This window comes from Lactuca sativa, chromosome 2 (assembly GCF_002870075.4).
Source record: "Lactuca sativa cultivar Salinas chromosome 2, Lsat_Salinas_v11, whole genome shotgun sequence".
In the NCBI taxonomy this organism is placed as follows: domain Eukaryota; kingdom Viridiplantae; phylum Streptophyta; class Magnoliopsida; order Asterales; family Asteraceae; genus Lactuca; species Lactuca sativa.
In genome coordinates this window covers 78,569,871-78,714,049 of record NC_056624.2, presented here as the reverse complement: position 1 = coordinate 78,714,049, position 144,179 = coordinate 78,569,871, and the positions used below count along the sequence as shown (strand labels likewise).

The following is a 144,179-nucleotide window of genomic DNA, read 5'->3' as shown; positions in this document are numbered from 1 at the left end:
TCTACCAAGACCCGACTGTTTTGAATGTTTGTTTCTCTATAAAAGTGGATGTTTTTCCCTAGTTTATAACTATCTTAACTCGAAAATAGCTTGCATTGACTTTGAAGTAAAATTGTCACTATATGAAAGTAATGGGAAAAGTAAGTGTTCATGGGTCTTCAAAATTTACAACCTGCAGTACTAATTACCTGAAAACGTATTTGTTTTATTAATGTCATAATGTGATAAGTGGTTCCCATACTAAACGCTCTCCCTACAAGAGATTATGGGAAACAAGAGTGACTTCCGCAACGAATTGCTAGGCCATAGTATCCACATTAAAGTTATATGATCATGTATACCTAATTTATTATCACCTTTTGTTTAGAACAATGCGTTAGTGATCATTGGTATAGTTAGATCCTGTAGTTGTTCCATGCTATAGCATCTTAGTATGTTCTTTCTGTTATAGTATCTTAGTATGTTCTTTCCATTATAGTATCTTAGTATGTACTTGTATATGATAGTATTATCTGTGTGTACTTGTATATGATCGTATTCGCTGTTGTAGTATTCTCTGTTATAGTATTCTCTGTCTAATATTTGTTTATGATAGTATTTTCCTAAACTATACCTATAATAGCTTAATAGTAATTTCTGTTAGTATTCTTCTTTGTAGTATTTGAATGATTGAATCGTACTTTTATATCTACATATGTATGGATAATATATAACTAATGTTTAGACGACCTTCGGCAACTAACCGATTACCCTAAGTACACATTCAAACAAGAAAAAGGACATAAAGTGGGTTAGCAGTTCCAAGTCCTTTAAACAATACTTACAAAACTATACATATATAGGCATGCATTTGACGATATATAAGTTAAAAAGGAAGTTTTGTAAAACCTTTTGAAGAGTTTAATAATAAATATTGATGACTTGATGTCAATTTATAAAACGATTTAAAAGTAGTTTGTTTGATAACACAGTTTGAGGTATATGAAATCCTATTGTTTGAAACACAGTTATAAATCACATATGATTGATTAAATAACAAAGAGGATAGCAAAAGATTTATGTTTTTCACATGAGGATAATCATATGTTTACTTGTATCCCCCCCTAAAAGTTTATAAAAGCATTTACAAAGTATTTGAAAATATAGATGTAGGGGTATGAACTCACTTGATAGATTGAAGAAGGTGAGACGAAAACAGAGCAGAACTTCGACTTGAAAATGTTGATTTCTCGGGATTTTCGGCAATCTCGGGAATCTCATAAGTGTAAAACCTTCCTTAGGAACTTGGATGTGAAGATCGGGGCTTCGGGATGGCTTCGGGGGTTTAAACGCAGAGCTTCGGCACGAGAAAGAAGAGAATTGAGCAATGAAACTTGTAACCCATTGAGCTCTATTTATAGCCCAATTTTTGGGTCCCACGTCGTGGCAAAAGGCTTGCCCAAGTCATGGAGTCGATATTATCCTCTTCCATGGACGAGACGTCTGCTGGTAAGCCTAAAAACCCATCAGTCAGGGTCCCCCCGTCGTGGCCAACTGTGCCATGTCGTGGCTAGCCTGACAGCCTCGGATTTTGTGTCTTGAACTTGTAAAATCCGTAACATCCACGTACGATCTCCGTATTCGACGTTCTATATATGCACACATAGGTGAGAATATGCTCTACAACTCTCGTTTAGATTTCGTCGGATAATTTTGATTTTATTTTTAATTAATTATTTTTAATAGGCCAAGACACTAAAACTCCATTATAAAGCCATAACTTCTACATCGGACGTCCGTTTTCATCAGACTTTTTACCGTTGCGCTACCATTGTTGAGATCTTCGATTCTCATTTAGGTTGTTTCGGCCAAAAATCCCTCGATCTTTATTTCGAGTTTTTAGCTATCTACTACTATCCTGAAACTTAGAAAAATCATAACTTCCTCATATAAAGTCGGATTTTGACGTTCTTTTTATGCACGTTCACAGTTTAGTATAATCTTCGATTTTCGTTTAGATACCTAAGGCTAAAAAGTATTTTGAAATTTCACTTTTTACGTTTTTCAGTGTTTTACCGGTTTTGACACGAATTTTTGATTGGTCATAACTTCTTCGTTATAACTCAGATTTTAGGGTTCTTTATATTTCTGAAAATCTTGACACGATACTATCATTTTAGCCAACCCAATAGAAACTTTTGAACAATATAATTTTGATGCTAATTTTGTTATATCAAAAGAGATTACAATTCCTGACTTTTTAGATCATTACATTGATTCGAAATATCGCGTTGTCACAACGAGTCTGTGAAGGGACTCGACGAGTTGACTCGCTTTATCACAACCATGAATAGCCAGGGAACTCGACGAGTCGGGGGGTGACTCGACGAGTTGGATCGTGATTCAGGGATTCTGATTCATGGAACTCGACAAGTTGATAGACCAACTCGGCGAGTTGAGTCAACCAGGATGTTGAATTTGACCAAGATATTAACTTTGACCAGGATGTTGACTTTGACCAGAATGTTGACTTTGACGTTGACTATGACCAAGGTTGACCCTTGGAGGGTTATGAAGTACGAAATGGATTCTAGAGGGTAGTCCCATGTAAGGGTTTGGGCCTAATTTGGAAAATTGGGCCATTAATGGGCTTTCATGGATTATATAGTATGGACCTCGATGGGTTGGGGGTGAAGCGGTCATTTCAGCCCAAGTTAGGGTTTTGGATCATGTTTTCAGACCTAATTGCTAATTGGGAGATATTTTGATATTGATACCTTGAGGTGAGTTACCTTCCAGTAGGAATGTCGGACCACTATGAGGTGAGTTACCTTCTAGTAGGAGTCAGTCGAAGGTACCACCGTCGGCCCACTAGTAGTTGATTATAGTATAGATGATTGTTGTAACGCCCGTAGATCTGGGCTAGTCAATTTAGAGACGATAAGCATCAAAAATTACTTTTTTATGGAATATTATTTACAAAGATTAATCTTAACCAAGTTGTAGTATATGTCACAAGGTTTCCGTGCATACAAAGAACGCCAAAATCCGAGTTATAACGAAGAAGTTATGACCTGTCGAAGTTTCTCGACAGAACCGGCGTGACCCAGCACGACATAAATAGTGAATTTAAGGTAGATAGATATCTATCCTTAGTGATCTAAATGAGAGTCGAAGATTTCTTCGATAGTAGTCAAACGATAAAAAGACAGACGAAAACGGAGTTCAGATGAAGGATTTATGAATTTCGAACGGAGTTTTCCTGTCCCGGCCTACTAAAGATAATATATAAGTAATATAATTATAATATATTAAAAATAAAGTCAAAATTAGCCAATCGAGTCTAAATGAGAGTTGTAGAGCATAATCTCACCTACGCTTCGATATAAAGAACGTCGAAAACGGAGTTCGTATGCGAAAGTTATGAATTTCTGAAGTTCGGGGCGCGAAACCCCGAAACTGTCAGAGACCACGACATGACAAGCAGTACCACGACGTGGCAGGTCTTCTGACACCTCCGGGAGTCCCCCAGATGCAACTTGCGATGACGCATGCGGTGACGACCAGGCCCACGACGTGGAAAAAGGTGCCACGACGTGGAAAGGGCAAATTTTGACCCATAAATATATTTGAAGGGTCAGCCGAGTTTGGTTGCTCATTCTCTCATCTCTCTCCCATATTACATCGTTTTACGTGCAATTTTAATCCCACGAAGCCCCGGTATCACCCCAAGACCCGAAGCAAGTCCCGAAGTCCGAAGATCCCGAAAAGAAAAGAGTTTTCGAGCCGAAGCTCTGCCCGCGAGAAACCCGGTGTGTGAAGTGATCGCGGTTTCACCGAAGAATATCTACTTGAAGAGTCATAGTGCTGTCCGATCATCTTCTAATCAAGTGAGTGTGTGGTCACTTTCTTCTAACACATAAATATTAAGTATTTGCTATGAAATACGTGCTATGTGTATAATATAAAGATGTTTATATGTGTGAGTGTGTGGCCACTTTTTTCTAACGCATAAATATTAAGTATTTGCTATGAAATACGTGCTATGTGTATAATATAAAGATGTTTATATGTGTGAGTGTGTGATCACTTTCTTCTAACACATAAATATTAAGTATTTGTTATGAAATATGTGCTATGTGTTTATATATTGTTTGTTTATTTGAGATGAGTATGGAATGGATGAACTGTATAGGCTTTAATGAGTTAAACTGTATATATATTTTGTATCTACGAATATGTTAGGTAGGACATGGGTAGATGAGATCCGTGAGTATGGATCAGATCAAGAGGTTAGTTTTAGATCCGTGAGTATGGATTAGATCAAGAGATTGGATTTAGATCCGAGAATATGGAATAGGAAAAGAGATAAACTTGTTATTAATCTAGGAGTATGGATTAAGACATAGTAAATTGTCCCTAGTCCGGGAGTATGGATTGGGCACAGTTTAAATCCAGGAGTATGGATCAGAACAGGATTTAGGTATAGTAAATTGTCCCTAGTCTGGGAGTATGAATTGGGTACAGTTTTAGATCCGGTAGTATGGATCAGACCAATAGGTAAACTTGTTATTAATCTGGGAGTATGGATAAAGACATAGTTAATTGTCCCTAGTCTGGGAGTAAGGAATGGGCATAGTTTTAGATTCGGGAGTATGGACCAGACCAAGAGATTAGTTTAGATCCGGGAGTATGGATTAGACCAAGAGGTTAGTTTTAGGTCCGAGAGTATGGATCAGGTGGAGATATTAGTTTAGATTCGTGAGTAGGGATCAGATAAAGAGGAAAAGTTTAGATACGAGAGTTTAGATCGTGGCGTTGTGAGGATCGATAGGGTGGGATAAGAGTTGCTTTTATATGGTGAAATTATATAATTTTGGATGTTCTATATATATTTATATTATATAACATTGTGGGATGAAAACCCTATATGCTCACCAGGCTCCCAAGCCTGACCCACTCAGTTTCCTTTGCATCACAGGTATCGATACGAAGATATATTTCACGGAGAGACTAAAGGAAATGTAAAATCTTTAGTGTAAATAATGTAAGTTCTATTTATGTTTATGTGTCTGTATCGGAACATGACATCCCAAGATTTTGTTATATAATGAAAATACATTGAAATGCTTTGATAAATCTTTATCATATTTTGGGAACAAATTCTGCAACTATTTTCTTTAAAAGATTACTCTGATTTTAAAACAAGCATAAACAAATCGGTCTTTTCTGGCCGTGAAAAATAGAGATGTCACAATTGTCTTTGTGATAATTGTCTGGTATGTTACTATCTATTATGCTATTTGTGCTAGTATGCTATGATATTATGTGATAGTGGTAGGAAGGGGACTAGTCCCCGAACCCGGTTGAGATAGGGTAGGTCGGGCACCTAGATATGCCTGACAGTATGTTATGCTATGTTATTATGTGGTAGTGGTAGGGGTGAAATAGTCCCCGTAACTGGTTGAAATAAACCGGAGGGTCGGTCGGGAACCTAGATATGCCTGGCAAGGTAGGTCGAGCACCCATATATGCTTGACAGGGGTAGGTCGGGCACCCCGATATGCCTGATAAGGGTAGGTTGAGCACCCAGATATGCTCAGTAGGGTAGGTCGGGCACCCAGATATGCCTGGCAGTATGTTTATTCTATGGTATGTGGTATGATGGGGGAACTCACTAATCTTTGTGCTTACGATTTACAGTTTTGGTTTCAGGTACTTTGTTTTCAAAGGAAAGGAGCCAGCTCGATCGTAGCGCTTCACACTATGTTTTATGCACATGAGATCTTTAGGATTATACTCTGATATTGTTTCATTCTAACATGTTTTGATTATTGACATACTAGTTTTGATATGGGATGACACTACATATGTTTATTTTATATGATTGGCTTTATAATAACTTAATTAAAAATGAAATTTTTGGTCTTGAATTTTTGGATGTTACAAGTTGGTATCAAAGCCTTGGTTTGAGGGATCCGGACACACCTTCGGGGGTGTCTGGACTCAAATCGAGGGTTTGAAAGATTTTTACAAGAAAATATTTTTTCTAAAATTTAAAATAAAGAGTTTTTGATAAAGAACAAGTAATGTGATGTATGAAATCAGCCGAGCTCAAGTAAGTTTTCCCCAAGATACCTATACATGTTATGTTATGTTATGTTATGTTATGTTATGTTATGTTATGTTATGTTATGTTATGAATTGAGAATACGTGAAATGCATGCTTGATTAGGGATAAGGATCTAGAAAGGATGCCTTATGTGCCTACTGTATGTGCTTGTAGACCTGCATGCTAGTACTAATCAGTCAGTGATAGGATGGCATGTTTAGGAAATTCTTGATTCCATGAGTCTTAGAATCTCATGCCACTATAGATTCCTGATAAGAGAATAGACTGGTTAGATTGTAGTATGTTGGTTAGATTTTTCCGTTGTCTGAATGTTACTTGCTTTGTGCTTTGTGGGACTCTTAGCAATGTGAGCTAGCTACTAAGTGAATATGCTAAGTCACATGTGGCACAAGATGGATAATGCGACAACCTTCAAATTCAAGTCAAACCGGTCAAACTTAACTAGTACTTCTATGATAAGAGTTATTCTATGTATAAAAATGTGCAATTATATGTCAAGAATACAACTGTCTTGGTGAATCTATGTGTTTATCAATGTGAAACCCTAAGAAGGGAGTTAAACGCATCAAAACAAGACTATGGACCCTTTTGGGGACTTCAAATAATCATAAACGATGCATAACGGGGTTCACGAATCTTGCATTGCGGGGATTTTTCACCAAATTCATATTTTTATCATTTTAAACTCCCTAAACTCATATTTTATTCATATCTCAAGGATTTATTAATTATAAATCATTATTTTACAAAAAAGAAAATAGCTTAGAATATCAAGTGGGTCATGTGTGCCCACTTGCCTTCCATGTGTCACCTCCTCATTAGCCAACCATATCCACATCACACAAACCAAGGCAAACATCCTATCAATCTTGCATTTGCTCCAGCAACCTCCTACACAAAGAAATCCTTGAAGGATTTCTTGGTTTGCCTTGATCATTTCCTTCACCATCAAACACTTACACTTCTCTTACCCCTCAAGAAAGCTTCTTTTTCTCTCTACTTCCAGCCACTTTTTGAAGGAGTTCTTAAGCTATTACTTCACTTTTTGGTATGTATTTCATCTAAACTCAAGTGTTATTCCATGTTTTCATAACATCCTTGAATCATCTACACACATTTTAACACCAAAAATCGTTCTTAGGATCATCCAAAATTTCGCGTGTTCATCAAGTGTTCTTGACTTGATACTCCTCGTCTTCAACCTTCCAATCTTCAAGAAATCACTGAAGGTGAGTTCATACCCCTAAATTTTCCAGTTTTCTTTCGTTTTCAGAGGGGGGGCATAAAAGTTAAAACACCAAAACATATTCAAAACTTAACTTGACAGCTTACAACAGAAAAGTTGTGACCTGTTCACGAACTGTTTTACCCAAATTAAACTTAATATATTCAAAACTGTACAATATGAAAGTGGTTCAGGTTTATACCTTTAAAATGACTACTTGCACATCTCCATACGATTTTTCTACAATATATGGTGATTTTTAAAAACCTGCCTATCAAAGCAGCAACAAAATCGGACCAGGTTGTGAAGATGAACATTTTCACACTGGTTTGAGACCACCAAAAATTATAGGAAACATTATGAACACAGTAGACTCTTTTTCCAAACTCTCAGAGGTTACGGATTCAGTTTTTGAATTACGATGATTTTTCTATAAATATTCTAAAATAGTGACAGTTAAGGGTAAAACTGTCAAAACAAGTTTAAGAGTTATTCACACCTTGTAACGTGCTGAGCAAGGTGTGTAAGATTTACACTTAGTATTTTCAATGTCATTTTTATTGAAATAAAAAGTCATACATAACAAGTTTTCATTAAAACATAAAACACTCATGATAAACTATAATAGGTAAAGTTTTGAACACCTCGTTTAACAAAGAAACATTAATACAATCGATTTACAAAACAGGTATTTCATTACAAACTATGTTAACTTGTTAATGAATAATTTGTGAGACATTCACCTTCAGGGTACTCTTAAGTACAACAGAAAAGTCTTGTAGTTATAACCAAAATCTCTTGTAGGGAGAGCGTGATAGTTGTGTATAGATCTATTTTGGGTCTGACAAACCCACACCTAAGTTGCATGCAACAGCTAGACCGACAGGTCTAGGGTGACAAGTGTCATAACATTCCGACGCCTGAAGAACGTCGAGTACGAGGTTTTCGAGTCTTAGCATGGTTATAACAACTCACATGGGGAATTAACAAAACACACAGTTCATGGGAATTTAAGGATTTCACAAAAAGGAGTTTTATTTAAATATAAGACCACACATAAATATGACGATTTACTTACATATACTAAGTCTTGGTTCAGTTAAGACTACAACAAACCTTTTACAAAATATTGGATTTTCTGGAAACGAACTTGTAACAAACTTTAAGGAACAACATCCATTTTTCATTCATAAATTGCTTATGAACTCACCAGCTTTAATGTTGATACTTTTTCAAAAACAACTTGTATTCTCAAGTATTCAGTAATACAGGTAATCACAAGATTTTTGAAGGCAAGACGCTAAGGCACAGATTTCTTTTGAACTATTTTGACATCATATGTAATTTATTTGGAAACATTTTTTTTGCAACGATGTAATTTTTTAAATTTATATTTATGATGGTTGTGTTTACTTTCTTCACTATTGTTATGATTCTGAGCATGAAGTCCTCCGCCCCCGAACGTTTCTGCCGTTCAGGTTTGAAGGTGTGATAGATAATCTCAGAGTGATTGACTTGGCCCTATTACTCAGCTCTAATCTGAGTCTAACCATTCTAGGGATGAGTGCTTTACTTGAAGGATTATCTGATCTCTGCTACATGTGGATATATTCATGAGGTAGCTAGTTGACATTAGCGGGAATCTTTCAGCCGCTGAGGACTGGGTGAGTTTGGGAACCTAGGAACATTTGGGATATGCTTCAGTGTGTTAGTAGTGAGGTTTAGTAAGACTTGGGTGCATCATTTTGGGGAAGTGACTTGGAGGATTCGAGAGGATTTCTAAGGAAAGAATGGATAGGTGTGGAAGGTAGTATTGGGCTCGTACTACTAAAAGCACAGGATCCATACTCAAATCAGTGAAAGTCTTGGAGAATTTGAGAAGCTTCGGGGAGGAGAAGCCTTGAGTATGTTTTGACCAGTGGTTTTGTGGTCTTTTAGTATGGAGATGAGCACTCCGGGAGGTGACTCAGGTTCGGGTTCTGGTTTAGGTTTCTACTCGGGTGCGAGTGCTGAGTCGATTAGCAAGTAGATGAGGGAGTTCATCTCGTTGGAGATTACCCACGGTATTTTGGAGTAGACCCCTGTAATTTTTGGTTGAGTCAAGGAGGGGATCTTCACTGGCAACGCTGGCAAGTGGTTCAAATCTCTGAGGCCAAGAAGCATCTCTAGCTTTGAGCACCTGAAATACCTTTTCCTCAACAATTTCATGTAATTGAGGAAAGGTAGGGGCGCTAACTCTATAATGCCATGCAAGCAAAAAGAAGGGGAATCAATCGCTGAATATTACGAACGGTTCACGCTGGTGACATTAAATGTTCTAGGACATGAAGAGTTCCTGGTAACAGGTGCTTTCACCCAAGGTTTACTTCTAGGGCCCCTATCGAAGAAGATGCAGGGAACCGTTCCTCGATTCCCAGATGAACTCAAGTTCCATGATGAAAAATACCTTAGGAAAGTCAAAGGGGAAGAGAGAAAAGAGGCCAATATCAAAGCTATAGTCAATGCATATGCAAAGTAGGAGGAGGCGGTGTCACGGCCAACCTCGGCTCAACATGGAAGACAAGATAGCGACCAGCAATAGCACAATCTTCACCCCCGGCACATGTCTAGACAGTACAGACCGTTCTACATGGATGATAGCAAAAGCGGTCATACCGACATTCACGTGATCAATAAAGCCCCAACCAAGGAAAACAAAGACAAGCCCAAGTTTTGTGAGTACCATAAAAGAAAAACTCATGATACAAACGAGTGTACAGTGCTAAAAAGAGAGATTGATGAAAAACAACCAGTAGGAAACATTGTTGATAAAGAAAGATACCTCAGGGAAAAATTCGGCGAGGATAAACATCAGCTCAAAAATCAAAATGATGGAGGAAGAGACCGAGAAAAAAGGGTGGAGATACTCAGCATCACCGGGCCTTGCCCATGCACCAACCGCCAAAGCCGATATCCCGATGCAAGGCCATACCACCAAAACATCCTCAACATAGCATTCTCGATGAATGACCCAAGACCAAAGCATTGGGATCCCAACGATCCATTGCACATCACCAGTTTCGTTAGTCGACACCGTATTGAACAACTTTACATTGACTATGGAAGTCGAGTCAACGTGATCTACAAGCATTGCCTTAGCCAACTGCCCATTGAATGGATAGAGTATCTCCAACCTCTGTGCCAGGGCCTGCTAGTCGGTTTCACTAGTCACCACATTTGGCAAACGGGAACAGTCAGACTCCTGTTCGCTTTGGTTAGACATGACAGGGAAAAGGAGATAACAAGGGTGCTCGATTTCTCGGTTGTCAACTGCCCGGCTGAACACAACATTCTCTTAGGACTCCCCGCGCTTTTCCAGTTGCGAGCAATTCCATCTACCATCCACGGCATCATCAAATTCAGCACAAGTGATGGATCAGCCACGATAATGGCGAATAAGCCAGCCAACAAGTGTGATGCTCAATGAGAAGGAAGTCAGGAAACCCAATTGCGTCAAAAAGGTACTCACCAAAAGACAGAAACCTCCCGCTGGAAATCTGCTGAAGAACAAGTGTCGACCCAAGAATCAAGGAAGAGATGGCGAGACATGTTTAGTCGACTCATTGACAACCCGAAATTTCTATCTTGTACAGCCATTCAATTCAATCAAACTTAGACTCGTTTGTACTATCTTTTAGCATTGTTTAGAGTCTGTTTGAGTGTTCTAAGCCTAGTACATTTAAGGTTTGGTTTTAGGGATGAGTTATCTTAAGTTCATAGTGTTGTATTCAAGCCAAAAACTCCTTAAAAAGGAATATATGGCTGTACACATGGGTATACAACCGTACACTCAAGGTGGTCGTGAACTCCTCCTATATATATGATATCCTTCATTTTTCCCTCACTTCTTCCATCTTCAAGTCAAGAATCCAGTTTCTCTCTCAACTATCATCAAGAACACTCCTTCTAATCTTCAAAAGTGGTAAGTGGTTGTTCCATCCTTCTTGAAATCCTTCCTAGTCTTGTAAACATCTCATGATTCATCCATGAAAACATCTCTTTTATGATAGATCTTCAAATCTTCGTCCATTTCACCAAGAACACACACTAGTTCTCGGTGGCCGTGAAACCCCTTCAAGCTTCCAAATTGTAAGTATCCTTTCCAAATACTTAGTATACAATTAGAAACTCGTGATTAACACCCTAGAAACAACCATTTTGCATGAACAACAAGAGTGTACGGTCGTACGCCCTTGCATGATTGTACATACCTCAAGACCCTCCAAAATGAGAACTTTTTTCATCTTCTTGTTGTATATTAGACACACTAGTTTTCCTATGGATCAAACACCTCATGTACATGTTTTTCCATGAGTGTACAGCTGTACACTCAGTGATCGTACACACCTTGGCCGTACACTCTCTTATGTGGCCGTAAACACCCTTAAACCAATCACATCTTATTGGTACAATTCATTTCAAGTGTTTCCTATTCCAAGGGTTGTCTATCCTAGCATGTTAGTTGTTATATACACTAATATCATGCTATTATGTATCATTATATGATGTTTAGAAACTGTTTATGCTTCAGGACTACATTCATGTGTATAACACTCTTATTCAGGTCTTCAAACAAACCATCCACCAAAGGTGAGTTCATACCCATATAATATACCTTTTGAATAATTTTAAATGCTTTTAAGTGGGGAATCCAAGTTGAACACAATCAAATTGTGTTAAATAATCTATTTGTGATACAAATCACACCGAAAAGACTTTATTTATGTTTTAAAGATTGTGATAATAATAATGGATTTCCAATGTCTCCAAATGACCTTAAGTCATGTAAACTCTTTTAGAGTCACGTTAAAACCTTTTAAAATGTTAGAAACAACTTTGAGTTGTCTTTTAAATTTCTCAAAACTTTAGATTGTTAAATCATGTTCATATAGTTAACTATGTATACATAAGCTTTAACAGACTTAGGATCATTGTTATCGCCTTAACTCCTGTTCCTTGTTTGGTTGTGGGCTTAGGGTAGGATCAATCATCAGACTGTCAGTTAAACCTTAGTTATACATGTTAGATACATATATGAACATTAACCTCAAAACGGTCAGCAATCATGGTTATATATGTATAAGTATATAATTAAGACTTAGAGGACTTAGGACTGTTGAATTTCCTTACTTCCTTTTCCTTGTTTGGATGTGTATTTAAGGTAAAGTTATCTGTCCGAAGGTCGTTTCCTTCTTATATATATATATATATATATATATATATATATATATATATATATACACACACATATAGGAACGTAAAAGTTACCTAAATCTATTATAGTCACCGTTGCTACAAGAAAAGCAAAGGGGTACTTTCATGAATTATCATTCTAATCAGATAAATCATATAAATTATAGTAGTTATAGTTTATGACACAAACGAAATACCTATTTTACTAGATAAGTTCACCAGGTTTAAACCACTTTATTAAAAAGGGGATAACATTCAATCTTTACTTAAAACAAATAAACCAAAAATGTGAAATCCTACTTCATGATATAGTCATTCAACTGTTGTATCACGTTTTGTAACCAGAGTCTCCTGGAGGGAGAGCGGGCGTTGTGTGTATAGATCTGTACGTTACAGACAATCCCCCACCCCGACTACTAGCTATAGTCTCAGCCGGCAAGGCCAAGGGGTGACAAATGTCACATATACAGTTTCGACGTTAGAAGGTCGTCGTGTTTTCATCTGTCAACCATCATGGTTACAACCTTATCACATTTTAACTCTAATTAATATTCATAATTATAGGGTTGTCATTACACCAGTAGTGAAGATTTATGGTTTATAAACTTATCACGCGGTAACCTAAATTATTAATCTTAATGCGAGGGGCGTGTTTGCATCGGTAGTGCATGCTTAATAAATACTACTGCATTAATCAATTTCCACAAACAAAAGGAATGGTTTTATGGGGAGTTTGTGACATCCCCATTTTTCACGGCTTGAAAAGACCGATTTTGTTTATGCTTGTTTGAAAATTAGAGTAATATTTTTCATAAAAATTTTGCGGAATTTGTTCCCAAAATAAAATATGATAAAGATTTATCGAAGCATTTCCGTAGAAATGTATTTCATTAAAAAGACTCGGGATGTCATGTTCGATACAGATCAAAAGCATAAACAGTACAATATAAGCCTTCTACATTATTTCATATCTACAGGCCTATATCTGTAATCCCTCATCCAAAACATCACATCTATGCTCGAGCGCCACTACCTGTAATACATGAAACTGAGTGGGTCAGGCTTGGGAACCTGGTGAGCACATAGGGTTTTCAACCCATAATAAGTAAGTTTATTAATTTCATCAACCAATAATAACCCGATTACCCATTCCCGTTATCCTCACATTATGTCCCTAAAACACCTATCATAAGGGACCTAGACTAAGGATCAACATCAGGATGGACACTAATGCTAAGGGGATTCCTCAGCAATAAATGTACTTTAGGCAACCATGTGGGGGATGGAGTACACCGGTGAACACGTCGTTCACAAACACCTACAGGTTGCGAGCCTGCTAGCGTTCCACTGGACTCTCTAGAAGAATCCATGGTCGTCATCCATACTCCGCTAGATGACAGAATCAACAACAACAACAACATCAAGGCCTCTCATCATTTTCTCACACACCTTCTAATACATCTACCCATGTTTTACCCCAACATTTTTGTAGATATAAAATACATATACAGTTTAAATCATATAAAACTTGTATAAAATCGTTCATCCAGCACAGATAGCAAGTATACAGATAATATGCACACATAGCATGTAGTTTATATAAAATACTTCATATCTATGTGTAAGATGAAAGGGACTATGCACTCACCTGAAAAGGTGGTGATTCCAAACTCAGACAGCGCTTCGCTTCTTAAAAATAATTTCCTTCGACGAAACCTAGTATTATTACCACTAGAGTTTAGTGTATTATTCACCGAGACTTAATAATAGTCTAGCTATTATTACTATTATATAATCATTAAACAATACTTATATAACCCATAATAATAGCCCAAATACTTATTATAAGTTCCTAATAACGTTACTATAATTAAATAAGAGCTATATTAAAAATAGCGTAGGCGTAGCTCACTTACAGCGGGGTTTATAAAAAACCGGGCTTTTTTTGGATCAGTGTTCCCGAGCCGAAAAGCTCTTCTTCTTGGATCCGTCGAGCATTCCCGGGCTTCCGCCTCGTGCTAGGGAGGTTCCCTAGGCTTTTCAGGGAGTTTTGGGGCTAGAGAGAGGTTCTAGAGAGAGAGAGAGTAAAGAGAAGAAAGAATGGGAAAGGTGTGAAGAAAATGAGGGTGGGATAGGTTCTATTTATAGGGTGAAAATGGCTGAACTTGCTACCACATGTCACCATCTGGTGGCAAGACTTGGGGAGAAAGCAATGGTCAAGATTGTGCCACGTCACCCATTTTTGCACAACACACTTCCGACTTCCAAAATCCATAACTTTCACATACGAGCTCCGTTTTTGACGTTCTTTACATCCACGAGTAGGTAAAAATAAGATCTACAACTTTCATTTTGACTCCGTCGGATAATTCTCGACCGATCTTAAATTTAACAGTACGAAGAGATTATATTGTTAAATGTCCGCATAAAATTCATAACTTCTACATACGGACTTTGTTTTAGTCTGTATTTTTACTGTTCAGTTCCTATTAATGAGATCTTCAATTTTCACTTAGGTCGCGTAGGCCAAAAACCGCTCGATCTAAAATTCAAGTTTCGAACTGTTCACTGCTAAGTCAAATCTTAGAAAATTCATAACTTTCTCATACAAAGTCAGATTTGGGCATTCTTTTTATGCACGCTTTCGGTTTAACGTATACTAAAACTTTAGTTTAGATTACTAAGGCCAAAAAGTCATCTATAATAAATCCACTATTTACATCATACAGCGTCGTGTCGGTTTTGTCGTGAAACTCCGACAGGTCATAACTTCTTCGTTATAACTCGGATTTCGGCATTCTTTATATGTTTGCAATCCTTGTCACGACCAATAAAACTTTCTTCATCGATATTGGGTTTATCTAACACTTTATTTTTTATGCTTATTTTTATCATTTATTTATTATATCATTATAAACAAGTAATAAGCACATAAATTCACATAATTCACGTATTACTCAAATAATTCATCTTTATTACTTCAAAATGGGTTACAACGGTTGACCTGACTATTACATCACTATATTGATGCTTAGCCCAGAAACACGGGCGTTACAGATTTAAAAGCACAAACAAAAGGAATGATTTTATGGGGATTTAAAACCACAAACAAAAGGAACGGTTTTATGGAGAGTTAAAACTACTTTTAAAACTAAACGGGGATCTTTCACCCTATATTTTTATGAAAGGTTAAAATTATGTTTAAATAGGTTATAAGTACAGTAATACTTAAATCAGAACGGTTTTATGGAGTAAAACTACTTTCCAGCTGTGAAGCAGTAAGTATAGGACTTTCTGGAGTAAAATCAATCATTTTGTTAAAACTAAACAACCATAACTAAATACTTATGAACTCACCAGCATTAAATTTCTGACCCTCTCTTTCATAATAACTTGTATTCTCAGGACCCAATAGACAGGTACACTCCAGGAGCTTTTGCGAAGTTAGTCTAGTATCGAGTTGCATCCTTTGTCTCTTTCTTTATCTAATTTGATGTTGAACACTTAATGTTTGAACTTATGTAAAAACATATACATTATTAATGTAATGGTTGTTTTACTTTGCTTACTCTACTGCATGTGTTGTGATACTTGACATGACGTCCTACGCCCCCGAATGTTTCCGCCAATTCGGTTTGGGGGTGTGACAGATTGGTATCAAAGCATTGTTTATAGTGAGCTCAGTATATCAAATCATAAAAGATATACAACTATAAATACATTGGGATAAAAACACTCTGACCAAGAGTTATAGCTTAAAATATAACAACATTTTATAAAAGTATAAGCACACCCAAAAAATATATATACCAGAACAAGTATCACAAGAAGAACAAGATAAAAGTTCTTGGATGTTGGACATTACCGTCAAGCATGGGCAGTTATGTAATCATATCTGGAATAAATATAGCCTGATCAACTATATTTATTTGAGATACGACCAACATGTGTTCGGGAGTGATGATGGTGTAGCAACAAGTCGGAAACTTACCAACCATATACATAAATAAATGCTAGAACCAAACATAAAGTTTAAAATACTATAGGAGTATTTTATGATACTATATAATGACATCAAACCTAAAAACATGTCATGGAATTCTAAAATCAAACATATAATTAAAATACCATAGGAGTATTTTAGGTAACATAAATAATCTTGCGTAAAAACTAAAAAGACCCTTACTGGTAAGTCTATAATTACAGGGTGTATGCTCCCAAGATTTTATATAATAAAGATCTTATAGACTCAGAATATGTGGTTTTTCTTTACTTCCTTTTCCTTGTTTGGATGTGGATAAGAGTAGTATCACATATTTGAAGCGCTATTAGATCCGAGCTATATATAATTTGTATACACCATGTAATTCTAGAAGGACCCGGTAAGGATCACACAGTATAAATGTTTTATTAACCTCTTAAGATTCTTTAGACATTCCCATTCTCGTATAAAACCCTTTAGAAATTTTTATCCACTTCAGCAATCAGAAGAGGAGTCAAAAAGGACCCAGAAGAGATTCATTAGGAAGATTTCCAAGAAGGAAATCAGTGAACAGTAATGAAACTATGGGAATCACCATATGCCTATTCCTTTCAGGAACATCGGTGAGAAGTTCACCTGAACTTCCAAGAATCCAAATTCTCCATTATGAAGTAATGAAAACCAGAGCCAAAATAAGAAGTGAGACGGCATAGAAAAATCCAATATTCCTGCAAAGGAGAATAACCCCATATAGATACCCAGAGGGAGCCAAAAATCATTACAGTCTAGATCAGAAACATAAAAACAGAACGAAGTCGGTAACGAAACATGATAAATGTTTTCGCTCCTAATGTGTCACCTTAATTAACTAATAAATTATTACAACTTAGTAAGTTAGTGGTTACACTGCTCGCATTATGTGTTAGGCTTATCGCCTTTTTCCGTCACGACTAATATCAGTAAATCAGATCACGAAATCTCAATTGAGATTGATTATTCCTAATAATTCATAAGTCTTTCTTATGTAGTGTCCATTCTGAATTTCTTTCAAATCTTTTCGAATTTGGAGAGTGATATTCCCCAACCTAAGGGTAACTTAGTTCGAGCGACATCCTATTTATGACCTTTTCTATAAACTTACTTCCACCCTTTTTACCTGGACTACATCATAGGGATGTGGGTCGAAACTTAAAGAACCATAAATTAAAACGCGGAAAATGTATTTGCGCATTTAATTTATTTAAATACATCTAGAATCAACCATCGTCGCTCACAAGCTTGTTTTCCTCGTCGTATAATCATGCCTTCGAAGAAACGTAACCAACCTACCATCAAGACACTAATTCTTCAGATAGATGCAGCTACGTTTCAAGCTGCAGTTACAGTAGTCGTAGCAGCTGTCATGACTCATCAGAATGCTAACAATACAAATGTTAGTGGAGTCATTATCAAAAATCCCGATCGTCGTGATAGTCAAGTGCAGCAACGAGTACTAGTGTGTAAAGATACTCTAGAGCTCAAACCTATCATCCTAAAAAGAAAATTTGAGAACGAGAAAGGGAGTACCTCAACTTAAGGACCTTCCAAAGGGTAGCAGGTTGGGGCAGCCAATACCTCTGCCAGCTCTCCTATCCCGACACCAACGACACCATACTTAGGAAACCTCCCCCACTGTAGCAAGTGTAACTATCATCATTATGGGGTCTGCTGAGAACTATATTGCGTTAGATGCAACATGAAGGGGCATACCGCCCGCATCTGCAGGATTCTGGGTGAGTTCATTACTTCAACCACCAATGTTGGGGTCAATCCAATATGCCATCTTTGTGGTGAAATCGAACATTTCAATAGGGATTGTCCAATAGAGAGAAATTACGGGGGCACAGGAAGAGTTTAACCCTAAAACATAAAGAAGCATCTAGGAGCCTTGTAGAATTTTGTTACGCTTCTCAACCGTGGTAACCAACTAAAAATTTTAACAACCAATTATAATTATAATTACGCTCTCGTTAAAACAAAATCACAGCATTGATATAAAACTTAAAACCCTTTTTGGTAAATCTATGATGGGTTAGCGTATACGTTAGTGCCATTTATAATTAAGATTTGTAGACCTCGAGTGAGTGATGCGACCTCATTTCCTGTTCCTTGTTTGGTTGTGGATTTAGGGCAGAGTTACTCAGTCAACAATCTTTCCAATCTTAATTATACATGACTAGTATATACTAGGCGGTTATAGAAATGCCTTGTGGAAATCATTCCATGAAAAGTACATTATTTCAAATCATCAGGACCCTCAAACTGTTAGCTAACGTTATCTTCGGTTCAAGAGTTCGCGGTAGGAATACTAGGGACAAAACCGGAAGCGCTAAAATGATATGTGCTGGAACTAGCACATCGTCCTAAAAATCATTTCTTCCATATCGATTCGATGCCTAGTATGTCATGGAAATTCTGACATCGTCGTTAGTCATGGTTTGGCATAGTCCTTACCATGCAAAAATTCTTATGTTGTGTAAAAGAACTTCCATCCTAGTCAACCGTCTAATAAAATTCTTTCATATCTAAATAGAAAAACAAATACGATCCATCATGTCGTCTCCTGCATCCAAACTTCAGAACCCATGATCGGGGTACCACGCCTTGTTAACCTACTTAGTAGCCAAATAGACTTTAAAGTGAAAACGCAGAAGATATCCCTGAAAGCATTAGCTACCCGGGGCATGCCCAATAGATCCCCTACAAAGACCGCCCATACAGTAGGGTCAAGATCATGAATAGAGAATAAGTACTCATAGGATTAACCTATTACTGCCAAGCGTATACGCAAGAGTGGTGTATAATTTAGATCAATAAGGTTTAAGATGTGTGATTCCGCCCTATTTCTTGTTCCTTGTCTGGTTGTGGACTTGGGGCAGAGCCACCCATCCGAGCCTCTTGTCGGTCTCAATTATATACGATTTGTATACACGAAGTAGTGATGGACGAGCCAAGTATGAGTTTTATCATGAGCCTAGAAGTAAAAACCTTTCGTCATATGTCCGATGGGAAAGAGCTCAAAAACGAGAAAACGATTGGGGTCGAAACTACTAAAGGACTACGAATTCAAAATTTGTTATCTTATTCGTTAAGCCAATGTAGTACCTGACGCCGTTGGTCGGAAAAAGTAACTCATATCATAGAGTCAAATCATCAACGATGACCATCCATTCACATCTGTCCACGTGGATAAAAGGACTCAACCGGAAGCCCATAAACCTGGAAACATGGCAGGTGAAATCCAGAGAGGGATGGATAAGGACTTTACTCGGTGTCTAAATGTCTGTTATCTCTATTCGAGATGGTAGAACCACCTCCTCGATTTGGCATTCACTTCAGGAAACCTCTGAGAAGTGACAGGGCTAGACATAATCATAGCCTACCATCCATGTAACGATAAACCAAATAAGAGAACGATTCAACCAATAGGGATTATGCTGAGAAGTGAAATCAATCGACCTTGGCAAAGATTGGGATACCAAATTGCCAACTAGTCGAGTCCCTTACCATGCTAGCATTTGAAATTTCTCCATTCGAAAACCATCATTGGTCGCAAGCGCAAAACCTCTCTGCACTGGACTAAGGTAGGTGTCACGCAACTAGTTAGATGCCAAATGTCATACAACATATTCGCCGATCTAGAAACCCTTCGAGAAAACTACCAGGTAATAGTGTGAATCCGAAAACGACCTAGAACTTCTAGAGCCAATCAGAAAGGCTACGCCTTCAGTAAGAGAAGACCTTTGGAACTCTAGGATGATGATCACATCAAGTGGAGGTCTCACCCTGGAAGGACATAATATTTTAGATATAGGGAATGCTAAATCCAAGCTACGTAGGACCATTTGAGATTCTCAATAGAATTGTTCTGGCAGCTTACAGGTCCCGAATATTTAGGGAATTAAATACATTTCACCCTATCCTTCCACGTCTATAAGAATTTGAAAAAGCGTTTGTCCGTTGAAACTCTAATTATTCCACTCGATTAGTTCGATGTAAGCAAAAGCCTCGTCTTGGTAAAGAAATCTACAGAAATCCATTTCAATGAAGGAAAGCCTTGGCAACCCTAGCCAGTAGAGTCCAGCGAACAAAAACGAAATTGTACCTCCTAACGAAAGTCTAATAACGCGTATAGTGAGGACATGATTCCCCTAGGGATCGGTGAATCAAATGGAACATGAGTATCTGTACCTTCCACCTCATCCATATATATTGCTTAAACTCTAATTTCAGGACGAAATTTCCTTTAACAGGGGGATGATGTGACAACCCGAAATTTCTATCTTGTACAGCCATTAAATTCAATCAAAGTCGGACTTGTTTCTGCAATCTTTTAGCATTGTTTAGAGTCTGTTTGAGTGTTCTAAGCCTAGTACATTAAAGGTTTGGGTTTAGGGAGGAGTTATATTAAGTTCATAGTGTTGCATTCGAGCCAAACACTCCTTCAAAAGGAGTGTATGGCCGTACACATGGCTGTACAACCGTACACTCAAGGTGGTCGTGAACTCCTCCTCTCTCTCTCTCTCTCTCTCTCTATATATATATATATATATATATATATATATATATATATCCTTCATTATTCCTCACTTCTTCCATCTTCAAGTCAAGAATCCAATTTCTCTCTCAACTATCATCAAGAACACTCCTTCTAATCTTCAAAAGTGGTAAGTTATTCTTACATCCTTCTTGATATCCTTCCTAGTCTTGTAAACATCTTATGATTCAGCCGTGAAAACATCTCTTTTATGATAGATCTTCAAATCTTCATCCATTTCACCAAGAACACACACTAGTTCTTGGTGGTCGTGAACCCCCTTCAAGCTTCCAAATCATAAGTATCCTTTCCATTTACTTAGTATACATAGAAACTGTTGATTAACACCCTAGAAAAAACCATTTTGCATGAACAACAAGAGTGTATGGACGTACACCCTTGCACGGTTGTACACACCTCAAGACCCTCCAAAATGAACTTTGTTCATCTTCTTGTTGTACATTAGACACACTAGTTTTCCCATAGATTAAACACATCATTTACATGTTTTTCCATGAGTGTACGGCCGTGCACTTAGTGACTGTAAGCACCCTTAAACCAATCACATGTGATTGGTACACTTCATTTCAATTGTTTCCTATTACAAGGGTTGTCTATCCTAGCATGTTAGTTGTTATTTACACGAATATTATGCTATTATGTATCATTATATGATGTTTAGGAACCGTTTGTGCTTCGTGTTACAACTAGAAATTTTGTGTCTTGTAATCACTACACTCAAGTAAAATGTAGAATCAAAAACTTAAGAGCATGTATAATGCCTACTCTATGACAACAAAACTTCAATCCAATACACCATACAAGTACTACAAATAGTCAACAAGCAATTGGAAACCCTAGAAGTTCTTGTTAGGTCCATTTTGGGCTAGGACTTCCTTATTGGACTCAATGGACCAATAAGCTTCCAATTTGACTATCATGGGATTAGAACCTTTAAATGGGCTCTAATTGGATCCACATTCATTTATTTCAACATTTTGGACCATATTGGGCCTAGCATGAAATAAATTAAATATTATGAACCATAACTAACCTAAACTAGCCCAATAAAGTATAAAAATCTCACTTATATTTTATAAGACCAACAATCATTCAACTTAACTCCTATATGGGCTTAGGGGCAATAAAGCCCAAAAATCTCTTCTCCCCTCTCCAATCTCGGCCCAAGCCCAAAGAAAAGGAAGAGTTGACCTTTGTTGCCACCTCACAATTATTCAAGGGTCTTCCATGCATCTTGTCCCATATATCCATGCATACATCACTTCTAGATCTCTCTTCTTCTCCCTCTCTCTCTCATTCTCGGCCGAACACACACACATACACTCACAAAAATTCATTTCATCCTCTCTAAGTTTTGAAGAACATCTCCTCCCTCCTTCTTCTAAATTTTCGAGATTTAAGGTCATTCCAAGGAGATTTTTCACAAGGACTACCATCCAAGGTAAGTTTATACTTAAATCTATGATCTAGGCTCATTGATTTATCAAACCTCTCATCTTAACTCATAAAAATTTATGTTCTAACTCCCTAGAACCATCTAAGTCCGAAAATCTCCTCAAGAAGTTGCTAGGGCCGAAAACAACATCAAACTTCTTCCATTCTCCTCCAAAACTGAAACCACACCCAAAGGTGAGCTTCATACCCCCTATTTTTCGGTTTTTATATGTTTTGTGGGGGGGGGGGGGGGGGGTTAATACAAGCAAATGTGTAGATCTATGAGTATATGTATGCTTTGTTTGCTTTCTATGTTTGTTTACATGTTCTTATGTGATTATGGTGTTGAAACTAGTCAAAAACTCCTTAAAATCGAGATTTGCATTAGGATGTATGAATCAAGTGTTAAACATATTATTACACACAAATCATTTCGAGAAAAATAACCAAGTTGGTTAATATGAACTCATTGGGCTAAAAATCTCATTTTTAGACTCAAAATGTTAAAAACATAAGGTTAAAGCGCCCAAAATGACAAAATACAAATTCTGATGGATGAAATGAGTCAAAACAGTTTCAATAAGGTATTTTTCTGGAAATATTCTCTTTGAAGGATTAAATGTGAAATTTTTAAGCATAATGGGCCAAAATGGAATTTTTCGGCCCAATAAAGCCCAATACACGAGATTTTCAAATTAGAGGGGCTGAAACTATGATTTTCTGTCAAACAGGGGACTACTAATGCTCCAAGTCCATTTCAAGGGTTAAAAATGCTTTTCATATTTAAAAGGGACCAAAAATGCAAAAATTTTCTATTTTGGGCCAAAAGTGTAAAAACTGTGAACATAAGGGTTTCAGCCGACAAAATTTTCATTTGGTGGACTAAAACTGTTTTTCAAATAACTTTGAGCTCAAAAAAAACTTTTCTACAAGTTTTGATACTAAAGTGTCAAGAAAAATGGTTTGAGGACTAAAATAGAAATTTATTTTATACAAAGGGTTAAATGTGTAAATTATCCAAAAGAAAGGGGCTGCAATAATGAAACATCCTAATGATTTAAACAATAAATCCGTCATGGTGAAATACTAGCACCTCGACTATCGGCAAATTATAATACACCTTCAACACCAAAAATCGTATCCAAACGAATTGATTCGGTCTCGAATCAATAATGAATCTGAAATTACTAACACGGCGAAACTTCAATACACACACGGAAATTTCGGGAAGTCAATACACACGTGAGAATACACCAGACGTCGATACACCGTCTTTGGGCCCAAAAGTTTCAAATCGTGTTTGTCGGGCCTAGCTAGCCCAATGACCTGATCTTTAAGCCCGAAGGAAACTCGCTTACATGTAGTTGGGCCTTATATGACCTAATTTCGTGTAAAAGGACTTTTACAGGCTTTGTGCTGTTGGACCCCAAGGGCCCTCTGGTGCTGCTAGTAAAGTCGAGAATTCACCAAATGCGATTCGGGCTAAGGGCCCTTCGCATTCATGATAGCCTTAAACGACTTACGGAAAATATCGGGGCTTCGCACCCTCTTTTCCTCCTTGGTTGTGGGGCTACACGAAGTCCGGGTGTTTGGATTAAGTGAATAGTGCGAGCAACGCCTAAGGGATCGTTTGTATGGTTGTAAACTAGTCATTTTCATTAATGTGTGTTTATAACAATTCACAATCCATAATTAATCCAACGTCACCGAGACTCAACGAATACACCTGTCGTAACGAAATAACAAGACATAAATCATTTGATGCAAAGTATTAGGAAAACATCGGGTTTTCCTAGGGTTTTCAATTAATACACCTACGAGTTACATACCGAGTTTTACAAACCGTACTTTTACATTTATAGAAACAAACAAGCATACTTACGGATCTTCACACTTTTTATACTAAGTTCTTTTCAGAAAATATCGGATTTTCTGGTGATTTTCAAAGCAATACAAACCACTATATTTCAAACACTACTTATGAACTCACCAACATTTCATATGTTGACGTTTTTCAAAATACTTGTATTCTCAGGTAACAGGTAAATCTAAAAGGAAAAATGTACTCAGTAACGTCTTGCCGTTGTCTTAATTAGTACCGAACAATTACTTTTGAGCATGTAATATTATGGATCAATGTACTGAATGTAAACGCTACCAGTTGTAATATTCCAATGCTTGGTATTGTATGATGTTATGTTTCATGTATATTCATTGTGATGGTATTCAATTGAGTCACAATAGCCCTCGAACGTTTCCGCCGTCTGGTTCGGGGGTGTGACAGGTTGGTATCAGAGCTCTGTTTATAGTGAACTAGCATATCTAACCATACATTGATATGCAACTATAAACCAAAAGAGGGACTAACATAACTCTGAACAAAACAAGTAAAATACAACAATAAAACACCTTTGCTTGCATTAGGGATAAGGAACATAACGCCGAACCAAACAAAATAATGCTAGTATCTCGGTTAATTCAGGACTGTTCTTAGTGTTACCAAGGAGTGGACGTAGCCTGATCAACTACATTCTCTCCAAAGTATAACTAACACACGTTCTGATGAGATCGGGATAGCTAGGGAACCTAAAACTATACCCCTTTATCACCAAAAAGAGAACGTCTGTTTAGTATATATATCATAGTCGTGGGAGTGACGACAGTTTATACTTTCCCCCAGTCGTCATGGAGGGAGATCAGCCGGGTATCCAGTTCCATCAAGTCCTAGTGGCTCACGGGATGCTTGAAGATGAACTAGAAGGGAATTCAGAGGAAGCACACGACGTCCGATCTGATGAATACATAGACACCGACTACGAATTTGGAGAGACCGATGATGATGCCAAGGAAGGGCAAGATCGGGACAAGGATCACATCCCGTCGTGTGAGAACGAGGCGCAACCAGACCACTCCGCCCCACCAATGAACCCCCCAAGGGAGAACCATTCCCCCGAAGCTGAGATCGCCGCACTGCGACAACAGTTGTATGCTATCGAGGCTCAGGCAGTGCGAACTGAGCATGAGAGGGATGAGGTTATTGGAGACATGACGGAGATGGCTCAGTTACTGGCGCAACATTTCGGCATATGACCCCGCCACTACGTAGGATGCAGATCATCGCGGTTAAGGATAGACTTATCTTAGTAGGTCATTAGGAACTATGCTATGTACCCCGACTCTATGTTTAAGTGACTACACTACTCATAGAGTCGTTATGCTATCGAACTAGTGTCACTCATGTATGCTCTTACGAGCAAATTTTTCATATATCAAATGTGGATAATATTAGTAAACTTTTACGTGCTTTGTCACTCAACATCTTTCCGTTTCATGACAGAAAGATGCCTTGCCGACCTACTCGCGGAAACCCTGGACCAACCCCACCCGAAGTTGACTCCACTGCATTCCAGGCGGCCATGTCTGCTGCGGTCACCGCAACTATGGCACAACTTCACCAAAGGAATAACGGAGGAGGCAACGGGCAAGGGGCCGGGAGTTCGAACAACGGGATGAATCAAGGACCCACCAAAACATGTACCTACAAGGACTTTACAAATGCCAAACCACGAACTTTTAACGGCACTAGAGGAGTGATCACTCTGAAGCGATGGATCGAGAAGGTGGAATCGGTATTCGAGATATGCGATTGTCCTGAGCAGATGAAAGTGAAGTTTGCGGCCTGCACTTTTGTCGATCAAGCGCTCACCTGGTGGAACGGACATGTGGAAGCCATGACACTCCCTGTAGCCAACTCCATGCCGTGGGTGGAGATGAAAGAAATGTTGATGGTTGAATACTGCCCACGAGGTGAGATTCAGAAAATGGAGCAGGAGCTGTGGAACCTCAATGTGTAGAATGCGAATATCGATGCCTACGTATCGAGATTTAGTGAACTATCTCTGTTGTGCTCGGGTATGATCACCTCGGAAGGAAAGAAGATTGAACGATTCATCTGGGGACTAACATCACCAATCCAAGGAAATGTGATAGCTGCAAACCCCGAAACATTTGACAGTGCAAAAAGATTGGCGAAGAAGCTATATGACCATAACAACAAGAAGGGTGAGAAGCCAACGGAGCCTGAAGGAAAAAAGGAAGGTGATGGCAAGAAAGGGAAGAACAACAAGAGGAAGGGGCGTCAGGGCCCCGAGACCTCTAAAAAGCAGCAGACAGTGGCAGTTAATGCTGTCACCGCACCGGTTCCAGCTACACCACATGCTCCAGCCTTAGCTGCTTCAAATGCTCCCAGACCTTATTCCGGTAATCTTCCCAAGTGCAACAAGTGCGGTTTCCATCACAATGGAGAATGCAAGGAGTTACACTGCACCAGTTGTAACCGAAGGGGACACACAGCGAAGTACTGCAGGACCTACCCTCCCCAGAACCAACAACAGGGAAACAGCAACAACAACAACATCACTAACGGTGGCCACAATGCAGGGCCTAGCCACACCTATTATGGGTGTGGGAGGACCGGGCATTTCCTTCAAGACTGCCCTAACAACAACAATCCAGGAAACGGAGGAACAAGAAGGATGCTGACCATGGGTCAGGGAGAGGCGATTCAGGACCCCGCTGTTGTTACCGGTACGTTTCCCCTAAACCACACTTATGCATGCATCCTATTTGACACCAGAGCAGAGTGAAGTTTCGTAAGCAATAAGTTTAAACATTTATTAAAACAACAGCCCCAGAAGCTAAATGAAACCTTTACAGTGGAAATGGCCAATGGGAAAACCGAATCCACCGGGGAAATCTACATCGGATGTACCCTAACCCTCAATCAACACGTCTTTCGAATAGACTTAATGTCTGTAACAATTAGGAGTTTCGATGTGATTATTGGCATGGACTGGTTAAGCCCCCACCATGCTGAAATTATGTGTCACGAGAAGGCCGTTCGCCTTCGCCTTCCTAATCACGAAACCCTAGTAATTTACGGAGACAAACCTAGCATGAACCTTCGCCTTGTCTCGTGCATCAAGGCACAAAAACATCTACGAAAGAACAATTTGGCGTTCCTGGCTCACATAGTGGATAAAATTAAGGAAGAGGTTAACGTTCAAGACATTCCCATAGCATGTGAGTTCCCAGACGTGTTTCCTGAAGATCTTCCAGGAGTACCCCCAGAGAGACAAGTGGAGTTCCGAATTGACCTCGTTCCAGGAGCAACTCCTCTCGCTAAATCACCCTATCGGCTAGCTCCTGCTGAAATGCAGGAATTGTCCAGCCAACTCAGTGAACTCTTGGACAAGGGATTCATCCGCCCTAGTTACTCGCCATGGGGAGCTCCAGTCCTCTTTGTCAAAAAGAAGGACGGATCTTTTAGAATGTGCATCGATTACAGAGAGTTAAATAAACTCACTGTTAAAAATCGCTACCCACTCCCACGAATCGATGATCTATTTGACCAACTCCAAGGAGCTATTTATTTTTCTAAAATAGATCTATTGTCCGGATACCACCAACTCAAAGTCCGGGAAGAGGATATTCCAAAAACCGCTTTCCGAACTCGCTACGGACATTATGAATTTGTCGTAATTCCCTTCGGTCTAACAAATGCCCCTGCCGCATTTATGGACCTGATGAACCGGATCTGTCGACCATTCCTCGACAACTTTGTCATCGTTTTCATTGATGACAGTCTCGTCTATTCCCGAAGCGAAGAAGAGCATAGCCAACATCTCCGACAAATCTTAGAAACTCTGCGATCGGAAAAGCTATACGTAAAACTTTCCAAGTGTGAGTTTTGGCTCCGGAGTGTGAACTTCCTAGGTCATGTAGTTAGCCAACATGGAATTCACGTGGATCCCTCTAAGGTCAAAGCTGTTGAAGGATGGGCAATCCCGACAACACCCACGGAAATCCGTCAATTCTTGGGTCTAGCAGGCTACTATAGGAGATTCATTCAAAACTTCTCTAAGATCGCCAAGCCACTTACCTCGCTTACACAATAAGGAGTACCATTCAAATGGACGGACAAACAAGAAGTCGCATTCCGAACCCTGAAACAAGCTCTCTGTAGTGCCACAGTACTATCGCTACCGGAGGGAACGGAAGATTTCGTGGTCTTCTATGACGCGTCAAATCAGGGCTTAGGTTGCGTTCTCATGCAGCGTGGAAGGGTGATAGATTACGCATCCCGCCAACTAAAGACGCACGAAGTGAATTATACGACCCATGACCTAGAATTGGGAGTCGTGGTCTTTGCCCTAAAAATTTGGAGGCATTACCTTTACGGTACGAAGTGCACCATCTTCACGGACCACAAGAGTCTCCAGCACATCTTGAACCAGAAGGAGTTGAACATGAGGCAACGGAGATGGGTTGAATTACTAAACGATTATGAGTGTGAGATCAAGTACCACCCAGGCAAGGCCAACGTGGTAGCTGACGCATTAAGTCGGAAGGAGTACTCTAATCGTCGTACGAAAACTCTCTCAATAACCATTCAATCTCACCCAGCCACTCAAATTGCAGTAGCCCAGTCAGAGGCCATGAAGACGGAAAATAGAGCAAGCGAAGCATTGCGCGGAATGGAGAAGAACCTAGAAGCAAAGGAGAATGGAGTATGCTATTTCATGAACCGTCTTTGGGTCCCTAAACTCGGAGGATTTAGGGAGGTAGTTATGAAGGAAGCCCATAAGACGCGATACTCCGTTCATCCCGGCTCAGACAAGATGTATTTGGATATTAAACAACACTATTGGTGGCCCAACATGAAGGCGGAAATTGCCACCTATGTTAGTAAGTGCCTTACGTGTGCCAAGGTAAAGGTGGAGTACCAGAAGCCCTCAGGGTTATTACAGCAACCGGTAATCCCAGAGTGGAAATGGGAGGGGATTTCTATGGATTTCGTGACCAAACTACCCAAGACGTCGGGTGGACTAGACACCATATGGGTAATAGTCGACTGACTGATGAAATCTGCCCATTTCCTGCCCATAAAGGAATCCTACAAGATGGAAAGATTGACACGTTTATACATTCCAGAAATCGTGAGACTCCATGGAGTACCAGTGTCTATTATCTTTGATAGGGACAGTAGGTTCACTTCACGTTTTTGGCAATCTCTCTAGAAGGCACTGGGAACTCATCTCGACATCAGCACCAATTATCATCCACAAACGGATGGTCAAAGTGAACGAACCATTCAAACGCTCGAAGACATGCTCCGTGCATGTGTGATAGACTTTGGGAAGTCTTGGGATACCCACTTACCCTTAGTCGAATTCTCATATAACAACAGTTACCATTCGAGCATCAAGGTCGCTCCTTTCGAAGCATTATATGGGCGTAAGTGTAGATCACCGTTATGTTGGGTAGAGGTGGGTGATACCCAACTGGCAAAAACACAAACATCGGACAAGGCACTAACGGGACCGAAGATCATTCGTGAAACCACAAAAAAGATTGTTCAAATCAGAGCTCGATTACAAGCATCGCGCGACCGACAAAAGAGCTACGCCGATAAACGGCGAAAGCCCTTAGAATTTCAGGTCGGGGATCGAGTACTGTTGAAAGTCTCACCCTGGAAAGGAGTTATTCGTTTCGGAAAACGGGGAAAACTGAACCCACGAAACATTGGACCTTTCGAGATCGTCACCCGAATAGGTCCAGTGGCGTATAAACTGCAACTACCCGCAGAACTAAACAGTGTACACCCCGTGTTCCATGTCTCTAATTTAAAGAAGTGTCTATCGGATGAAACACTCATCATTCCCCTTGACGAGATCGAAATTAACGAGAATCTCTTGTTCGTTGAAGAACCGGTTGAAATCATGGACAGGGAGGTGAAGCGTACTAAGCAAAGTCGCATCCCGATCGTGAAAGTACGGTGGAACGCGAAGCGTGGGCCAGAATTCACATGGGAACGCGAAGACCAAATGAAGCAAAACTACCCTCACCTATTCTAAGATTCTCAAATCTAGCTTTCAAACAGAATTTCAGGACGAAATTCCCTCTAACGGGGGGATGATGTCACAACTAGAAATTTTGTGTCTTGTAATCACTACACTCAAGTCAAATGTAGAATCAAAAACTTAAGAGCATGTATAATGCTTACTCTATGACAATAAAACTTCAATCCAATACACCATACAAGTACTACAAATAGTCAACAAGCAATTGGAAACCCTAGAAGTTCTTATTAGGTCCACTTTGGGCTAGGACTTCCTTATTGGACTCAATGGACCAATAAGCTTCCAATTTGACTATCATGGGATTAGAACCTTTAAATGGGCTCTAATTGGATCCACATTCATTTATTTCAACATTTTGGGCCATATTGGGCCTAGAATGAAATAAATTAAATATTATGAACCATAACTAACCTAAACTAGCCCAACAAAGTATAAAAATCTCACTTATATTTTATAGGACCAAGAATCATTCAACTAAACTCCTATATGGGCTTAGGGGCAATAAAGCCCAAAAATCTCTTCTCCCTTCTCCAATCTCAGCCCAAGCCCAAAGAAAAGGAAGAGTTGACCTTTGTTGCCACCTCACAATTATTCAAGGGTCTTTGATGCATCTTGTCCCATATATCCATGCATACATCACTTCAAGATCTCTCTTCTTCTCCCTCTCTCTCTCATTCTCGGCCGAACACACACACATACACTCACAAAAATTCATTTCATCCTCTCTAAGTTTTGAAGAACATCTCCTCCCTCCTTCTTCTAAATTTTCGAGATTTAAGGTCATTCCAAGGAGATTTTTCACAAGGACTACCATCCAAGGTAAGTTTATGCTTAAATCTATGATCTAGGTTCCTTGATTTATCAAACCTATCATCTTAACTCATAAAAATTTATGGTCTAACTCCCTAGAACCATCTAAGTTCGAAAATCTCCTCAAGAAGTTCCTAGGGCCGAAAATAACATCACACTTCTTCCATTCTCCTCCAAAACCGAAACCACACCCAAAGGTGAGCTTCATACCCCCTATTTTCCGGTTTTTATAAGTTTTGTGGGGGGGAATACAAGCAAATGTGTAGATCTATGAGTGTATGTATGCTTTGTATGATTTCTATGTTTGTTTACATGTTCTTATGTGATTATGGTGTTGAAACTAGTCAAAAAGTCCTTAAAATCGAGATTTGCATTAGGATGTATGAAACAAGTGTTAAACATATTATTACACACAAATCATTTCTAGAAAAATAACCAAGTTGGTTAATATGAACTCATTGGGCTAAAAATCCCATTTTTAGACTCAAAATGTTAAAAACATAAGGTTAAAGGGCCCAAAATGACAAAATACAAATTCTGATGGATGAAATGAGTCAAAACAGTTTCAATAAGGTATTTTTCTGGAAATATTCTCTTTGAAGGATTAAATGTGAAATTTTTAAGCATAATGGGCCAAAAATGAATTTTTCGGCCCAAAAAAGCCCAATACGCGAGATTTTCAAATTAGAGGGGCTGAAACTGTGATTTTCTGTAAAACAGGGGACTACAAATGCTCCAAGTCCATTTCAAGGGTTAAAAATGCTTTTCATATTTAAAAGGGACCAAAAATGCAAAAAATTTCTAGTTTGGGCCAAAAGCGTAAAAACTACGAACATAAGGGTTTCAGCCAAGAAAATTTTCATTTGGTGGACTAAAACTGTTTTTCAAATAACTTTGAGCTGAAAAATAACTTTTCTACAAGTTTTGATACTAAAGTGTCAAGAAAAATGGTTTGAGGACTAAAATAGAAATTTATTTTATACAAAGGGTTAAATGTGTAAATTATCCAAAAGAAAGGGACTGCAATAATGAAACATCCTAATGTTTTAAACAATAAATCCGTCATGATGAAATACTAGCACCTCGACTATCGGCAAATTATAATACACCTTCAACACCAAAAATCGTATCCAAACGAATTGATTTGGTCTCGAATCAATAATGAATCTGAAATTACTAACACGGCGAAACTTCAATACACACACAGAAATTTTGGGAAGTCAATACACACGTGAGAATACACCAAACATCGATACACCGTCTTTGGGCCCAAAAGTTTCAAATCGTGTTTGTCGAGCCTAGCTAGCCCAATGACATGATCTTTAGGCCCGAAGGAAACTCGCTTACATGTAGTTGGGTCTTATATGACCTAATTTCGTGTAAAAGGACTTTTATAGGCTTTGTGTTGTTGGACCCCAAGGGCCCTCTGGTGCTGCTAGTAAAGTCGAGAATTCACCAAATGTGAGTCGGGCTAAGGGTCCTTCGCATTCACGATAGCCTTGAACGACTTACGGAAAATATCGGGGCTTCGCACCCTCTTTTCCTCCTTGGTTGTGGGGCTACACGAAGTCCGGGTGTTTGGATAAGTGAATAGTGCGAGCGACGCCTAAGGGATCGTTTGTATGGTTGTAAACTAGTCATTTTCATTAATGTGTGTTTATAACGATTCACAATCCATAATTAATCCAACGTCATCGGGACTCAACGAATACACCTGTCGTAACGAAATAACAAGACATAAATCATTCGATGCAAAGTATTAGGAAAACATCGGGTTTTCCTAAGGTTTTCAAGTAATACACCTACGAGTTACATACCGAGTTTTACAAACCGTACTTTTACATTTATAGAAACAAACAAGCATACTTACGGATCTTCACACTTTTTATACTAAGTTCTTTTCAGAAAATATCGGATTTTCTGGTGATTTTCAAAGCAATACAAACCACTATATTTCAAACATTACTTATGAACTCACCAACATTTCATATGTTGACGTTTTTCAAAATACTTGTATTCTCAGGTAACAGGTAAATCTAAAAGGAAAAATGTACTCAGTAACGTCTTGCCGTTGTCTTAATTAGTACCGAACAATTTACTTTTGACAATGTAATATTATGGATCAATGTACTGAATGTAAACGCTACCAGTTGTAATATTCCAATGCTTGGTTTGGTATGATGTTATGTTTCATGTATATTCATTGTGATGGTATTCAATTGAGTCACAATAGCCCTCGGACGTTTCCGCCGTCTGGTTCGGGGGTGTGACACTTCGGGACTTCATTCGTGTATATAACACTCTTATTCAGGTCTTCAAACAAACCATCCATCAAAGGTGAGTTCATACCCCTATAATATACCTTTTGAATAAATTTAAATGCTTTTTTTTTAGGGGAATACAAGTTGAACACAATCAAATTGTGTTAAATAATCTATTTGTGATACAAATCACACCGAAAAGACTTTATTTATGTTTTAAATATTGTGATAATAATAGTGGATTTCTAACGTCTCCAAATGACCTTAAGTCATGTAAACTCTTTTAGAGTCACGTTAAAACCTTTTAAAATGTTAAATCAAACTTTGAGTTGTCTTTTAAATTTCTCACAACTTTATATTGTTAAATCATGTTCATATCGTTATTTATGTATAAATAAGCTTTAACAAACTTAGGATCATTGTTATCGCCTTAACTCCTGTTCCTTGTTTGGTTATGGGCTTAGGGTAGGATCAATCATCCGACTCTCGGTTAAACCTTTTTTATACATGTTAGATACATATATGAACATTAACCTCAAAATGGTTAGAAATCATGGTTATATATGTATAAGTATATAATTAAGACTTAGAGGACTTAGGACTGTTGAATTTCCTTACTTCCTTTTCCTTGTTTGGATGTGTATTTAAGGTAAAGTTATTTGTCCGAAGGTCGTTTCCTTCTTAATTATATATTTGATATATATAGGAACGTAAAAGTGACCTAAATCTATTATAGTCACCTTTGCTACAAGAAAAGCAAAGGGGTACTTTCATGAATTATCATTCTAATCAGATAAATCATATAAATTATAGTAGTTATAATTTATGACACAAATGAAATACCTATTTTACTAGATAAGTTCACCAGTTTTAAAACCACTTGATTAGGAAAAGGGATAACATTCAATCTTTACTTAAAACAAATAAACCAAAAATGTGAAATCCTACTTCATGATAAAGCACTTCAACTGTTGTATCATGTTTAGTGACCAGAGTCTCCTGGAGGGAGAGCGGGCGTTGTGTGTATAGATCTATACGGGACAGACAATCATACACCCCGACTACTAGCTATAGTCCCAGCCGGCAAGGCCAAGGGGTGACAAATGTCACATATACCGTTTCGACGCCATAAGGTCTTCGTGTTTTCATCCGTCAATCAACATGGTTACAACCTTATCACATTTTAACTCTAATTAATAATCATAATTACCGGGTTGTTACTACACCAGTAGTGAAGATTTATGGTTTATAAACTTATCACGCAGTAACCCAAATTAATAATCTTACTGCCAGGGGCATGATTGCATCGGTAGTGCATTCTTACTAAATACTACTACATCTATCATTTTCCACAAACAAAAGGAATGGTTTTATGGGGATTTAAAACCACAAACAAAAGGAACAGTTTTATGGGGATTTAAAGCCACAAACAAAAGGAACGGTTTTATGGATAGCTAAAACTACTTTTATAACTAAACGGGGGTCGTTCACCCTATAATTTTATGGATGGTTAAAATTATGTTTAAATAGGTTATAAGTATAATTATACTTAAATCAGAACGGTTTTATGGAGTAAAACTACTTTCCAGCTGTGAAGCAGGAAGTATAGGACTTTCTGGAGTAAACTCAGTCATTTTGTTCAAACTAAACAACCATAACTAAATACTTATGAACTCACCAGAATTAAATTGCTGACCCTCTCTTTCAAAATAACTTGTATTCTTAGGAACCCAGTAGACAGGTACACTCCAGGAGCTTTGCTGAAGTCAGTCTAGTACCGAGCTGCATCCTTTGTCTCTTTCTTTATCTACTTTGATGTTGAACACTTAATGTTTGAACTTATGTAAAAACGTATAAATTATTAATGCAATGGTTGTTGTACTTTGCTTACTATATTGCATGTGTTGTGATACTTGACATGACGTCCTACACCCCCAAATGTTTCCACCAATTCGGTTTGGGGGTGTGACAGCTCACAACCCCTACTCCATAGGAAGGAACTAACACTAATCCAAGGGTTGCTTAGCCAAAACACGGGGTGCAAAATACACAGCAAATAAACGCTCGTCCATAGGCGAGTGCACCTTCCTGGCTGATAATCGACACCCGTGCCAAGGCCCACACAAGAGTAATTTCGGATCCAAAGTAAACCTTGTCTGATGGAAAACGTGAACCAAAGTTCCTCAGAACAGAGGAGGCGAGTGCAAGAAACACCACCAAAAGGAGCAAAATGTCGTTCCTTATAGCGTGCAAGTCTTCCCAAAGAAGAGCACCAATAAAGGCCTTTGGAATGAAAAATATATCCTCCGTTAATTCAGCACACTACCTGAGGAGTAGGTGTATAGAGCCATATAGATGGAACTCTCACCCAGGGAAGGGGAGGCGCTTTCCATGGTTGTAGTGCTCATCGGGTCAAAGAGAAAGGAAGGAGACAACAACCCAAAGCACGTAAAGCGAAACATTATTCCCCCACACTGGGCCTCGCCAGGAGAAGCGATAGGAGGCCTTGACCCATGAAGGCCCATCTACATCAGGTGAAGAAAGGACGTCACCGCCCAACAGGGAGCATGGTCTAACTCCGCATAGGATAACCATACCTGTGGCGCTGACGCAAAAGTCGGGCATTCGCCCTGGCGCTTAGATACCAAGTGTCTATTGACTTATGTCCTTTCTTTCATTCTAAAAAGAATAATACAATTTGCATTTCGAAAGAGCTTTCTAGAATTCTGTTTAAATTGCAAAAAAATAAAGGACGTCACCGACCAACAGGGAGCATGGTCTAACTCCGCACAGGATAAGCATACTCCTGGTGCTGACGCGAAAGTCGGGCATGCGCCCTGGCACTTAGATACCAATTGGCTATTCATTTTCGTCCTTTCTTTTATAATTTGCATTTTGAAAGAGCCTTCCAGAATTATGTTTAAATTGCAAAAAGTAAAGAGGTTGTGCATATTTTCCAAGTAGCAACAATGGCTGATCACCTATGCTACTTGAGCAAAATCTATGCAAGGATGCAACCGTAGGTCTTAAAAGAGTCATAATCTTTACCTACAATGTGTCGATAACATCTCAGATCTGAGAATGTACAAATTCCAATTAAAGGCACAAGAAAAAGGGGTTCTAAAAGGTTCATAACCTTTCCCCTGATAATACAACAGTAAAAGGGCTTGAGGTGACAATCTCGGCCTATGTATTGGCAGCTAAACCATACAGTATAGTCCTCAGTAATGTCTAACATCTCGCAGCTTAATACATTAAGCCTGACTGAACACACGAATCAACAAAACACAGCTCAGTAGTAGCAACTATGCAACATTTGTGGCGTACTACCCAATACGACGTAAACCCTAGAACAAGGGAAAGTATACAAAAAACAAATCACAGTAGAAATGTCGAACAACTATAACTTGAATTTATTACACGAAAAAACAAAATGTACATACACGTAAGTACAACAAAAGTAAAAACGGAAGAGAGCACTTCCATGACAACACATGACAAAATGTACAATCCCTTCCCTTGCAAACAGTGCATGGGAAGGCACATCTATTTCAAAACCAACAAGGGGCATATACAAGTCAGCCCTCAGAGTCTGAGGAAGAACCCCTTTAGCCATATCATGCTCTGTTGTCTTAAGTATACCATGTAATACCAAGATTGGAATCTTCATCTTGTTCATGTTTTGGTTTAGAAAACTTTAGAAAGAACTTATCATATCAACTGGCCAACGAGTTAAGGATAAATTTTAGTCTGACTCCCATTGATAAGCAATATAGCCTTTATTTTAAAGACATGGACATAAAGCTACCTCCCTCCTATAACTTACAGCTCATTATGGTTTTCATGGTCTCACATTGTTCTTGCATAATCAACCCTTAGAACGTGTCTTTAATCTAGTTGACTATCTCATATACACCAAGATGTTTCAATCTCTTTTGGAGCTCAGAAATCATGGTGACTAACATGAGCCACGACATCATATTTGAGGGGTTGAGACTTCTTTCATACTCATCTCTGAAAAACGTAGTGGACCCAACTAAATGATCCACTTTAACATGTTCTTCAATGACAAGAAGCTTCTTCGTAAACTTGAGAACAAATCTCAAGTTTTGAAACTTGTGAACAAATTTCATGTCTTTGAGCTTATCCTCTTTAAGGAGACCGCATTATGAAAATTTGTAACAAACGAACTTTTGTTTGGAGAAATCTATATAAATACATTTGATAATTTAGTTATTAAGCAATAATATCCCTTGATAAAACTATTTACCCAACAAAATATTTTACCAAGGCTAAGTTCCATATTTCACTCTCAATTATTAAAAGGTTTGTCGTAACTTCAAAAAGGGGTTATTTAGGTAGGTAACCATTTACCAATTTAAGTCTTTGTGAAACTCTTAGTTACCTGAGGGATTCAGTGACGTCTATTATACAATTTAGCATGTTAAATCCCTCCAATTCTTATCGTTTCTTGTCATACTATTACCGTGGATGACAAATCTACATTGTAAATCAACCATTACAAAACATATGATATGTGAACCAATGCTCTCGGGTATCGTAAACATCACATCACTATCCCTAAAACCTAACTGAAGTATTTGGATTTTTCAATTGCTCACACTAAAACACTACTAGTTCAAGTTTCTGTTTCAATATGGATAACATGTTATTTACAATTTGAAACACGAGTTTTTTTCTTAGTTAAAACATTTTACCTATTGATACTTGGAAAAAAAAACATTTTAAAACCAGTTTTGAAGTTCTTTTATAAAACATTTTTATAGTTTTCAATTTTTAATTAACAAATAATTAAGTAGCCACCATGTATACAAATAAAAGTTATAGATGTCTCATTCATATGGTTTTTATGGTGATCCAGAACACAGAAAAATATGTTCATTCTAGTGACAAAGAAATCACAGAGTGACATGTTAACTCCCACTAAAACTACCTTCACCTTGGTGACACTCAAATGGATGCAACGTGAAGACTCCAATATCCATGATCGTCATTTGGTTTCTTTCTCTTTTCAATATTACCTTGAATTTATGTTAGTACATTTTTCTATCAAGTTGTATTCTCTAGTACAAATACATGTGAATGAAAATTACAATACATGGATAATTTAAATGACATGCATGTTGTACAAAATAATTACAAAAAAAAAAACATCAAAAAACGTAGGTCTAGTAGAGGCAATGTGTTACTAAATCAATATAAAATTAAAAACAAAACATTTGATGTTTATGTTAAGTCAGATCCTATGATACTTATTTACAATTATCGCAACAACAACTATTCGTCGATGTCATTAAAATAAATTTAACAACATAAACATTAAGCACATTCCATAAAATTATTTTTATGATTTTCATGCCAAGAATATCTAAACAATATATACAAATGAATAAGAAACATCTTGGAAACATAATAAGCTAAAAAAGTCAGACTCTTTCAATTAAAATAAATTATTTTTATTTAAAACCATCAAAATTTGATGTGCATATATCATACCACATAGTTTCCTTTTTGTGTGTAAAATATCATATCTTATTAATTACAAGAAAAAAGTAGTTATCACAAGTCTCCAATACCACTGTTGGATTTTGATGTTATTCAAATAAAAATTAACAAATCATAGCAGCATAAGCAATAAACAAATCCATCAAGATCTAGCCATGAATCTATGATCATCAGCAAATTACATCTATAATCTAATCTAACATAAGATAAGATAATTGTAGCATCTGGTTCCCGGTATGTATTTTTATTCTACTATTTTTCATTTTGGCCTTGGACTCGGTGAGTTGAGGTCCAACTCATCGAGTCAGAGCGTATTGGACGCAAAAGTTTAATGACCTACTCAACGAGCCCGCGTCCGGACTCGGCGAGTAGGTGCTGTCCGGACAAAACCCTAGATGAGGGTTTGTACTCTATTTAAACCACTTATTCAGCCTCCCTTTCGTCCCCAATGCTTCCAGAATTCCCCATAAGCAAACCCTAGCCGTTTTTTAGAAGATCTAAATCATTTTTGGTGGATCTTGCTAGTTGTGACCATAAGGAGGAAGGGAAAGGCTTGAGAAAACAAGTGAAGACCAGGGGAAACCGATTTTGTGCATCTTCCACAGTTCATTGAAGGTATAAAGCTGTAACCTTGCTCTTTCATTTGACAGATCCCTTTTCAGGGAGATTTAGGACTTTTATAAGCCATTTTTGGTAACCAGCCATGATTACAAGCATGGTTTGGGGTTGAGGCTTCAGAATCAAGTCATTAAGGGAGTCACAAGGCAGTTAGGGGCTGCTTTTGCACCCATGTAAGGTCCCATGCAACATAAGAGCTTATTTTATGTCGTTTTGAGATCAAAGTCCCATGCATGCACGTAAAGTTTGTAACTTTACGTGCTAGAATGATTGAAGGAGCTTAGATCTATCTTTTGGTCAAAAGTTGTACGCTGGAAATCAAGAAATGAGACTTGGACATGCTCAACTCGACGAGTCATTCTTGGGACTCGGTGAGTCCGAGGCAAAACTCCCCTTTACTGTTAGGGTTTGAAGGAACCTATTTGGGCGCTAGAAGGGTTTTTAGAGGGTCCAAGGGAGTGATCCAATGTATTCGACTTAGCCTTAAACCTGGAGTTCATGGGACTCGACGAGTGCAAGAACAGACTCTGCGAGTCCAAGGCAATCTCCTTATAATTGAAGATGAACTCGAAGAGTTGTTCATACAACTCGACAAGTCAAGGACAAGACTTGTTTATCAGATGAAGGTAAACTCGATGAGTTGTTCATACAACTCGGCGATTCGGATGAAGGTTCATTCGATGTTCATATAGAAGGGGAATTCGTCGATTCGTTGTTAAACTCGACGAGTAGATTCGTGGATATGGACGGGTATTGAGTTAGGGACTCGACGAGTTGGCGGCCCAACTCGCTGAGTCGGGTCACCTGGAAGTTAACTTTGACTTGGACTTGGTTAGGGGTAGAATAGTCATTTTACCTTATGAGTAGATATCAGGTTCTAACTGAGTGTTTTGTGGGATTATAGTCGGAGGGTTACCGGAGCAGCAGTCAGACAGTTGCCGAGCCGTTTTCCAGCAGTCAGCCTTATGAGGTGAGTTTCCTTCCAACAGCAGTGGATCTAAGGCCACAATGTCAGCCCACCAGTAGGAGTCGTATGTTAGGTGATTGTCTTTGTGATATTCACCTAGGATTACTATTACCTGATATGTTTATATGCTAGGATGATATGTGTTTATGTGGTAGTAGTGGGGGTGAAATAGTCCTTGGTAGTTGGGTGAAATAAACCGACGGGTATGTCAAGCACCCGAGAATGGCTTGACCTGGGTACGTCAAACACCCCAAAATGGTTTGACCCGGATAAGTCAGGCGCCCCAGAATTGCCTGACAATATATTGTATGGTATTTGGTACTGTGGGGGAACTCACTAAGCTTCGTGCTTACGGTTTTTAGTTTTGTTTCAGGTACCCCTTCAGCGAAGGGGAAGGATCTGGCACGGTAGCTGCACATCATACACACACCTCAAATTCCGCACTATGAAATTCCTTGGGATTGTACTCTGACATTATGACTATTTTACGATTTGGGTTATTAGACATTATGCATAGTTTTATGAGATGTTATGATTCGACAATATTCTATACGAATGTTTATTTAAATTAAGTAATTAAAATGAAATTTTTGGACGTAAAAAAGTTGGGTCGTTACAAGTTGGTATCAGAGCCCTAGTTTGAGGGATTCGGACACACCCTTGGGGGTGTTTGGACTCAAATCGAGGGATTAAAAGCTTTTTACAAGAAAATGGTTTTCTAAAAGACAAGTTAAAGGAGTTTTGAGAATGAACGAAGTGTGTGATGTGTGCGACCGGCCGAGCTCTAGTAAGTATTCCCCAAAGTATCCATACATGTTTATGTTGTGTTTATGAGCTTCAGTAGAACAGCATGCTAGAATAGGACTAAGGATCTAGGAATGATGCCTTATGTGCCTGCTTTATGTGTTTCAGCTTATGTGTATTGCATGCTAGTATTGAGTAGACAACAGTAGGATAGCCTGTTTATGATATGCCTGATAGTATGAGCTTAGCATTGTATGCTAGTACAGTTTCCTGTTATGAGGATAGGATTGCATGAGAACGTTCCGTTTGTCGGAATGTTGTTTGCTTTCTGCTTTGTGGGACCCCGGGTGATGGGAGTTAGCTATTAGGTGAATACATTAAAGTCACATGTGATAAGGTTGGATAATCTTAGAGGACTGGATTCGACCCTATTTCGCAGCTCTTGTTTGAGTCCTAACCGTTCTAGCGATGAGTCCCTTACTCGAAGGATTATTCGGGCCTCGTTGCATGTGATTGTATTCAGGTAATGGCTAATTGGCATTACAAAGAGGCCTTTAGTAGCTGAGGACTGGTTTGGGTGGAGTTAGAGGTACCCTAGGGCGAGCCTAGGATGAGAGTAATAGAGATCAGTAATAGTAGTAGTGACTTGGTGGAGTCAAGGCGGTTCTTGAGGAAAGTATGGATAGATGTGGAAGGTAGTATGTGCCCGTACTAATGAAAGCAGAGGATCCGTACTTGAATCAAGGAAGGCTGAGGCAAGACCAAGGGGCTTGTGATGGATGTGATCCCTCTAGATGTATCAGTATCACAAACAATTGTCATTAAGTATTGCAAAATGGTGGTACTATGTTCGAGGCCCGTAGTTGGCAGCTCAGGAGAGGGATCGGGTTCGGGTTCAGGTACCGAACTAGTGGATGAGAGGCTACGGGAGTTCATCGCGTCCGAGATCACTAGAGGCATCCTTGATGCGACCCTGGTCATCTTTGGGTCGATCACGGAAGGGATTGTCGAGCTGATGGAGGATCACCTTAGGGAATTCAGGAGTGACATGGCTACCACTCAGTCAGAATCATGCACACTGTCCTTTAAGGACTTCAGGGGTAGTGGTGCACCGGATTTCAATGGGGCGAAGGACCCCATTGCTACCAGAGGATGGATAGCAGACATTGAGTCTGCACAGTTTACCAGCTTCTGCCCCGAGGGGTTGAAGGTGCAATTTTCGGCAGGATGTTTGAGGGACAAGGCTAAAGATTGGTGGGAGTCGGTTGGTGACTCTCTAGGAGCCTCAGCTATTGAGGCTATTACATGTGCGGATTTCGTGACCCGATTCAGGGCCGAGTTCGCACCCGCTGTGGAACTACAGCGACTAACCCGAGAGTTCCTCGACATGAGGTAGACGACTGAGATAGTGGCAGAGATCACTGCCAAGTTTTGAGAGAGGGATTTATTGGTGCCCTAGTATGCGAGAGACGAGGATATGAGGAGGACCCGCTACCACGACATGCTGCGAGCTGACATTTGGGAGCATGTCAGCTTATCAGCTTGTCCCACCTTGGATTCTATGATTGCCAGGGCAAGGGAGAGAGAGAGATCGATCTGGAGCACATTGGTATGAGGAAGGCGGAGGAGGGACAGGTGATTGGGGCTTCGAGGAAGAAGCCCAATGGGTTAGATGGCAGGTCGAAAGGCCATTCGGGACCGAGCCGCTGCAGGAAATATGGCAGGACACATGAGGAAACATGCAAGATGGGATCACCTGGCTGCTACAAGTGCGGCAAGACAGGACACTTCAGCAGGGATTGTACCACCCCTGCACCCACTTTTCAGACATCAGAGTTGCTGTGTTTCCACTACAACCAGAGGGGCCACAAGAAGGCCAATTATCCCCAGTTGACAACAGCAGCGCCAATGAAGGCGCCAGCTCCAGCGACCCTGTGGATTACTGATGGCCGGCAGGGCAAGGCGGAGGCTCCAGTGGTAAGGAGTCAGGCCTCCCAATTGACTACCAAGGAGGCACGCGCCGCACCCGATGTGGTGATGGGTATGATTCTTCCCTTTTATTTATTTATATGATGTCTATGATATTGATATATGCTTTGTACATGCATGTTTAGGGTCATTCCATGTGAACGGTATTCTAGTACAGGTGTTTTTTGATTCAGGTGTCACTCGATCTTTTGTTTCTCTTGCACTTAGCAAGAGGTTTACCAAGTCTTCGGACATGTTGGACTACCCTTTAGAGGTACAGATTATCGATGATCGATCGGTGCGAGCATCAACAGTATTCCGAGATTGTGTGCTGAGATTATTCGGGGAGTGCTACCTAGTAGACTTGGTTCCCATACCTTTTTCGGGGGGAAAAGGTTATTATCGGCATGGATTGGCTAAGCCCCAATGGGGTGGTGATCGACTGAGCGTAGCAGTTGGTGCGGATCAGGACCTTAAGTGGGGGAGAGCTGGTGATTCAGGGCGAGAGGCCACAGCGAGGGCCAGCTTTATGTTCGGCAGTGAGGGCTCGGCGTTACCTTCAACAGGGTTGCACAGGATATGTCGCCTATGTTATGGATACCCGGGAGGCGAGTAAGGCGACGGTAAGTGACGTTCTGGTGGTTTGAGACTACGCAGATGTGTTCCCAGAGGAACTTCCTGGGATACCTCCGGAGTAACAGGTGGATTCAGGATCGACCTAGTCCCTGGTGCGGCTCTGATAGCCAAGGCACCATATCGGTTGGCTCCTTCCGAGATGCAGGAGTTGTCTACACAACTGTTGGACAAAGGATTTATCAAGCCGAGTAGTTCGCCTTGGGGAGCCCCGATTCTGCTTGTCAAGAAGAAGGACAGGTCACATCGTATGTACATAGACTATCGGGAGCTAAATAAAGTAACGCTGAAGAACCGTTACCCACTCCCGAGGATTGATGACCTCTTTGACCAGCTTCAGGGAGCATCTTGGTTTTCCAAGATTGATCTGCGCTCAGGTTACCATCAGATGAGGGTCAGAGAGGAGGATGTGCAGAAGACTGTGTTTTGGACTCGCTATGGTCATTATGAGTTCGTGGTGATGCCCTTCGGGCTCACCAATGCTCCTGCCGCATTCATGGATCTCATGAACCGCGTATGTAGACCGATGATGGATCGGTCTGTGATAGTATTTATTGATGATATCTTGGTTTACTCCAAGACGCAGGAGCAACATGTAGAGCACTTGAGAGAGGTTTTGGATACTCAGAGTAGGGAGAGCTTGTACGCCATGTTCTCCAAGTGTGAGTTCTGGTTGCGCGAGTGCAGTTTCTTGGGAACCTTGTCAATCAGGACGGGATTCTGGTCGACCCGGCCAAAGTGGAGGTCGTGATGAGATGGGAGGTTCCAAAATCTCCATCTAAGATTCGGTGTTTCCAGGGATTAGCCGGCTACTATCGGAGATTCATCCAGGATTTCTCCAAGATAGTCGCGCCTTTGACTCGGCTTACGAAGAAGGCTGTAGTTTTCTGTTGGGGACCCGAGTAGCAGGCCGCATTCGAGACTCTGAGACAGAGGTTGTGTGAGGCGCCAATCCTAGCCTTGCCTGAGAGCGTAGAGGATTTCATGGTATATTGTGACGCGTATATTGTAGGTTTGGGCGGGGTTTTGATGCAGAGAGGGCACGTTATTGCATATGCTTCAAGGCAGCTGAAGCCTCACGAGGCGAATTACCCGACGCATGATTTGGAACCGGGGGCTGTTTTTTTTTCCCTCAAGATTTGGCGTCATTACCTCTATGGGGTTCGTTGTACCATTTACACGGACCACAAGAGCCTGAGGTATCTCATGGATCAGCCGAATCTGAACATGAGGCAGCATCGGTGGTTGGACGTGGTGAAGGATTATGATTGTGAGATCCTTTACCACCCAGGGAAGGCCAACGTGGTGGTCGATGCGCTTAGCCACAAGGCAGCACCGATCAGAGATATCTGCATGCAGATGACAGTAGTGACCCCGTTATTGGAGCAGATCTGAGAGGCACAACAGGAGGCTATGAAGGAGGAGCATCGGAAAAGTGAGCGTATAGTGGGTCAGGTTTCCTCCTTCGACTATGACAGTAGGGGATTATTGACACTACACTGTAGGGTGTGGGTTCCATACCTCAGAGGCGTGCGACAGGTTCTGATGGAGGAGGCGCACAAATCCCGATCCTCCATTCATCCCGGGGCGACGAAGATGTATAGGGATCTTCGTCTTGATTATTGGTGGCCCTGCATGAAGCGGGATGTTGCATGGTATGTGGAGTGGTGCTTCACCTGCAGGAAGGTAAAAGCCGAGCACCAGAGGCCACACGGCAAGATGCAGCCGTTGGATATTCCCATGTGGAAGTGTGAAGATATTACTATGGATTTCATCACGAAGCTTCCTAGGACCGCGCGGGGAGTGGATTCCATATGGGTCATCGTGGATCGGTTGACCAAGAGTACCCATTTTTTACCAATCCAGGAGAGCATATCGGCTAAGAAGCTAGCTGATATCTATATTCAAGAGGTGGTGGCTCGACACGGGGTTCCGGTCTCCGTGGTTTCCAACAGGGATGTTCGGTTCACTTCCAGGTGTTGGAAGAAATTCCAGAACGAGTTAGGTACTCGTCTGCATCTCAACACCACCTTTCACCTACAGACGGATGGCCAGAGCGAGCGGACCATCCAGACTTTAGAAGATATGTTGCGGGCGTGTGTGTTAGATTTTGGTGGTAGTTGGGATACTTACCTTCCGTTGGTTGAGTTCTCCTACAACAACAGCTACCACGCGAGTATCGATCATCCTCACTTTAAGATGTTATACAAGAGGAAGTGTAGGACCCCGATATGCTAGGGCGAGGTTGGCCAGAGGATCATGGGGAGCACCGATGTAGTGCTCAAGACGACAGAAAGGATTCAGCAGGTCGGGAGCAGACATCTCACTACACAGAGTCGGCAGAAAAGCAATGCTGACAAGCGTCATTCAGACCTGGAGTTCCAGGTCGGGGATATGGTTCTACTGAAGGTGCCGACTTGGAAAGGCATCATCCGATTCAGGAAGTGGGGCAAGTTGGGCCCCAGGTATATTGGACCTTTCAAGGTCATAGCCCGGGTGGGCAAGGTGGCGTATCGGCTGGACCTGCCAGCCGAACTCAGTCAGATTCATAGCACCTTCCACATCTCCCAACTATAGAAATGCCTGGTGGATGACTCGACAGTGGTGCCCCTAGAGGATATTAATGTTGACGATAGCCTGAACTACATTGAGCGGCCTATGGCGATCCTCAACCGGAAGACGAAGGATCTGAGGAACAAGAAGGTCGAGCCGGTGAAGGTGCAATGGCAGCATCGGAAGGGCTAGGAATGGCCGGTAGATGAGATGATGGAGCATTATCCAAAACTCTTTCAGGATCGAACAGCAGACTTCGAGGACGAAGTCTAAAATAAGTGGGGGAGACTTGTAGAACCTAATTCCTGGTATGTATTTTTATTCTAGTACTTTGCATTTTGGCCTTGGACTCAGCGAGTTGAGGTCCAACTCATCAAGTCGGAGCGTATTGGACGCAGAAGTTTAATGACATACTCGACGAGCCCACGTCCGGACTCGGCGAGTAGGTGTTGTCTGGACAAAACCCTAGATGAGGGTTTGCACCCTATTTAAACCACTTATTCAGCCTCCCTTTCATCCCCAATGCTTCCAGAACTCCCCATAAGAAAACTCTGGCCGTTTTTTAGAATATCTAAAGCATTTTTGGTGGATCTTGCTAGTTGTGACCATAAGGAGGAAGGGAAAGGCTTGAGGAAACAGGTGAAGACCAGGGGAAACCAATTTTATGCATCTTCCACAGTTCATTGGAGGTATAAAGCTGTAACCTTGCTCTTTAATTTGATAGATCCCTTTTTAGGGAGATTTAGGGATTTTAAAAGCCATTTTTGGTAACCAACCATGATTACAAGCATGGTTTGGGGTTGAGGCTTCAGAATCAAGTCATTAAGGGAGTCACAAGGCAGTTAGGGGCTGCTTTTGTACCCATGTAAGGTCCCATGCATCATAAGAGCTTATTTTATGTTCTTTTGAGCTCAAAGTCCCATGCATGCACGTAAAGTTTGTAACATTATGTGCTAGAACGATTGAAGGAGCTTAGATCTATCTTTTGGTCAAGATTTGTATCTTGGAAATCGAGAAATGAGACTTAAACATGCTCGACTCGACGAGTCGTTCTTGGGACTCGGCAAGTCCGAGGCAAAACTCCGCTTTGCTATTAGGGTTTGAAGGAACCTAGTTGGGCGCTAGAGGGGTTTTTAGAGGGTCCAAGGGAGTGACCCAACGTATTGGACTTAGCCTTAAACCTGGAGTTCATGGGACTCGACGAGTGCAAGAACAAAATCGGCGAGTCCAAGGAAATCTCCTTATAGTTGAAGATGAACTCGGCAAGTTGTTCATACAACTCGACGAGTCAAGGACAGGACTTGTTTATCAGATGAAGGTAAACTTGACGAGTTGTTCATACAAATCGGCGAGTCGGATGATGGTTCATTCGATGTTCATATAGAAGGGGAACTCGTTGAGTCGTCGCTAAATTCGACGAGTAGAGTCGTGGATAAGGACGAGTATTGAGTTAGGGACTCGACGAGTTGGCGGCCCAACTCGGTGAATCGGGTCAACTAGAAGTTGACCTTGACTTGGACTTGGTTAGGGGTAAAATAGTCATTTTATCCTACGAGTAGATATCAAGTTCTAACTGAGTGTTTTGTGGGACTATAGCCGGAGGGTTACCAGAGCAGCAGTCAGATAGTTGCCGAGCAGTTTTCCAGCAGTCAGCCTTACGAGGTGAGTTACCTTCCAGTAGCGGTGGGTCTAAGGCCACAATGTTGGCCCACCAGTAGGAGTCGTATGTTAGGTGATTGTCTTTGTGATATTCACCTAGGATTACTATTACCTGATATGTTTATATGCTTGGATGATATGTGTTTATGTGGTAGTAGTATGGGTGAAATAGTCCCCGGTACTCGGGTGAAATAGACCGACGGGTACGTCAAGCACCCCAGAATGGTTTGACCCGAGTACGTCAAACACCCCAGAATGGTTTCACCTGGGTAATTCAGGCGCCCCAAAATTGTCTGACAGTATATTGTATGGTATGTGGTACTGTGGGGGAACTCACTAGGCTCCATGCTTATGGTTTTCAGTTTTGTTTCACATACCTCTTCAGCGAAGGGGAAGGAGTCGACGCGGTAGCTGCACATCATACACACACCTCAAATTCCGCACTATGAGATTCCTTGGGATTGTACTCTGACATTATCACTATTTTACGATTTGGGTTTTTAGACATTATGCATAGTTTTATGAGATGTTATGATTCGACAATATTTTCTACGAATGTTTATTTAAATTAAGTAATTAAAATGAAATTTTTGAACGTAAACAAATTGGATCGTTACAATAATTTACCTAAATTCAATGATCAAGAAGAAACCAAGGATCTAAATAGGCCAAACCATACCTTAGGGTTTTTGTGTTCTCAAATGAACAAGAGGGAGAAGGAGGAAGAAAATTGGTATCAAAATTTGAAGCTCTCTTAAGGGTTAGATAATGTTTTTAAACTAGTTCAAATCCCTTGCGATTTACATGCCAACCAAACTAAGTTTAGATTAAGGTAATTGTCTTTATAATTATCTTCCAAATCTGAACATTCTCCTAATTATAAAATAAGTTTCACTCTTATAATTTCTAAGTAACCTATTGTTGGATAAGGTGTCTAAGTCCATTATTATTTCTGGTATGTACTTGACCCGACCCGGCATGGTCCAGTTGGGTTGAATGGCACCATGCAATTGGATAAACTAAATGAGAGAAATAACACATATGGTTTATTAATATATTATAAGTTCTAATATATTAATAATATTATTTAATTAGTTTGATCAAGAATTAATTTAGAATTAATTAAGTGATCAAAGATAACTAATTAAATATATGGGTTGATTATGTAAATCATCCATAACTTATATAGTGGGCTAAGAGGCTCCATGGATAATCAAGTTGGGTTGGACCCATTGGATACTCCATGGAGGCTCCATGGGAGTTACAAACCCATAGGTCATGGAAATGAAGAGTCATGACACATTAGGGTTTACATGGTGTAACCCTAGATGTGTCAACACTATATAAAGCTCATGTTTCTCCCAAAAATCGGCTACACATGCATACTTGAGGGTTAGAGCCGATTTTGAGTGTTATACATTCTCTCCAAGTTTACTCCATAGCATTTGGTGTTGTGTGAAGCTTTTGAGGCATCACACTTGGGGTGCTAGGCTCACAAGGTTTCAAAGAACATTTACAACAACAAGGTATGTAATTCTATCTATTATTTATGTTAAAATTGTTCCCCATGTATGCTAGATAGGTTCATAGCCTTGGAAATCAACTTTGCATGATAATTAGACAAACATAGATCCAAGGTTATTAGGGTAGCATGTACACTTAGGAAGTGTTAGAATGCTCAAAACCCATCAGTGGTATCAGTGCCTAGGCTTGTTTGTTTGTTATTTGTGCTAGAAAGTTGAAAAAAGTCGATATTTTTCCAATCTGCCTGATGAACTCGCCGAGTCCAAGGGGGGACTCGTCGAGTTCATGTGTATCTTCATCCTACTCGCCGAGTAGGTTCGTGCACTCGGCGAGTAGAAGCCTCAGAATGCAGATTTTCGACTTTAGTTGCTGGAAATGGACTAGAAACATTACCCTAAACTGTTTTGGTACTTGAAAACTCATTTTAGATGGTGTAATGTGTTTGCTAATCCATTTACAACAACAAGTTATCAAAATTACAAAGGTTTAAATGTAAGTTTTGATTCATGAAAGTGTTCATGTTCATGTTCTTGATCTTATGATGTTTAGATGATCATAGAAATTGTTTGTAACCTATGTGGTAGATTAATTCATGATCATAATGTGTTTTAATGGAGTCCATAACTTGTCCTTAAGTTATGGAAAACCAAAAGTCACTTTGTTTTAAGAACCATTAAAAGAACACATGGGTTATAAAATGAAGTGTCTTCTTTTTAATACCCTAATAAACTCATAAGTTACAAGAAATGAAAAGTTTTGAAAGTTTACAAAACTTGCCCTCAAGTTTTGGAACAAGTAAAGTCTTGATTAAAACTTTAGTTCCAACCCTTAGAATTTTAAAAGTTAAAATTCAACCCTTATACTTATCTTATTATGATTTAATAATTATATATATATATATATATATATATATATATATATATATATATATATATATATATATATAAGAACAAAGTCGTCTTACCGCTAGTACGCCTCATTCACGAAGTCGGTCTATAACGTGGGTATAAGGTTGTTGCCTATAAAATGGGTACTTAATGGGTGTCCACTCTCACCCACCGCTTGCTTGACTGGTGGAGGGTCGTTAGTCGAACGGGTAAGACAAGGACTTATAAATTCTCATTAAAAGTATAATGATTATTATAAAGTAACTAAATGTTTTATAAATTCCCAATCTTAGTTACTTTAGGAAAAATGTGAATAAGGTGCTAATCCATGAAATTACACTTTGCAACTTGTCTAAGTCATTGGTGGAGCGTGTGTGGTTTACCGGCACACTAACTTGGACTTAACAAGGAAGGCAAAGGGTGACTTAAGGTTTTTCATGAGGTCGGAAGGAGCGCGTGTGGTTTACCGGCACAACGATTAAGTGGAAAACATTAAGGGTAACAAGTAATTTGCATGGTTACTTCACACCTTGTTTTGTGATCCTCGGTATCCCAATCACAAAACATGAAGGGCACACTCGAGATTGAAACATGTCATTGAAAAGTTCAATGAATCTCAATGAATCTAGGAATTTCTAAAAGCCAAATAAAACTTAATAATTCATATTTCGTTTTCATGGTGGAAATTGGTGAATCGTCATTCATCTAACTTTCAAATACGTTATAACTTGGATTACGGCATCCCTCTTCTAGGTTATAATATATTGTGATTGGATCCTAGCCTTAATATTATATTTGGGTGTTTTATTAAGGACTATCCCTATATCTAAACTAAACTTACTTTCTTCTTTTCAGATGTCTTCCAACAATGTTACTCCTGGCTCTAACCCTACTGGCTTCTTCTCTCTCATGAACCTCTGTGGGAGAGTCATCCTTGATGGATCCAACTTTACTAACTAGATCAGAAACATCAAGCTGGTCACTCGTTACGATAACAAGGAATATGTTCTCGACAAGGAGCTCAAGGTGCCTGAGCCAAATGCTACTCCTGAGGAGTTTGCTGAATATGAGGCACATAAAAGAGATGCAACCAAAGTGGCATGCATCATGATGGCCACCATGACAGCCGAGCTCCAAAAGTCTTATGAGGACTACTATCCTTTTGAGATGCACCAGGATTTGATGGACCGCTACCATCAGAGTGCTCGTCAAGAGCGATATGAAATCATCTCCTCTATGATCACAACCCAAATGAAAGATGGAGAACCCATCACGGGCCACATGCAGAAAATGCAAAGATTTGTGGACCGCTTGATGAAGTTGAATGTGAACTTCCCTGAGGAGTTAGCAATAGATATTATTTTTCACTCCTTACCTTCGTGTTATGATCAATTCCGCATGACATACCACATGAATAAGGAGGAAGTTACACTTATCAAACTTCAGGGACTCCTAAAGACCGCAGAATCAGGTCTTAAAGGTAAGTCGGTTGTGACCACTCCTGCTACTAATCCAAACATAGCACCTGTCCTGGCAATCGGGAAAGGTAGAGGGAAGAAGAGAAAGAACCCTTCGAAGGGTACCAAGGGTAAGACTCTTGATGGCTCCTCTTCTAGCGGAACCAAGAAAGGTTTCGTTACACCTTCTTCTGATCCCAAAGAGGCGGAATGCTTCTACTACCACGAAAAGGCGCACTGGAAGCGTAACTGCCCAAAGTACCAGCAAGACTTGAAGGATGGGAAGGTTAAACCCAACCATGCAGGTATTTACACTGTTTCATCTAATAATTCACTCTATTCTAACTCTTAGGTCCTTGATACCGGTTGCGGTATTCATATTTGTTCTGAATTGCAGGGACTAAGAAGAAGTGAGAATGTGGAGCATGGAAAGATAAATTTGATCATGGCGAATAGGAAAGTTTCACCTATCACCAAGATTGGAGTTTATACTTTGTTGCTTAGTAGTGGATTTACTTTAGATTTGAATAAATGTTGTTATTCGCTAGAAATGGCAAGAAATGTTATTTCCTTTCATGCTTTTTATAAACATGGTTTTACCTTTTCTTTTGATAATGAAACTGGTGGAATAAATGCTTTCTTTAATAATGTGTTTTATTTTAAAGCATTACCTTGTGATGGTGTATATGAAGTTGTGTATGTTGTAGATAACCTAGGAAATAATGTATTGTGTATTGACTGTACTAATGATAATAACTTGGATAAAGCATCATTATGGCATTGTCGTCTTTGACATATAAGCAAGAAACGCATAGGCCAACTCCAAAAGGAAGGAGTCTTGGAGTCATTTGACCTAAAGTCAGATGATAGTTGCGAATCATGCTTACTTGGAAAAATGACAAAGTCACCCTTCACAGGTTCTTGTGAGAGGGGTGAAGGTTTGTTGGACCTTATACACACGGATGTGTGTGGACCCTTCAAACATGCCACAAGGGATGCTAATCGTTATTATGTGACTTTTACGGATGATTATAGTAGATATGGATATGTCTACTTAATCAAGCATAAGTCAGAGACTTTTGAGAGGTTTAAAGAGTTTAAACAGGAATTCGAGAATCAATTAGGCAGGAACATTAAGATGCTTCGATCTGATCGTGGTGGTGAGTATCTTAGTACTGAGTTCCTCGAATATCTAAGGGAATATGGGATTGTCTCACAATTGACACCTCCCAGGACACCATAGTTGAATGGTGTAGCTGAGAGGCGTAATCGAACCTTGTTGGATATGGTTCGTTCCATGATGAGTCGAGCTACCCTACCAATCTCATTTTGGGGGTATGCCTTAGAGACTACCACCCATATCCTTAATCTGGTGCCTACAAAGAAGGTTGTCAAAACACCTCACGAGATGTGGACTGGAAAAGTTCCTAGTCTAGCCCACATCAAGGTTTGGGGTTGCGAGGCTTTCGTGAGACGGGAGACTCATGACAAGCTCGAACCTCGAAGTGAGAAGTGTATTTTCATCGGCTACCCACAAAAATCCTTTGGTTACCTCTTCTACAGACCTAGTGAGAATGTGGTCTTTGTAGCAAGGAGGGCTGTCTTTCGAGAGAGAGAATTTATAAGCCAAGGAGACAGTGGGAGGCAAATTGACCTTGAAGAACTTCAAGAGTCAAGTGGTGAAGGAACCTCAAACCCTAGCAGTCAACTTGAGGAGGAACCTCCTATTGATCCAATTATACCTCCAGTTGTACCTCTGAGGCGTTCCACAAGGGTTAGGAATGTACCTGAGCATTACTATGGTTTCCATATTACACCTCATTTTCATGTGACTTCAGGATTCCTAAAAGCTTTGCCAAGCTATAATTCTTGAATTGCTCATGTGCCTTGACTATTGACACCACGTCCATCCACTCAGATCGAAGCCCATTCGTGAACGTGACCTTTTGTTTGATAACTTCACGTCCAATGTTGTGTTTCATCATCCTACTTAGAAGATGATTGTAATGATTGAAAGTTTGACTCAAACTTTCTTCAGGCTTCTGTGTAAACGCACCAAAATCTGAAAGCAGGAGTGTTTGTGTAGAGTGATCAAGATCTGCATCTGTAGAGTAGAGTTCCTTAAGCCTATCCCAGATGGCTTTGGCTGTGTCACAAGAACTAACCGGACGAAAAGTGTCGCCTGGCAAAGCAAATAGAATGATTCTCATTGCCTTAACATTTATAATCAATTTCTTCTTCTCATCTTGAGGGATATTGTTAACTTCAAGAAGAAGTCTATTGTAGTCAGACTAAGTTTTAATAACTCTTCTGGATCCAGTGTGATGGCCTGCCATATCATATATCCGTTGTCTTCCAGACCAAAAACGCAATATTCGAAATGAAGTGCCCATACTTCATATTCATTGGGAAAAATAATTAGGATCCTAGTAGTCGATCCAATGCTGCTAGAAAGGTTTATCGAGTTGATGTGAGATTCATCTTGCTCCATGATGATATACTCTTTGAGACCTACTAAGAATCAGATGTGTAAATTGATGTAGTTTTAGGGTAATATTCAGATCACTGAATAGCATCAAGAAAACTATGTACGTCTAAACCAAATCCAATATTAATGGAAACCCTAATGACTCTATAAACAAAAGAGATGCGTATAAATTACACAATCTCCCGATCTGATATCAGTTGTTAGGATAATAATCCTTGAAAGATCGATTAGATTCAAAACAGTTTAACAACACAAACACGGCAATGGATCAAAATATGCTTAATGATTATAAGCCACAGCCTCAGAAGAACTTGATAATGAATTGCTATTGTAAAGGTGTGTTTAGGGTTACAAGAATATTTCCAAGATTACAAAACACGGTGCATGCATGCACCTTAAATACAATAAACGTAATTAATAAAGACGGGTGGACAAGCCCAAGCCCATTTACATAAATGGACTATTAAATAAAACACAATGATGCAACACAATATTCCCAACACTCTTCTTCACTGGTGATCAAGAATCGAGAGAGAGAGAGAGAGAGAGAGAGAGAGAGAGAGAAATAGAGAGAGAGAGAGAGATGTTGTATTAAGGTGTCTAAGGTCCTAATTGAATTGGTATAATGTTGAAGAATCAAAGTAAAATCCTTTTTAGGTTGCGCTCATAACCAATAAATGGCTTGGATTGATTATTGGAGAGAGATATATTTATTAGAAATAGTAATAATTAATTAAGAATTAATCAGAATTGATTTAGAATTAATTATCCCCTATAAATAGCTCCTTACAACTCACTCAATATTTAGTGAAGACTAACTAACTTCTTGGATTCAACCCTTTAGTTGGCGCATATGAGTCAAGGTTCTTCCCAATTCTTATTCAAATTCCACATGATCATCCATTTGATCATATAGGCTTCCAATTTCTACATTTTAAAGCTAAATTAGTAAAGCCCTCTAAACATCTTAACCATGTGTCTTAATCTCTTAAGACGCCAAATTCATTTCGTATAGTACATTAATAAAAATTCATAAGCTTAATTTCATGAAATTTTTAGTATTCCACAAAAATAATCATACTTTACATATAGTTATGCCTTAACTCATTAATACATACAAACTTAATATCATCAAAACCATGTTTATAACAGCACTATACAAGAGTTTAGAGCCTTCAGGCGAAGTGCTTACCAGTTTCTTTAAATTCTACCATGGATGAACAATATAAGCTTGAATAGAGGTGGGAATAGATAAATTAGATGACTTAAATGATCAGTCTTTGTTCTTGTTTTCTTTCTCCTTGGATTTTGTAGTAAGTTCTTAGCTTTAAACCTCTAAATTTTGACTTGGGAGCTATTTGGATGAAGTAGGTGTCAAATGAGAGCATTGTGGCTTGATCAAAATAGAACGATCAACTTACATACTCAGGTTACTCAATTGTGTAAATGGTTGCTTAATCCCACAAACTCCCGAGAATAGCAATAAACTTCTAAACATCGGTTTGTTGGAACTTCATTTAAGTTACACGATCGTGTAATGGGGGTATACTTATGGGTTTTGAGCATAACTACAACCTATGTGTTAAGGCAACACCAATTTCTTTGGATCTAAGTTTTTCACTAGTTGAACATGCAATTTGAATACCAAAGCAAAACTGTAACGCCTTGTTCCGAATTGATTCCTAGTCTTAGGCTGTGGCTCGAAGATCGTTCATCATAAGTATTAGGACTTTTGAAAAGGTAAGATCTAGGCCCATTTGGGTGCGAGTGATGCATTAGAAGTGATTCGGATGTTCGGTTTGTGTTTTCGAACCTAGGGGTATTTAGCTAAAGTGTCAGTTTGGGCATTTGTGGAAAATGGACTTTTGTTCGGAAGTTCTTAAGGAAGGTATGATTTGATAGAAGTGTAGAGCTTCTCATCACCTTTCTGTGGATATAAGGATCGTCGGAATCGGGCTTATAACAAATAATTTATGGCCTTCGGAAGTTTCGTGGTTTTCAGGCTTAACCAAGTACACGAGGCATGCACAAAGAGTACGTGGGGCGTACTAGTGTAGAAGGCAGTACATAGGGTGTACCCTGGATTGTGTTGGGGGTACTGACCAGGATGGTCGCGAATGTTCTTCGGAGTACGCTGGGCATACCATATTTATGTTGGGCGTATGCCAGTCAAATCAAAACCCTATTTTAGGGTCTTGGACCCTATTTAAGCTCCATATCTCATAACCTAACCCTAATATCTTCGGTCTCCACCCTCTAAAACCCTTGAAATTGTCCTTAACCATTCATGGTGGCATTTTTAAGGTTATGGAGTTCATTTATGGTGTGTTTGGCCCATTTTCAAGAAGGTGGAGTTTCATGCAAAGATGGGGATCAAGAAGATGCTTATGGATTTTGCTTTTATGACTCATTGTCATCCTGATGAAGTTATAAAGCTCTAAACTTGACCATTGATATCTTAGATCTCTTATTTTTGAGTTTTCGTTTATTTTGGTCCCGGGGATGAAGCTTTATGGTTAAAATCCGATTCTTAGGCTTAGGGTTGCCACCCTTGGTGTTATTTGACTCTCTAAGACATAAATTTTCCATATTGAAGGTCTTAGTGGGTTCATGCAAGAGTTAAGACCATTTTTATGGAAGTGGAATACAATTTGGTCTTTTTAGAGCATGCAAAGGCATAAAGTTGCCAACTTTATTCCTTAGGACTCATCAAATGACCTAGATCTGATTTTGGGACATAAACTCTTCAAGTATTAAGCACTTAATAGTTTTTGTGCATAAGTTGGTTGTATACTAGGCGTACTATATAGTACACTACGAGTACAACCTTTCGCCTGGTACGCTAAGCATATAGAATAGGTACGTTAGGCGTACGCTATCAGGAGGACTTGGGCCTTAGTGAACGTGGGACCTTTGGGCCCTAATGATTTTGGGCCTAGAATTGCTGATAGTTAGGCCTGAAAGTATCTTTGGGCCAATTTTGGAATAGTTGGGCCTATTGGGCCTTATGGCCCAATATAGAAATGGACTTGCATTTGTGGGCCTCAGGTTGGGCCAAATTTTGCACTAGGTTGTTGTGAGCCTTTGTGGACAAACTAGAAACATGAGTATAGACCAGGGACACTATTGGGCTTTAGGATAAGGCCCATTAGAAAGGTTTGGGCCTAATTAGGAAAATTAGGCCATAGGTAGGTCATAACTGGGTTCTGCTGATTATGGTTTATTGGACCATCGGGATGCTAAGTGTGTTGGACTGAAAAGAAGCATTTGGGACTCAAGGCAAGACCATGTAGAGGTTTCGGCCCAATTTGGAAAATTGGGCCATTGATGGATTTATGGACATTATAGTCTTGAGCTTTTGTTTTGGGTTTAAGCCTTAGTTTTGGATCATACTAGGCTAGGGGTAGAATGGTCATTTTACCCCATGCATGGATTAAGGATTATGGTATGCGACCCAATTGCTAATTGCGTATATTGATCAGTGTTGATAGCTCAGGAAGTGGACATTGCAGCGGTTAAGGATATCATTCAGGAAGCTTCTCCATTCGAGGTGAGTCTCCTCACCATACCAATGGGTCGAAGGAACCAAGGTCGACCCATTTTGTGATATGTGGCATACTTGGTTGATTGTAGAGATACGTGGTATGATAGTTAGTTATGCTAAGTGTTTTTCTATCTATATCTGTTACTTGTAGGGAAGACCATGGGAGGAGTCCATGGCACTTGGATGTAAGACCATGTGGGGGAGCCCATGGCTTTTCAAGTAAAGACCATGGAAGGAGGCCATAATACTTGTATGTAAGACCATGTGGGAGAGCCCATGGATTTTCAAGTAAAGACCATGGAAGGTGCCCATATCACATGGATGTAAGACCATGTGGGGGAGCCTATGGCTTTCCAGCTAAAGACTATGGGGGAGCCCATGGCAATTAGGTGTAAGACCATGTGGGGCCTATGGCATCCTGGAGTAAGACCTTGGGAGGAGCCCAGGGCATCCTTCTATGTTTGTATGCATACTTATGTTGTATATGTAGCTTTTGTAGCTGATATGATATGTGTTTATGTAGATTTTATGTATGGTATGCTCTGGGGAACTCACTAAGCTTCATTCTTACAGTTTTGTTTATTGTTTTAGATATCATCGGGATGGAAAGGAAGGGCCCGTCTTAATCATAGTGCACACACGCGTGTTCCGAAATTTATGATTTTGGGATGAACTCTGATAAATATTTTAATGAACAATGTTTTTGGAATGTTTGGATTTAGAAGATATTTGTGTTTTGATTATAATAAAAGTAAAATTTTTACCCTTGATTTTTGGGTCGTTACAAGTTGGTATCAGAGCCTTGGTTTGAGGGATTCGGTCATAATTTCGGGTGTCTGAACTCAAATAAGGATCTGTAAAGTTTTCAAAAGGAAAAATGTTTTCAATGAAAAAGTTTTCTAAGACAAGAAAGGGTGTGGTGCATGCAATCGGCCGAGCTCAAGTAAGATTCCCCCGAATACCCATATAGGTTAATTGTTATGACCTGATTTATGAATCTGAGAACCACATGCTAGTTAGGGCTAGGTGAGATGCCTTTATATATGTTGTATGAGCTGACAGACTTGCATCCTAGTGCTTATTAGTCAACGACAGATTGGCCTGATATGTGGTGCTTGTAGCCTTGGGAATATTGGATGCCATGCTAAGTGAGAAGGACTATTGGTATCAATAACTGATAAGTGTATGCTTTAAGAATTTTATACGGATAGGATCTTATAGCCTTAGAATAATTATTTGTCCTTATTTCATATTCTGTGTATAATTTGCATGCATAAGGCAGCCGACTGTGAGGGTGGATGGATGTGGATAGCATGAGTTGTGGTATGCAAGCCGAATGTTCTCTGATAGTTACATAGGTCAGAGATTACCCTAGGGTAAGCCTAGGATGAGATTAGTGACAAGAATTATCTGATTGCAAATTATATGTGTGGATAGAATTGCTTGATTAGAGTATGTTGGTTAATTTTTCATTGTCCAAATGTTGCTTGCTTTGTGCTTTGTAGGACTCTTAGTAATGTGAGTTAGCTACTAAGTGAATATGCTAAGTCACATGTGTCACAGGCTGGATAATCTTAGAGTGATGCACTTGACCCTATTACGCAGCTCTCATCTGAGTCCAACCGTTCAAGGGCTGATACTTTTACTCGAAGGATTATCCGATCTCTGTTGCATGTGGCTATATTAATGAGGTAGCTAGTTGACATTATTGGGAATCTTTCAGCAGCTGAGGATTGGGTGGATTGGGAACCTAGGAAAGCCTAGGATATGCTCCAGTGAGTTTAGTAAGGCGGTTAGGTGAGGTTGAGAACCTAAGGGGAGTCTAGGAGTTGCTTTGGTGGATATTGTGTTGTTGTTTAGCGGATATTTGGTGCATCGGTGGAGTAGGTGACTTAGAGGATTTGGAAGGATTGCTGAGGAAAGTGTAGATAGGTGTGGAAGGTAGTATTGGGCCCATACTACTGAATGCACAGGATCCATACTCGAATTGGTGAGATTCTTTGAGAATCTAAGAAACCTATGGGAAGGAGAATTCCTGTTTATGATTGGACCATGGGGATAGCTGTTATGGAGAATGCGAATGAGCACGTAAGGGGAAGGACCAGGGTTTAGTCCCGACTCCGGTGGTGAGCTAGTTAGCGGAAGGACTGCCAGGATTTTGAGTTCGCCTTGGATCTCTTGTATCAGGCAGCAAGGATTGATTGTGTGATCTATTGCGCTTTGGGATTGGAAATTATGACTTAGGAGTAGTTGTAGCCAGTTTAAGGGTAAAGGTTGCTCCAGATATTGCAGTTCATCCATTGACAATTGATATGGTGAGTGTGTCAGGGTGCGAGATCTTGAATGATACGATTTCTAGAGTCCGAGAGCGGGACATTGGTGTGGAGAACATTAGGAAGAGGGGACCAGTTCAGGTGCATATATTGGAGGGTCCTAGGAAGAGACCCAAGAGTTCAGGTCAGCTTTTGAGAGGCCAGCATGGCCGGATTCAGAGCAGCACTTGCGGGAAACTGCACGAGGGAGTTTTCATTCCAAGGGTTTGGGTAAGTGTACCTATGGGTTTGTTTCACTGCTTCTGCTTGAGATATACCTTCAAACATTGTCATATGCTATTTTCATACTGTGAGTTACAGGGTGGTTAGTGAAAGGTCATTTCCCTCTTTGCTGGTTTGGAGCGTTCAATGTTATCCGAGTCTATGGTTGATATCGATTCAGGGACGTGATGCGGAAGGTCTACAGTCAGGGTTGGTGACTCAGCCATTGTTCTTGGGACGACTTTTGGAAGCGCCTAGGGAATTTGTGAATTGCAGAGGCTTTGGTCTAGGCATCGGTTATTTAGATTTCAAGATATAAGTGTGGCATCATTTCAAGGCGTCTAAGATTATTAGTTTCGCTAGGATTCGGGAAGTGGTCGTCTGATCTTTAGGAGTTGTGTGGTATTTTGGGGCTTAGGCCAGTAATAGAACACTAGCACGGGTATTCAACAGTTTGGTAATTAAAGAGTAAAAAGGATTAGGAATCCTTCAAATCTCATGCATTGCGAAGACTTAGTCGAATCTAAGTGGGGGAGAATCGCGCAGGTATTCAAGATAAGGGTAGGTATGAGACCGGGATGGGTTTCTCATCCTCATCGAGGAAAATTGCAGCCCAAGTTGCTATTTGGTTTGAGGGTCGTGTGAGTTTGGATTTTGGTAAAACTTCCCAGCATGTGAATCGCGTCTTCTTACGGCTTGATAGTAGAATTTGGGGAAGCAGGTTGGGGCTCCAGTCATGAATTAAGTTCAGTTCGGGTGTTCGGTCGAGTGCATGCTCGACTCTGTATGCATTTCAAATTGATAGATTAGGGGTAAGGCATTGGGTTGCAGTTGTGTTAGGATGAAAGTGTTGTATGACTAGGATGGAGCTATAGCATTCACTTATAGTCAGTTGGGGTGAAAGTTTTGTAAGACTATAAGGGAGCCGTAGCATTCCCCAATGGTCAGTTAGCATGAAAGTATTGTAAGACTACGGGGGAGTCGTAGCATTCACTCATGGTCAATACGGTGATAGTGTTTTAAGAATATGGGGGAGTCGTAGCATTCACTAGTATCAGATAGTGTGGAGAGTGTTGTAAGACTGCGGGGGAGCCGTAGCATTCACAAGCGGTCAGATTGTTCAGGAAGTGCAGAAAGACTGCAAGGTAGCTGTGGCATTCACATATTCATTCGGATGACTTAGGCCAGAATGGACCAGTTCACAAGGTTGTGAGTAGGTCACAACATAATTGGTATTAGGAAACGGTAGGTCGAAGGAGACCGGTTATGATGTAAGACTATAGTTATTCTGGTAGCATTCACCTTTTTGCATCAGATTCAATGGCAACAGGTGGTCAGCCTATCATGATCGGATGGATCAAATGGATTGAAGGAGCCATGAGTGGCGGTATAGATAGGGTAGTTATTGTTAGACGATGTATCCTTCAGAGGTCGCATGGGGCCGTTGTGTGTGTTTTAGGCCGAACAATTGGTTGGGTGTTTGATGTTTCGAGTAGTTGACAGATAAAGTGGGATCAGAGAGGTCTCGAGTGCTTATGAAAAATAGCAAGTGGTAGCAAGAAGAGTCGAAGTGGGTTCAGTGACTTGGGATTTGTGTGTGGAGTTGCTGGTATTCAGGGTATACGCTAAGTTGTTTGTAGTTGGATTAAATAATATCTGAGTGGTTGATTAGACCCGGTTGCGCAGCTCTTGTTTGAGTCTTAATAATTGTAAGGACAAGTTTCTTACTCGAAGGATTATTTGATCCCTCTGTCGAGTTGAGCGTTCTGCAGACACATTAGATCAGCGTTTTTGTTCTTTTGGAAGCCTCAAGGTATTATGGGTGGAAAGTATTTTTTTAGGTTTGTTCTCTTATGGAATAAGTTCAATAAATGGTTCAATGTTGGCGGTTTGGCGGGAAGTTAAGTCAAATTGAAGTTTGAGTTTCAGAAGGATAGAGGTGGTCTTCTGCAAGGGATTAAGCATTCGTTTTCCTTGGTTGGAGATTTCTGTTAGGGATGGTTTTGGTGGCCTTGGGAAGGTTGTGGTATTCTCGGGTTTGTGGTCGTATTGCTGAAGTTGTCTGGTGTGTTGGGAATGGTAATGCATGATTTCGAGGACGAAATCTAATTTAAGTGGGGGAGAGTTGTAACGTTCTGTTCCGAATCGATTCCTAGTCTGAGGCTATGGCCCAAAGATCAGTCATCATAAGGATTAGGACTTTTGAAAAGGTAAGATCTAGGCCCATTTGGGTGTGAGTGATGCATTAGAAGTGATTCGGATGTTCGGTTCGTGTTTTGGAGCCTAGGGGTATTTCGGTAAAGTGTCAGTTTGGGTTTTTTTGGAAAATTGACTTTTGTTTAGAAGGTCTTAAGGACGGTATTATTTGATAGAAGTGTAGGGCTTCTCGTCACCTTTCTGCAGATATAAGGATTGTCGAAATCGGGCTTATAACGAAGAAGTGATGGCTTTCAGAAGTTTCGTGGTTTTCAGGCTTAGTTGAGTACACGGGGCGTACACAAAGAGTATGTGGGGCTTACTAGTGAAGAAGGCAGTACGCGGGGCATACCTTGGAGTATGCTAGGCGTACTGAACAGGATGGTCGTGAATGTTCTTCGAATTACACTGGGCGTACCATATTTATGTTGGGCTTACGCCAGTCAGATCAGAACCCTATTTTAGGGTCTTGGACCCTATTTAAGCTCCTTATCTCATAACCTAACCCTAATATCTTTAGTCTCCACCCTCTAAAACCTAGAAATCATCCTTAACCATTCATGGTGGCATTTTGAGCTTATGGAGTCTATTTTTGGAGTGTTTGGCCCATTTTCAAGAAGGTGGAGTTTGATGCAAAGATGGGGATCAAGAAGAAGCTTATGGATCTGGATTTTATTACTCATTTTCAACTTGATGAATGTATAAAGCTCTAAACTTGAACATTGATATCTTAGATCTCCGATTTGTGAGTTTTAGTTTATTTTGATCCCACTGATGAAGCTTTATGGTTAAAATCTGATTCTTAGGCTTAGGGTTGCCACCCTTGGTGTTATTTGAGTCTCTAAGATAGAAAGTTGCCATCTTGAAGGTCTTAATGGGTTCATATAATAGTTTAGACCATTTTTATGGAAGTGGAATACAATTTGATCTTTTTGGAGCATGTAAAGGCATAAAGTTGCCAAATTTATGCCTTAGGACTCATCAAACAACCTAGATCTGAGTGTGAGACGTAAAGTTTTCAAGTATTAAGAACTTAATATATTTTGTGCATAAGTTGGTCGTACACTAGGTGTACTATATAGTACGCTATGCGTACAACCTTTCGCCTAGTACGCTAAGCGTACAGAAGAGGTAGGTTGGGTGTACGCTCTCGGGAGGACTTTGGGCTTAGTGGACTTGGGACCTTTGGGCCTTAATGAGTTTGGGTCTGTAAATAATGATAGTAGGGCCTGAAGGTATCTTTGGGCAAAGTTTGGAATAGTTGGGCCTATTGGGCCTTGTGGTCCAATATAGAAATGGACTTGCATTTGTGTGCCTTGGGTTGGACCAAATCTTAGACTAGGTTGTTGTGGACCTTCGTGGGCCAACTGGAAACATGAGTATGGACTAGGGACAATATTGGGCTTTATGATAAGGCACATCGGAAAGGTTTGGGCCCAATTTGGAGAATTAGACCATAGGTGGGTCATAACTGGGTTTTGATGATTATGGGTTATTGAACCATCGGGATGCTAAGTGTGTTGGACTGAAAAAAAGGATCTGGGCCTCATGGCAAGACCATGTAGAGGTTTAGGCCCAATTTGGAAAATTGGGCCATTGATGGATTTATGGACATTATAGTGTTGGGCTTTTGTTTTGGGTTTGGGCCTTAGTTTCGGATCATACTAGGTCAGGGGTAGAATGGTCATTTTACCCCATGCATGGATTAAGGATTATTGTATGGGACCCAATTACTAATTGGGTATATTGATCGGTATTGATAGCTCAGGAAGTGGACATTGCAGCGGTTAAGGATATCATTCAGGAAGCTTCTCCATTCGAGGTGAGTCTCCTCACCATACCAATGGGTCAAAGGAACCAAGGCCGGCCCATTTTGTGATATGTGGCATACTTGGTTGATTGTAGAGATATGTGGTATGATAGTTATTTATGCTAAGTATTTTTCTGTCTATATGTGATACTTGCAAGTATGACCATGGGAGGAGTCCATGGCACTTCGATGTAAGACCATGTGGGGGAGCCCATGGCTTTTCATATAAAGATCGTAGGAGGAGCCCATGGCACTTAGATGTAAGACCACGTGGGGGATCCTATGGCTTTTCAAGTAAAGACCAAGGGAGGAGCCCATGACACCTGGATGTAAGACCATGTGGGGGAGCCCATTGCTTTCCAGCTAAAGACCATGGGGGAGCCCGTTGCACTTAGGTGTAAGACCATGTGGGGGAGCCCGTGACATCCTGGAGTAAGACCTTGGGAGGAGCCCACGACATCCTTATACGTTTGTATGCATGCTTATGTGGTATATGTAGCTTTTATAGCTGATATGATATGTGTTTATGTGGATTATATGTATGGTATGCTCTGGGGAACTCACTAAGCTTCGTTCTTACAATTTTGTTTATTGGTTCAGGTATCATCAGGTTGGAAAGGAAGGGTCCAGCTTGATCACAGTGCACACATGTGTGTTCCGCAATTTATGATTTGGGGATGAACTCTGGTAAATGTTTTAATTGACAATGTTTTTGGAATGTTTGGATTTAGAAGATATCTATGTTTTGACTTTAATAAAAATAAAATTTTTACCCTTGATTTTTTGGGTCGTTACAAAAACCCTAGATTTAGCATATATAAATCGAAATCTACATATAATTAGGGTTTAGAAGTTTACCTCACTTGTTATGTAGCAATAACAAGAAACTTTGTAGATCCTTGACTCTTGAAAGCTTAGTGTCTCAAATGTGACACCTCTAATGGCTTACAAACACCACTAGCAAGAGGATGAGAGCAGAGAGGATGGAATAGCACCAAATTTCGGCTAGGGTTTTCCAAATTCAAGCATTTTCTAAAAAACCTATGAGGTGGGGCCTTTATATAGCTGTGGGCTGCTAGGATTTTCTGGAGGAAACCCTAATATAGAGGCCTTGTATAAAATCTATAAGGCCTCCCTATAGTTTTCGTCCACTCCCATCTAAGGAGTCTAATAGCCCAGTTTCACAACTATCAATGATTTTCAAAACATCCCATGTTCCTTTAATCCCAAAAATTAATTCCAATTTGATTTCTGATTAAATACTAATTAAATAACATAATTTCTAATTAATATATTATTTTCATAATGCATTAATAAATTAATTTATTATTCCAAATAATAAATTCAACCTCTCTCTCCAAAAATCATCCTGTCAAGTTGCTAAAGTGAAGGAAACCCAAAAGGACCATGCTACTATCAAATCAAGTACATACCAATTATAGTTATGGGCTTAGACACTTAATGCAACATTCTCCCACTTGGATAAGTCTAATAACTATGATTACAATCATGACCTCAAAATTTGACCAGCACTTGTAGCTTTCAAAAGTCGTTGTAGAACTTTGAACTAGTCAGTTACGTGTCCTTAGATAAGGTATCAAATCTTCCTGCATTCTACAAGATATCGTATAGAGATGAGACATTGATTATAATAAATCTCTCTATCCAAAGTTTGTTTCCTGATTTCTAATTTATGACAACTAATAACAAACTACTAATTGAACACCTCAATTCAGTCCACGCTTGGCCAAGCGCTTTAGATGTCATCATCAAATCATCGAGGAGCCCATAGATATCACTTTCTCCCATTTAGGATAAAAGAAAGGATAAACTTTGACTCATATTCTTGTACTATTTACTCATCAAATCACGCATAACAATATGTTTTATAACATCAAGTTACTGATGTGTTTACGTATTATCAATGCACAACTAACTCGTAAACAACAACTCATATCTCTTTGTTTCAAGAATATAAGATATTATCGTCTCAAAATTACTTGTGATTAAATCCATGAAGTAATTCTCTGAGTGTGGGTTAATCCAATACTCAAATCCCCATTTTAAAAGTACTCGTGAATGTTGCAGCAAACCATTGCCATGTCTAAACCCTTAGACAATCTACGATCCAATTCACGACAGTCTTAATTCACTTCTTACTTCCAAAGTATGATCAACCATGGATGTTTTGAATAATCCAATTATTTGGGAAGTAAAACATGCGAAGTGAAACACAATAATAGCCTAATTAAATATGTTCTCAAAACTATTGAATATAAATAAGACACTTATTATTTAATCACCATATTAATTAGACTTTAATATTTGTATAATGTTTTGATTAATTAACTAAACACTTGAATTAAACATCGGTCATGCCATGTTACAAGTGTAAGAATTTCCAGTTAGACATAATTCCAATGATACTCATATCACAATTCCAAATCCATATTACAAGTGTAAGAATTTCCAAAATTATTGTCACTACTAAATGTGTTAGAATCTATTCTTTCATGCAATGATCCTTTTTCACAAAGACTTTTCCAATGATGTCACAAAATGCTCCAATGAAACTTTGTTACTTAAAACAATTTCATGGTAATGAAGTATCAAATTCAAGGTAACTCCTTAAACACCTTCTTTACATTAAGGTTTCTAATTCACATTTAGATTCTAAGTACCAACTCCCACTATAGAAACATTTCCATATTTCTATAAGACAATCCATTCTAATCAAGAATTATCCCGATCTCAAACATGTCAGTATGGTCCGTCCATCTACTATACTTCCAACTGTCCACAACAACCAATCTTCAGCGAACTCCAGATTGTCATTTTACAGTTGTTCAGAAACTCTAGTCATATCCCGTTCTAGTCCTTTTTTCCCTTAATGCCCTAGGCATTTGAAAAATTAGAACAATTTAATATCATAGCATATGTAATCAATCCTATATTTGAAGCATATGAGATTCGATACATAATGTCTTCTATAAAGACATGACACTTGATCAGTCTCTTGCTATAATATTTTCATATATAGAATTTCCTATGTCGAATTATTTCAATAGGATATTCATATATGTTCATGACTAAGTTCCATTAAATCTAAACTTTTAGATCTAGAATGAAGTATAAATAAATAATATTGCTAGCTTGCAATACTTACCATAACTACTATGCTCCTACTAACACAACAACTATGCTCACCCCTGCATAACGATTATGCTCCCACTAGCTTGAAATGTACCCAAAAATCAACTGGACTTCTCGAAATCAATTCTCTTAACTTCTCACTGAAATTCAAATTTCTGATACGTGATGCTTTGATAAGTCTTCATTTAGACATCTCTAGCTCATACACGCTTTCATTAGGATAGCACATGTGTATGTTTAAACCTATTTCATAACTTATAACAATAGTTCATGAACGTACAAACTATTTCTTGCCATTTCTCACAATATAAAAAGGATTCCATAATCATATAAAAATTTGAGAACGCAATTATCACAACTGCTAACCATAGTGATATCAATTCAGATTTAAAATCAACTAGAGAAAGTGTTTCCTCATAATCAATTTCATGAATTAGAGTGAAAACTTTGGCAACTTAGATTTTATGGTGTATGTGCTCCTATCCATGTGAATTTATCAATTCCAAACCTACAATCATAAGATAAGGTTGATGACAAAACCAAAATCAACTTTAGTTTCCCTTTCATGGACTGGACCTTACTAGTTCTTAATTTATTGCCTTCTGGTAGCACAAGGGCCTACCAATGCTTCAAAGTTGTCAAGCAACTCACTTCTATTGACTAATGTACTCTCATTGACCAATGTACTATGCTTATTGCAATCAAATGAGAACTAATAGAACTCACATTCATGTTTAACTTTACTGGAAGGTGCACAGAAACAAGAATGTGTCAACTTAACACGATAGATAATCAACCTTTGGTCGTGCGCTAGTGATAACTAAAAGGTTTATTCTCGATTGACTCTTGAAACTCATCAAGATTAACAAGACTCCCACTGACTTCTTGACATATAAGTTTTTTTGTTAAGCAACATTCCTCGACAAGAAAAAACAAATATTTAAAGGTTAGTGTGGGTTCTTATCAAGACGACTTCATTTAATTGGTATTAGTTTATCTTTGTTTTAACCAAAACATCACAAATACCAATTTCAAATGTCCTAGAGCAAGAAAACATTTCTACTCCACATTTCATGAGGTGTTATAAACCTACTTAGTTTGAATTTTACTTCAAGGTACGATTCACAGTTACTAGATTATGACTCTAAAACTTGATTTGGTAAAAAAGTATGATTCATCTCTTGATTAAACTATTTCAGCAATATCTGATTCCTCTTCTTAGTTAAGACAATTTCATTAAAATGTCCTTAGAGGATCAATTGTGACATAGTTCCATAATCATTAAGATGATCATAAAACATGATACTAAGGTAATCTCCTTTCTTTTTAGGTTGGAGAAACCTTTATCTTTCTGCCTAATAGATTTTTCATATTCATTCTGCCATTCTTTGAATCTTTTCAAATAATCATATTTACTAAACCGCTAGTAAATCATGACAAATAGATTTATCACCTTTTGTGGTGGATCCAAATAGTCCACATCAATGTGTACTAGATCCATTAGTCCTTCACTTTGACTCACACAAACATGTGATCAACAAATTTGTAACAGCTCAAATTTTCAAATAAATTTTTCATTTAAAAACAAAACATCGTTATTCGACAAAAGGGATTGTTCCAAGTTTATTTCAAAAATATAAATAATAAATCTCCAGGATCTTCAACAGTGGCAGTGTGTACGTGTCACGCCGGCGCCTTTCCACGGTCATCACTAGTACCTGAAAAACATAAACACAACTAGTAAGCATAAATGCTTAGTGAGTTCCCCAGTATACGACTTACCCACATACGCCTTCCGGCCCGGACCTTTCGGTCCACATAACGTTGCCTTCCGGCCCGTAATATAATCGCCTTCCGGCCCATAATATATATCGCCTTCCGGCCCGTATTAGATTGCCTTCCGGCCCATAGTATTTTGCCTTCCGGCCCACGATAGTATAAAACATAACACATGTAACATAATACACATAACACATAAATCATACATCATACCGTCCTTTCTATCACATAGAGTCTCGCCTTCCGGCCCGTATAAGCATACATCACATATAAGCACACTTCACATATAAAGCATCTACCTCTCTAGACATAGCATGAATATAACACATACGACCTTCCGGTCTCACAGTCAAACCCTTCCGGGTGAAGTATAGTGAGAAGACTCACCTCGTAGTATGCAAGCTATAAACTCTTCGAGCTACTCGCACACGATCCGCTAATCCGCAGGTTCCCTATAATACCACATCCTTTGTTAATGATCTTATCAAACAAGACCACTGACCCTACTAAGTTATATACAGGTCAACGGTCAATCTTGACCGGACTCGTCGAGTGCAAAGGGTAACTCGACGAGTATAGACACCCTGACACCACTCGCCGAGTCTGAAGAACGACTCGACGAGTTCCAGTAGATCTTCAAGCTACTCGCCGAGTCTGAAGAACAACTCGGCGAGTCCTAGTGAACCTTCAAGCTACTCGCCGAGTCTGATCATTGGACTCGGCGAGTCCTCGCTATGCAGTCAATCCGCTGCCTCCTGTATTTTCGCATGATTTCGAAGTATATAGATATAGGGCTTCCTGGACTTTCACATATGCTAATACAGGGGTTTTTAATACTTATAACAACAATATAATCTAACAAATCCTTAAATGGGTTTCCTAAACCCTAAACTCGCATACAACGTAAAAGTTACGGATTTCGATCCGAAGATTACCTGGAAACGTGTTCCCAGTGTCTCCAAACCTCCAGTACTCGATTCCTTTGATCACCACCTTGCTCCTCCTTGTCTAACAATCTCTTCAAGCCTTCTCAAGTCCTCTCTCTTGCTTCAGATGCTCACACACTCCCAGGGGATCTTCAACCGGCCAAAAGACGCGACATGACGGCCATAAGATCGTTATATACGATCAGAAATGAAACGGCTAGGGTTCAGCTGAAACAGCGTCGACTCGCCGAGTCCTTACTTGGACTCGTCGAGTCCAGTCGCGTATCTGCGACTGCGACCAAGACATGGCCCTACTCGGCGAGTCATGCACCTACTCGCCGAGTTCCCTCTTAAATGTGCCCAAAAATAATTTAAAGAAATACCTGAAATTCCGGGCTGTTACAACTCTCCCCCACTAGAACTAGACTTCGCCCTCGAAGTCTCTCATTCTGCGAATAACTCCGGATGTTGCTCCCGCATTTCTCTTTCCGGCTCCCAAGTCATTTCCGATCCTTTCCGATGTTGCCACTGAACCAACACCAGAGGTATCTCCTTGTTCCGTAGAACCTTGGTCTTCCGATCCCTGATAGCTACTGGTCTCTCGGCGTAATTCAGGCTCGCATCCACCTGAATATCTTCTAACGGGACCACTGCTGCCTCATCGGCTATACACTTCCTCAACTGCGACACGTGGAAGGTATTGTGAATCTGACTCAGCTCCACTGGCAACTCCAACCGATAAGCTACCCGACCTACCCTTGCAATTACCCGAAATGGACCTATGAACCGGGGCCCCAATTTGCCCCTCTTCCTGAACCGAATTACCCCTTTCCAAGGAGAAACCTTTAGGAGAACGAAGTCGCCGACCTGGAATTCGAGCTCGGATCGGCGTCTGTCCGCATAACTCTTCTGTCGGCTCTGGGCGGTCAATAACCTCTGCCTCACTCGCTGAATCTGCTCGGTCGTCTGAAGTACAATCTCTGTACTGCCCATCACTCTCGGTCCCACTTCTCCCCAGCAAATGGGAGTCCGACACCTCCTACCATACAACAACTCGAAAGGTGGCATACCAATGCTCGAATGATGGCTGTTGTTGTAGGAAAACTCAGCCAACGGCAGATGCGCGTCCCAGCTACCCCCGAAGTCTAACACACACGCTCTAAGCATGTCTTCCAATGTCTGAATCGTCCGCTCGCTCTGACCATCGGTCTGGGGATGGTATGCGGTACTAAAATGCAGCTTAGTACCCAACTCCTCATGAAATTTCTTCCAGAACCTGGAAGTGAAACGTACATCGCGATCCGAAACAATCGAGGTCGGCACTCCATGCCGAGATACTATCTCTCTCACGTACAACTCCGCCAACTTCTCTGCTGATGAACTTTCACTAATGGCAAGGAAATGTGCACTCTTTGTTAGCCTATCCACAATCACCCAAATCGCATCGACTCCCCTGGCAGTTTTCGGCAATTTGGTGATGAAATCCATCGTGATCTGATCCCACTTCCACTCAGGGATCTCCAAAGGTTGCAACTTACCGTGCGGTCTCTGGTGTTCGGCCTTAACTTTACGGCAGGTCAAACACCTCTCCACGAACCAGGCAACGTCTCTCTTCATGCAAGGCCACCAGTACTCCTTTTTCAAATCCAGATACATTTTCGTAGCACCGGGATGGATCGAGAATTTCGATCTATGTGCCTCCTCCATCAAAATAACACGCGTACCGCCCACGAATGGCACCCAGATCCGACCCTGAAATGTCAGAAGTCCCCGCCCATCCGTAACGAACTCTGAAATCAACCCGACGACCCGCTCCTGTTTCTACATCCCAGACTTCACAACCTCGGCCTGTGCCCCACGAATAGTATCTAATACCGGAGTCATCACCGTCAATCTCAAACATACGTCCCGCAATGGAGTACCCTCCGTCCTACGACTCAATGCATCGGCTACCACATTAGCCTTGCCTGGGTGGTATAGGATCTCACAGTCATAATCCTTAACCACGTCTAACCATCTCCTCTGACGCATGTTTAGGTTGGGTTGATCCATCAAATACTTCAAACTCTTATGGTCCGTGTATATGGTACAACGAACCCCGTACAGGTAGTGACGCCAAATTTTGAGGGCGAACACTACTGCCCCCAACTCTAAGTCATGCGTGGGATATCTCGCTTCGTGAGGCTTCAGCTGCCTCGATGCATAGGCTATCACATGGTCCCTCTGCATCAACACTGCACCCAGTCCTGAAATCGACGCGTCGCAATATACGACAAAGTCCTCCATCCCTTCCGGAAGAGCTAATACTGGTGCTTCGCACAGTCTCTGACGAAGTGTCTCGAAAGAAGTCTGCTGCTCGGGTCCCCATGAAAATGTAACACCCTTTCGGGTCAATTTGGTAAGTGGCACCGCGATCTTGGAGAAGTCCCTAATGAACCTTCGATAGTACCCCGCCAACCCAAGGAAACTCCTGATCTCCGAAGGTGACTTCGGTGCCTCCCATCTCATCACCGCTTCCACCTTGGCCGGATCGACCAATATCCCTGCCTGATTTACAACGTGCCCCAGAAATTGAACCTCCCGTAACCAGAAGTCACATTTGGAGAATTTTGCATATAGCTTCTCCGACCTCAGTACCTCAAGGACCTCCCTCAAATGTCCCTCATGCTGCTCCCTCGACCGCGAATACACCAGAATGTCGTCGATGAATACAATCACAGACCGATCCAGCATCGGCCTGCATACCCTGTTCATGAGATCCATGAACACTGCTGGGGCATTGGTGAGCCCAAAAGGCATCACCACGAACTCGTAATGCCCATACCGTGTCCTAAAGGCTGTCTTCTGGACGTCCTCATCCCGCACCCTTACCTGATGGTACCCTGATCTCAAATCAATCTTGGAAAACCAAGATGCCCCTTGCAACTGATCGAATAGATCATCGATCCTTGGTAACGGATAGCGGTTCTTAACTGTCACCTTGTTCAGTTCCCGGTAATCGATACACATCCGGTGTGAACCATCCTTCTTCTTGACGAACAGAATCGGTGCTCCCCACGGCGAGCTACTCGGCCGAATAAATCCCTTCCCCAACAACTCTTGAAGTTGCGAGGACAATTCTTGCATCTCTGGAGGTGCAAGACGATAAGGCACCTTCGCAATAGGCGCAGCCCCTGGTACTAGATCGATACCAAACTCCACTTGCCTCGCAGGAGGTATTCCCGGCAAATCCTCGGGAAAAACATCTGGAAACTCGCGCACTACTGGAACCTCCTTCAATGTTTTCGGTCTCTCGGAACTCTCCCGCGTATCCATCACATACGCCACAAAACCGCTACATCCTTGCTGTAGACATTGCCTCGCCCTAGCGGCCGAACAAAAAGCTGATCCCGAACGGGTTCCCTCGCCGTATACCGTAAGAACTCCCCCACTAGGGTCTCGTATAGTCACCAGTTGACGCTCGCAGTCGATGACAGCGCTGAATCGGCTCAACCAGTCCATGCCTACGATGACACAGACATCACCCATCGCAATAGGAATTAAGTCAATCGGAAATGCGACCCCGAAGATCTCTAGCACGCATCCCCTAAGAACCTCCGTAGCACAAATCACCCTCTCAGCCGCAATAGAAACGCTCAAGGGCCGACTTAACGGCTCACAACTAATGCTGATGTGCTGACTAAAAGCTAACGATACAAACGATCTACTCGCACCCGAATCAAATAATACTAGAGCAGGCATAGAGTTCACAAGAAAAGTACCTACACATACATTAACATAAGCATAACATTTCGACCTTTAATTAAATACGTGAATGATAACATACCTGCCACAACATCGGGCGCAGCGCGGACCTCCTCCGCAGTCAGCTGAAAGGCTCTCCCGCGGGCCCTCGGGGCCTCGACCTTCGCCGGTCGGGTCTCAGTAGTCCGGGTAGTAGGTGTAGCTCCCTGACGAAGTTGCGGGCACTCGGCCTTCCGATGGCCTGTCTGGTTGCAGTGAAAGCAGACCATAAACCCCTTAGGGCAATCCCTGGCAATATGTCCCTCCTTGCCACACTTGTAGCAACCACCAGCTCGACACGCCCCCTCGTGACTCTTACCGCACTTTGCGCAAGTGCGACCCTTCGAACCTCCCATCCTCGAATCAGCGAACTTAGTCCGCTTGGCTGCCGGCTGAGACTGGGCCGGCCGTCGATCCACCTGCCGAGACTCAGTCTCCTCCCTCGCTTGAGTCTCCAACTCAATCTCGCGCTTCCTAGCGTTCGCCTGAAGCTCAGTGAAAGTACGATAGGTGGAGTTTGACACAAACTCCCGAATCTCCCTCTTCAAAACACCCAAATAGCGGCTCATTCGCGACTGCTCCGTAGATACCAGCTCGGGGCAGAACATTGCCCTCTCATGAAACTTCCGTGTGATCACTGCCACGGAATCAGTGCCCTGCTTAAGGGTCAAGAACTCCTGAATCAATCGCTCCCTCTCTACCGGGGGAACGTACTCATCCCTGAACATCTCCGTAAACCTCTCCCATGTCACCGCCGAAATCTCTGCCTGAGTGAAGTTCGCTGTCACGAACTTCCACCAATCCTTCGCTCCCAGACGGAGCTGGTTCAAGGCGAACCGTACCCTCAAGTGCTCCGGGCATGAGCAAGTATAGAAACACCCCTCGATGTCGGCGATCCACCTCATAGCTGCAATCGGATCCTGCGTCCCATCAAATTCAGGGGGTTTCGTGTTGCTGAATTCCCTGAATAGTAATGAATCACCCCCTTGCGGCCTGGCAGCAGCCACCGCTGCGGTAGCGGCAGCAACTGCAGCTTCAGTAAGTGCGGCGTACCGCTCCTCAAACTCCTCCATCAACGTGGTCTTAATAGACCCAAACATCTCCGGGATCTCAGCCCGGACCGCCGCAGCTACCTCTTCCTGAATAATCTGACGAATCTCCTCGTCACTCGCACCGCTCGAACTCGCCCCATTGCGTGTGATAACCATGATGTCTCTGAAATACAACATAAAATCATCAGAGACTCCACCAAGTACAATTGTACTCGATACGCGCCCTACCCAGCCTCCGATTTCCAGGGATTCTTATTTGAGTCTTCCACTGATCCAGTGCCTTCGATAGTACGGGCCCAATACTACCGACCACACCGTATCAGTATTCGTCCCAAGTCTTCCTCCCCAAATCCCGAATAATGAGTACTCTACCTCTAGTATGCACTATCTACTTGCACGCTACCAAATATCTCATATAAGCAATCTCCCTAGACTAAGGCATCACAAAACAGGCAATTCTAGTCCTATCATGTATACCTAGTCTTCTAGCATGCATAACAATTCATGATTCAGTGCATAACACAACATCGTAAGGTATTCTGGGGATCTTTACCGTTCGGACGCTGGCTGCTCGTACACACTGTTCCACCCTTGTTTTTACCGCCTTGCCCTTTATAAAATGTTATGTCCTTATTATTTTCAAGAAAAAGTTTTTCCTCAAATCCCCGGTCTGAGTTCAGTTGCACCCAAAAGTACACCCGAATCCCTCAAACCAAGGCTCTGATACCAATTGTAACAGCTCAAATTTTCAAATAAATTTTTCGTTTAAAAACAAAACATCGTTATTCGACAAAAGGGATTGTTCCAAGTTTATTTCAAAAATATAAATAATAAATCTCCAGGATCTTCAACAGTGGCAGTGTGTACGTGTCACGCCGGCGCCTTTCCACGGTCATCACTAGTACCTGAAAAACATAAACACAACTAGTAAGCATAAATGCTTAGTGAGTTCCCCAGTATACGACTTACCCACATACGCCTTCCGGCCCGGACCTTTCGGTCCACATAACGTTGCCTTCCGGCCCGTAATATAATCGCCTTCCGGCCCATAATATATATCGCCTTCCGGCCCGTATTAGATTGCCTTCCGGCCCATAGTATTTTGCCTTCCGGCCCACGATAGTATAAAACATAACACATGTAACATAATACACATAACACATAAATCATACATCATACCGTCCTTTCTATCACATAGAGTCTCGCCTTCCGGCCCGTATAAGCATACATCACATATAAGCACACTTCACATATAAAGCATCTACCTCTCTAGACATAGCATGAATATAACACATACGACCTTCCGGTCTCACAGTCAAACCCTTCCGGGTGAAGTATAGTGAGAAGACTCACCTCGTAGTATGCAAGCTATAAACTCTTCGAGCTACTCGCACACGATCCGCTAATCCGCAGGTTCCCTATAATACCACATCCTTTGTTAATGATCTTATCAAACAAGACCACTGACCCTACTAAGTTATATACAGGTCAACGGTCAATCTTGACCGGACTCGTCGAGTGCAAAGGGTAACTCGACGAGTATAGACACCCTGACACCACTCGCCGAGTCTGAAGAACGACTCGACGAGTTCCAGTAGATCTTCAAGCTACTCGCCGAGTCTGAAGAACAACTCGGCGAGTCCTAGTGAACCTTCAAGCTACTCGCCGAGTCTGATCATTGGACTCGGCGAGTCCTCGCCATGCAGTCAATCCGCTGCCTCCTGTATTTTCGCATGATTTCGAAGTATATAGATATAGGGCTTCCTGGACTTTCACATATACTAATACAGGGGTTTTTAATACTTATAACAACAATATAATCTAACAAATCCTTAAATGGGTTTCCTAAACCCTAAACTCGCATACAACGTAAAAGTTACGGATTTCGATCCGAAGATTACCTGGAAACGTGTTCCCAGTGTCTCCAAACCTCCAGTACTCGATTCCTTTGATCACCACCTTGCTCCTCCTTGTCTAACAATCTCTTCAAGCCTTCTCAAGTCCTCTCTCTTGCTTCAGATGCTCACACACTCCCAGGGGATCTTCAACCGGCCAAAAGACGCGACATGACGGCCATAAGATCGTTATATACGATCAGAAATGAAACGGCTAGGGTTCAGCTGAAACAGCGTCGACTCGCCGAGTCCTTACTTGGACTCGTCGAGTCCAGTCGCGTATCTGCGACTGCGACCAAGACATGGCCCTACTCGGCGAGTCATGCACCTACTCGCCGAGTTCCCTCTTAAATGTGCCCAAAAATAATTTAAAGAAATACCTGAAATTCCGGGCTGTTACAAAATTAGTCCAAATCTTCCAAAGATCAAGATTTTCATACATCACACAATTTGAATTGTATGACTCCAAGTTTCTATCAAACTTAAACTTAGGAGATGAGAATTCATTTTCACTTGGTTAATTGTGACATTACCACAAATGATATCATAAAGAATCAAATCCATATTTAATAGTGCTTAATAATAGAAATATAACCACCAATTTTCATAAATGCCATTGCGAGGATATATTAAGATAAAACAAAATTTGACTTTATTGATAATGTGCGGAAAAATTATCCTTACAATGCAAATATATGAAAACTATGTATCTAGACATACTTCCGAAGCAATCTATTAAACTATCATTACTTCTAAGCAGCAACTCCAAATTCTGATCATTGAACCATGTGACCAAAATCCATCACTTACGATTAGAAATAGCTTTCTATTCTTAAGCTTTTTTTTCTCTTAGATCCTACAAAAACATCAAAATGTGACTATCACATCACGTAATAAGAATCTATGAATAGGAACTTAATAGAGTTAGATAGTGGATGTACCTGAAGTAGAGTCATACAACTTGACTTTCTTATCTATATGATCTTTCAGGTAGATAGGGTAGCTTCACATCCAATGTCCCTTCAATTGACAATAGAAATATATGGACTATTCAAGAATGGCACATGGTACTATCTCAGAATTAGCCTTTCTCTTTACCAGATGATCAAACAGTTTTACCTTGGTCAATCCTTTTCCATTGGGAAGAGAAATCTTTTTTAGACTACCAACATTACCATTGTTAAGGTCCATGGAAATTTTGGAGATTGATCCTTCAAACACATTTGCTTGGCCATTGCACTTCATCATTTCTGCTTCAGCAACAGTTATCAAATGTGATAGATCAATAAGGGTCACATCGTTGTTAGTCATATAGTAGACTTTAACAAACTAACTATATAACTCAGGAAGCGAGTGAATAACGACACCCAACATTCCCAATCTGTCAATGTGCGACTTCATGTTTAAAACATGTGCACACACAAAATTTTCATCTAGGTGTTTGCACACCAAAAGGGCTTGAGTAACCATGAACTTTTCATTTTGACAAAACGAGGGTCGGGGAGAATCACCGGAGGTTGTGGAGGAAGAGTTGGAGAAGCATGATTTTCAGTTCCACCATTTGAAGAAGGAAAGATTATTTCACCTTGATCAACTTGTGGAAGATCATCTTCAAAAAGAGAAGGAAAACCATTTCTAGAAAGACCATAGTTGTCTGAACTTGACATTTATAAAGGGAGAAAATTCAAGTTATTTGATTTATTTAATCCTTAATTATTAACCCGAATTTAAATTAAGGCTAGGATCCATATTTTCGATTCAAATTCCGAAGAGGGATGCCGTAATCAAATTCGAATCTATTTTAGGTAGGTAAGCAATTACCAGTTTCAATCAAATGAAACTCCTAGATCTTTTGAGATTCATTGAACTATTCAATGGCATGTTTAATCTCAATTATGCTCTCACTTTGTGATTGGGATGTCGAGGATCACAAAGAAGATGTGAATAACCATACAAATTAGCTTGGTACTCTCGATGTCATTTATCACCCAATCAATGTGTCGGTTAACCATACATGCTCCATTGATCCATGATAATTTACGAGACACCCATTGCCAACAATATTGGTCCCATATTAGTGTGTCGGTTAACCACACACGCTCGACTAACGACCAATAAGGTTCAATGTGCAATTTCATGGGTTAGCATCAAATTCACATTTTTACTAAAGTAACTAAGAATGGGATTTTAGAAAAGGTTTAGTTACTTTATGTCATTATACTTTTAATGAGAGTTTAGTGTCCTATCCTACCCGTGCAGCTATGTAACGAACCAATTTTTTTTACAACGAAAATTTTCATTTTTCAATATTCAAATCATTTACATAAACCATAATTTCCAAAAACATTTGTTTTCAAATTCACGTTCATTACATCATTATCTTCTTTTTAAAACATCAAAGTGTCCCGAAACCAATTAGTAAAGGAGAGATAGAGTGCATGCCGTGTCATCACACCTTGCCCTTGCCCTTGGGCTCAGATGTACCTAAAACAAATCCACAGAACGATAAGCTTGAAAGCTTAGTGAGTTCCCCAGAGCACACCCCCACACAACCACATATAGCATAGCATACTAGCTAAACAGTTATCCAAAACACATAAATCATGCACGCAAATCACATAAGGAAACCCTGGAAACCCTCCAGGATAGTACTCCGGGTGCCAAGGGAACCCCCACATGGTCTTAGTCCAGTGCCTCGAGAACCCCCTCGAGATCTTTGACCTAGGATGCCAAGGAAACCCTCCAAGGTCTTACACCGAAGTGTCTCGGGAACCCCCCGAGGTCTTACACACAAACATAATCACATAGCATATCAAAACACTGAATGTCTAACAAATGTATCATAATCACAAAATGGGTTGGCCTTGGTGCCTTAGAGTCATTGGTATGGTGAGGTAACTCACCTCAATCTGCTGAATACAAACACTGCCTTCCTAACAGTCCGTAATCCCCCAAGGTGGACAATATTAATGGTAATACAATCAATATTAGAATTTTACATTAACCAAGGGGAAACCAACCTCCAAACCCCTCCCCGAGGCCCAAATACCCTTTTCTTACTAATGGGCCCCAAAGTCAAAGTCCAATATCATTAATGGGCCTCTTGGCCCAATAAGGCCCAACCATTGCATCTATGGCCCATAAAGATGAAGAAGTCCATAATTCACATAATACGACCAAGCCCTAAACCCAAATGAGGCCCACAGGCTTAAAGGCCCAAAACAGATTAAGGCCCAACTGCTGTTGCGTAGACCCAGTGTACTATCTTGGTACGCGCAACATACTGAGGGTTTGGGGCTACGCGCCGCGTACAACTGGTTAACCCCAACGTACACCCAGTTTAAGCACTTTCTCCATTAAGTGCTTAATGCTTGGCTTCCTCATGACCAAAAGTCAGATGTATGTCTGTTAAAACGTCCTAAGGCATAAAGTTGCCAACTTTATCCCCTTGCATGCCTTAAAATCATCCCACACTTCCATTAAGACCTTTTCTAGGTTCTTAATCCATGCATGAGGCCTAAACATCCATCAAGATCCCATTTTTCTGCTTCTAAACAACCAAGGGACCTCAGATCTATCATCCTCATCTTATGGAGTTGCTTAACTCACCAAAAGAGGTCAAAAACCAACCAAATGGGCAAAACTAGAAAACCCTAGCTAGATCTCAATATTTAGATGGAAACGTGCTAGCTTTTTACCTCCAGAAGCTTTGTAAGGTGAGTTTGGTGCATGATCTTAAAGAACCTATACGATCCAAGCTTTCTTGACCCCTTCTTCTTCTTGCAATGAATCACTAAAAGGTCACAAACACACTCTTTAAGCTCAAGAATGATCTCACAAGGTTCTATAGGGGTACAAGGACTCTCTAGGGCTATGGAGGCTCTCTGGGGTTAAGTCCAAGGGGCTTAAGGTTGTTTAAATAGGCCTCAAGTTCGAAGATTAGGGTTTTGTCCCTCTGATGCGTACACCCGACATTCCCTTACGTATGCCCAGTGTACGTGAGGCTCCTCCGCGATCAATCATGCAGGGTACGCTAAGCGTATACATAGGTACGCCCAACGTACTCGAAGGACCAAATATGCTCATAAATGAAATATTGAGGGTTTCCAAGACATACCAGATTAAGGTGTTACAACTCTCCCCCACTCGGATTAGACTTCATCCCCGAAGTCCACAGCGTTGAACAGATCAGGGTAATGCTCCCGCATTTCCTCTTCCGGCTCCCATGTCCATTCGGAGCCCTTCCGGTGCTGCCATTGCACCTTTACCAACTTCACTTCTTTGTTGCGAAGACCCTTTCTCTTCTGATCCAGGATGACGACCGGTTTCTCGACATAATTCAGACTCCCATCCACCTGAATGTTGTCCAAGGAAACAAATGCGGTCTTGTCAGCAATGCACCTCTGAAGCTGAGAAACATGGAAGGTATTCTGAATTTGACTAAGCTCCTCGGGCAGCTCTAAATGATAGGCTACCTTCCCACCCGGGCCATTATCTTGAACGGGCCTATGAACCGAGGCCCCAACTTGCCTCTCTTGCGAAACCTGATAATCCTTTTCCAGTGAGACACTTTCAATAAGACAAGACCCCCCACTTGAAACTCAAGAGCTGATCGTCGTTAATCAGCATAGCTCTTCTGGCGGCCCTATGCGACTCGCAACCGGTCGTGCACCTGTTGAATCAACACGGTAGTCTTGAGCACTACCTCAACGCTCCCCATGACCCGATGCCCAACCTCGTCCCAACACATTGGGGTTTTGCACCTTCGTCCATATAACATTTCGAATGGAGCTCGGTCAATACTGGTGTGATAACTGTTATTGTATGAAAACTCTGCCAATGGGAGGTATGTGTCCCAACTTCCTCCAAAATCCAGCACGCATGCACGGAGCATGTCTTCCAATGTCTGCATTGTCCTCTCACTCTGGTCGTCAGTCTGAGGCTGACAAGTCGTACTGAAATGTAGTTGGGTGCCCAATTCTTCATGGAACTTCTTCCAAAACCTAGAGGTAAACCGGACATCCCTATCAAAGACCACAGACACGGGCACCCCATGTCTAGCTACTACTTCATGAACATAAATGTCTGCCAATTTCTCCGTAGATATATTTTCAAAAATCGGAATGAAATGGGCACTCTTTGACAGCCTATCCACGATAACCCATATGGCATCCACGCCCCTTGCCATCCTCGGAATCTTTGCAATGAAGTCCATGGTGATCTCCTCCCACTTCCACAATGGAATGCGTAGTGGCTGAACCTTTCCATGGGGTCGCTGATGCTCGGCCTTGACCTTCCTGCAGGTCAAGCACCGCTCCACAAACCAGGCAATCTCCTGCTTCCTGCAGGGCCACCATTTACTCAGTCTCAAGTCTCTATACATTTTTGTAGCTCCCACGTGAATAGAGAACTTGGACTTGTGCGCCTCCTCTAATAACTTCTACCTCACTCCCCTGCCATTGGTACCCACACTCGGCCACACTGAGTCAAAAGGTCACGGCTATCCTTTATAAACAAAGGATTTTGTCCCCGAATTTTCTCTGTTTTCCAGTTTTCCCTCTTGATCCCCTCAACCTGAGCTCCCTTGATCATATCTAACAAGGACGAAATGATATTCATCCTCAAACAAATGTCCCTAATCGAGGACCTCACCGTCTTGCGGCTCAAAGCATCGGCCACCACGTTTGCCTTCCCTGGATGGTATAAGATCTCGCAGTCATAATCCTTTAGAACATCCAACCATCTCCTCTGCCGCATATTGAGGTTCTGTTGATCCATCAAATACTTGAGACTCTTGTGATCTGTATAAATTGTGAACAACACACCATACAATTAGTGCCTCCAGATCTTGAGGGCAAACACTACCGCTCCCAAATCCAAGTCATATGTGGGGTCATTCGCCTCGTGAGGCTTCAACTGCCTCGACGCATAAGCAATCACATGCCCCCTCTGCATCAATATCGCGCCCAACCCTGAAATTGATGCATCACAGTACACCACTAAATCATCCAACCCTTTAAGTAGTACCAGAATCGGAGCCTCGCATAATCTCCATCTCAGGGTCTCAAACGCCATATGTTGATCCTCACCCCACCGAAAGGTCACATTCTTCTTGGTCAAGCGGGTCAATGGCGCAGTGATCTTGGAGCAAATCTGGATAAATCTCCAATAGTAACCCGCTAAACCCAAGAAACTATGAATTTCCGAGGCATTCCTCGGTACCTCCCATCGCATCACTGCCTCCACCTTGGCTGGGTCGACCGAAATTACCTCTTGATTGATGACATGCCCCAAAAATTGTACTTCGAGTATCCAGAGATCATATTTGGAGAACTTTGCATAAAGTTTCTCCGCCCTCAGGGTCTCCAATACCTCCCTCAAATGTTGATCATGCTACTCCCTAGTCTTAGAGTAGACCAGGATATCATGAATAAAAACGATCACTAACCAATCCAGCATCGGCCTACATACCTGCTTCATGAGATCCATGAATGTTGTCGGGGCATTGGTGCCAACCTATCCAGTGCCTTGGCTATCAGAGCCGCACCTGGCACTAAATCAACGCGAAACTCCACCTGCCTCTCCGGAGGCAGTCCTGGTAACTCTTCGCGAAAAACGTCCCGATAATCCTGTAAAACTAGTACACTATCCACATCTGACACGGTCTCCGTTCTCGTATCCGAAACACAAGCCAAAAATCTTGAGCAACCCTGCTGTATAAACCTCCTTGCCATCGCAGCCAAACATTGGATCAGTCATTGCGAGACCCTTTCACCATAAATAACCAGCTCTCCCCCACTTCGGGTTCGAACCCTGAATAGTTGGCGTTCGCAATCGATCATGGCCCCATTGGCTCCCAACCAGTCTATTCCAACAATCACCTTCAGTCCTCGTAATGGTATCGGAACTAGATCTACACGGAACCTCCCACCCAATACATTCAAAACACAGCCCCGATATACCCTTGCCGCACTAACGGTACAGTCATCAACAATCTCCACCTCGAGCGGGGAATCCAAGGTCCCCGACGCATTCCCAAACTTCTTGCTAAGGGCAAGAGACACAAACGACCGGGTAGCACCCGAATCAAACAAGACATGAGTAATCATACCATTAACCAAAAAGGTCCCTAAACAACATGATACATACACACATGTATAAGCACTGCAATTAGATAATTATAAGACTGAGAAAAATACACACGTACCAGCCACAACGTTCGGTGCTGCCCGAGGCTCCTCGGTAGTCAGTTGAAATGCACAGCTCTTCACCGCTGGAGCTTCCGCCTTAGCGGGGCGGCCATCATTGATCCTCAGTGTGGCGGGCGTGGATGCCACCGCTGCTCCTCCTCCTCCCTGCAACCTAGGACATTCGGCCCGCATGTGGCCGGTCTGGTTGCAATGAAAACATATCAAACCCTTTTTGGGGTAGTCCTGTTGGGTTTTGAGCATTCTAACACTCCTAAGTGTACATGCAACCCTAAATACCTTGGATCTATGTTTTCTCTATTATACATGCAAATAAGAACTTCCAAGGTATTATCCTAATCTAGCATACAAAACAATAACTATAGCAAGATAGAATACATACCTCTTTGGTGTAGAAAGTCTTCATGAAGCTTGAGTGCCTAGTGCCCCAAGTGTGACACCTCAAATGGAATCACAATCATCAAAACACTTGGAATGACTTGAGAGAATTCTACACTCATCAAAATCGGCTAGCCTTTTCTTCACACACACTAGTGTGATTCTAGTGTCCCATTTTGGTCAAGAATAAGATGTTTATATAGTTAGGGTTACACCATGTAAACCCTAATTGACATGGCCTTTCATTTCCATGATCCATGGGTACAAATACACCATGGAGCATCCATGGACCATCCTATGGGTTTTAGCCCAACTTGATTATCCATGGAGCAATAGCCCACTATACAAGTATGGATGATTTACACAATCAACCCATATATTTAATTAGTCTTCTTTTGATCGCTTAATTAATCCTAGATTAATTCTTGATCAATACTAATTAAATAATCTTATTATTCTTATTATTAATATACTAGAACTTATAATATATTAATAACCATAAGTGTCTTATTTTTCTCATTCTAGTCTATCCAAGTGCATGATGGTATGCAACCCAAATGGACCATGCCGGGTCGGGTCAAGTCTTACCAATTATAGTTATGGACTTAGACATTAATCCAACAGTCTCCCACTTGGATAAGTCTAAAACTATTATTGCGAATGACTTCAAGAACCGACCGGCAATCGTAGCTCTCAAAAGCTTCGGTCGAACTCTGACCTTGTCGATGAACTCTGACCTTTGTCAGTGACTTGTCCATTAGATAAGGGATCATATATTCCTCCATTCTAGATATCATATGGACTGAGACATGGATTATAATCATTCTCTCTGTCCATTTGTTGTTTCCCGATTTCCGATTTATGACGACTGACTAATTGAACAAATCAAATCAGTCCTGGCCCGGCCGAGCACTTCCATTTGTCATCATCAAATCATCGAGGAGCCCACAGATATCGCTTTTATCCCGAAGGTAAAAGGAACGGATAAACTTCGACTCATATGGCTTGTTCTACTACTTGTTGAATCATACACAAAAACACGTTTTATAGCACCGAGTTACCAAATGCGGTTTCGTGCTATCAATGTACTATCAACTCATAGTAATAAATCATATCTCTAGGTTTGAAGAATATAAGATATTATCGTCTCATGATCACTCGTGATAAAATCCATGAAGTGATTCCAATGAGTGCGGGTTGAATCCAATACTCAGAACTTATGAGCACTCATGATTGTTGTAGCCTTGTCCAACACCTTAGACCTCTACAACCCATCATGACAGTCTTAATTCATATCTACTTCCAACATATGACCGACTGTGGATAGTTTGAATAACTTAGTCATTCCAGAAGAATAACCCAATTTATTCGGGAAGTCAAAACATGCAAAGTGAAACACAATAATAATTGAATCCAATATGGTCTCAGAACTTATGAATATAAATAAAACACCTTTTATTTATCACCATATGATTACACATTATTCATTGTATACTGTTTCAGCTATCAACTTTATTCTTGAATTTAAAACAATAGTTGTCCCATGCTCCAAGCATGTACACTATGTTTTCTTAAACACTAGTCATGCCACACACCAAGTATGCATACTATGTTTGTCTATGATCCTTACTTTGTGAGCTAGATCAATTGAACATAACTTCAATGATTCTCTTTTCACACTCCCAAATCCTTACCGCAAATGCAAGAATTCCAAATTCATGCCATTTACTGAAATCTATTAGATTCTAAACTTATATGCATTGATCCTCTCGTAATGATTATGCACAAAGTCAGAAAGACTTGACAACAATCATTACAGAGTATTCCAAAGGAGATCAGCTCCTTGGAAACATCCTTCTTGCATTAAGTTTCCTTAATCTTACACAGATTGAAAAATTCTAACTTTGAAACATTTCCAGATTCCATTTTGACTATCACTTCTGACCAAGAGTTGCCTCCTTACAGATTATGTCAATATGGTCCTTCCAGAATTATCACTATACTTCCAACTGTCCTTGAGCAACCAATCTTTGGTAAACCTTAGATTGTCCTCGACAATTGTTTAATCCTTTTAGTCATATCCAGTTCTAAACCTTTTCCCTTCTTAATGCCCCAGGCATTTGGAAAATTTTAGAACAGATGATTATAGCACATGTAATCGATCCTATATCCGTAGCATATGGGACACGATTCATGATGTCTCACATAAAGACTAAACCAGTCTTTTGCTATAATATTTCCATTTCAATTTGCCAAGTTCTCATAATTCAGATTATGAAAAGGGATGCCGTAATCATAATCGAATTTTAGAACGCAAATAATGGACCCATATACAGAATTCCCTTATGTTGAGCCATTCCAACATGAAATTCATATATATCCTTGACTAAATGATTAAAACCTCACGATCTAAGCTTATAGATTTGAGATGAAGTATAATTTCCTCTCCCTTAATTATAGCAAAACAACTTTTTCCCAATTGAAACTTTTGTTTTCTATAATTAACATTGCTAACTTGCAATACTTATCATAATTATCATGCTCCCACTAACATGATGATTATTAGCATAACTCTTATGCTCCCACTAGCTTTGACATGTACTCAGAAACCAGCTGGACTTCTAGAAATCAATACTTCATTGACTTTCTTACCAAAGTTCAGATTTCTGATACTAGATTGTTTTGATAAGACTTTATCAAAATCATCCACCTTCCCTTAGATAGCACACTTGTGAGTCTAAACAATTATGAAGAGGGATGCCGTAATCATAATGTTTAGACCTTTTTGCCACTTCTCACAAGTCCATGTTAGTGTGCCGGTTAACCACACGCGCTCCACTAACGACTTTGAGAATGCAAATGTCACAATTGCTATCTAGCTAAAATCTACTTAGTGAAAGTGTTTCCTCACCATCATTCTCATGAATCGGAGAGAAACCTTATGACACTTAGATTTACTGGTGTATGTGTTCTTATCCATGTGAGTTGTCAAAATCATAGTCACAAGACAAGGATAATGACAAATCCAAACTCATATGAACTGAACTCAATCTTAATTTCTTGCCACCTGGCAGCTCAAGGGCCTACCATTGCTTCCAAGTTGTTGTGCAACCAATTGAGAACTCTAAGAACTCATATGCAAAGCCAACTTTAACTGGAATGGGCACAGAATAAGTCAACACGATAGGTTATAAACCTCAAGTCGTGTGCTAGTGAAGAACTTCAGGTTTTATTCTTGATTAGTTCTTGAGACTTTCAAGACCTTTAAGACTCCCACTGTCCTCTTGACCTATAAGACTCCCTTGTCAAACATCCAAGAGACAGTGTGGATTCTAATCAAGACAAACACTTCGCACAATTGGCCTAAGTTGGTCTTTATTTTATCCAAAACATCACAACTTACCAATTTCAAATGTACAAGAGTAGAAAACTTTTACTCTTACATTTGACAAGTGTTTTAAACCTTCTTTAAGACATGTCACTCAAAATACAATCTTAGAGTATGACTCTAAGACTTGTATTGGAACGAGGTATGACTCATCTTCTTGATTTAACCATTTCAACAATTCAAGATCCCTCTTCTTAGTCATAAGAATGCACTAAGATTTCCTTAGAGAACTAATTTTGATATGGTTTCTTAATCATTAAGATGATCACAAAACTGATACTAAAGTACTCTCCCATCTTTTCAGATTTGAGAAACTTTTATCCTTCTGCCTAATTTGATTCTCCTTATTCGCTCTGCCATACATTGGAACCTTTTCGAATGTCTCAGAGTTACACTTAAGCTTGTAAGTATAATCATATTTACTGAACTTTAGTAAACTATGACGAATAGTCTTATCGATCTTTTGTGGTGGACTTAATCAGTGCACAAGAATGTGTACTCGATCCTTTAGTCCTTTACTTGACTCACACATCCATGTGAACAAGTAATTAGTCTTAATTTTTCGAAAACTTGAAAGTTCTCATTCATCATGCTATACAACTTGCATGATTCCAAGTTCCGGTCCAATTGAAACTTGGGTGATGAGAATCTTTCCTTAGTTGGTAAATTTTGACATTACCACAAATGAAAGAATCAATATCATATTTCCACTCTTGCTGTTAATGGAATCTTATAAGCAACAATTTTTCCTCAAATGCCATTGTAAGGATATTTTAAAATAAATAAAATCAAAATTTATCTTTTATTTTTAAAACTTTGCGGAAAACTTATCCTTACAATCCATATGAAAACTTGTTGTTATCTATTCCTAAGAAATATATCATAACTCCTAAGAAGTAGCTCAAGAATCTGTCAAACTACGCGATAGAAATCCATCTATGCGATCAGATTCAGCATATTCTTTCTTTAAGTTTCTTCACTTTTTTTTCCTTTGATTCTTAAAACATCACCATGTGACCCAGCCACATCATGTATCAAGAATCTCAGAATAGAAACTTAACAGAGTTAGATAGTGGAATTTACCTGAAGTAGAGTCAAACTTATTGACTTTAACATCCTTAGGTAGATTTGGCAGCTTCGTGACCAATGCCCCTTCCTTTGGCAATATAAACATATGGACCCTTTGATAATGGTACACGGGACTATCACAGACTTAGCTTTTCTCTTTACCATTTGGTCAACCGAGTTGACTATGACCGATCCCTTTCCATCGGGAAGAGAGAGCTTTACTAGATATCCAATGTCATCATTGTCAATGTCCATAAAGTTTTAGGAAGTTGATCTTAACAAATAGATAAGATCATTAAGGGTCTTGTCATAGTCTGTTTCATAGGTGTCCCAAAGGAACTCACTATGTGACTTAGAAAGTGATTGAACCACCAACTTTCTCAAGACTTTGACACCCAACTCTCCCGGCTTGTCAATATGTGACTACATCTCCAAGATGTGATCACACCTAGACCTTGCCTTACCAATAGGGCTTGAGTGACCTTAAACTTTTCAAGAACTTGTGGGTTAGGGAGAATAATTGGAGGAGGAGAAAGAAGTATGATATCCACGGGACATCAACCTCAATAGGAAACCTTGTTTCAAGAGATTTGGGAAGATCATAAATGTCTAAACCAGACATCTTTTGGGAGATATTCAAGATAGTTGATTTAAAGTCCTTAATATGACACCCAATATGAAATATTAAGGCTAGGACCCAACAAACTATTTTATAACTTAGAAGAGGTATGCCGTAATCCAAGCTATAAAATATTTGAAGGTAGGTGAATGACGATTCACCAATTTCCACCAAGATAAACGAAATGTATTATTAGGTTTTAATTGGTTTTGAAACTCCTACATCTTTGAGATTCATTGAACTTTTCAAAGGCATGTTTCAATCTCGAGTGTGCCCTTCAGGTTTTGTGACTGGGATGCCGAGGATCACAAAACAAGGTGTGAAGTAACCATGCAAATCACTTGGTACCCTTAATAAATTACCCCTCAATCGATGTGCCGGTTAACCACACACGCTCCATCGATACTATGATAAATATTAAGTCACCCTTTACCTACCTTGTTAAGTCCAAGTTAGTGTGTCGGTTAACCACACACGCTCCACTAACGACTTAAACAAAGTGTAAAGTGTAATTTCATGGGTTAGCACCTTATTCACATTTTTCCTAAGTAACTAAGATTGGGTATTATTAAGAGTTTAGTTACTTAGTATTATCATTAATACTTTTAATGAAGGGAGAATTATAGTCCTGTCAAACCCGTTCGGCTAACGACCCTCCACCAGTCAAGCAAGCGGTGGGTGAGAGTGGACACCCATTAAGTTGCCATTTTATAGGCAACAACCTTATACCCACCTTATAGACCGGCTTCGTGAATGAGGCGTACTAGCGGTAAGAGTGACTTTACTCTTATACATATATATATTATTAACTTATAATATTATAAAGTATAAGGGTTGAATTTTAACTTTTAAAATTCTAAGGGCTAACTTGGAATTAAAGTATTCATAAGTGAAAACTTTTCAAATTCCAAAACTTGAGGGCAAGTTTTGAAACTATTCAAAACTAATTAATTCCATAACTTATGTGTTTAAAGTAGTTTTAATCCAAAAACTCTTCAAGTTCCATAACTTGAGGACAAGTTATGGAAGACTTTAAACTAATAAAAGAACTAACTTTTTCTTTATTTTATAACTTATGGATTTAATTATGGTTACATATTTTTCTTTAATGAAGTGACTCTTGAACTTCCATAACTTGAGGACAAGTTATGGAGTCATAAAAAAATTATTCAATGACACAAAACTCTTCATTTTGTAACCATTGCCAACTATTATGAGTTTTATGAGTCTTTAATGTGACTCTTCATGTAACTTGAGGACAAGTTACACAAACACATTTTATGCTCAACTCTTAGATTAAAATGGATTGAAAACAACTATTTCAATTAAGATTTCTATTAATCTAAGCAACTCATAAGAACAAGATAATTCAAACCAAACTTTTTCATGTAATTAGTCTAAACCTTAAACTAATACAAAACATGAATCTATTGACAATTATCTTTGAAAATGGATTAGCATGAACATTACCACATCAAAAACAAGTTTATAAGATCAAAAACAACTTAGGGTAATGTTCCTAGTCCATTTCTAGCCAAAAAACTCGAAAATATGCTGTCTGGGGGTCCAACTCGTCGAGTGCATGAACAAACTCGGCGAGTTGGATCGAATTCATCACTTTTTAGGCATGGACTCGTCGAGTCTCCTGATGGACTCGCCGAGTCTGATGGCCAGACAGCACCAGATTCGTTTTTTCAGCTTCTATTGCAGGTATAACAAGAAAACAAGCCTAGGCTCTGATACCACTGTTGGGTTTTGAGCATTCTAACACTCCTAAGTGTACATGCAACCCTAAATACCTTGGATCTATGTTTTCTCTATTATACATGCAAATAAGAACTTCCAAGGTATTACCCTAATCTAGCATACAAAACAATAACTATAGCAAGATAGAATACATACCTCTTTGGTGTAGAAAGTCTTCATGAAGCTTGAGTGCCTAGTGCCCCAAGTGTGACACCTCAAATGGAATCACAATCATCAAAACACTTGGAATGACTTGAGAGAATTCTACACTCATCAAAATCGGCTAGCCCTTTCTTCACACACACTAGTGTGATTCTAGTGTCCCATTTTGGTCAAGAATAAGATGCTTATATAGTTAGGGTTACACCATGTAAACCCTAATTGACATGGCCTTTCATTTCCATGATCCATGGGTACAAATACACCATGGAGCATCCATGGACCATCCTATGGGTTTTAGCCCAACTTGATTATCCATGGAGCAATAGCCCACTATACAAGTATGGATGATTTACACAATCAACCCATATATTTAATTAGTCTTCTTTTGATCACTTAATTAATCCTAGATTAATTCTTGATCAATACTAATTAAATAATCTTATGATTCTTATTATTAATATACTAGAACTTATAATATATTAATAACCATAAGTGTCTTATTTCTCTCATTCTAGTCTATCCAAGTGCATGATGGTATGCAACCCAAATGGACCATGCCGGGTCGGGTCAAGTCTTACCAATTATAGTTATGGACTTAGACATTAATCCAACAAGTCCCTGCTCACATGGCCTGGCTTACCACATGTATAACACACCGTTCCCTGACCCCTACATGCTCCTCCATGTGATCTCCCACACTTGGCACACCGGCCCCAGCCCTGCTGGCCCCTACCCAAAGAATCATAGATCTTAGGCTTCTTAGCCTGACCCCTTGCTGCACCTGCTCAGTCTTCCGCTTCGTGCGGGTATCCAACTCCATCTCCCTCTCACGGGCCTTCTCCACCATCTCATTCAGGGTTTTACACCCTGTAAAACTCACAAACTCCATAATATCATCCCTTAACGTGGGATGATATCGGGTCTTCGTCATATCCTCATCGGTAGCATACTGTGCGATCAACAAAGCTTGCTCTCGAAACATGGCAGTGATCTCCGCCACAGTCTCGGTGGTCTGCTGCAAATCATGAAACTCCCTCACTAGGCGTCGCACCTCAATAAGTGGTGCAAACTCTAAATCAAACTGCCGAACAAACTCAACCCATGTCATATCGGCCACTATGGCTGGCCCCACCTGGCTAGTAACCACGCCCCACCAATCGCAGGCCCTGTCTCTCAACAAACATGAAGCAAACCCAACCTTCGCCGCATCCAAGCAAGAACTCGTGCGTTGGGCGTTCTCGATGTCCGCTACCTAGCTTCGGCTGATAATGGGGTCCCTGACCCCGGAGCCCCACACGCCTTGAACTCCCGGAACGAGGGAGTTCGGGTCCCCAACTACCCCGCAACAATCTTAGCCTTGAAAGATCAGAGTGTCTCCTCCATGAGATCCATAATACCCTCCTTGACCATCCCAAAGATGACTGGGGTCACATCAAGGATGCACCTGGTGACCTTGGCTGCAATGAGCTCTCATAGCCTCTCTTCAATGACATCGGTAGTGTCTCTTGATCCCGCCCCGGATCCCGATCCCGATCTTGATCCCCCAGCTCCAAATCATGTCACCACCATGTTGAACTGAAAAATAAATAAATTGCAGTGATCTGGATTACTATATAAGGGATCTTCCCACACCAGTCCTCCTTGAAGTCGTTAGATACAACATTGGTTCGGGTACAGGTCCTGTGCTTCCAGTAGTACGGGCCATACTACCTTCCACACCTACATGTACCTTTCCCCACTGCTCCACTTGATAACTCCAATTTTTCCCTCAATCAAACCATATTTCACAATTACCCCGCATACTAATCTCAGGCCGACCTAAGATTTGCCCCATTCATATCAATTAGACCAATCATAACAGGTTGCCCTTATGCATGCAAATTGTATACAGAAAAGGATCAAATAGGCTTTTGAATAAGAGACTCTACCCTAGAACCACAGCCAAACAAGGAACAGGAAATAAGGCTAAATCAATCACTCAGAGGCCATAAGCTCCTAACCGTATACAATTTTAAAAACATACACATAGCAAGTCCCATATAATCAATAAGGCTCAAATTTAAGTATAACATGGATAACACATTGGGGAACTACTTACTTGGCTCGGCTGATCACGTGCGTTGCACTCTTGTCTTCTTATTTTTAGGAAGAACTTTTGTGTTACTTTTGAAAATGACTTTACCATTTCCTTAGTTTGAGTCCTAACACACTCGAGAGTGTGCCCCGATCCCTCAAACCAAGGCTCTGATACCAACTTGTAACGACCAAATTTTTTTTTACAAAGAAAATTTTCATTTTTCAATAATCAAATCATTTGCATAAACCATATATTTCCAAAAACATCTGTTTTCAAATTCACGTTCATTACATCATTATCTTCTTTTTAAAACATCAGAGTGTCCCGAAACCAATTAGTAAAGGAGAGATAGAGTGCAGGCCACATCATCATGCCTTGCCCTTGCCCTTGGGCTCAAATGTACCTGAAACAAATCCACAGAACGGTAATCTTGAAAGCTTAGTGATTTCTCCAGAGCACACCCACACACAACCACATATAACATAGCATACTAGCTAAACTATTATCCAAAACACATAAATCATGCACGCAAATCACATAAGGAAGCCCTAGAAACCCTCTGGGTGCCATGGGAACCCCCATATGGTCTTAGTCCAGTGCCTCGAGAACCCCCTCGAGGCCTTTGACCTAGGATGCCAAGGAAACCCTCCAAGGTCTTACACCTAAGTGCCTCGGGAACCCCCCGAGGTCTTACATACAAACATAATCACATAGCATATCAAAACACAGAATGTCTAACACATGTATCATAATCACAAAATGGGTTGGCCTTAGTCCCTTAGACATATTGTTATGGTGAGGAAACTCACCTCAATCTGCTGAATACAAACAGTGCCTTCCTAACAGTCCACAATCCCCCGAGCAGGACAATAATAATGGTAATACAATCAATATTAGAATTTTACATTAATCAAGTGGAAACCAACCTCCAAACCCCTCCCCGAGGCCCAAATACCCTTTCCTTACTAATGGGCCCCAAAGTCCAAGTCCAATATCATTAATGGGCCTCTTGGCCCAATAAGGCCCAACCATCGCATCCATGGCTGTGACGTCCCCAAAATCACGACCAGAAAAGACCGATTTTCACTTATGCTTTTAAAATAATTTCAGAGTAAATCCTTTTGATTTGAAAGAGTTGCGGAATTTGTTCCCAAAAACAAAACGTGATAAAATAATATTACCGAAGCATTTCATAAAAGAAATGTATTTTCATTATATAATCAAAACTCGGGATGTCATGTTCCAATACAGACCATAAAGCATAAACGATAACATTACAAGTCATTCAACAAATATATACATATACAGACTTGTAAACAAAACAACTTGATAATTCATCCAACTTATGCTCTGGCGCCACTAGCTGTAATACAAAGAAACTGAGTGGGTCAGGCTTGGGAGCCTGGTGAGCATATAGGGTTTTCAACCCACAATAAATAATTATATTTAATTCCACCAACCAACAATAACCCAATTACCCATTCCCGTTATTCTCACTTTACATCCCTAAGACAACTAACATAAGGGACCTAGTCTATGAATATTTCATCGGGGCGACAACACATGCTTCGGGGGTTCCTCAGCAATATAAGTCAAATAAGGCAACCATGAGGGGGATGGAGTACAGCGAATGAACACCCAAGTTCATTAACACCTACAGGTGGCGAGCGTGCTAGTGTTCCACAAGACTATCTAGAAAAGTCCGTGGTCGTCATCTAAACTCCGCTAGATGACTGAATCAAAACAACAACGAGGCCTCTCATCTGTTTATTATACACCAACTATCTACCCATGTTCTACCCAACATATTGGTAGATAAAAATATACATTTTTATACATAGTTTAAAAACTTGTATAGCATGCTTTAATCAATACATATTCCACATAACAGATTAGGCACACACACATAACACGTATTTCATAGAGAATAAATCAGATCTATGAGATAGAAGAGAGTGAATATACATTCACACATATAACAACAAAATATATACACATAGCACGTATTTTATATAAAATACTTCATAATACTATATTGGAAGAAAGTAACCACACACTCACTTGATCAGAAGATGATCGGACAGCACTATGACTTGTAGAAGTAGTATTCTTCGACAGATCTGGAAGATCTTCACAAAAATCGAACTTATCGCGGGCAGAGCTTCGGCTCGGGAATCGCACTTCTCGGGATCTTCGGGGCTTCGGGACTTGCTTCGTGATATTTATTGCACATAAATCAAGGTAAAACGGGAGAGAGAGGAGAGAAAATAGCAACCCTAAACAGTTGGCTCTTCAAATCTATTTATAGGGCAAATTTGGCCCTTGCCACGTCGTGGCACCCTTTTTCCACGTCATGGGCTTGGTCGTCACTGCATACATCATCGCAAGTTGCATCTGGGGGACTCCCGGAGGTGTCAGAAGACTTGCCATGTCGTGGCACTGCTTGCCACGTCGTGGTCTCTGACACAGCTTTGGGGTTCGCGCCCCAAACTTCATAAATTCATAACTTTCGCATACGAACTCCGTTTTCGACGTTCTTTATATCGACGCGAAGTTGAGATTATGCTCTACAACTCTCGTTTAGACTCCATTGGCTAATTTTGAATTGATTTTTAATATATTATAAGTATATTACTTATATAGTATTTTTAGTAGGCCGGGACAGGAAAACTTTGTTCGAAATTCATAACTCCTTCATCTGAACTCCGTTTTCGTCTGTCTTTTTATCGTTGGACTACTATCAATGAGATCTTCAATTCTCATTTAGAAATTATTGGCAAAATATCACTCGATCTCTATTTCCAGTATTTGGGCTTCAATTCTCATTCAGCGTTCCCGGTTCTGTCGCGAAACTTCGACAGGTCATAACTTCTTCGTTATAACTCGGATTTCGGCATTCTTTATATATTCGGAAACCTCGTTTCAACCACTACAACATTATCCATAGATATCAGCTTTATCTAACATTTCATTTTGACTCTTATTTTTATTCTTAATTAAATTAAGTCACACAATTAAGCACATAACACATAATACTTAAATATTTCATCAATAATACTTCAAAAAGAGTTACAAGGGTTAACCTAGACTATTACATCAATGATAATGCCTAGCTTGAAAACGCGGGTGTTACAATGGCCCAAACAGATGAAGAAGTCCATAATTCACAGAATACGACCAAGCCCTAAACCCAAATGAGGCCCACAGGCTTAAAGGCCCAAAACAGATTAAGGCCCAACTGTTGTTGCGTACGCCCAACGTACCATCTTGGTACGCGTAGTGTACTGAGGGTTTGGGGCTACGCGTCGCGTACAACTGGTTACGCCCAACATACACCCAGTTTAAGCACTTTCTCCATTAAGTGCTTAATGCTTGGCTTCCTCACGACCAAAAGTCATATCTATGTCTATTAAAACGTCCTAAGTCATAAAGTTGCCAACTTTATGCACATGCATGCCTCAAAATCGTCCAACACTTCCATTAAGACCTTTTCAAGGTTCTTAATCCATGCGTGAGGCCTAAACATCCATCAAGATCCCATTTTTATGCTTCTAAACGACCAAGGGACCTCAAATCTGTCATCATCATCTTATGGAGTTGCTTAACTCACCAAAAGAGGTCCAAAACCAACCAAATGGGCAAAAATAGAAAACCTTAGCTAGATCTAAAGATTTAGATGGAAAGGTGCAAGCTTTTTACCTCCAGAAGCTTTGTAAGGTGAGTTTGGTACAGGATCTTGAAGCACCTATACGATCTAAGCTTGCTTGACCCCTTTCTTCTTCTTGCAATGAATCACTAAAAGGTCACAAATACACTCTTTAAGCTCAAGAATGATCTCACAAGGTTCTCTGGGGGGGTACAAGGACTCTCTAGGGCTTTGGAGGGTCTTTGGGGTTAAGTCTAAGGGGCTTAAGGTCGTTTAAATAGGCCTCAAGTCCTAAGATTAGGGTTTTGGATCTCTGATGTGTACACCTGGCGTACCCTTACGTACGCCCATTGTACGTGACGCTCCTCCGCGATCAATCATGCAGAGTACGCTAAGCGTACACATAGGTACGCTCAGCGTACTTGAGGGATCAAATATGCTCATAAATGTAATCTTGAGGGTTTCCAAGACATACCAGATTAGGGTGTTACAGGCTAACGACCCTCCACTAGTTAGGAGAGGGGTGGGTAAGAATAGATACCCAATGGCAGTCATTTTACAGGCCGCTTCCTTAAACACTCCTTATAGACCAGTTTCGTGAATGAGGCCTACTAACGGTTAGACTGACTTTTCTTTTATATATATATATATATATATATATATATATATATATATATATATATATTGTCACACCCCAAAATCGAGAACGGCGGAAACGTTCTGGGGCGGAGGACGTCATGTAATGTATCGCAACAATGTAAAGTAGTAAACAAGCAACAGCATCATCCATTGCATTAATAGTATAATTTTAAATACATGTGTGTTCTTTCATAGTATAAAACAACATAATGAATGTTCAAAATAAAAGACGAGTCTTGACTGCTCCGTCTTCACAAAACCTGGTCGCCGTCCCTGTCTATTTGTGACCTAAGAATACAAGTTGCTTTGAAAGCGAGTATCAGCAATAAAGCTGGTGAATTTATAAGTATTAATGTGTCTTTGATTTCCAAAACTGTAAAGAAAGACTTGTAAATGTTTGAAGAAAAGTTTGTATCAATGAACATGTTTGTAAGTAATTATAAGCGTTTGACAACCCTAGAAAATCCCATATTTCCTACTAGTATAAAAGTATTCTTCTACCAAGACCCAACTATTTTGATAGTAATCTTCTACCAAGACCCGACTGTTTTGAAAGTAGTCTTCTACCAAGACCCGACTGTTTTGAAAGTAGCCTTCTACCAAGACCCGACAGTTTTGAAAGTATTCTTCTACCAAGACCCGACTGTTTTGAAAGTAACCTTCTACCCAGACCCGACTGTTTTGTAAGTAAGCATCACTGTAAATGTGACGGCTTTTCCCCTGTATAACTATTATTATAAAAATATAGTCTACCTCATCGTTTATGTGTATATGTCACAATATAAAGGTAAAAAGGAAAATAGTCTATCTATATCAAATATATCCTACCTCGTCGTTCGTGTGAATGTGTCACAAAGTAAAGGTAAGAAGGAAAATAATATAATAACTAAAATTGTATCCTTTTGAACTAGGATATTCACGGCGTGGAAACTCGCCGAATAGTACAACCGTAGACACCCGTCGATGAGCATTTTCCCTACTGTAGCTAACAGCCTTGGGTATGGAATGGTAAGTCCCGAAACGTATGTAATAGATTATATGTAATAGTATCTATTTAAACGTATCAATGTAAACGTATTTATGTAAACGTATTCATGTAAATGTATCTATGTAAACGTATCTATGTAAACGTATCTCTGTAAACGTATTTATGAAAACGTATTCATGTAAACGTATCTATCTAATTGTATGTACTCGTATCTCTTCATATTGTATGTAATGTATTAGTATAGACTCATGAATGAACTGACTCTTGTGTCATTCCTTGTACTTGGAATAGTAAGTAGTATCTCCTAACTATACCTATTATAGTTACTATTAATGTACGTGTATAACCGAAAGTATGCCTTTGCTACCCAAAGGTACTAAACTGACTGATGGAACTTTTATGTCTATATATGTATACATGATATATAACTAATATTTAGACGACATTCAGACGAATAACCGGTGCTCTAAGGCCACATCCCAACGAGGAAAACAAAATAAAGCTAGCTAGCCGTCCTAAGTCCTTTAAACATTACTTATATAACTATACATATATAGGCATGTATTTGACAATGTAAAAGTAAAAAAGAAGTTTTGTAAAACCTTTGAAAAGTTTAATAACTAAGAAGTGATGACTTGATGTTAGTTTATAAAACGATTTGAAAGGAGTTTGTTTGATAAGACAGTTTAATAAAACTGTTTTAAGCATGTAAAAACGTTTGAGAAAGTCATTTGAAGTGATATGTTTGGTAAAACAGCTAAACATGTAGTAAATCCATTTGTATGCTAAAGCATGATTTAACTTGTATCCCCCCCCATAAAAGCATTTATAAACATTTAAAAGGGTAATTAAGGGGTATGAACTCACCTGCAGTGAGTGGATCGGATGGAAGTGTCGGATAAGTGCTTGGTGTCAAGTGAAGACTTAAACACACACAATGATCCTAATAACATATAAATACATATGTATATATACAATTAGTGATTATAACACCAATTAGACAAGTATAAACATTCTAAGGCGTGGAAAACACTTTGGTCAAAGTGTTAGGAGGCTATTGGGTTGCAACAAAGGAGTATAAGTTTATGGTCCATAGACCATACTTATTGGAGTTTACGGCCCAGGGGAGTTTACTCCTGGCCGTAAACTCTCAAATGGGTCTCCAGTTGAGGCTTAAAGCTATTATGTCTTAAGTGGTTAAGTGTTCCAAGGCTTAAACAAGAGGTTAGGTGAGTTTAAGGTCCAAGAATGACCTTATCTTGAGTTTACGGCCTGGGGACCACTCCCCCATGACTTTACGGCCTGGGGACCACTTCCCCATGAGTTTACGGCCATAAAATCATGGTCTGAAGTACCATTTTGTTTCTTGAAGTCCCTAGTTCAATGGTGTATGGTTCTATACTAAGTTCCAAGGCTTGGTAAGGTGTTAGGGTGCATTTTTCCCCACTTATAGGGGTTTACGGCCCAATAACATGTCTTGGCCGTAAACTCCTTGGATCATGTGTTTCTTTATGATTTTTAGGCTCTAAACATGTTAAAACTAGTGTACAACGAGTTAGAAGAACAGTATTTATGATCTAGGAGCTTGAATGGTCGTTTTTAGCCAAGAACACTAGTGTGTGTTCTTGGTGTTCTTTGTGAAACTTGAAGATCTATAAAATGGATGGATTTCACGGATGAAATCATCTAAGATCACTAGTTCATGTAAGATATCAACTAGTTAGGGCAATAAACTTACGAGTTTTGAAGATCGGGGACGAAGATCGGGATGATACTTGAGAGGATTTGGGAGGAAATTAGCTAAGGAAAAGGAAGAATGAAACAAATGGCCAAAACTTGACCATATAGGGGGAGTTTACGGCCAACATGGAGTTTATGGCTGTAAACTCCATTGTTGTGTCCGTGAACTCCTTGTCAAGTTGTTTATGGCTCCTTCCTTGTGTTGTAGCTTTAGCAGATAAACTGTTGGGTAGCAAATTAGTTTTTGTATTGCGTCATTGGGCTCGGTTAATAGTCCAATATTTTGATCTTCGGTTTGGGCCTGTCCAACCGTGAGCTGTAGGGTTTAGTATATAATAATATGCTTGCATGCATATTAGGTTAACGATCTAGAATACGATTGAAAGAATTACGATAGCTTTGCAGATTTCTTTATCGTTCCTGTAAACCCTTTAATCCTCTACAGTTGATGTTCTTTATGGAGCTCTTCTGAGGATTGTTTTATAATCATTCGACACGTTTGATTCATTCGAGTGTTCTTGCTGTTTACTTATTTATTTCTTTACCTGTTTTATTGATCTAATCGATCTTCAAGTTTAGTTTTAAACTTATCAATTTGTATCAGAGCAGGAGGCTGTGTAATCGATACACTTCTTTTCTGTGAAAAAGGTTTCAATTAGGGTTATTCCGCAATTATTGATATTTATTGAGCCGTCATCTCATTATTGACGTATCTCGATATTTATTGTTTTGCCCTAATTTGATTTATTACAATTTCTGATCTTTGAAAAGGTTATTCGATCATTATGGATGAGTCGTAATCGAATCCCATCAATATTTCGAACAGCATTGGATCAACCACGAAGATTCCCATCCTATACACCCATGATTATGAAGTCTGGGCGCATCACTTTGAAGATTATGTTATAGGATCTGAGGATAATGGATACCTCATCTGGGAAGCAATTGTTTCTGGACCGTTTTCTCATTCTGCAACTTCAAGGATTATTAAAACTCAAAAGGAGTACAATGATCTTCTGAAAGATGTTAAAGATATTGCGCAAGATGAAAAAGATAAATTTCAGTGCAATATCAAGGCATTAAGATTGATCAGATTCGCCCTTCAGTTCGATACATTCAGGCTGGTGAGTTCATGCACGACGGCAAAAGAGATTTGCGACAGGCTACGTGAATTGTACTCTACAGACGAAGACCTTGAACACTCAATTCAAACCTTACTCTTGTCCGAGTTTGGTGAATTCAAGCAAGGAGCCGAAGAAACTGTGACCCAAACGTTCGATCGCTTCAATCATCTTCTCAGCAAGATGATCAAACATGACATCGAAAGGAAGCTTATTGAGCAGAAGGTTACGTTCTTAAATGGTCTCAGATCAGAGTGGAGAGCAGTTGTGTCCACAGTTAAAGCCCACGAGCAATTTAAATCATATTCGTTGGCGAAACTGGTGGGCATTCTCAAATCTCAGGAGAAGATCGTGTTGCAGGAGAAGAATGCGGTTTCAAGCCTTGGTTCGTTGGCCCTCCTATCCAAAAGTAAAGCTGTGATGGAGGACGAAGACCTCAATTTGGAGGACTATGACCTCACTTCTGAGGACTTTGCTATGATGGTGTCGAACCCCAAGAGGTTCATCAAAAAGAGATTCCCCGCTAACAAAAACCGAAATTGGCAGGGGAGTTATAGTTCTGAAAAAGTTAAAGATGAACCGAACGTTGATGAGTCTAAGAAGGAACCGAAGGCAGAAGGTGATTCTGGAGTAAGCTGCTACTATTGTGGAGGAAAGAACCACTACGCAAAGGATTGTGTCCTCAAAAAGATGGCTGAAAAGGATGAGGAAAAGGATGAAGAAGCTTTGCTGCAGAAAAAGCTTGATGAGATCAGGAAGAAGAAATCTACCGCTAACCCTTCTATGAATGCTCTAATTGTGCAGGGTTCGGTTGCTGATGACGAGTTCGGTGGCATGGAGATTTGGTCAACCGACTCTGAATATGATGAAGTGAGGAAGCCTTCTCATGGAAAGGCTTGTGTGGCAAAAGAGGAAAGCAGTGGAGGAAGGTGCTTGATGGTGTCTGACGAATCTCAGATGAGGGGATACAACACTGATGGTGGGAGTAATGAACCAAAGGAGCAACAGGATATGTGCTTTACAGCCAAACCGCTCAGCATGCAGTTCAACGAGCTCGATGAACTGATTAAGAAGGTACAATCGGTTTTTGTCTCATTTAAAGTCCAACAATGCTCATATGAAAAGGAACTAAAAAGTGTTAATTCAAGAATCTGTCATCTAGATAGTAGTTTAACTCAAACTCGAGTCACCAATTCTAACCTAACTGATCAATTAAGCAGGGTGTCTTCGAAGAGTGAGGAACGGCGCATGTGGATCGAACTGAAGGAGTCGGAATTAATCAAAATAAAAGATGAAAAAATTTATTTACAATGAGACAATTTAAAGCTTTTGAAACAGCGAAATGTGTTTTGTCAGATTGCTAAACGTCTTTACTCTAATATTACTCAGCTTCATTTGGATTGTGAAATAGGACAAAAGATCCATCGCATGATTTTGCCCTTCCTTGAGTTTAAGGAGGATGAAATTGATGCCGAAGCGTATAATTGTGAGAGTGTGATATCATCTGAGGACGTTAATCCGACCTATATGTATGGACTGGACAAAATAGAATCTTTCATTAAATCCAAGGACCATAAGGACATGCTTAAAAACCTTTTGGATGAAAATGATAGACTGAAACTGAGAACCGAAACCATACAAAAATTTGACTCCTTAAACTCCAAATTGAGCTCAGAAAACAAAATCAATGTTGAAAATGCATCTGAGCTTAATGAGGATGACAATATGAGTGAAATTTCTGTAGAGGACACGGTTGATTGTTCAGAATTTGTAAAAAGCGAACCTGAAAACCACAAGAATCTAATTTCAAAAAATTCAGTGGAGTTCGCTCGAATGTCCCAACAAAAGTCCCCGATTCTTGCAGAGAAGTCCGTAGTATATCAAAAGGTTAGAACCACTCCAAATCAGGTGTACAAGGTTACAGGCGTAACCGAACATCAGACTGCTGAACTCACAGCTATTGTAAACGAAGACAATGTTGATGGCTGCGATGAGTTCTTCTGGTCAGCTCCAATCGATAATGCTGATGAAACAGTAGGTTTGTCTGAAAGGACCTCATGGAAAAGCAAAGGCAGATACGTACCAGAACCCTTGAATAAACCTGATAACTTCGATGTGCCAAGTACTAGTGGTACGAAAGACATTCCTCAAGAAAAAGAAAGTCCGGCAAAAGAAGTCACATCTTCAAGTGAAACTTCATCAGTTCAGAGTGAACCAGCTATAGAAAAACCAAAACCGAAAGCCAACATCCATCATCAACCGAAGCAGATGAGAAATCAGAAACGTCAAAGGAATCAGAGATATATGAAGAATCTCTCTGAAAGAAAACAGTTCTGGCAATCCCAGAATGCTTATTTCTCACATCAAGACAAGAACCTAAAATCTGAGAAAAATCCTGTTGAATCGCAAGAGAATTGCAACAACCGAAAGCAGAGGTTCGGTTCGGAGAAAAACATCAACCGAAAGCAAAGGTTCGGTTCAGAAAATGATTCCAACCGAAAGCAAAGGTTCGGTTCTGAGAATGACACTAACCGAAAGCAGAAGTTCGGTTCAGAGAACGAAACCAACCGAAAGCAAAGGTTCGGTTCTGAAATAAAAAGAGATCAAAACTCTAAGGTTGGTCCCACCAATGATCAAAAGCAAAAGGGTCACCTAGAGTCTCCAGCCAAGAAGTCATCTCAATCTAAGCCCTCTCATTCTCACTCATCTAATTCTTCTAATTCTTCCAATTCCTCTCCACCTCGTTCTAAATTCCATTCTGTTCCTTCTCAAAAATCTCAATCTTCAGCTGAACAAAAAGGGAAACAGAAGGTTTCAGTGTCTAATCCTGAGTCAAAACCGAAAGCACCAAACCCTAATAAAATTAAAGTTTTTACCATCAAAAAGAAAGATGAAACAACACTAATAAAACGAACATACCTTGTTGAAATCTCTCTTACTATTCCTGTACCTGTGAAAGGCTCACGTGGACCCAAGAAACTTTGGGTTCCTAAATCTGCTTAATTTTTGCAGGTTATCAGTGACGAGCAGTTTGACGAAGAATGGTACATTGATAGTGGTTGCTCGCGTCACATGACAGGGAGGAAAGAAGAGCTGAGGGAATACAGGTCTCTTTCAAATGGTGGAAACGTCAAGTTTGGAAACAACTCCTTCGGCACCATAAAAGGCTATGGAATGATTACTAATGGTGATTTCACGATAAGGAAAGTGGCATATGTGGAAGGACTACAACACAACCTCATCAATGTATCTCAGCTTGTTGGAGGTACCGGTCTCAAAGTCTCATTCGACGATGAAGGTTCTGAAATAATAGAGAAGAAGACGAAAAGAGTTATTCTCAAATCAGAGCGTAAGGGTGAAATGCTTCCTCTAAACCTCAAACCCATCAAAGGAAACCCAGCTATCTGCTTGTTATCAAAAGCACAATCTGACGAAAGCTGGTTGTGGCACCGAAGGCTCTCTCATCTCAACTTTAAAGACATCAACAAACTTGTCACTGGAGGTCATGTTCGAGGTCTTCCACTGCTCAAGTTCGACAGAGATCATTTGTGTGCTGCATGCGAAATGGGGAAGCAGAGTCGTCAAAGTCATCCATCTATAATAAACACTAAAGTTGTTGAACCACTAGAATTACTTCATATTGATTTGTGTGGTCCATCATCTATCGAAAGCATCGGTGGTAGCAAGTATATTCTTGTTATTGTTGATGACTTTTCGCGTTTTAGATGGGTGTTCTTTCTAAAGCTTAAATCTGAAGCGACTCACAAGCTAAAAGGTGTTCATCAAGCAGATTGAAGTACAGCTGAAGAAGGTCGTTCACAACATCAGGAGCGACAATGGTATGGAATTCAAAAATAGAGAATTCGAAGAATTCCTGGCAGAAAAGGGAATAAGTCACAACTTCTCAGCTCCCTACACACCTCAACAGAACGGAATTGTCGAAAGACGAAATCGATCTTTGTGTGAAGCTGCCCGAACCATGCTAAGTTTTGCTTCCTTACCTCTTTATTTTTGGGCTGATGCTATTTCTGCTGCTTGTTTTACACAGAACAGGTCATATCTCAACAAACGATTCACGCTCACACCTTATGAGATTCTCAACAACAGGAAACCCAATGTGAAATTTTTCCATGTGTTCGGTTCACAGTGTTTCATCTTTAATTCTAAAGAACACTGCAACAAGTTTGATGTTAAAGCCGACGAGGGAATCTTTCTGGGCTACTCTCTCACTTCCAAAGCGTACAGGGTATTAAACAAGCGTTCAAGGAAAATCGAAGAGACTTATTACGTGATTTTCAATGATAGCTATGTCAAAAAGCTACAGGCCAAAGAAGACACAGCTGGGGAAATCTTTCCTCAAACTGGCCAAGTCACAGTCTCGATCGCTAATCTATTCGAGAAGTTCATGGAGCTTTTTGATGAACCTGAGAAAGCCACTCTCTCAAAAGCAGGTGCAGCAGACAATAAGGTAGATCACATGAAACAAATTGTTGAAGATGCTGCAAGGAGAATGAATGAAGGAGGATCAAATTCTGACGAACCTCCATCGAACAATGCTTCAGTCGAGGGGGAGGATCAACCATCGTCATCTCAGCCAACCTCACATGTTGAGGGGGAGCCAAGGTCTCCAACTGCTCCCGAAAGCACTTCACCAACCGAAAGTGCTTCACCATCCGAAGGTGCATCAACGCCCGTAAGCTCAGCACCACAAGAAACCTCTGAAGGTCAAGATTCGCAAAGCATTCCTGAAAGCTCATCTATCGAGGGGGAGCAAGCTGATATGTCATACGACTATGAAAGCCAGTCCGAACCAAAAGAAATGATAAATGCTGAACTGGATCCAACCTTTGATCCAAACTACCCTCCTCTCACCAAATGGACCAGAGATCATCCTGTCTCTCAAGTTGTTGGTGATGTCTCTGAAAAGGTTCTGACCCGATCACAACTCAAGGCAAAACAGACATCCTTATTTTCCAAAGTTGAATTCTGCATGTTTAACTCATTCGTATCAAAAGTTGAACCGAAGACAGTTAATACTGCTCTTGATCACTCCGATTGGGTTCAAGCCATGCAAGATGAACTGAACGAATTCGAGAGGAACAAAGTCTGGCACCTCATTCCAACTCCTCCAAATGCCTCGGTTGTTGGTCTCAAATGGGTCTTTAGGAACAAAATAGACAAGGAAGGGAACGTTATAAGGAACAAAGCTCGTCTGGTCATGAAAGGATACTGTCAGGAGGAAGGGATTGATTATGAAGAGACTTTCGCTCCAGTAGCTAGGCTGGAATCCGTAAGAATATTTCTAGCACATGCTGCCCACAAAAACTTTGAGGTTTTCCAGATGCACGTCAAGTGTGCATTTCTTAATGGAGAACTCGAAGAAACTGTGTATGTGGAGCAACCTCCTGGATTCGTGAACGAAAAGTATCCAAATCATTGCTACATTCTGGATAAAGCTGTGTATGGACTGAAACAAGCTCCGAGAGCCTGGTATGAAACGCTGACTAAATTTCTAAAGATGTCCAAATTCAAACAAGGTTCGGTTGACCCAACCTTTTTTCGTAAGAAGGAAGGTAACCACCTTATGATCATTCAAATTTATGTCGATGATATCATCTTTGGCTCAACGAATCCTAGCCTAACAGCTGAATTCAGAAAGCTGATGGAGACTAAATTAGAAATGAGCTCAATGGGTCCTATTAACTTTTTCCTTGGCTTAAATATTAGACAGGGACCCGAAGGCATCTTTATTAATCAGGAAGCTTACACGAAGACTCTCCTAGAAAAATTTGGCATGATGGGAGATTCCAAAGTCAAAGTCCCAATGGCGTCCGGCACCAAGCTCATCCCATCCTTGGACAAACCGGCTGTTGATATCACGCTCTATCGTCAAATGATTGGCTCTCTGATGTATCTTACTACTAGCAGGCCTGACATTATGTTTTCTGTGTGTTACTGTGCTAGATTTCAGGCAAACCAACGCGAACCTCACATGCTTGCAGTGAAGAACATTCTACGATATCTCAAGCGAACTGCCTCTTTAGGTCTATGGTATCCCTCCAACTCAAGCTTCTTCGTTCAAGCCTACTCCGATGCAGACCTTGGAGGATGTGGACTCGACAGAAAAAGCACCACTGGCGGCTGCCAATTCCTTGACGGGAAGTTGGTTAGCTGCCAATCAAAGAAACAAACGTGCGTGTCATTGTCTACAGCTGAAGCTGAATACATAGCAGCTGCATCCTGCACCTCTCAAGTGATTTGGATCCAGAGTCAACTTCGAGACTATGGACTCAATATGAAAAAGATCCCACTATATTGTGACTCTGAAAGTGCAATTAGGATCTGTCATAACCCAGTGCAACACTCCAAAACCAAACATATAGCACTGAGGTATCACTTCATCAAAGATCATGTGGAAGATGGAAACGTTTAAGTACACTTTGTTAGAACCACTGATCAACTGGCCGACGTCTTTACCAAAGCTCTTCCTGAAGCGTCATTCAACAGAATTTTACAAGGGCTAGGTATGATGGAATCAGAGTCAGTACCACAAACTACCTCTCAACCTCAAACGTAAGAAGCGAAATTGACCAAACGTTCAGGTTCGGTTGAATCATCTGCACTCGCTCATCACTTCAAAGGTAGTTTTCTTGGTTGTAAATTTCATGTACAAAGTTGTTTATCTTATTGTCAAAAGTATTTCCTTTTTCAAAGTCTATATTCCTTGGTTTTCCAAAATTTTCCAAAACCGAAACCTACCGAAAGTTTGGGTTCGGTTTTTCAAAATTTTCCAAAACCGAAACCTACCGAAGGTTCGGGTTCGGTTTTTCAAAATTTTCCAAAACCGAAACCTACCGAAGGTTCGGGTTCGGTTTTTCAAAATTTTCCAAAACCGAAACCAACCGAACGCTCGGGTTCGGTTTTTCAAAATTTTTCAAAACCGAAACCAACCGAACGCTCGGGTTCGGTTTTTCAAAATTTTTCAAAACCGAAACCAACCGAACGCTCGGGTTCGGTTTTTCAAAATTTTTCTCAACCGAAACCAACCGAACGTTCGGGTTCGGTTCCATAAGTTTCCAAAGTTTTTTTTATCTTTTTATTTTCTTTCTTAGTCTTATTTTTTTTTTTTTTTATATATCAAAAATTCCAAAAATATTTATTTCCTTCTAATATCAAAAACTCCAAAAATATTTTTTTTATCTTTCATTTTATTTGTGTGTTCGTTCGTTTATGGGGATATAATTGTTGGATTAGTTAAGTGTCCCTAGAAGCATGCTGTTGTATGTGTCTCAAGCCTCATAAGATTCTGAATAATAGCCTTAATGACTTGGTATAAACAAACCTTGTCTTCCCAATTAGGCTACCACATTTATTCTAATCGTGAGCTACCTAACTCTCTTCTCACATGAGATAAGAGTTTTCTGCTTGGTCCTTATTTTCACAGCAGAGGTACTTTGCTTTCTTACACCATCTCCATTACATTTCTCCATTAAATTCGTTTCACCAACGTAACCCTTGAGACTCTCAGAAATTACCACTGAGGTTTATGGTTACACAACAACTGTGTTTATGATCTCAGTTTCGTGCCACTACGAGCTGAGTGAAACCCAAAATTCAAAACCAAATCTGAATTGACGGTGAACAATTAATTTGATCAAGTTTTCACCAAAGAATTGACGGATGTATCTTCATGAAATCTCAAATTTTTATTTTGTGTGATTCCTATGAAATTGTTAAACACCATAACATTTCTTCCCTTGGGATCCAGTTTTTAATTTTTTGTTGAGATTTTATATTTTCTAAGCCACTTTAAATTAATTCCTACCTACTTGTTCAACAGACTACATCAGTATCACAAGTACTTTGTTCACTTTCTATCTTATTTCAAGATTAGAACTGTTGAATCAAAGATAAAGCCACCCTAAGGAGCCTAATTAAAAGAAGCCTTTCAACACTTATTAATAAGTGTTTCATCGTTATTCAACGGGAAACCACACTAACACTTTAAAGTCTCTCTTGACTTTGAAGGAAGAGATTCGTGCCTGGGATCATTTGTTTCGTATCTTTATTGACATCACATTTATTCCTAAAAAGATTCGCTTTATTTCTTTTCTTTTTACACTCTTAGCACGAAAATCTTTGATTTTCCAAAATTCTGGTACTAATAATTACAGGCTTTTTCCTTGCATCGGTGGTTAATTATAAAGATGTGGTCAAAAATAATCCACATGGGAGTATTATTCAAAAGATGCCATTACAGGGATAAGATGAAGGGTTGCTGACTCAGGCGGGAGTCTAATGGATTGAATTTCAAACGGCGGTAAAAAGGGACGTATGCGAATTTGAAACGTCCATTCTTTAACTGACGTCGAGGACGCGTGTGCGAATTTGAAACGGTTCCTCTCTGGCACAGAAAGGCGCGTGTGAATTTGAAACGGTTTCTTCAGAAACGGCGCTTGTTGGGCGGCATGTTCCAAGGAATCTGACACTCTCTCTCATGCGTGATCATCGCTTACCTTAACTGTCACGCATCAATCAAATTCCGGGAAAACCTTTCGTATTTCGATAGAATATTTGTGCAGATTTTTCTCTCTCCTAAAACCCACTATAAAAAGAGACGTCTTCTCCCATTTACCTCTTTACTGCATCAGAATTCCCAAGAGAGCAAAAATTCCCTGAAACCCTTACTATTCATCTTCTTCTTCCCAATTTCAACAATGGCAGATTCATCATCCGTTCATGCTACCTCACACATCCTTCCCATTTGCCCTCAACAGTGTTTGGTGATTGATTTAACCCCTCATGCATACGACTCCTACATGTTTCCGATCATCGAGTGCCTGAAATACTCGCCCATCGCTCCTGCACTTTCTAGGGTGGAATCGGTGCCCATGGAGCTCTTATCGCAGATTTATGCGACTGCACATTACGATAAAGCAATCGATAGGATCTTCTTCGAGGTTTCTGATCACAAAGCCTCGATTTCCAAGCAGCGATTTGGTTCATTGCTAGGGTTTGCTGCTAACCCTTCAAGGGTTAATCCAGAGACGATTCCGATTGGGCATCTCTACAGTATGTTCTACAATATGGGGTACACGGAGGCGCTCTCCTCCGTCGCGAAGTTTAAAAAGTCATGTTTGCCGCCACAGTGGAACGGTATGTTCACTGTCCTTTTCAAGGGTTTATCAGAAAGGAGCTCAGGATCAGATGGCTCCAGTCGACTCTTCTTGTCGATCATGTACGGCGTCTACAATGGAATCAACGTCGACTATGGGTTGGTTCTCTGGCAACAACTCATCCAAAGCCTCTCTTCTTCTTCACGACATTCTGAGGTGTCGTATGCAAGGTTTTGGACTCTCATCACTAAGTGGGCGATGGATAAGTTCGATGTCCCCACTGTTGTCGGTGCATCGATGTCTTCGATCGGTACTTTCCATACCACGAAGATTATCGTCTCAGATGCATCAAAATTCCCCTTTATTGGTTCTATTCCGGAGACAATGTATGTTGTTGTCCCAGCAGACAGTAGAATCATCCGGACTATCAAGGAGTTTAAGCAGTCTGGACCGAGGGATCTCACACCGGAGATGCTCAAGTCCATTCATGATGCCGATAAGCCTGTTTCGAGAGGCAAAAAGGCAGATAAAGGCAAGCAGGTGGCCAAAAGGGCTAAAGTTCCTTCTCCCAGGAAGAGGAAATCCATGAAAGCTACACAGTCCCCGCAGCCGAAGAGGCGAAAGACTCAGCCGAAGCGAAAGCTAATTATCGCTTCCTCTTCAAGTGAATCAGAAGGTGAGAGTTCGGATTCGGACGGCTCTCAAAGAGGCGAAACCCCTCCAAGAGGCAATACCCCACCCAGATCACCTACCCCAGACATGGAAATCCATAACTCACCAATTCCCTCTCCCACTCAAACAATTCCTACTTCCATTCCCACCATAAACCCCTCTACCACAATTCCTAAAACCTCTTTCCCTATACCACCACCCATTTTCACCGATACAACAACAACTACTGCAAAGGTTACAACCAACGTATCTGATACGGGGGTTCATACCGATGCAACCGAACCACTACCTGTAACCGAACCTATGAACACAACCGAAACCCAACCACCACCCAAACCTACCCACCCTCAACTACCCTCACTCACACTCAACCTGAACCTACTCATACCATAACACCCCCAGCTTCACCAACCCCAACATCTCCAGGTCATGCCTCTGATGGAGATAACCCTTTCCTTGGAGGGGAAAATATGACCTTCGATTCGGTCTACTACAGTCCGTTTTAGGTCCAAAGCGACGACGATGAGGAAGCTCCAGTAACAAATAAGCATCTTAAGGAGCTGCATGAGAAGGTTGACCTGCTTATTGCTTCATCCTCCAATTCTCAATCCTCTCTCTCTGAAGCTGCTCTTCAAAAGATTGTTGATGCCTTCTCCAGAGCTCAGCATGATTCCGTCGCTTCTGCCACTGCAGCCATTGACGCCTCCACGAAAGCTTGTGAGGCTGCGACCGAAAAGTCGATAAACTATTCTCTGACGCCTCTACCCTGTTACAATCTTTACAGGAGAGTGTTGCTGCAACCAAGACAATGTTGGAACCAATTTTTCAACAGTTGGCCACGTTCGTCTCCACAGAGTTGAAGTCGTTAGCCACCCTTCGTCAAACTTTGACAGACGACAACTCTGCCCTTCGGACCTCTATCGACGAGCGCCTCTCTAAACTCCGAGAGGATCTTGCCTATGATAACTCGTTGATGGATGCTCTAGCAAGGAAGACCACTGCCCTCAAGGTCAAGAGTGCTCAACTTTCAAGTTCTCAACAAGAACTTGACGCTCTTCGATCCGAACGGCAGGTAATAAGGACGTGTGTTTCGGATGTACACTCAGCAATATCCAACATCCTGGAAGCGCACGATCCCATTCTGACCCACTCTGTGAGGCGAACCCTTGCAGAAAAACGCACCCCTGCCCTGGATCTACTCAGCAAAATTGAAGGGCTACCTAGTTTCATGTCCACTCCGAAACAAGGGAGAGAAAAGGAGTCCGGATCGCAACCTCCTTCCTCAAAAGCTTCTCACACAACCGAACCTCCTCCTACAGGTCAAACTTCTAGTTTGGGTGTGAAGGATAAAGGAAAGAAGATAGCTGAGGAAGAAGAGGAAGATGATCAAGAAACCATTGCCAACTTGCTGAAACGCAAAAATAGTCGCAATGTTGATAATGACAACATTCGTGTGGCGCGAGAAGCTGAAGAAGCTGAACGCAAAAAGAAAGAATCCCACGATCTCCTCGAGAGCAGGAAGAATCTTTTCCCTGATTGGAATCGAGAGAGAATGATAAAGGAGGCAATCGATACTCCGAGCATCCTATGGCTCGAACCGGTGATCTCCTTCGACTGCTACAATTATGTCGACTCGCAGTTCGACATGCCCTTAACCCGAAAGGCGTTTATCTTCCACGCCTTCGCCAACGTTGCCGAAGTCCCTCATCCTCATCCGGAGGTTGATCGGGAATTGATCGAGTTCTATCTGAAGGCCGCTCAACCCCAGTATCAAACCTGGAGCGCTCAGAAGATCGTCAACGTTCGGGTGCTAAAGCCATACACTGAAGGGAGATTTATCAACGTTCGGTTCAGGGTGATCAGAGGGTCTGCAAAAACCAAACATCTCATCTCTCTAGTAGATCTACCGAACCTCAACCCCCATGACTGGATCGTTCTGCACAACATCCTCTTGACGAATGAAGCTGAATATGGTCCGATCATAGACCATCTCAAAAGGATGTTGGTATGCTATATCATGGAGGTCACCTTGATGGATCAGGAGATTGCCAATGTCTTCAAGAAGAAACCGAAGATCTCTCCTGTTGGCTCAGCCAGTGATCTCAACCAGATGAAGATGGGAAAGATTGACCCAAGGCGAAACTCGATCATGTTCACTAGGGCTGAAGGACAAAAATGTCTCTTTGCCCTAGCGGATAAACATCTTTATACCACTGCTTGTCTTGAGCAAGTGCTGGGGATCATCCATAGGTGTAAAGAGAATACAGCGGATGATATCAAATACTTCGATGATATGATACAGTGGTACATCCGATTCAGACAGACGATACTTGCCCTTATCTCGCGTCTGTTTCAGACTGTAAAGAAGAAGGTTCCTGCTACTGCTGGCCCAAGCAAGAAGTAATGATCTCGCTCCAATTGACGCAAAGGGGGAGATTGCTGGGTAGCAGATTAGTTTTTGTATTGCGTCATTGGGCTCGGTTAATAGTCCAATATTTTGATCTCCGGTTTGGGCCTGTCCAACCGTGAGCTGTAGGGTTTAGTATATAATAATATGTTTGCATGCATATTAGGTTAACGATCTAGAATACAATTGAAAGAATTACGATAGCTTTGCAGATTTCTTTATCGTTCCTGTAAACCCTTTAATCCTCTACAGTTGATGTTCTTTATCGAGCTCTTCTGAGGATTGTTTTATAATCATTCGACACGTTTGATTCATTCGAGTGTTCTTGCTGTTTACTTATTTATTTCTTTACCTGTTTTATTGATCTAGTCGATCTTCAAGTTTAGTTTTAAACTTATCATAAACCATGACACTTATCCCTTAAGTGTACAAGGATCAGAACGTTCAAATAAACTCCTAATTGTGCTAAAAGATAACAAAAATGAGTTTGACTTTTAATGAAGTGTTTGACTGTACAGGATAGAAATTTTCAGGTAGTCACATCATCCCCCCGTTAGAGGGAATTTCGTCCCGAAATTAGAATTTAGGTAAAGGAGTAGGCATGAATAATCGAGCAAGGAGGTGCGGATACTTCCTATTCGATTGATTCTCGTGCTCCCAAGTGAATTCAGGTCCTCGGTTGGCATTCCAGTGAACCTTCACTAATAGGAAGCGGCTTTGCTTTGTTCGCCTGACTTCTCGGTCCATGGTCACTACGGTTCTTTCACGAAGGTGAGGTTCTCGTTGATCTCGATCTCATCGAGTGGAACTACAAGAGTCCTGACGGAAAGGTACGCTTTCAAGTTCAAGGCGTGGAGGCTAAAATGTACGTTACTGAGTTCGCGGGGTAAGTTGAGTCGTGGATGCTTCTTTGCTCTTTCTTACTACATGAGTAGGTAAGTAAGTGATTTACAAGGACAATGACGAACTGATCAAAGTAAGAATGTGGCACCCTATTCATTAAGTTCATGAATACTACGGGTGTATTGGTCCTATCCGAGGGGTATCACTACGGACTCGTAGTGTCCGTATCGAGTTTGGAAGATTTTCCTCGGGACATCCTTCACTAACACTCGTAACTAGTGATATTCGGATATCAGGTCTATTTCTGAAAGGTAAATAGTTCTTTGCGGTTGGTCAACCAATTCTTCTAACCAAGGCAGAGGGTAATGATTTCTGATGGAAATCTTGTCGAGGTCTCTAAAGTCGATGGACCTACGAAAAAATTTGTCTTTCTTCTTGAAGAACATAACCGGAGCTTTCCAGGGTGAGAAGCTTGGTCTTTCCATTCTATTGTTGAGTAGTTCGTTAAGTTGTCCGAATGGTTCTTGTATCTCCGTGGGCGTTGGACCGTAGGGCGATTTGGTTACAGGAGTCGTATTGGGTTCTAAGTTTGTTTGCATGACGATGCGATTACTCGTAGTCTTGGACAGTCTCCGTCCTGAAGTTCATATTAGAAGTCATACATGGTTCATCAATCACCATCTTGTGTATACGAGTCGTATATGATTAAGATTGAAAAGGTAGTCGAATAAATGATTCTTCTTTAAGCTCACATCCCAACGAGGAAAAGAAGTTAAAGTGGAATCATCAATTCTAAACATGTAGAAACTTGATTATATACCACCCCTGTGTATACATTCTTCAGCGATAGATCAACCGTAAAGGTTTGAACTTGACGTACTGTACGAGTGGTACTTCGGGGAGGTACTCTATGCATGAGTACTTCGGAGTTCTGGAATGACGGCTTCGCTAGAAAGGCGATTTCTCCTTGATAGTCGGGAAGCAGTCGGATCAGCAGTTAGGGATTTCTCATTCAGAAGTTCAGCCGTCAGCATTTCGAGGTGAGTTTCCTTCCAGTAGGAACGGGTCTAAGGCCACAATGCCGACCCGTTTGGCTAGCAGTAGTTTCCGTACTTCGGTCCGATGCAGTAGTTAGTATGTTTGATGCCTTCATGGCTCAGACAGGATTTATGTGTTATGTGTTCCGGGCTACAACCCGATGCAGTATACAGTTTATGTGTTCATGCTAGTTGATATGTTTATGCTATGCTACGTTATGCTCAGTTAGTTTCCGGACTTCGGTCCGATGCAGGGGACAAGGTCCCAGTAAGTTCCGGATTTCGGTCCGATGCAGTTATTTCCGAACTTCGGTCTGATGCAGGGGACAAGGTCCCAGTCAGTTCTGGACTTTGGTTTGATGCAGTTTCCGGACACCAGTCCGATGCAGAGGGCAAGGCCCTGGTTAGTTTCGGACTTTGGTCCGATGCAGTGGGCAAGGCCCAGTATGTGTTTACATGTTATTGTATGGTATGTGGTAGTTTGGGGAAGCTCATTAAGCTTTTTGCTTAATGTTTCAGTTTTTGGTTTCAGGTACTCAGTTTTTAAAAGAGGAGCTCGGAGAGGTTGCAGTGCACACACCATAGTCAGCTAGCCTAGGAATGTTTTACTCTGATAATGAGATTATGTTTTGAATTAATACTCGCAAATTATGTTATGACTTATGATATGTTTTTATAAATACTGTTTTAATAATGTTTTAAAAGAAATTTTTAGTCGTGATTTTTGGGGCGTTTCAAGTTGGTATTAGAGCCTTGGTTTGAGGGATTCAGACATACTTGAGAGTGTGTCTGGACTCAAACTAAGGAAACGGTAAAAGGTTTTCAAAATAAAAACATTTTCGAAAGGAATTTTCGGTAAAAAGGAGTTTTAGAAAAGAAAAGAGTTTTAGAAAAAGCAAAAAGAATATTTAGAAAGAAAATAACTTGAAAAGAGAAAAAGGGTGTGGTGCATGCAATCAACCGAGCTCAAGTAAGTACTCCCAAATTACCCATACAAGTTTATGATTATCAGTTTCAGTTTTAGTTCCAGTTTCAGTTCAGTTTCAGCTTCAGTAGAACAGCATGCTATTATAGGACTAAGGATCTAGGAGGATGCCTTATGTGCCTGCTTATGTGTTTCAGCCTTATGAGAATTGCATGCTAGTAGTGAGTAGACAGTAGTAGGATAGCATGTTTAGGTAATGTCTGATAGTATAAGCTTAGCATTGTATGCTAGTGCAGTTTCTCGTTATGAGAATAGATTTGCTTGAGTAGTTTCCTGTGTCCGAATGCTGCTTGCTTTGTGCTTTGTGGGACTCTGGGTGATAGGAGTTAGCCATTAGGTGAATACATCACATCACATGTGAGCAGGGTTGAATAATCTCGGAGTGCTGGATTTGGCCCTATTGCGCAGCTCTTGTCTGAGTCCAACTGTTGTAGGGACGAGTCTTTTACTCGAAGGATTATCCGAGCCTCATTGCATGTGATGGTATTCAGGTGGTGGCTAATTGCAATTACAAGGAGGCCTTCAGCAGTTGAGGACTGGTTGGGTGGAGTCAGAAGTTCCCTAGGGAAAGCCTAGGAAGGTAGTAGCAGAGATCAATAGCAGTAGAGTGACTTGGTGGAGTTGAGGTAACTCTTGAGGAAAGTACGGATAGATGTGGAAGGTAGTATGGGCCCGTACTACTAAAAGTAGAGGATCCGTACTCGAACCAAGAGGGGCCGAGACAAGACCAAGGAACTTTTAGAATGTGTGAGAGATCCCTCAGCAGTGGTGTGTATATTGATCAGGAAGTGTTATATTTTCAGCATGGTGACATTATGCGAGTTACCAGTTAGCAGTTCAGGTACCGGGGAGGGATCTGGCTCGGGCTCTTGAGCCGGGCAGCTTGATGATCAGATGAGGGATTTCATTTCCGCAGAGATTATGCGCAACATCATTGATCAGACTCCAGTGATTTTCGGCTCGGTTAGAGAGGCCATCGTGGAGCTTATGAACAGTCATATTGAGGCCTTTAGGGTCGGGATAGTTTCAGGACAGTTTGGGGCTCGTCTAGAGCCTGATGCTTATAGAGTTCAGGGATCCATCAGGGAGGGAGTTCCCATTTCTAGCTCTTACCATCAGGGGACAGGTGTGAGTGGGGCACCCTGTCTCCAGGAGAGACCTTTGCATAATTAGGTAGTTAATGAGGTTTCGCTAGTCATTCACGAGGACTTGCCCAACATCATTAAGCGGGTCACTGGTCAGTTGACCGCTAAGTTCCAGGGACAGCCAGCTACTGTTCATACGGTTGATGGAGTAGTAGGGGTCACTCGAGAGCAGGAGAGTGGTTTGGATGGGCAACTCGGAAAAACGAAGCAGGCACGTGTTGTAGGGAGATTGGGAAGAAATGTGGAGTCCTACTCAGCTGATTTGGGCGCTGGAGTTCAGGAGGACCTAGAGGTGTGTGGTGAGTGTGGAGGGACTCATGGGTTTTCTTGTCACAAGTTCAGGTGCTTCAAGTGCGGAGAAAGGGGACATGTGTATCGGGATTGTAAGCAGGATCAGAGATGTTTTCATTGTCACCGGCCGGGTCATTTCAAGTCTCGATGTCCCGTTTTGGTGATGGAGAAAGTTCAGGGTCAGGCGCCCATCGTTCCGCAGAAAGTTAAGATCGAGCCGCTCTAGATCGTAGGTATGTAATTTGAATTCTTCCCTTTTGTAGTAACTCTATTATTATGGTACTGCATCGATGTTAGTAAGCATGTAACTGTGAGTATTATATTACATGTTTGTGTCGGAGTTTTATGCCATCTGCATACCTTGGAATAAGAATGGTAAATTGGAGGTCGTCCCCTCTAAATCAGGTTGCTTCGGATGCAGCAGCTGTAGCATTTATGTGTAAGAATCAGTAATGCCTCACTACTTTTGAAAGGTGCCATTCGGGATTGATCGGTTAAATCCTTAGTAGAGACAATCTAGAGTTTCTAGTGAGGTAGCCAGCGGACAGTAGGGACGTGGGTTAGGGATGTGCACCCCAAACGCAGGTTCTCGGGATGTAGTCCCTAAAGCAAATACAATTAAGGATTGAAGGGAGCTTAGTTAGATAGCAAGAATGGTTCGGATCTGGTAAAAGTTAGTTGGAGCACCGACAGAGGTAAACGTTGGCGGACAGCAGATCGCCCTTTTCATGGAAGGAAGGATGGGGAAATCCTTTCGACCAGTGAGCAGTAAGGAGTTAGTTACATCAATCTGAAGAGTTGGTGTTTGGTTGATGGGTTGATCACTTTTCTTCGGCGACATGATTCTGTTACACGAAAAGAAAATGAATTCGTGAGTGAATATGGTTGAACCTAGATGTAGTTCGATCGTTCATGTAAAGAATAGAAATATGTTCTCGTGGGTTTAACCTACATCCCTATGATGCAGTCCTAGTAAAGAGTAGAAGTAAGTTCGTAGAATGGTCTCAAGACGTTTGTCGTTCAATCCGGGGTATTATTGGTTGGTGGATAACATGATTCAACCTTTGAAAGTGGCTTGAAAATGATTCTGGAGTTAAATTACCCTATTCTAATAACTTGACTAGAGTGGGTTTCAGATAGACTCCAACGATAGTATGATGAAAGTATTTGAACAAAGAGTGACACAGAAGTTAGTCGACTGTCAATATCATCGATGTTTAAGATGTAATAAGTTCGGGAAAGTTGACCTTGTAGTAGGTCTTACATCATATACGGAGTAGAAAAGTCTCTGACAGCATAAAGACCTAACTAAAAGTACTTACAGTACAAGGTAGTCACATAGAAAAGTGCTACACAGAACATAGACAGGAACACGGTTCTTTAAAACAAAGAAGGAAAGTAAAGCATCTTCTACTGACGACGGTCACCCCTATGGTGAACCCTTAGTTCAGCTAGTTGACATTCCATATCAAGCAGGTATCTGTCGTACACCCTCTGGCATACTCGGAGCTCTATGACTTTGGCTCGAGTTTCAGCTAGTGCTTGCAGCAGGGTCTCATGGTTTCTCTCAGATCTCTCACGTGTGTTTTCAAGGTGATTGGTGCGGATGGTATGCATTCTTGCATTGGAATTAACCTCTTCGATATGATGGAGAGCCGCCCTGCCCTGAATTTCGTTTCGGGCAACTCTACGAATAAGGATTAGTAGAACTCTGTCTGCTGAGCTCCCTTCGTTTACGTTGTAGAAGCTTCGGTCTCCATTAAACGGCATAGGCTGATCTTGCTCTTCGCTCCATGTTTCCAAGCATTCTACCCAAGGAGGCGTCAGGCCATGAAAAGTTAGACAAGGGTTAGGATTTGGAATGGGAGCTATCGGAGGTAGGTTATCAACCTCGGGTTTAGAGTTATCATCATCCGAAAGATCTTCAGCATGGTGATCATTCAAAGGGATTGGATGATCATTCTCAGGTTCTTCTCCAAACCATCCAGCATTGCCTTCGTTCGGAAGGTACGGGTTATCGTGGGGATGGAGTCCAGCCATGTTATCTACGCGAGAATTGGGGTAAGAAAAAAATTATTAGACGAACTATCTAGATAATTATTAGATAATCTTCATTAGTTACATCACTCTTTGTAAAGTGCATACCAGTTATATGTAATCAAAACAGGGTAGGCCTTCGAATAAGTGACCTTAACTCCAAATTCACAAGGAACAGGGGTAAAGCAAAACTTCGCAGATTCTTAGTCTATGACATCCTAGTTACATATAACCTTAGTGACTCCACTTAGCAACTATCAACTTAGTAATGAAGATCCTTTTTAGTTCTCAAGTAAGTAATTATAGTAACACAAAATACTCCTATAGTATCTTAGACTTAGGTTCTGTTATAATGTTCTCATTGTGGTAGTGTTGGTAAGTTTTTAGACTTGTTGCCACATCACAACCATTCTTGGGAATGTACTAATCACTCCTCGGAACAGCATAGTTGATCAGGCTATGCCACTCCCAAGACTGACCATACATCCCCGAGCTTACTTGTGATACTCAACAATCGTAATACTTTTGTCTTGTCATTGTGACATGGATTTTAGTATGAATGCAGGTATGTATACTTAGTTAAATATTTTATTGTTTAAAAGTATAAACTCTTTGTCAGAGTATTTTTAATCCTATTGTATTTATAGTTAGTATATCTTTTATGGGTTGATATACTCAATTCACTATAAACAATGATCTGATACCAATCTGTCACACCCCAAAACCGAGAACGGCGGAAACGTTCTGGGGCAAAGGACGTCATGTAATGTATCACAACAATGTAAAGTAGTAAACAAGCAACAACATCACCCATTGCATTAATAGTATAATTTTAAATACATGTGTGTTCTCTCATATTATAAAACAACATAATGAATGTTCAAAATAAAAGACGAGTCTTGACTGCTCCGTCTTCACAAAACCTGGTCGTCGTACCTGTCTATTTGTGACCTAAGAATACAAGTTATTTTGAAAGCGAGTATCAGCAATAAAGCTGGTGAATTTATAAGTATTAATGTGCCTTTTATTTGTAAAACTGTAAAGAAAGACTTGTAAATGTTTGAAGAAAAGTTTGTATCAATGAACATGTTTGTAAGTAATTATAAGCGTTTGACAACCCTAGAAAATCCTATATTTCCTACTAGTATAAAAGTAGTCTTCTACCAAGACCCAACTGTTTTGAAAGTAGTCTTCTACCAAGACTCGACTGTTTTGAAAGTAGTCTTCTACCAAGACCCGACTGTTTTGAAAGTAGTCTTCTACCAAGACCCGACTGTTTTGAAAGTGTCACACCCCCGAACTAGACGGCGGAAACGTCCGATGGCTATTGTGACTCAATTAAATACCATCACAATGATTATACATGAATCATAACATCATTCATCACCAAGCATTGAAATAGTACAACTGTTATTGTTTACATTCAGTACATTGTTTTAAACCTTACATTTCCATAACTTAAACTTTTTGATACTAAATTAAACAAAACACCGTGACATCACTGGATACATATTCTTCAATTTACCTGTTACCTGAGAATACAAGTATTTTGAAAAACGTCAACATATGAAATGTTAGTGAGTTCATAAGTCATGTTTGAAAAATAATGATTTTTGTGTAGTTTGAAAACCCAGAAAATCCGATATTTTCTGAAAAGAGTGTTGTTTATAAAAAGTGTGGAGATCCGTGGTATGCTTGTCGATTTTTGTAAACGAGTATAATTGTTAACCCTTGTATACATCACATAGATAAAGTGATGAACTTTCCGGGAAAACCCGATGTTTTCCTCGTACATAGAATTTCGTGTCTTGTTTATTGCTATACCGATTCGACGATTGTTTCCGATAATTCCAGGTGACATTGGAATAATTATGGGTTGTGAGTCGTTATATTCACGCATCAATGAAGATGACTAGTCTATAACTACCAATTACAAACGATCCTTTAGGCGTCGTCCGTAAGACTCACTTAATCTAACCACCCTGACTTCTCATAGCCCCACAACAGAGGAGAAAAGAGGGTACAAAGCCCACATTATTTCCATAAGTCGTTCAAGGCTATCGTGAATGCGAAAGGCACTAAGCCCGACTCGCATTTGACTTCTCGACTTTGCTAGCAGTACCAATGGGCCCTTTGGGCCCAATAGCACGATAAAGCTATTGAAAGTCCTTTTACATGGAATTAGGTCATAGAAGGCCCAATATCATGTAAGTGCGTTCCCTTCGGGCTCAAAGATCATGTCATTGGGCTAGCTAGGCCCAACAAGCACGATTTGAAACTTTCAAGCCCAAAGTTTGAATATTGACTTCTCGTGAGTTTCGCGTGTGTATTGAAGTATCATTATTTATTGATTTTTGATTCGTTATTGATTCGAGACCGAATCAATTCGTTTGGTAACGATTTTGGTGTTGAAGGTGTATTTATTATTACGTTCCGCCGGTAGACGTAGTACTCGTATTTCTATTTTAAGGGTTCTATCATTTTAAGAATGTGAGTTTATCTTCTTAAGCCCTTTCTCGGATAAAATTTACACTTTTAACCCTTTGTCTATAAAAGAATTTCCGGTTTAGTCCGTAAACTATTTTTCTTGACACTTTAGTATCAAAACTTATTGGAAAGACATTTTAAGCACAAATTTACTTGATAAACAGCTTAAGTCCTTCAAAAATGAAATTTTCTCGGTTGAAACCTCCATTATTGCAACTTTTACAATTTTGACCCAAAATGGAAATTTTTTGCATCTTTGGTCCCTTTTTAATTTGAAAAGCATTTTTGACCCTTGAAATAGATTTGGTACCCTAGTAATCCTCTGTTTTATAGAAATGTGCAGTTTCAGCCCCTCCAAATCAAAAATCTCGCAATTTGGGGCTTTATTGGGCCGAAAAGTCCATTTTGGCCCATTATGTTTAAAACTCACATTTTTAACCCTTCAAAAGTGTTAATATTCAGAAAATACATATTAGAAACTATTTAGACTCATCTCAACCTTCAGAATTTATATTTTGTCGTTTTGGCCCCCTTAGTTTTGTATTTTTAGCATTTTGAGCCCAAAAATGGGTTTTTAAGTCCAAAAATGTTCATATTAACCAACTAGATTATTTTTTTCTAGACTTGATTAGTGTGAAATGGTATAAATTATACTTATTTCATTCTTCATATTGTAGATCTTGGTTTTTAGGCTCTTGTGGCTAGTATAAACATCACAATCACACAAGATCATACATATAAGCATAAAAATCACACAAGGCATACATATACTCATAGATCTACACATTTTCTTTTATTCTCCCCCACAAAACTCATAAAAACCGAAAAAGAGGGGGTATGAAGCTCACCTTTGGGTGTGGTTTCGGTTTTTGGAAGAAAATGAGAAGAAATTCGGCCTTAGCAACCTTCCTTGGAAGGTTTCGAACTTGGATGCTTCTTAGGTGCTAGATCATGAGTATGAATGAATTAAAAGGTGATTTTTGGATGAAATGAAGTAGCTAGCTTCAAGATCTAAGAGATTTCTTACCTTAGATGATGATTTTTGTGCAAAAATCCCCTTGATTCCTTCTTAGATCTCGAAATATGGATGACTTATGAGAGTGTTTCCTTGAGAGAAAAGTGAGTGAAATGTGTGTGTGTGTGTGCTTGGACTCGGCCGAGAGCAAGAGAGAGAGGGAGAAAAAGAGTAGCTAGACTTGGAAGTATGTGAGTGCATGGATGTTTGGGTCTTCATGCATGGATGTCCCTTGAACAATTATGAGGTGTCACTCACAAAGTCAACTATCCTCTTCTTTTGGGCTTGGGCCGAGAATGGGGAGGGTGAGAGGAGGTTCTTGGGCTTTTTGCCCTTAATCCCATGTTATAGCTAGGTTGGATGATTTTTGGCCCTAAAAAAATATAAATGTGATTTTTATGACTTATTAGGCTAGATTAGGTTAATTATGGTCCAAAATGGTTCATATAATTAATCTATTTCATTCTAGGACCAATATGGCCCAAAATATTGAAATAAATGAAAGTGGGTCCAATTAGAGCCCATTCAAGAGTTCTAAGCCCAAGATAGCCAAATTGGAAGCTTATTGGTCCATTGGGCCCAATAAGGAAGTCCTAGCCCAAAATGGACTTAAGCAAGGACTTCTAGGGTTTCCAATTGCTTGTTGACTATTTGTAGTGCTTGTATGATGTGTTTGATTGAAATTGTGTTGTTATAGAGTATGCATCATACATGCTCTTATGTCTTTGATTCATAATTTGACTTAAGTGTTATAGTTACAAGACACAAAATTTCTAGTTGTGACATCATCCCCCCGTTAGAGGGAATTTCGTCTCGAAATTCTTTTGAAAGCTAGAGTTGAGAATGCTAGAATAGGTGAGGGTACTTTTGCTTCATTTGGTCTTCGCGTTCCCACGTGAATTCTGGCCCACGCTTTGCGTTCCACCGTACTTTCTCAATCGGTATACGACTTTGCTTAATACGCTTCATCTCCCTGTCCATGATTTCAACCGGTTCTTCAACGAACAGAAGATTCTCGTTGATTTCAATCTCGTCAAGGGGAATGACGAGTTTTTCATCTGATAGGCACTTCTTTAGATTAGAGACATGAAACAAGGGGTGTACATTGTTTAGCTCCGCGGGTAGCTGCAGTTTGTACGCCACTGGACCTATTCGGGCAATGATCTCGAAAGGTCCAATGTATCGTGGGTTCACTTTTCCCCTTTTTTCGAAACGAATGATTCCTTTCCAAGGTGAAACTTTTAACAGCACTCGATCCCCGACCTGAAACTCTATGGGCTTTCGCCGTTTATCAGCGTAGCTTTTCTGTCGGTCGCGCAATGCTTGTAATCGAGCTCTGATTTGAACTATGTTTTCTGTGGTTTCACGAATGATCTCCGGTCCTGTTAGCACCTTGTCTGATGCTAGTGTTTTTGCTAGCTGGGTGTCGCCCACCTCAGCCCAACACAACGGTGATCTACACTTACGTCCCTATAGTGCTTTGAAACGAGCGACCTTGATGCTCGAACGGTAACTGTTGTTATACAAGAATTCGACTAAGGGTAAGTGGGTATCCCAAGACTTCCCAAAGTCTATCACACATGCGCGAAGCATGTCTTCGAGCGTTTGGATGGTTCGTTCGCTTTGACCGTCCGTTTGTGGGTGATAAGCGGTGCTCATGTCGAGATGGGTTCCAAGTGCTTTCTGAAGTGATTGCCAAAAACGTGAAGTGAATCTACTGTCTCTATCTGAGATGATATACACTGGTATTCCATGAAGTCTCATGATTTCTCGAATGTATAAACGCGTCAGTCTCTCCGTCTTGTAGGATTCTTTTATTGGCAGGAAATGGGCGGATTTCATCAGTCGGTCAACTATTACCCATATAGTGTCTAATCCGTCCGACGTCTTGGGTAGCTTGGTCACAAAATCCATAGAAATCCCTTCCCACTTCCACTCGGGAATCACTGGTTGCTGTAATAATCCCGAGGGCTTCTGGTACTCCACCTTTACCTTGGCACAAGTAAGGCACTTACCGACATAGGTGGCAATTTCTGCCTTCATGTTAGGCCACCAATAATGTTGTTTAATATCCAAATATATCTTGTCCGAACCGGGATGGATGGAGTATCGCGTTTTGTGAGCTTCATTCATGACTACCTCCCTAAATCCTCCGAGTTTAGGGACCCAAACACGGTTCATGAAGTAGTATACTCCGTTCTCCTTTACCTCTAGATTCTTCTCCATTTCGCGTAATGCTTCGCTTGCTCTATTTTCCGTTTTCATGGCATCTGACTGGGCTACCCCGATTTGATTGGTTAGGTGAGATTTGATGGTTATTGAGAGAGTTTTCACACGACGATTAGAGTACTCCTTCCGGCTCAAGGCATCAGCTACCACGTTGGCCTTTCCTAGGTGGTATTTGATTTCACACTCGTAATCGTTTAATAGTTTAACCCATCTTCGTTGCCTCATAATCAGCTCTTTCTGGCTCAAGATATGCTAGAGACTTTTGTGGTCCGTGAAGATGGTGCACTTCGTACCATAAAGGTAATGCCTCCAAATCTTCAGAGCAAAGACCACCGCTCCCAATTCCAGATCATGGGTTGTATAATTCACTTCGTGTGTCTTTAGTTGGCGGGATGCGTAAGCTATCGCTCTTCCACGCTGCATGAGAACGCAACCTAAACCCTGATTCGACGCGTCACAGTAGACCACGAAATCTTCCGTTCCCTCTGGTAGAGATAGTACCGAGGCACTACAGAGGGCTTGCTTCAGGGTTCGGAAGGCAACTTCTTGTTTGTCCGTCCATTTGAATGGTACGCCCTTTTGTGTAAGCGAGGTAAGTGGCTTGGCGATCTTAGAGAAGTTTTGAATGAATCTCCTGTAGTAGCCTGCTAGGCCTAAGAATTGGCGGATTTATGTGGGTGTTGTCGGGACTGCCCATCCTTCGACGGCTTTGACCTTAGAAGGATCCACATGAATTCCTTCCCGACTAACAACATGACCTAAGAAGTTCACACTATGGAGCCAGAACTCACACTTAGAAAGTTTTGTGTATAGCTTTTCCATTCGCAGGGTTTCTAGGATTTGCCGGAGATGTCGGCCATGCTCTTCTTCGCTTCGGGAATAGACGAGAATGTCGTCAATGAAGACGATTACAAAGTTGTCGAGGAATGGTCGACAGATTCGGTTCATCAGGTCCATAAATGCGGCAGGGGCATTTGTTAGACCGAAGGGCATTACTACAAATTCAAAATGTCTGTAACGAGTTCGGAAAGCGGTTTTGGGAATATCCTCTTCCCGGACCCTGAGCTGATGGTACCCAGACCGTAGATCTATCTTAGAGAAGTAACTAGCCCCTTGGAGCTGGTCAAATAGATCGTCGATTCGTGGGAGTGGGTAGCGATTCTTAACAGTGAGTCCGTTTAGCTCCCTGTAATCGATACACATCCTAAAAGATATGTCCTTCTTTTTGACAAAGAGGACCGGAGCTCCCCATGGTGAGTAGCTGGGTCGGATGAATCCCTTGTCCAGGAGTTCACTGAGTTGGCTAGACAATTCCTGCATTTCAACAGGAGCTAGCCGGTAAGGCGATTTATCAAGTGGATTTGCTCCTGGAACGAGGTAAATTCGGAACTCAATTTGTCTCTCTGGGGTTACTCCAGGGAGATCTTCAGGAAATACGTCTGGGAATTCATGTGCTACTGAGATGTCTTGAATGTTAACCTCTTCCTTGGTTTTATCCACTATGTGAGCCAAGAACGTGAAAATTTTCTTTCGTAGATGCTTCTGTGCCTGGATGCACGAGATGATGCGAAGGTTCGTGCTAGGTTTGTCTCTGTAAATAACTAGGGTTTCGTGATTGGGAAGATGAAGGCGAACGGCCTTCTCGTGACACATAATTTCAGCATGGTGGGGGCTTAACCAGTCCATGCCAATAATCACATCGAAACTCCTAATGGAAACAGGCATCAAGTCTATTTGAAAGACGTGTTGATTTAGAGTTAGGGTACATCTGATGTAGATTTCCCCAGTGGATTCGATTTTCCCATTGGCCATTTCCACCATAAAGGTTTCATTGAGCTTCTAGGGTTGTTGTTTTAACAAATGTTTAAACTTATTGCTCACAAAACTTCGCTCCGCTCTGGTGTCAAATAGGATGCATGCATAAGTGTAGTTTAGGGGAAACGTATCGGTAACAACAGCGGGATCCTGAATCGCCTCCCCCTGACCCATGGTCAGCACTCTTCTGGTTCCTCCATTTCCAGGATTGTTGTTGTTGGGGCAGTTTCGACGGAAATGCCCAGTCCTTCCACATCCATAGCAGGTGTGGCTAGGTCCTGCATTGTTGCCGCCAGTGTTGGTGATGTTGTTGTTACGGTTATTGTTGTTGTTGCTTCCCTATTGTTGATTCTGAGGAGGGTAAGTCCTGCAGTACCTTGCCGTGTGCCCCTTCCGATTGCAACTGGTGCACTGCATCTCCCTGCATTCTCCATTGTGATGGAAACCGCACTTGTTGCACTTGGTAAGATTACCGGAATAAGGTCTAGGAGCACTTGGAGCAGCTGAGGCTGGAGCATGTGGTGTGGACGGAACTTGAGCGGTTGTAGCATTAACTGCCACCGTTTGCTGCTTCTTGGATGACTCGGAGCCCTGACGCCCCTTCCTCTTGTTGTTCTTCCCTTTCTTGCCATCACTTTCCTTCTTGGCCTCAGTCTCCGCTAGCTTCTCTCCCTTCTTGTTGTTATGGTCATACAGCTTCTTGGCCAATCTCTTAGCACTGTCGAAAGTTTCGGGATTTGCAGCTATCACATTTCCTTGGATCGGAGAGGTTAGTCCCCAGATGAATCGGTCGATCTTCTTTCCTTCCGAGGTGATCATGCCAGGACATAGCAGAGATAGTTCGCTAAACCTTCATATGTAGGCATCTATATCAGCATTCCGGACAGTGAGGTTCCACAGTTCTTGTTCCATTTTCTGAATTTCACCACGAGGACAGTATTCGGCCATCAGCATTTCTTTCATTTCTGCCCATGGCATGGAATTGGCTACAGGGAGTGTCATGGCTTCCACGTGTCCGTTCCACCAAGTGAGTGCTTGGTCAACAAAGGTGCATGCAGCAAACTTCACCTTCATCTCTTCAAGGCAATCGCATATCTCAAACACCGATTCCACCTTCTCGATCCATCGTTTCAGGGTGATCACTCCTCCAGTGCCGTTAAAGGTTCGTGGTTTGGCGTTTGTGAAGTCTTTGTAAGAACATATTTTGGTGGGTCCTTGATTCATCCCGTTGTTCGAACTTCCGGCCCCTTGTCCGTTGACTCCTCCATTATTCCCTTGGTGAATTTGTGCCATTTCTGCGGTGACCGCAGCAGATACAGCTGCCTGGAATGCAGCTGTGTCGACTTCGGGTGGAGTTGGTCCAGGGTTTCCGCAAGGGGGTCGTTGAGGCATCTTTCTGTCATAGAACGGAAAGATGCTGAGTGTGTGTGGTTTTTGTGTGGTTGTGATCCTATAGACTAGGTGCGTGGCACAAACTTAAGTACTTCTACAATTTAGCATACAATCATGGATACATAACACATAGCAGATTATAACTTCATAATAAAACATATAATTTTTTTTATTACTATTATCCTCACTTTGATACATGAAAATTTTACTCGAAAGAGCATACATAAGCGGTACTAGTTCGACAGCATAACGGCTCTTTGAGTAGTGTAGTCACTTAAACATAGAGTCGGGGTACATAGCATAGTTCCTAATGACCTAGTAAGATAAGTCTATCTCTAGTCGTGGTGAGATGTGCCTGGGGGTGGTGCTAAGGAAGTGGATGCTCCCTGAAGACGAGCCACCTGTCATTCTACGTCCTGGAGTCGTGACTCCCACCTCACCTGCCTCATATGGAACTCTCGAAGAACGTCCTGTGTCTCCTTCTCTGCAGGCTCGACCCTAGTCCACAACTGGCGTACCTGATCGGCAGTGCTCTGAGCGAGGTCGCTAGTGTTCCGTAATTGTCTTACCATGACTGGAAGGGCTCGATCAGCCGGCCCTCCGTCCCTCAGGTCAAAGAACTCGCATGACATGCCGTACAGGGGTCGATGTCCCTGTTGTCTGCTCCACCTCCAAAGATCAATACCCCAGGGGGTGTAGGACCAGTGGGGCCCACCCGGTAAGCAGGCACCCTAATCGGGTAAGGGGGGTTGATGACTTCGGACTCCGCGTCCGAATCACCCCCTTCACTGTCATCTTCTTCCTCCTCCTGTTCTTCTTCTGGTTCAGCAGGCTCGCCCTCGACTCCTGCCTCCGGTTCCCCGTCAGATTCATCTTCGGCGTCTTCCTCAGGCTCCTCATCTAACCATTCATTATTTCCCTGGTTAGGGAAGTAAGGGTCTCCGGGGTGATGGAAGCCAGCCATGTTGTATGCGAGAGTGTATAAATATGCTATATTATTCCTAGGACGCTACCACTATTGCATAGACTAAACGGATGTTCTCTTTCTGGTGCTAAAGGGGTATATTTTTAGGTTCCCTAGCCATCACGATCTCCTCAGGGCGTGTGGTAGTGATACCTTGGAGGGAATGTAGTTGATCAGGCTACATCCGCTCCTTGATACAACTAAGAACAGTCCTAGATTAACCGAGATACTAGCATTATCTTGTTTGATTCGGTGTTAGGTTCTCGTTCCTAATACAAGCAAGGGTGTTTTATTGTTATGTTTTACTTGTTTTGTTCAGAGTTATGTTAGTCCCTCTTTTGGTTTATAGTTGCATATCAATGTGTGGCTAGATATGCTAGTTCACTATAAACAGAGCTCTGATACCAACCTGTCACACCCCCGAAGTGGAAACGTCCGAGGGCTATTGTGACTCAACTGAATACCATCACAATGATTATACATGAATCATAACATCATTCATCACCAAGCATTGAAATAGTACAATTGTTATTGTTTACATTCAGTACATTGTTTTAAACCTTACATTTCCATAACTTAAACCTTTTGATACTAAATTAAACAAAACACCGTGACATCACTGGATACATATTCTTCAATTTACCTGTTACCTGAGAATACAAGTATTTTGAAAAACGTCAACATATGAAATGTTAGTGAGTTCATAAGTCATGTTTGAAAAATAATGATTTTTGTGTAGTTTGAAAACCCAGAAAATCCGATATTTTCTGAAAAGAGTGTTGTTTATAAAAAGTGTGGAGATCCGTGGTATGCTTGTCGATTTTTGTAAACGAGTATAATTGTTAACCCTTGTATACATCACATAGATAAAGTGTTGAACTTTCCGGGAAAACCCGATGTTTTCCTCGTACATAGAATTTCGTGTCTTGTTTATTGCTATACCGATTCGACGATTGTTTCCGATAATTCCAGGTGACATTGGATTAATTATGGGTTGTGAGTCGTTATATTCACGCATCAATGAAGATGACTAGTCTATAACTACCAATTACAAACGATCCTTTAGGCGTCGTCCGTAAGACTCACTTAATCTAACCACCCTGACTTCTCATAGCCCCACAACTGAGGAGAAAAGAGGGTACAAAGCCCGCATTATTTCCATAAGTCGTTCAAGGCTATCGTGAATGCGAAAGGCACTAAGCCCGACTCGCATTTGACTTCTCGACTTTGCTAGCAGTACCAATGGGCCCTTTGGGCCCAATAGCACGATAAAGCTATTGAAAGTCCTTTTACATGGAATTAGGTCATAGAAGGCCCAATATCATGTAAGCGCGTTCCCTTCGGGCTCAAAGATTATGTCATTGGGCTAGCTAGGCCCAACAAGCACGATTTGAAACTTTCAAGCCCAAAGTTTGAATATTGACTTCTTGTGAGTTTCGCGTGTTTATTGAAGTATCATTATTTATTGATTTTTGATTCGTTATTGATTCGAGACCGAATCAATTCGTTTGGTAACGATTTTGGTGTTGAAGGTGTATTTATTATTACGTTTCGCCGGTAGACGTAGTAATCGTATTTCTATTTTAAGGGATCTATCATTTTAAGAATGTGAGTTTATCTTCTTAAGCCCTTTCTCGGATAAAATTTACACTTTTAACCCTTTGTCTATAAAAGAATTTCCGGTTTAGTCCGTAAACTATTTTTCTTGACACTTTAGTATCAAAACTTATTGGAAAGACATTTTTAGCACAAATTTACTTGATAAACAGCTAAAGTCCTTCAAAAATGAAATTTTCTCGGTTGAAACCTCCATTATTGCAACTTTTACAATTTTGACCCAAAATGGAAATTTTTTGCATCTTTGGTCCCTTTTTAATTTGAAAAGCATTTTTGACCCTTGAAATAGATTTGGTACACTAGTAATCCTCTGTTTTACAGAAATGTGCAGTTTCAGACCCTCCAAATCAAAAATCTCGCAATTTGGGGCTTTATTGGGCCGAAAAGTCCATTTTGGCCCATTATGTTTAAAACTCACATTTTTAACCCTTCAAAAGTGTTAATATTCAGAAAATACATATTAGAAACTGTTTAGACTCATCTCAACCTTCAGAATTTATATTTTGTCGTTTTGGCCCCCTTAGTTTTGTATTTTTAGCATTTTGAGCCCAAAAATGGGTTTTTAAGTCCAAAAATGTTCATATTAACCAACTAGATTATTTTTTTCTAGACTTGACTAGTGTGAAATGGTATAATTTATACTTATTTCATTCTTCATATTGTAGATCTCGGTTTTTAGGCTCTTGTGGCTAGTATAAACATCACAATCACACAAGATCATACATATAAGCATAAAAATCACACAAGGCATACATATACTCATAGATCTACACATTTTCTTGTATTCTCCCCCATAAAACTCATAAAAACCGAAAAAGAGGGGGTATGAAGCTCACCTTTGGGTGTGGTTTCGGTTTTTGGAAGAAAATGAGAAGAAATTCGGCCTTAGCAACCTTCCTTGGAAGGTTTCGAACTTGGATGCTTCTTAGGTGCTAGATCATGAGTTTGAATGAATTAAGAGGTGATTTTTGGATGAAATGAAGTAGCTAGCTTCAGGATCTAAGAGATTTCTTACCTTAGATGATGATTTTTATGCAAAAAATCCCCTTCATTCCTTCTTAGATCTCGAAATATGGATGAGTTATGAGAGTGTTTCCTTGAGAGAAAAGTGAGTGAAATGTGTGTGTGTGTGTGTGCTTGGACTCGGCCGAGAGCAAGAGAGAGAGGGAGAAAAAGAGTAGCTAGACTTGGATGTATGTGAGTGCATGGATGTTTGGGTCTTCATGCATGGATGTCCCTTGAACAATTGTGAGGTTTCACTCACACAGTCAACTATCCTCTTCTTTTGGGCTTGGGCCGAGAATGGGGAGGGTGAGAGGAGGTTCTTGGGCTTTTTGCCCTTAATCCCATGTTATAGCTAGGTTGGATGATTTTTGGCCCTAAAAAAAATATAAATGTGATTTTTATGACTTATTAGGCTAGATTAGGTTAATTATGGTCCAAAATGGTTCATATAATTAATCTATTTCATTCTAGGCCCAATATGGCCCAAAATATTGAAATAAATGAAATGGGTCCAATTAGAGCCCATTCAAGAGTTCTAAGCCCAAGATAGCCAAATTGGAAGCTTATTGGTCCATTGGGCCCAATAAGGAAGTGCTAGTCCAAAATGGACTTAAACAAGGACTTCTAGGGTTTCCAATTGCTTGTTGACTATTTGTAGTGCTTGTATGATGTGTTTGATTGAAATTTTGTTGTTATAGAGTATGCATCATACATGCTCTTATGTCTTTGATTCATAATTTGACTTAAGTGTTATAGTTACAAGGCACAAAATTTCTAGTTGTGTATATGTCACAATATAAAGGTAAAAAGGAAAATAGTCTATCTATATCAAATATATCCTACCTCGTCGTTCGTGTGAATGTGTCACAAAGTAAAGATAAGAAGGAAAATAATATAATAACTAAAATTGTATCCTTTTGAACTAGGATATTCACGGCGTGGAAACTCGCCGAACAGTACAACCGTAGACACCCATCGATGAGCATTTTCCCTACTGTAGCTAACAGCCTTGGGTGTGGAATGGTAAGTCCTGAAACCTATGTAATAGATTCTATGTAATAGTATCTATTTAAATGTAACAGCCCGGATTTCCAGGTATCTTTTATGCTTATAATTTTGATGTTTTGTGAGGGGACTCGGCGAGTTGGAGCTCAGACTCGCCGAGTAGGATCGCGATTATGGACGCGGGTTCGCGCCTGTACTCGGCGAGTCCAAGGTATGGACTCGGCGAGTCCGTGCTGTTTAATGAAACCCTAATTTCTCGGGTTTGGGACCTATTTAAAGGGCCTTATGGCCGTCATTTGTGCTCACCAGTCCCCTGAGTGAAACCCTAGCGAGTTTGAGTGTTTGGAGCAAAGCAAGAAGCCATTGTTGATCTTGGAGGTATAATCTTGCAAGGGAAAGGAAGCAATAGCTAAGGTGAACCAAGAGGAGCCACTTCCTGAAGAGTTGAGGACCAGAACACCACATTTGAGGTACTACCTTCAAGCTATTCTCGGTTATGTTGGTGTTTATATTGATTTAGGGCTTATTGAGCCCTTTTGTGGCTAGATCTAATGCTTCCTTGGTCCCTTAAGCGATGTAGATTCTAGATTTGGACCCTTGGAGGTCCAGAGTGTCCCTTTGCCCAAGATTTTTATGAATCCATGGGGGTTTTGGATTGGGGTCCTTGTGTTTGAGGTCAAAACACCATTTGTGAGTCAAGGAATGTGTTGTGAGCACCAAGTCTTGGACTTTACGTGATGAATATGCTTAGGAGGGCCAGATCTATGAGTTGTTGGAGCGAATCTGACCTCAGAAGCAAGTTTGAGTTAATGCATGGCATGGACTCGCCGAGTCTGACGAACAGACTCGGCGAGTAGCTTGAAGATTTCCCCTAAATCACTCAGTGAGTGGTTCAGCCGAGTTATGGGTTGACTCAATGAGTTAGGGAGAGTTAGGGAGGGTTGACAGATGTGTTGAGTCGAACTGGAACTCGCCGAGTTGTTCTTGAGACTCGGCGAGTTGAGTCGGGGTGGCCCCGCGATTCTTACCAGGTGGAACTCATCGAGTCAGGGGAGTACTCGACGTGTCAAAAAGGGAATCCTAGAGAGTTGGTGAAAACGTCTAGACTCGCCGAGTCGCCCTAGTGCACTCGCCGAGTCCGGTCAAAGTTGACCGTTGACCGTTAACCAGAGTTGACCTGTGTTGACTTCTTAGGGATAGTCAACCTTAGTGATAAAAGTGTTAATTAGAGACATATGATGTTATAGGAGGATCAGAGCTCGGAGGATCGAGCACGAGGGATTTCCAGGATTCGTGAGTTACCGAGATACGCGAGGTGAGTCTTCTCACTATACTTTACCTTGAGTAGGTAACTAGAGTTATGTGTTCAGTGTATTTGTATGCTATGTGTATGTGATATGTTGTACTGCATTATTTCTATGTGATTTATGTTGTGCATGTTTATAGAGTTGGAACCGGAAGGTTCATAGAGTTAGAACCTGAGGGTTCACAGAGTCTGGGTGCACGGAACCATAGAGTTATGGCCTCGAGTGGCTAATATGTGTGTTATGTGTGGTATTTTGGGGAACTCACTAAGCTTTGTGCTTACAGTGTTAATGTTGTTGTTTCAGGTACTAGCGATGACCGTGGGAAGGCGTCGGCTTGATCTGTACACACGCATGGGATTTTTGATATATATATATATATATATATATATATATATATATATATATATGATCTTGGGATTTTGTATGATGTGAATTGGGATTTTAAACTTAATGTTTTATGAAAATTAAATGAGAAATGTTTTTATATTTGTGAAAAATTATTTTGAAAATTCACGGTGTTACATTAAACGTATCAATGTAACCATTTTTATGTAAACGTATCTATGTAAACGTATCATGCAAACGTATTCATGTAAACGTATCTATGTAATTATATGTAATCGTATCTCTTCATATAGTATGTAATGTATTAGTATAGACTCATGAATGAACTGACTCTTGTGTGATTCCTTGTACTTGGAATAGTAAGTAGTATCTCCTAACTATACCTATTATAGTTACTATTAATGTACGTGTATAACCGAAAGTATGCCTTTGCTACCCAAAGGTACTGAACTGACTGGTGGAAATTTTATGTCTATATATGTATACATAATATATAACTAATATTTAGACGACATTCGGACGAATAACCGGTGCTCTAAGGCCACGTCCCAATGAGGAAAAGGAAATAAAGCGAGCTAGCCGTCTTAAGTCCTTTACACATTACTTATATAACTATACATATATAGACATGCATTTGACAATATAAAAGTATAAAAGAAGTTTTGTAAAACCTTTTGAAAAGTTTAATAACTAAGAAGTGATGACTTGATGTTAGTTTATAAAACGATTTGAAAGTAGTTTGTTTGATAAGACAGTTTAATAAAAGAGTTTTAAGCATGTAAAAACGTTTGAGAAAGTCATTTGAAGTGATATGTTTGGTAAAACAGCTAAAAATGTAGTAAATCCATTTGTATGCTAGTTATTAATCACATGTGATTGATATAATAACAAGCATGATTTAACTTGTATCCCCCCCCCATAAAAGCATTTATAAACATTTAAAAGGGTAATTAAGGGGTATGAACTCACCTGCAGTGAGTGGATCGGATGGAAGTGTCGGATAAGTGCTTGGTGTCAAGTGAAGACTTAAACACACACAATGATCCTAATAACATATAAATACATATGTATATATACAATTAGTGATTATAACACTAATTAGACAAGTATAAACATTCTAAGGCGTGGAAAACACTTTGGTCAAAGTGTTAGGAGGCTATTGGGTTGCAACAAAGGAGTATAAGTTTATGGTCCATAGACCATACTTATTGGAGTTTACGGCCCAAGGGAGTTTACTCCTGGCCGTAAACTCTCAAATGGGTCTCCAGTTGAGGCTTAAAGCTATTATGTCTTAAGTGGTTAAGTGTTCCAAGGCTTAAACAAGAGGTTAGGTGAGTTTAAGGTCCAAGAATGACCTTATCTTGAGTTTACGGCCTGGAGACCACTTCCCCATGAGTTTATGGCCGTAAACTCATGGTATGAAGTACCAATTCGTTTCTTGAAGTCCCTAGTTAAATGTTGTATGTTTCTGTACTAAGTTCCAAGGCTTGGTAAGGTGTTAGGGTGCATTTTGCCCCACTTATAGGGGTTTACGACCTAAGAACATGTCTTGGACATAAACTCCTTGGATCATGTGTTTCTTTATGATTTCTAGGATCTAAACATGTTAAACCTAGTGTACAATGAGTTAGAAGAAAAGTACTTACGATCTAGGAGCTTGAATGGTCGTTTTTGGCCAAGAACACTAGTGTGTGTTCTTGGTGTTCTTTGTGAAACTTGACGATCTACAAAATGGATTGATTTCATAGATGAAATCATGTAAGATCACTAGTTCATGTAAGATATCAACTAGTTAGGGCAATAAACTTACGAGTTTTGAAGATCGGGGACGAATATCGGGATGACACTTGAGAGGATTTGGGAGGAAATCAGCCAAGGGAAAGGAAGAATGAAACAAATGGCCAAAACTTGACTATATAGGGGGAGTTTACGCCCAACATGGAGTTTACGGCCGTAAACTCCATTGTTGTGGCTGTGAACTCCTTGTCAAGTTATTTATGGCTCGTTCCTTGTGCTATAGCTTCAGTAGATAAACTCTGACACTTATCCCTTCAGTGTACAAGGTTCAGAACGCTCAAATAAACTCATAATTGTGCTAAAAGATAACAGAAATGAGTTTGACTTTTAATGAAGTGTTTGACTGTACAGGATAGAAATTTTTGGGTTGTCACACACACACACACACACACACACACATATATATATATATATATATATATATATATATATATATTAAACCTTTAATGTTACATCTAATATAAGAGTATATTTTAAACTTTTAAAATACTAGTGGTTTAATCTTTTAATAAATTAAACTTTTAATTTGATTAAATTTAAACCTTTTTTTATGGATTTATTATTTATCTTTTAATTAAACATTTAATTAAATTATTAACAACATCTATAAGGGTGTACTTTAAACCTTTTAAAATATTGGGGTTCTTAAATTTAAGATTCAAAATTAAATTATTTAATTAAATTTTAAATTGTAAAACCACAGAGTGTATTTTTAAAACAATTCAAAAATACTAGATCAAGTTTTAAATAATTAAATTAATAAATTAATTTTGTCTTTATTTAATTAATTGACCAAATCATTTAATTTGATAAGGATATACCGTTACTTTTCAAAAAATTCAATTTTAAGCTATAAAAACGAATTAAGGTAATTATCCTAATCAAATCAAGATATGAAAATCGAAAAATCAGGGATCTGACGAGTCAACTCGTCGAGTTCTGGGCAGTGAACTCGTCGAGTTAGACCAACTCGTCGAGTCCGATGAACAGATTGACGAATGTGTTCCCTTCTCCTTTGGATAATTCACATATGCATCAAATTCAACTGAATAACATTCTAGGCTCAGATACCACTAATGGGTTTTGAACATAACTACAACCTATGTGCTCATGCAACCCTAATTGCTTTGGATCTAAGTTTTTCACTAGTTGAACATACAAATTGAATACCAAAGCAAAACCCTAGATCTAACATATATAAATTGAAATCTATATATAATTATGGTTTAGAAATTTACCTCACTTGTTATGTAGCAATAGCAAGAAACCTTGTAGATCCTTGACTCTTGAAATCTTAGTGCCTTAAATGTGACACCTCTAATGGCTTACAAACACCACTGACAAAAAGGATGAGAGGAGAGGGAAGGGAATAACACCAAATTTCGGCTAGGTTTTCCACATGCAAGCATTAGTTGAAAATCCTATGAGGTGGGGTCTTTATATAACTGTGGGTTGCTAGGGTTTTCTAGAGAAACTCTAATTTCCTACTTAAGGCTTAAGCCACCCATGGACTCTTCATATAGAGGCCTTGGACGAAATATAGGGTCTCCCTATAGTTTTCGTCCACTCCCATCTAAGGAGTCAAATAGCTCAGTTTTACAACTATCGATGATTTGCAAAATAGCCTTTGTTTCTTTAATCAATTTCTTTAATCCCAAAATTAATTCCAAATATACTAATTAAATAATATGATTTCTAATTAATATATTATTTTCATAATACATTAATAAAACAATTTATTATTCCAAATAAAAAATCCAACCTCTCTCCAAAATTCATTCTGTCAAGTTGATAAAGTAAAGACAACTCAAAATGATCATACTACTATCAAATCAAATACATACTAATTATAGTTATATGCTTAGACACTTAATTCAACATATACGATGGTGTAATCATCCCCCGTTGATATTATTAGCAAATTACTTTTATTTCATGCATTTGGACACTTCGAAACACTTAAAAAAATAACATATTATTCATGTCATCTATTACCATTGACAAACATTTTATTGTTTTTGGTTTTTTATTTTGTTAATAGATAGTAACTTTTGAAAGAAAAAAAAATAGTAGATTCAAGAACAAATATTAAAATGAGAAACAAAAAATAGATATATAAATATAAATACATGTGCAGATAGAGTTAAACGAGTAACGTTTCTTCTCGGTGTTAGTATTCTTCCAAAAGTTGAGCCTTCATTTGTACTATTAATCTATCAATCAATCTATAAGCTAATTTGTATATTGTCTAGTAATTTATTTTATTTCGATTCTTCATTTCTCATCATAATTGACAATCTATAACTTAAAAAAGCTATATAGACAAAATAGGACGCCTAAAAAAATATCATAAAGTACCAAACCATATAGGACTTTTGTAAGATGATTTACAATAGTTTAATATCAAATTTCAATCTTAACAGTTTTTCAAATTTTTTTATAAAAAATACAAACGAATTATCTAATTAAAAAATATATAACAGTAGAGTTAATTATCAAAATAATTTATGAGACTTTTGTAAAATAAACTCGCTAGAAACATGACATATGACATTAAAAATATAAATATAAAACATTAAATAATGGTGAAAATTATACATGCTCTAGTCTTAAAGAAAAAAGTTAATATTCAAATGTGAGGTAAAGTAAATAAATAATAATTAAACGCTAATACAATTACTATATTGCCCTCTGGTAAAGTCACATGTCTTGAGATTTGCATCGCGTCCGTCGTAAATAACACAAAGTACGAGATGGCCTTTTTCGCCATTTTAGTCAAATAGCGATCGACAATTTTGTCAACACGATACAGATTCCTTTGCAACTTTAACACTACGCCCCCCTATGTGCTATGGCCCTATTCATTACCACTCCACACAAACACAGGCGGCGCGTCGAACAACATCCGGCAAGTCCGCCCCTCTACTCCATTCTCCGGCGGCGGAATCGTAAACCAACACCAATGCTTCCTTCAAACCTCTGGTGCTCCGTCCACTCCTCCTTAACAAATCATCAATACATCCCATTATTTGTATCAACACCACCTTTTCCCCCACCCCAACGCAGCTGAACCTCACCGTGCCGTCCAGTCGGACTTGAGTTGGAAGCGGCGGACTCTTTAATCGACACCACTCTCCGAAACCCACACGTCTATTTCCATTGAACCTCCAAAAAGAAAGCTCCACCGCGTGGCTGGCTAGAATGTAGATGTGGTCGCCGGAAGAGCAAGCCGCTACCACACATCCGCCACCAGGTACTGCACGGCTTCTCAACCACCTACGCGCCTCCACGTCGTACAAATCCATCGAGCTCGCGTAGACGTGTGCACCTGTACCAGCGGCGGTGCGTGTTCCGTCGTTACCTGTCGTGCCACCTATCTTCAGTCCACCTATCACATATAAAACTCCGTCGACGGATGCTCCGATACAACCATATCGCATCCTCGGCGCCTGACACACTACTCGCCATGAGTTCTTTTTTGGATCGTATTCCTCTACCGTTGCCGTCCGAGTAGACCCACCGGCGACGTATACTTTCCCGGCAACTACAGCAACTGCGAATTTTTTCCTCAACACTGACATTTTCGATCTGGGTATCACCGCTCCGGTCCAGGCGTCACACCGGAGCATCGTCGTTTTCCCAATAATGTAGATCCAGCGGCCAATCGCAGCCAGCCGCGCGTGTGAAGACAAAGCGCTGTAACTCGACGGGTAAACAGCATCATCGTAGTTGTTATTCAAGAAGGATGTTGTCCTCCACTGGGTGTCGTGACCCAATTGGTAATTCGCGGCGAACAAGCCGGAATCAGAAAAAGAGACCACAAAGACGGCAAAATGGAGAAGACCACGTCGGCGGCGAAGGTCGTAGAACTCGGAAGAATCAATTAATTGCGACCACCGGCGGCAGACAAGGGAAATGGATGGTATAGAAGACTGGGCCACCCGAGAAAGAAACTCAAGGAGAAGGTCGTTTGGGAGAGAAGATATGGTGGTGGGACGGTGGAAAAAAGTGGTGGCCGGTGGAGGAGAGTAGTGGAGGGAGGGGTTTGGTCGTGGGTCTGGGAAACAAGATTTCATGAGCCATGAGAAGTGACGAGAATTGCAATTGTCCGACGATGATGACATTATCAGAAATCAAAATCTGAATTTGTGCTTAAAAATCTATACACACGTCCAAAGAGGAGTACACGTGAAGGATACCTCTTCCCTAAAACTTACTTTTCTCTTTATTAATGATGGGGTTTCTCAAAAAATTCCATGTAATTTGTTTATTTTTATTATAAATTCATGGCTAATCACAAAAATAAGTATTACGAGTTTAGGGACCAACGAAACTAAACCAAAATCAAACAAACTAGAGAATTGCCCAGCCATGGAGGTCGGAAGCCTTCAATGAAAAGTTAATGGGATAATGACTTAAAAACGTAATATATTTTTCGATTTGTACACATTTAGTCACTGAGTTTTTTTCGTCCATATTTACCCCTTCAACTTGTTAAACTATACACATTTAGTCCTTATGACTGGCTACTCCAGGTTAACCGGTAAAAATGACTTAATAGGGTAATATCTTTATCACTTTGTACACATTTAGTCTTTAATGTTTTTGTATACATTTAGTCCTTAATATTTTTTTTGTTGCAAAATAAGTTATTTTTATTTTTATATTCATTCAGTACTTATGAATAATTTTTTGAGGTTTTTCTCACGACATCTTATGTGGGATAACTATATGGTGGTGGAATAGTTTTAGGTGGTCATGTTATATGTTGTAGGCCAAGATACCTGGTGCGGGCCGACTATAAGCTGTAGGCACGAAGACTCGAGAAGAGCAGTTGGATTAAGGCGTCATGCCAACAAACCCTGGATATTCCAGTCCGATGACTGATTGGACCTGTTGCATGTTGGCATTCCAGTCCAATGACTGATTGGGCAAAGGTATATCAATCTAATGAGTGTTGGCCCATTATGTATGATAATACGTTTGTTGTGTTGGATATTAACTCACTAAACTTTGTGTTTATCTAGTTGTTTATTTTTTCAGGATCTATCATTGGTCGTGGGAAGGCTAATGCATGACTATACACACTTATCATCAATATTGAGGATTATGCATTTCTTATATTACTCTGATTTTCGATAAATGTATTTTGGAATAAACGTTTTTTTCTTAATAATGAATTTATAATTAGAGAGTTTTGCCTTATTTAAAAATGAAATTGTTTGGTTGTGAAAATGAGACATTACACATAAACATCAATAACCTCACACACTTCATCAATATTTGTCCCACGTAAGATGTCGTGAGAAAAACCTAAAGAAAACATTCATAAGTACTAAATGTGTACAAAAACAAATTTGAATTATTTTGAAACAAAAAAATATTAAGGACTAAATGTGTACAAAAATATTAAGGACTAAATGTATAGAAAATGAGAAATATATTACCCTATTAAATCATTTTTCCCGACTAACCTGGAGTAACCGGTCATAAGAACTGAATGCGTACAATTTAACAAGTTGAAGGGATAAATATGAACGAAAAAAAACTCAGTGACCAAATGTGTAAAAATCAAAAAATATATTACCCTTTTAAGTCATTATCCCAAAGTTAATTTGTATTGTTGTAAGTATTATCCAATTTATAAAGCATTATTATTGTTCTAACCATATACATATAGTTCAAGACTTGAAGTTTGTTTGAGCCACATAACAAAAGTCCCGGTCTATACATTTACCAAACAAAATACAACATTTTTTTTGGTGAGAAATGTGGTTTTATTTATCAGTCAATCTTCGAATCCACACCTTATGTAGAAAAATATTCAGTCAGTAAACCTACTATACCATTAGCAGTTAATTCATTTAACACAGCGACATTTCTGTCTTTTTAACACAAACTTCATAGAAGGTTATTTGACATAATATAATACCTAAGAACATATGCATGTCAGCACGAGCCATGGTTTCTAGTTAAACAATTCTTTGCCTGAATGTCTGGGTTATCTTTTCTGCCTGCAACACAAGGGTATTTTAGGCAAAATGACAAATAATCATACATAATTTTCTAAAAAATGCACCAAGAGAGAGCATAATAAAATATCTTCTCAAAAGGTAAGTTTGGGTTACGAATCATGTCATCAGGTGTCGGTTCAAGCATGTTGGGTATTAGTATTAGACATGCAGAAATTATAAGACATGGGTTGGGTTGGGCAACGTTTAGTGGTAATGGATTTGAGACCACATCATGACCACTTGTCTTGAAGAAATAAGTTGTAAATATTAAAAGGTATATATATATATATATATATATATATATATATATATATATATATATATATATATATATATATATATATATATATATATATATATATATATATATATCCGAAGATATATTTTGGTTAATTTATTTTATAAGGAATGAAAAATTAACTTCTATTATTATATATCAACAATATAAAAATGTTTATATACTTAATTTTTAATTTTGATTGTCTTTTTGCTAATTTTGCTTTATATGGATGACAAAGCTACTGAGAATTGGTCCTTCAAGAGATGTGTCTTCAAGTCTCCTGAAATACAAATAATACAAATGAGAATTTATTTACATAAGCT

The 144,179-nt window shown here is 40.2% G+C and overlaps 3 protein-coding genes across 3 annotated transcripts; 1 reads left to right on the top strand and 2 right to left on the bottom strand.

The window, feature by feature from the left end:
- Window positions 1-9,966: 9,966 nt before the first annotated feature.
- Window positions 9,967-10,803, top strand: LOC111900908 (uncharacterized). Its single transcript, XM_023896779.1, has one exon. It carries the CDS (start codon window positions 9,967-9,969, stop codon window positions 10,801-10,803), a length of 837 nt encoding a protein of 278 aa, XP_023752547.1.
- Window positions 10,804-78,704: 67,901 nt separating this feature from the next.
- On the bottom strand, window positions 78,705-130,486 carry LOC128132329 (uncharacterized). The gene is made up of 2 exons (XM_052768851.1): window positions 130,312-130,486; window positions 78,705-78,925 (listed from the first exon to the last, which is right to left on the bottom strand). The coding sequence occupies exons 1-2, from the start codon at window positions 130,484-130,486 to the stop codon at window positions 78,705-78,707; spliced, it is 396 nt and encodes a 131-aa protein (XP_052624811.1).
- A 9,605-nt stretch (window positions 130,487-140,091) lies between these two features.
- Window positions 140,092-141,909, bottom strand: LOC111900906 (F-box/kelch-repeat protein At5g26960). The gene has a single exon (XM_023896777.3). It carries the CDS (start codon window positions 141,684-141,686, stop codon window positions 140,427-140,429), a length of 1,260 nt encoding a protein of 419 aa, XP_023752545.1. The 5' UTR covers window positions 141,687-141,909; the 3' UTR covers window positions 140,092-140,426.
- Window positions 141,910-144,179: the final 2,270 nt, after the last annotated feature.

What these genes read in the sequence shown, in the direction of transcription:
- LOC111900906 (XM_023896777.3), bottom strand. Translation starts at nt 141,686, where the DNA reads ATGTCATCATCGTCGGACAATTGCAATTCTCGTCACTTCTCATGGCTC.
- LOC128132329 (XM_052768851.1), bottom strand. Translation starts at nt 130,486, where the DNA reads ATGGCTGGCTTCCATCACCCCGGAGACCCTTACTTCCCTAACCAGGGA. An exon ending in GGAGGAGGAAGAAGATGACA is followed by an intron (nt 78,926 to 130,311) that starts GTGAAGGGGGTG and finishes TGTCAAGTTCAG; the next exon opens with ACAACTATGGTCTTTCTAGA.
- LOC111900908 (XM_023896779.1), top strand. Translation starts at nt 9,967, where the DNA reads ATGGATGATAGCAAAAGCGGTCATACCGACATTCACGTGATCAATAAA.